Source organism: Canis lupus, chromosome 10, assembly GCF_011100685.1.
Source record: "Canis lupus familiaris isolate Mischka breed German Shepherd chromosome 10, alternate assembly UU_Cfam_GSD_1.0, whole genome shotgun sequence".
In the NCBI taxonomy this organism is placed as follows: Eukaryota; Metazoa; Chordata; class Mammalia; order Carnivora; family Canidae; genus Canis; species Canis lupus.
Window position 1 is genome coordinate 24284329 of NC_049231.1, and position 103074 is coordinate 24387402.

The window sequence follows — 103074 nt, forward strand, 5'->3', positions numbered from 1 at the left end:
GCAGCTTTAGAGCAGGTCTTGAAGTTGGATAGAGGCAGGCTCCCAAATTTGTTGTTCTTCAACATCGTGTTGGCTATTCGTGATCTTTGCTTCTCCATATAAAATGTAGGATCAATTTTCTGACACCCACAAAATAACTGGCTAGAATTTTGGTTAGGATTATGTTGAATCTATGGATCAAACTGGGAAGAACAGACATCTTGACAATATAGATTCTTCCTATCCCTGTACATAGAACATCTCTCCATTTATTTAACACTCATTCCATAACCGGAGACCTGTATTTCCTTCTCTCCTTCACCCATTTTGCACACCCCTCTTCATTTCTGATATTAGAAATTTGTGTCTTCCTTTTTCTTAGCTAACCAAGCTAGAGGTTTACAATTTTATTGATTTTTTTCAAAGAATCAATTTTGTTTTGTTTTTCCTTATTTTTTTTTAAAAGATTTTATTTATTTATTCATGAGAGACACACAGGAGAGGGGGGGCAGAGACACAGGCAGAGGGAGAAGCAGGCTCCATGCAGGGAGCCCGATGAGGGACTCAATCCCCGGTCTCCAGGATCACACCCTGGGCTGAAGGTGGCGTTAAGCCGCTGAGCCACCCGGGCTGCCCTTGTTTTTCTTTATTGACTCTCTTTCCAATTCTATTGATTTCTGTTCTTACTTTATTTTTTTAAAGATTTTATTTATTTATTCACGAGAGACACAGAGAGAGAGAGAGAGAGAGAGAGAGAGAGAGAGAAGCAGAGACACAGGCAGAGAAGCAGGCTCCGTGCAGGAAGCCTGATGTGGGACTTGATCCCAGGTCTCCAGGACCAGGCCCTGGGCTGAAGACGGCGCTAAACCACTGAGCCACCTAGGCCTGTTCTGCTTACTTTAGACTTAAGCTGGTTTTTCTCTAGTTTCCTAAGATAAAAGCTTAGATTATTGACTTTATCTTTTACTACATCCCACAGTTTTGATAAGTTGCATTCAGTTTAATTTAGTTCAAAACATGGGGTTCCTGGGTGGCTCAGATAAGCCGCTGGCTCTTGATTACAGCTCAGGTCATGATCTCAGGGTCCTGGGATCAAGCCCCATGTCAGGCTCAACACTCAATGAGGAGTCTGCTTGAGGATTATCCCTCACTCTCTCAAATAAATAAATCTTTTATATTTTTATATCTTATAAACTTTATATATATATATATATATATTTTTTTTTTTTTTTTACTTCTTTGAGACCTCTTTGACCTATGTGTTATTTAGAAGTGTGTTGCTTAACCTCCAAGTATTGTGGGATTTTCCCCCATATTTCTCTTATTGACTTGTTTAATTTCATTGCAGTTTGAGAGTATACTTTATATGATTTCTACACTTTTTAATTTGCTAAGGTTTTGTGGTCTATCTTGGTGAATGTTCCATGTGAGCTTGAGAAGAATGCATATTCTGTTGTGACTCAATGAAGATACTATAATTATCCAATAGATCTAGTTGTTTGATGCTGCTGTTTAGTTCAACCATGCCCTGATTTTCTGCCTGCTGGATCTGTCAGCTAGTGATAGAGGAGTGAATTTTCCAACTATATTAGTGGATTTGTCTATTTCTCCTTGTAGTTCTGTTTTTATTTAATATATTTGGTTCTCTGTTGTTAGATGTATATGCATTAGGGATTATGTCTTCTCAGAGGATTAACCCTTTTATCATTATATAATGCCCCTCCTCTGATAATTTTCTTTGCTCTGAAGTCAGCTTTGTTTGAAATTAGTATGGCTTTCTGGCTTTCTTTTGGTTTGTGTTAGGGAAATATATCTTTGTCCATCCCTTTTTCTTTTCAAAAAATTTGTGGTAAAATAAATACAAAATTTACCACTTCACCCACTTTTAAGTGTACAGTTCAATGGTATTAAGTACATTCACATTGTTGTGCAACTAATCCCCAAAACTTTTTCTAAACTTTTCCTCTTAATCTATCTGTATTTTTATATTTATTTATTTATTTATATATATATTGTTTGTATTTTTATATTTAGAGTGGGCTTCTTACAGACAACATATAGATGGGTCTTGTTTTTTTAATCCAGTCTCTGTCTTTTGATTTGCATATTAGGCCATTAGTATTCAAAATGATTATTGATAGAGTTGGATTAATATCTACTATCTTTTTTTATTGTCCTCTATCCATTGTCTTTGTTCTTTTTTTTATTCTTTTTGCTTTGTACATTTTTTCTGCCTTCTCTGGTTTTAATTAAGCATCTTCTATGATTACATTTTCTCACCACTCTTGCAATATCATTATACTACTTTTTTTCTAGCTTTTAAAAGTGGTTCCTCTAGAGTTTGCCATATACATTTACAACTAATCCAAGTCTACTTTCTCATAGCATTATACTGCTTTACGGACAAAGCAAATACCTCATAACAGACTATTTACAATTCCTCCCAATGACATTGCTGTCATTCATTTTACTTATCCATAAGTTATAATCACTGAATACAGTGTTGCTATTGTTATTTTGAACAAACTGTTATCTGTCTAATCAATTAAGAAGACTAAAGGAGGGCAGCGGTGGCGCAGCCTGCAGCCCAGGGCGTGATCCTGGAGACCCTGGATCGAGTCCCACGTCAGGCTCTCTGCATGGTGCCTGCTCTCTCTCTCTGTGTGTGTGTGTGTGTGTGTGTGTGTGTGTCTATAAATAAATAAATAATCTTTAAAAAAAAAAGACTAAAGGATTTCATTTACCTTCATTTATTCCTCCTCTACACTCTTCCTTTCTGTGTGTACCTAGAAGTTTCTAATGTGTATCATTTTCTTTCTCTCTAAAAGCCCTTTTAACATTTATTGCAAGGCAGCTCTGTTGGGAACAAATTCCAATTTCTCTTTGAGAAAGTATTTCTTCTTCATTTTTGAAGGATAATTTTACTGGATATAGAATTCTACATTATTTTTCTTTTAACACTTTAAATATTTCACTGCATTCTTTTCTTATTTGTATGGTTTCTGAAGAGAAGTCTGATGTACTTCTTACCCTTGTTCCTCTATAGGCAAGCATTTTCCTTTCTGGCTTCTTTCAATTTTTTCTCTTTGTCTTTGATTTTTTTAACAGTGTTAATATGCTATGCCCAATTGTAGATTTTTTTGGTATTTTCCTTTTTAGTATTTTTTAAGATTCCAGATTTGTGGTTTGTTATCTGTCATTAATTTTGGAAAATTCTCAGTCATTATCATTTCAAATATTTTTGTTTCTTTTTTTGTAAGATTTTATTTATTTGAGAGAGAGCAAAAGCAAGAGGAACAACAGAAGGAGAGGAAGAAGCAGGCTCCCTGCAGCGCAGGGAGCCAGAACAGGGGCTCAATCCCAGGTCCCTGAGATCATGACCTGAGTTGAAAGCAGACAATCAACTGAGCCACCCAGGTGCCCCTCTATATTTTTTTCTTCTCCTTTCTATATATGCTACACATTCTGTAATTGTCCCACAGTTCTTGGGTATTTTTTTTCCATATTTTTCATTCCCTTTTCTCTTTTCAGTTTTGGAGGTTACTGGTGACACATGTTCAAATTCACTGATTCTTTCCTTGGCCTTGTCCTGTTCAATAATGTTCTCATCAAAGGTATGCTTCATTTCTGTTAAAATGTTTTTTTATTTCTAGCATTTCCTTTCATTGTTTCTTGGAGTTTCAATCTCTCTGCGTATACTACCCATCTGTTCTTGAATGTTGTCCACATTTTTCATTAGAGCCCTAAGCATATTAGTCAGTTGTTTTAAATCCCCAGCATGGTAATTCCAACATCTTTGCCATTTATAAGTCTGGTTCTGAAACTTACTCTGTCCAAGTTGTGTTTGTTGTTTTGTTTTGGTTTGTTGTTGTTGTTGTTGTTTTGGTCTTTTGGTTTGACTTGTAGTTTTATGCTGAAAGCCAGACATGATATCCCAAATAAAAGGGATGGAAGAAAATAGGTCTCATGTGTGAGGCTTTATGTTTATTTGGTTTGGAACTAGGCTGTGTTCACTCTTTACAGTAGCTACAGGTTGTTAGAGATAAATTTCCTCTGGTGTTCTTATTTTTATCTCCCCTTTTGTCTTTGTATTTCCCCAGAGACTTTTAAAATAAGGTCTGAGGTGTACAGTTCTTTCATTTGTAATCCCGTTATTATGCAGGAGCCCTACTGATATGGTGGTAAGGTATTAGGGGAAGGGAAGCATTCTATAGTCCTATGATTAGGTGTCAATCTTTTAATGAGTCCATGGGCTTTGACCTTCACAAGTGCTTCTCCACTGGTGAATTTCCCCCACCCACTTAGTTCAGCAGACAGGCTAAAGGGCTGGCCTTGGATATTTCCCTTCCCTGGGTCAGTTAGGCTCTGGTTAGTTTTCTCCTGAGGGTAGTCCACGCTAAGGAGAACATAATGCTCTAGGTATATTTTTAATATAACTACTTTTCTGGTCTTCCTGCTGGAAGCACAAAAGAATTTTTCTTCACTCTTTACTGTGGGGGACCTACACACAGTAGGTAGTTTCCAGTAGTTTCCTGGAAGTAAAACTCACAAAAATGTCAGCCTCCCCACCCCAAAAAAAGTGGCACCCCCTGAAAATTTTAACTCTCAAGTTTTTCTACACAGAGCTTTCACCAATTCATCAATTACTGTTAAGTCTTCCCACCCTGGCTCCATCACTGGGATTCCTTACCCGAGCTTTTGCTTTTGGTAAGTTGTGGCTATCTATAGCCACCTGTTTGTCCAGTATTGCAGGTAGCACTGAGCCCTATGAATTCCATTTTCTTATGGATCTAAGAAGAGTCAATGATTTGCAGTTTGTTCAGTTTTTTCTTGTAAGGTTGGGAGTTTTAACTCCCAAGGCCCTTCCATGCTGTACCAGAATACCGTTGTCTCCTGTTTAGGAACAAATCTATGAAGGAAGCAGGAGGATTTGCAGGCAAGAATATTTGCACAAGGGGACAATTGGTTTCCTTACTAAGATTAGACCACATGCCCAGACCAAGGGCCTTCCTGGTTAGGGCATGAAAACAATGCAAGCATCCTCTTCTCCAGGAAGCCTACAGGACAACTATAGGCTGACCAAAACCCCTCCCCTAAAACCTGTGCAGACCTCTATCATTGCACTTCTGTCATAAATTAAGAATCAATCTCTCAGGCAGCCCGGGTGGCCCAGCGGTTTAGTGTCACCTTCAGCCCAGAGCCTGATCCTGGAGACCCAGGATCAAGTCCCACGTCTGGCTCCCTGCATGGAGCCTGCTTCTCCCTCAGCCTGTGTCTCTGCCTCTCTCTCTCTCTGTGTCTCTCATGAATAAATAAAAATATTTTTAAAAAAGAATCTCTTTCTCTCTCTCATTCATCATCAGAGGTCTAATGCCAGAATCAGATCCAAGAGAAAAGCCCAAGCTTGAGTGGAAATATTTCTAAACTAATTCCCAAACAGAGGTACATCAAGGCCCAAACAGAGGTATGAGGACCAAGAAACGTAAGACCATCAGAACAAGCTAAGTGGAGATATCCAGACAACCTCCCCAGGGAGACAACACAGAGGGTGGAATACTTATCTGCTACAAATCTATATTTTAGGGGTAGGTGGGGTTTAGGACAGGGTGGAAACTTGCAAAATGTAATAAAACTATCTCTGGAGCAGTCTGTGATTCCTCACAGCATGGAGCTAACAACATAAAGCTGCCTCACCTGCACTGATCCTTAGCCCAGAGCACAATTATTGGGCAGCACGATGAACAAGTGATTGGCCCACAGCTCTTGCATCAATTTACTCCTGTCCTCCTCTCTCTGGAGAGTCAGAAGCAGACTTTCCTAACCTAGGCAAGTGCTCCATCAAGGGGATTCAGAGACTTCAGCACTAACAAGATCCATCTGTCTTGGAACCAGACAATGAACCATCGAAGCAGGACAAGTGTAGAGCCCAGCCAGGAAGCTGAGAGTCCAGGCAGGTCCCAGCTGCCCATGGGGTGGACCCGAGGGATAAGCACCAGGCAGTGCATATCACAGATGCCCTCAGAAACAGAGACCAAGGGCACGGAAGAAGTGTTTCAACAGCAAGCAGACTTTAATCCAGGGTGTAAAGCCAGGGTAACCCCAGCCTCTTCGGTTACATTAGCTTCTCTTTTCTCCTCAGGACATAGGCAGGAAGGAGGCCTGTTTTCTAACGAGAACCTAGAAGAACCTAGAAATCAGTCTCCATCCCCAAGCTTTATTACGTAAACTAGTTCAGATCTCTCTCACTCTGGTTGGGTTGCAATTTGTTTTCAAGCATTTTCCTCCCTTGAAAATAGGAGTCTTCTCACATTCATCATCTCTTGAGTCACCTTGGAATTAAGCTGCCTCTATACTAGCTGTTTCCTCTGCCTAGAACACCCTTCAGAAGGTATCTGCATGACTAGCTCCTTTATCCTTCAGATCTTCACTGATACCATCTACCCTGACAACGCTCTGCTACAGTCTGCTCCCTCTACCAACCCCTAGCATTCCCAGTCTCCCGCACTTTGTTCTGTACTTTTCTGTAACTCTTATTATCAACTTCTCTGTCTTTGCTTCTTCTGCAGTTTGAATATAATATACCTATTGTAACATATAACTTAGGAATTGGCTGCATCTTAGTATCACTAAAATATAAAGCTCCATAAGATCAGGGACTTCTGTATAGTCACTGATATCCCAAGTGCAGAGAAATGGGACACAAAAGGCATTCAATAAATGAGTGTGTGTGAATGAGAAGCAAAACCTAGTTCAGGTCACACCCTGTCACTTACTAGCCAGCTGTGTGCCTTAGGCAGTTTGCTTTCCTTTCTGCTCCAGTTTCTCAATTTATGAGACTGGGGTCCAAGCATTCACCTTGCTGGATTATGCCCGTGAAGTGCCTGGCAGGGTGCCTGGTTAGCTCATAAACGGGTCGGTCAATTGACATAATTACTCTCTCTCTCAAACTCTTCCCCTCCCATCTGTTATATGTACCCTTTACTCAGGGGCATCACTAGGGCCATTGATGCAGGACTGTGATGAGGGCACAAGGCCAAGAAAAACTCAAGAGATCCCTCTTTCCTGTACCAACTTAGCTGACTTGAAGGCAGCTAGCCTCAGGCTCTCCAACCCCCACACCCCAGTTACATGGCAGCAGAGGATCTGGAACCAATCTGGCCCTGTGAGAAATATGAGCCCTCTTTGACCTACTATACCACATTGGACGCCCTCTGACCACCAGGAATCAAGCCCACAATCAGGAAGGGACTCAGAGCTCACCAGGACCTCACAGATGTCTGGAGAGGATTGAGCCACCATGTGCACGGAAACATCTCCTACTGCCTGGCACCTGTGGAGTAAAAAAAAAGAATGGTAGGGAATGGGTTCCTCAGTCAGAGGTTAGGGTCACAGACTCTGGAAGAAGCCTGAATTCATGTCCTGCTTCCACTACTCAATAGGTGTGGATTCTTTGGTTTCCTAAGGTCTCCAAGCTTTAGTATGCTTAGCTGTAAAATGAAGAAATTAATAGTGCCCACCTCACTGGATTGCTATGCGATAAAGTGAGACATGTTTTATGAAGTGCCTTAGCACATTGCCTGGCACCCAACTTTAGTAATGATCACTAATTCACTTTCAAAGCCCTTTAAACACCATATAAGTTCTATGGGACCACCTTGCCAGCAGTGGCTTTGGGCAGTAGGAACCATGGCTGTAAGGTAGGAAGAAGTGAAACATAACCATGCCTTCAGGTTGGTTCAGATCAACCAGCCAGAGAAGGGACAGTTTTCTCTAAAATCTGAAATTATAATCCTTTCTAACAGCCTGCCAAACAAAATTTATTCTGTAAACTATAATCTTCAACTGGTGGCTAGAACTTAGTGGTGTATATATTCATTGTGTGTGTATATCATAAATCAAGAAACACAATTTATTTACATCTTTATTCCCGCAACAAATGTTTACTAGACACCTACGCTGTACAGTGCCTTCTGCTAGGTATTTCTGCAATGGGATACAGCCTCTGTTCTCAAGCAGCACACAGGTTATGGAGGAGATGGGCACGCAACCAATCCCAATAGGTTTGGCACAGCTTCTTACCAGAAATAATAAAAGCTCAGCCGAAGGGCAATTAACTCTGGAAAGGGAGTTCAGAAAAATCTTCTCAGAAGAAAGAAGTTTTCACCCTGTTTTTCAGAGATTCCACCCAGAGTTAGGGAACCCGATGAGGAATGCCAGGAACCTAGTTTTATAGCTGTATTAATCATATCTTTTATTTTCTGTATTCTGATACTTGGACATCTAGGGACTTGTTACCCTTAAAAGGACTGTCCCTCTCAAGGTCAGCCAATTTCTAAAGATGGTAAACAATCTGCCAGTAAATGTGCCTTTAAAAAGGAAGCAGACCATTCTGGGGCCATTCTCCCAACCACCTCTTTTATGAGGCTCTATCGGTCTAATTACCCCCGGGCCAGCTACTAGACAACCAGGGACAGCCTCTATGCCCCCAAGCCCACTGAAATTATTCAAACTGTGCAATCCTAAACCTGCTTACCCTGCCTTGCCTGTTCCTTCTCATGGAAACTACAATAAGGACTCTGGTCCAGTTTCCCCTCCTCCCTGGTGCTTTCCAGTGTGGCAACCATGGTGTGGCATGCCCCTGCCTTTGCATCTGTAAATATATAAAAAATTATCTTTTTGATGGCAATTGTTTTCCGATTAATTGGCCCTACCATACTTAAATAGTAATAAAACCGATATTAAAACAATAACCAGAAATTCCTTACCCTGGATCCTCCAGAAGAGTAGCAGGGTGAGGCAAACAATTATCTAACAACTAGTTCCCTTTTGCCCTAACACACTGGTCAGTAAGTTCTTAGAAGAAAGGGACTATAAACAACTCCATCCCCTCTCTATAGCACTAGGAGTAATGGCCCAATAAATATCCTCAGAAAACTCACAGTTGAAGGCAGAGACAGACATATAAGTCAGCAATGATAATTTACTCTATAAATACTCTCTAATGGAGTTGTGAAAAAGAGTGGGACAGAGGAAGAAATAACATCTGAATATGGTTTGGAAATTCAGGAAGGTTTCATAGAGCCTTTGGTTAGGACTTAGCAGATGAATAGGACTTTGCCAGGCAGCCAAACGGAGCATAGTACTGCAGTAGGGAGAGGTAGGTAGAAAGCATTCTAGACACAGACACAGTCAAAGGGGAAAGCAAGGCACATTCTAGTAACTCCTCTCCAAACCCAGGAGAAAGTTACCTTTCTCTTAGGTGGAGGATAAAACTGTCCCTGATTTTTCTCACAATTTAAAAATCTAGCCCAGTGGCTTTCACTAAGGTACTCAAAGATTTGTCAAATGACTATTTAGGCCTTAAAAGGAATTAAACAACTGTGTTCAATATTAGTTGCTGCTAAATAATATTCAGTTCAATTAATAAATTTTATTTATTTATTTATTTATTTATTTATTTATTTATTTAATTCAGAGAGAGAGAGAGAGAGGCAGAGGGAGAAGCAGGCTCCATGCAGGAAGCCCGACGTGGGACTCAATCCTGGGTCTCCAGGATCACACCCCCGACTGCAGGCGGCACTAAACCACTGTGCCACCGGGGCTTCCCAATAAACTGTTTTTTTTTTAAATAATAAATGCCAATTACCTAATATTATACAAGTTTTAAAATATTAGCTACTAAATACATAGCTAGACTAATCAAACAGATGGTTGAATCTATAGACCCTCTCTCTTCTTCTTGAGCCATTTAAGAACCTTCAAAAAAAGTTTATTCTCCAGCAGTCCATGGTTGAGTGTGCCATACTATCTTCCCTCTCTTAAAAATACTCCAGGTAAAGGTTGGGATAGACACCATATATTTTACTTTCTACCAGATGGCTAGGGAATCTGTGCAGTATTAATTTGGATTGGGTCTTTACATTCTATATACAGTCACACATACATGATTTCAAGCAAGCAGCCAGGCAGTGGGCAAGAAAAGCCACGTCTACAAGAAAAGCCAAGTCTACATGAAGATAAAGGTTCTCTATTTCTTCTGTAGAAACCCAAATCCTGAGATTAGAATTACAATGGGTGCTCAAGAAGTAGAAGGTATATAGGGGGCTGGAGAATCTGAGAGGTTGGGAAAGGAACTAGAGGCTCTCAAGGAGTAGGCATTGGGGTCCTGCTTCCCAGTGTTCGGGGGTGACATGGTACATGGAGTTGGATCTCTGACACCCAGCTTCCAGGCCCCACCCAAGATTCCAGGGACATAAGGAAACAACCAAGCTATTAGACTTAATGGGACCACCAGGACTGGGCAGTGGCTGTTTCATAAATAATCTGATACCTGGAACTGCTTTCCTGGTATCTTGATGCCGCATAAGATCTGGATTCCTTTGCAATCTCAAGAGTTTGGGGGAGACCACCAGCTAGACAGATGGTGCTGGGGACCTTGATAACAGAATTAAACTAAAGGAAAACAAAGACATGCAATATTTCCTGCATATATTAATCTATAGATTAAAGAATCACACCAACTATACATCTTCCGCTTGATTCCACAGGACAGTCAAGCTAAGAAGGCTCTAGGCCAATAAGAGCTAGTATGCCAATAAGCATCCATTCATCTGGGAAAAAGAAAATACGCTTATCCTCTGGGTCCACTACCAGATAGCTCAGAAAAAAAGGGCTTCTTTCCCTTTGTATTCCTAATAGGAAATGAAGAGACAAAAATACAGAAAGCAAGAGCAGGTTCTGTATTGCAGCTGGGGAAGAGACAGGAAGAAGAATGAATCCACCAGCTCAGGGAAGGAAGGAACCAAAATGTTAGTGGAGGGGTGCCTAGTGGCTCAGTCTATTAAGTGTCTGCCTTTGGCTGAGATCAGGATCCCAGGGTCCTGAGATTGAGTTCTGCATCTGGCTCCCTGCTCAGTGGGGAGTCTGCTTCTCCCTCTCCCTTTGCCACCTCTCCCCCAACTTGTGCTCTCTTTCTCTAATAAATTTAAAGAAATCTTTTTTAAAAATGTCAGTGAGGAACTGAATGACCCAGCATTACTCCTTTCAGCACATAACAGTCCCAGCTGAACTCTCATTGGATTTGTCCTGGGTGGAGCAAAATCAGATCCCTTTAAATACACAGGACCCAAAGCTCTCTGTATAAAATGTGCCTCTTATATAAAGAATCTGACTGAGTCTTTAGGGGAACAACTATTCCAGGTGGTGGGAGCTAAGAATAGGTGTGTACATATCTCCAAATGATTCCAAACTGTGGCTCTGTTTGGTCCTATGTCTGTACAATCACAACCTTTGGTTGTATTTGGGTAGCCTGGTGAAACAGGAGAACAGGTTCCCTTTGTAGGGGAGAACATGATGGAATTCTACCTTCAGGAGACTTGGACTTGCTAACCCTTCTAGGTTATTAAACCTCACTTCAAATCCACCTGGTATAGGGACACCTGGGTGGCTCAGTCAGTTAAGCATCTGACTCTTGGTTTTTGCTCAAGTTAAGATCTCAGGGTCTTGAGGTCAAGTCCCTGTCCAGGCTCTGTACTCAGCAGGGAGTCTGCTTGAGGACTTTCCCCCTCTGCCCCTCTCCCTACTCACACATTCTCTCTCTAACAAATATATCTTTTTTAAAAATCTATCTGAGGGGATCCCTGGGTGGCTCAGCGGTTTGACGCCTGCCTTTGGCCCAGGGCGCGATCCTGGAGTCCCGGGATCAAGTCCCACGTCGGGCTCTCGGCATGGAGCCTGCTTCTTCCTCCTCTCTCTCTTCTATGTCTATCATAAATAAATAAATCTTTAAAAAAAATCCATCTGATACAGGTATGACTAGAATGAAGAGCAGAAGACAAAGTTTAGCTGCAACTCTTTTAGAACTCTAATTCCAGAATATGTCCACTAGATATCAGTTATTTAGAGAACTATTTCAGCATAAAAGAGGCCTCATCCCTTGACTCTATTCCCAACTCACCATCACATTCCAACAGAAACTGGAAATATAGTTTCCAGTATACATAAAGCTGAATGGAGGGAACTTTATTCCTCCTCTGGTTTGGAGAATCTCTCCCTCTCCTTGTCACTTCTGCCCATGTAGAGAGGTTTAGAAGTGAGAAAACAAGAAGCTATTTTTTTTTAAGATTTTATTTATCTGAGAGAGAGAGAGAGCACAGCAGGTGGAGTAGGAGGCAGAGGGAGAAGCAGGCTCCTTGACGAGCAGGGAGCCCAATGTGGGGCTTGATCCCAGGACTCTGACATCATGACCTGAATTAAAGGCAGATGTTTTACAGACTGAGCCACCCAGGTGGTTCAATAAGAAACTCTTAGGGGATCCCTGGGTGGCTTAGCAGTTTGGCGCCTGCCTTTGGCCCAGGGAGCGAACCTGGAGTCCCAGTCCCGGCATGAAGCCTGCTTCTCCTTCCTGCTGTGTCTCTGCCTCTCTCTCTCTCTCTCTCTTTCTATCATAAATAAATAAATCTTAAAAAAAAGAAAAGAAAAAAAAATCCTATCACTTTCCTAAAAAAAAGTTTAAGAGAAAGAGATCTGGAACCTGTGCCCCACATTTAAGATCCATATGGTCTAAATTCTCGGTTTGGAACCTTTAGAGAAGTATACCTACGTTTTCCTTTTTACTTCTTTCCTTCATGACAGGTGTCTGGGCATATTGTCAGTCACAAAAGTGACTAACCAAAAATGCTACTGACATTCCAGCTTCCTAGACCTATGACTCTCTGCCAGTAATTTCTAAGAGGAATATAGAGCTACTTTCTATTTTATCATATGCCTTATTCAAGAAGATCTCCTGTTCTCTACAAACTGGACATGAAACTTTTTTTTCTTACAAGGGAAAGAATGGTCCTTGACTTGTCTAATGTTGGGAAGAATTTTAAGGGCTAGCATATTCCAGATACTTACAATACTTTAATTCTAATATACCCTCATTCCAGAAAGTGTTTCCCAAAGTTTGTTCCATTGAATAATAGTTTTTCTAAATTTTTAAAAGATTTTATTTATTTATTCATTAGAATACACAGAGAGGAGAAAGAGAGAGAGGCAGAGACACAGGCAGAAGGAGAAGCAAGCTCCATGCAGGAAGCCTGACATGGTATTCGATCCCGAGTCTCCAGGATCATACCCTGGGCTGAAGGCGGCACTAAACCACTGAGCCACCGGGGCTGCCCTTTTCTAAAATGTTTAGTGAATAAAATAGTCAAATAATTTTGTAAAAATATGTATATTCTGAAAATATCTCCCTCTTGGAGATTTATGTTCCTTAGTATATTCAAGGTGCTGAGAAGTCATGAAGTAAAGAAATCTGTCCATCTGCTTTTTCAAATATATAAATATATATGACTCAATAACCCCCCCTTTTCACTTAAGACCCATTAACATTCACCACTTTCTTAGGGAAGGCTCTCCTTGGCAACATAGGAGCATCTGGTTTCCTAATTGTTACAATTAGCATCAATCAGTAACTCTAATCTCTTTTAAGGAAATAATCCAAGATTGGAAAAAAAAAAACTCATATATGAGAAGTTAATTGCAATGTTGTTTGAAATAGCAAAAACCTGGAAACAATTAAAATAGGGATTGAGGGCAGCCCTGGTGGCACAGTGGTTTAGCGCCGCCTGCAGCCCGGGGTGTGATCCTGGGGCCCCGGGATCGAGACCCACGTCAGGCTTCCTGCATGGAGCCTGCTTCTCTCTGCCTCTCTCTCTCTGAATAAATAAATAAATCTTAAAAAAAAAATAGGGATTGAGAAAATACGTAATAATGCAACCATGTCAGAATATCATATAGCCACTAACAATATTTATGAAGTTTTTTTTATTTTTTATTTATTTATTTTTTATTTATGAGAGTCACACAGAGAGAGAGAGAGAGGCAGAGACATAGGCAGAGGGAGAAGCAGGCTCCATGCACTGGGACCCCGACGTGGGATTCGATCCCGGGTCTCCAGGATCGCGCCCTGGGCCAAAGGCAGGCGCCAAACCGCTGCACCACCCAGGGATCCCCTATTTATGAAGAATTCTTAAAGCCTGTGAAACTCATTAAACTATACATTAAATATATGTAATTTTTAATGCATCAATTACATTTCAATGCTGTTAAAAAACAAACACCCTGAGAGGGACTCCTGGGTACCTCAACAGTTGAGCATCTACCTTTGGCTCAGGGCCTGATCCTGGATCCCAGGATGGAGGCCCACATCGGACTTCCGATGAAGAGCCTACTTCTTCCTCTGCCTGTGTATCTGCCTCTCTCTATCTTTGTGTCTCTCATTAATAAATAAATAAGATCTTAAAAACCCTATGAAAATGTAATGTGTCAGGTGAGACACTGTATGTACCACATGTTTTCAGCTACCTGCAAAATATGCATAGAAAAAATATATTTTTTTTTAATTTTTTTTTTTAATTTATTTATGATAGGCACACAGTGAGAGAGAGAGAGAGGCAGAGACACAGGCAGAGGGAGAAGCAGGCTCCATGCACCGGGAGCCCGATGTGGGATTCGATCCCGGGTCTCCAGGATCGCGCCCTGGGCCAAAGGCAGGCGCCAAACCGCTGCGCCACCCAGGGATCCCGAAAAAATATATTATTTATATGTCTTCTGGGTCTGGTAATATTGTGCACTATAGCTCCTGAAGCTCTTCTGCTATATAATATCTAAAAACACTTGATATAATATTTTTAAGGCCTTACTTTTAGGTGGCTTGATGAGCCTGAAAGAAAGCAAGAAAAGGCCAATGAAATTAGGAAGTTGGTAAAGTTGGGGAACAGTGAGCTTTTAGGAGGCTGAAAACCTTGGAGTATTGTAGAATAGTCTACAATGATAATTCTCAGCAGAGAAGGCATTGATCCCCGGGGGAAATTATGAAGTAAGTGGGGCATTTTTGATTATCACAATTAGAGGCCACTGTTGGTATTTGACAGGTGAGGGGTCAAGAACACTAGACATCCTGAAAAGTACAGTGCAGTTCCTCACACCGAACAATTATCTTACACCCCCCTCATGACTTTCAAAGGAATCTCTGGCCATTGATATAGGTGAAACATGTGCTTACAATCATTTAAGCCTAGAGCCTAACCATGTTTTACATGATTTTAATACATACAGAACTTTTCAGGAATTCAATCACTGTGTAAATCAAGGGAAAACTAAACTTTTTTAAAAGATTTTATTTATTTATTCATGAGAGAGAGAGAGAGAGAGGCAGAGACACAGGCAGAGGGCAAAGCAGGCTCCATGCAGAGAGCCTGACGTGGGACTCGATTCCTGGACTCCAGGATCACACCCCGGGCTGAAGGTGGCGCTAAACCACTGAGCCACCCAGGCTGCCCCCAAAACTAAACTGTTTTATTTGGAGATTTGTCAAGAATTGCTCATCATTTTGGAAAATGACATTGCCAATGGCATTGCCAGCATGGTATTCAAGTCACTAATACACCATATACAAATCAGCTGGCATACCTAGGGTTTACAAATTTGGTGAATCTATGTATAGGAAGGTGAGCACTTGATTGCTTTGTTGTCTTCTAGTATGGTGGAATTTGAGCATTTATATATTAAAATACTTAAAATTTTATTACCAACTAGTTTTCCACTATTTCTTTACATCACATTTATGATATTATATATTGATTTTGGTTGAAATAGTGTGGAATCATAGTTGTCTACAGATTTCATTCCAATGATCTAAAGGAGACCTTACAAAGTATTTGTTATGGGCACATTCAGTCTGATGGGATTGAAAAATCACTGTAGTATATAATCCCCACAAATTGTCTTTCTTATTGAACACTAAGACAGAAATTTTTGCCTATGCAGCCTATGTGCCATAGTTTTTATAAATATTATTAGTGTACACAGGTTATTTCTAATGTTGTGATATTAGAAACAATGTAATAACATCTTCCTAAGGCATCTTTGTGCACATGTACAAGTATTTCTCAGGAATAGATACTGAGAGGTGAAACTGCTAAATCAAGAGTTGGTTTCTTCTAACTTTTAGAAGGTACTGTCAAATTTCCTTCTAAAAATGCATACCAACTTACACTCTCACCAATATTGTATAAAATAACCTTTTTCCCACATGCGTTTCTTCCCAACACTTAAATTTTTCAATCTTTTCAATATTTGTAAATCTTTGGAAAATTGTTTTCATGTTAAGTTGCATTTTCCTAACACTAGTCAAGTTGAATAAACATCTTTCCAAAAGCTTCTGAGCCACTCTATTGCCTCAGTTAACTGGGAATTCACATCTTTTGTCCATTTTTTTCTTTTTGATTGACTTGTAGGAGTTCTTCATATACTCTGACTATAAATTATTTAACACATATGTTGGAGATTTTCTCCTATCTTTTAATTTTGGTCATACAGAAGTTTCAAATTTTGATATATTCAAACTTATCACTGCTTTCTTTTATTGTTTCATTGTTTTTGATCTTTTTAAAGAAGCTTTACCCTACACATCCAAGTATCATTTTCAATGGCCACATAATATTCCAGTGTATGGATGCAACATGATTTATGAAATTCTCACTATTGGAAATTTAGGTTGGTCCATCCTTTACTAATATAAACAATGCTATGAAAAACAATTAAGTGTTCAACTTGAGATTTCTAACAGTGTTAATGTTTCTTGAATGAGGGAAGGAAGAAAGAAAGGCAGGAAGCTTTTTCCACGCTCACATATATTGAAAAATGCAGCCCAATGTCAACCAAATTATGGGAGAATTAGCTCTAATTCTACTTCTCCTTTGCCCATCTAATCAAGAGTTAACTCCGCTTGCAAAGTCTAGGGATGGAAGTAAAGCTTTATCCTCCCCCTAACACTGCCCTTCCCCAGGGTGCCACACTACCTCAGATATGCTTTTACTCACATACCTGAGTCTGCCTTATTATCATTATTCAGTTGTTGGGTGCCATTTTGCTTGGTGAGTCTTCAAGGGTTATATCAGAGAAGATGGTGGACGGGCCTCAGAAGATGAGGCAGGGGGAAGAGAAGTGTCATACTGAGAAGGCTGAGGTACCACATATTTGCCAGACCCAACTCTATTTCTAGCAAGTGGAACTTCATATCTTGGAGGTGGGGCTTCATTTGCAGCTGGTAGGACTTCATTTCTAGATGCTGAAGCTTCATTCCCAGCTGGTAGAGCTCCATATCCTGCAGGCGGGATTCCATATACTCCAGGTGGTTGTCCATATCCTCCCTGTGGGGGTCCATATCCCACCTGTGGGGGTCCATATCCCACCAGTGGGGGTCTGTATCCTGCCTGCGAGGGTCCATATCCTGCCTGTGAGGGTCCATATCCCACCTCTGGGGGTCCATATCCTGCCTGTGGGGGTCCATAGACAACAAATGGGTATGCTGGGAGGAAAAAAAAATTCAGTTACTTCTTTTTTAGAGTGGACAAAGAATAGGTAAGGAGGAAAAAGCAAACTGACACAGGAATAGAATTCAGGCAGAATAATGCTAAAACCAGATCCTTCAGCCACTACCAGGTGAAGGCTTTATCATTTCCTGTTGTAGAGGGGTTCAAATTAAAAGAAAAATAACCCTACAGTTATATCTCTACATTACTTATATTTGTGCTCAAATATATATGTTACCTAACAAATTTTGTTTATGAAGAAAGTAATATGAGAAATATGTATTTGGGAAATAGAGAAAAGATGAACTTTAAAAGTCATCTATAATTCCACTTTCAGAGACAAAAACTTAATATTTTTGTGTATTTCTTTGTAGGATCTGTTAATATTTTTATATAATCATGATCATAACACCCATGTATTTTTTTATCTGGCTCTTTTCATCTAACATTATAAAAAATTTCTTTGTATTATTAACATATTTCATACACTAAAGCTAGACAATATTTTATCATATGGATAGGTGCTACTTAATTCCCCTGCTATAGGAGAGTATGTTGTTCCCAACTTTTTTTTTTTTTTTTTAAGATTTTATTTATTTGAGAGAGACAGTGAGAGCACCTGAGAGCTTGAGCACAGGAGGGGGTCAGGGGCAGAGAGAGAGGGAGGAAGTCTTGAGTGGAAGCCAAGGCTGGGCTCTATCCTAGGACCCTGAGATCACCACCTAAGCCTAAACCAAGGGTCTGACACTTAACTGCGCCCCCGAGGCACCTGTTTCCAACTTTCTAATTCAGATTACAACAAACCTGGGCTTTACTTATTTCCTTAGCTACATTCCCAAAGCAGTTTAACTGAGTCAACGAATGGACAACTATCAAGCCATTTTGTGGTAATCCATATTTATATTTGGGCAAATTAGAAAAAACTTTAAAAGGATAGTCTTAAAGATTCTCAAAAAACTAAAAGAAAATGTGGAGGAAGTAAAGAAAATGATGTGTGCACCAAACACAAATCTCAGTAGAGGTGGAAAACATAACAAGAAACCAAAAAGACATTCTGGAGCTGAATTGTACAGTAAGTGAAATTAAAAATTCACTACAGGGATTCAAATTCAGATTTGAGTAGGCAGAAGAATGAATCCATCAACTCAAAGATAGGACCACGGAAACAGTAGAGATTGAGGAACAGAGAGGCGGAAACAGCACTGAAGAAAAGTGAACAGAACTTGAGGGACCTGTGGAATACCATCAAGCAGACCGACATACCACTGTGGAAGTCCTAGAAGGAGTAGAAAAAAGGACAGGGCAAATATCTGAGGAAATAATGGCTGTAAACTTCCCAAATTTGATGAAAAACAGGAATATAAACATCCAGGAAGCTCAATGAACTTCAACTAAGATGAAGTTAAAGAAACACACACTGAGGGATGCCTGAGTGGCTTCAGCGGTTGGGCACCTACCTTCGGCTCAAGTCATGATCCCGGGATCTGGGGTTGGGTCCTGCATCGGGCTCCCTGTGGGGAGCCTGCTTCTCCCTCTGCCTGTGTCTCTGCCTCTCTCTCTGTCTGTGTCTCTCATGAATAAATAAATAAATATTAAAAAAAAAAGAAACACACACTGAGGTACATTCTAATCAAATTTTCAAAATACAGAATCTTGAAAACAGCAAGAGAGAAGTGAATCATCACATACAAGGGATCCTCAATGAGATAATTAGCAGATTTCCCAACAGAAACTTTAGAGGCCAGAAATAAACTGTCAAACAAGAATCCTCCATTTGGCCAAATTCCTTCAAAAGTGAGGGAGAAATCAAGATGTTTCCAGATAAACAAAAGCTGAAGGAGTTCATTTTTGCAGGGCAAGAAAATACTTAAGGAAATCCTGCAGGGTGAAGTGAAAGGACACCAGACAGTTAATGTGCAGTCATGTAAAGAAATAAAGATCTCAGTAAAGGTAAATCACTGGACAATTATGAAAGCTAATATTATTCTAACAATGGCTTGTAATTCCATTTTTTTTGTTTTCTACATAGTTTAAGAGACTAATGCATTTATTGATTTTAAAGATTTTATTTATTGATTAGAGAGAATGTGCAAGTGGGGGAGGAGCAGAAGGGGAAAGGGAAGGAGGAGGAAAGAATCTGAAGACGACTCTGAGGTGAGGGGATCCCTGGGTGGCTCAGCGGTTTGGCACCTGCCTTCGGCCCAGGGCGTGATCCTAGAGTCCCGGGATTGAGTCCCACGTTGGGCTCCCTGCATGGAGCCTGCTTCTCCCCTGCCTGTGTCTCTGCCTCTCTCTCTCTTTCTCTCCCTGTGTCTCTCATGAATGAATAAATAAAATCTTAAAAAAAAAAAAAAAAAAAAAAAAACTCTGAGCTGAGCACAGAGCCCTACACGGCACGATCTTAGCTCAGAGATCACAACTTGAGCTGAAACCAAGAGTCAGAGGCTTAATCAACTGAGTCACCCAAGTGCCTCTAAGAGACAAGTGTGCATTTAAAAGAATTATTAGATAATGTTTTTAGGCACACAACTATAAAGATGTAATTTTGTGACATCAGTTGTATACAAAACAAAAAGCTGATAGACACATATGTCATGTTCCAAGGAGACCCCAAGAAAGGGCTGCATTTGGGGGCCTGCTGACAGCCTTTTAGGAGACCCTTTGTAGCCCACCAATAGGCTATGGACCACGTTTGAGAATCACTGCAGAGAGGCACAACTGTTAAAGGGTACATAAAGCTGGAGTCCTCAGTGAGATTGAAGGGCATGGCTCAAGCATGATGGCTATGCCTGTGTGACATGGGAAGGGGGAGGTGGGCAAGAGCACACTTTTTCTGCTCAGGCTATAAGCAGGACGTCACTGTTCCCACTAACAGGAGTTTCCCAGGTACGCTCCATATGTATACCTTCCAGTTAAAAGTATGCCTGAAATTGAATCCCAGTCCCTTGCTGCCCTGCCACTGGGCTTCAGTCTAGAAAGAAGACATGGACTCAACCACTTTCCAATTCCCCAAAACCTCTCCTGTTTCTCCTGCAACAGAGTTGGAGACAAACCAGCAATGAATGCATCTCTGAGCCCCTGGCATACTTTTCTACCTCCCAAGAAGAACTTCCCTGGCATCCTTACCTGGACAAGGCATCTGTGGGGTGCACATCACACCCCCCTGCCCAGTAATTACATACAGTCCTGGAGTGCTGAACCAGTAATTTACACTTCCAAGTGGAACTCCTCTGGCGGCTGAGAAGACAAGTTTGGCAAAATAGGGATTTTTAAATTCTTTTAAGTCAGATGTACAGCAGCTATCAATCAAATAATTAATAGAGTATTAACCATCATTTTACATGTGTGTCCAACAATGCTCCCAGGATACAAGATAAAAAATATACACCTTCCTTGTCCTGATCTGTATGCTTCTTAAGGGCAGAGATTGTGTCTTATTAGCCTGTGCTTATTCAGGGCCCAGCATGGCACTTACCAAAATAAATATTCAGAAAACATTTCCAAGTGAAGATTCTATCAAGTTGGCATGGTACATCCATTAAAGACCAACATAATGGCAATGTGATACAGAAGAAAGAAAGCACTTCTTGTTTATCCTCCTCTGCATCTCTCTTATAAGGACCCTTGTGATGGCATTTGGGGCACACCTGGGTAATCCAGGGTAATCTCCTCATCTTAAAATCCTTAAGTTAGGGATCCCTGGGTGGCGCAGCGGTTTGGCGCCTGCCTTTGGCCCAGGGCGCGATCCTGGAGACCCAGGATCGAATCCCACATCGGGCTCCCAGTGCATGGAGCCTGCTTCTCCCTCTGCCTATGTCTCTGCCTCTCTCTCTTTCTCTCTCTGTGACTATCATAAATAAATAAAAAAAAATTAAAAAAAAATCCTTAAGTTAATTACAAACAAGGGAACATTCACAGATTCTGAGCATTAGGACACGGATATATCTTTGGGAGCCATTATCAGCCTATCCCACTAATTTTTGGCCTATGGCATATGACCAGAAGTAATGTACGCTGCTTCCAGCCAGGTCTGGCCCATGCTTCCCAGGTGAAATCTTTACTCTTTCCCTCTTTGCTGGCTATTCAGAGAGGGTGTGGAAGCCATGGGTTAAAGATGGCAGAGACCCTATCACCCTGGGTCCCTGAAGGACTATATGGAACAGAGCCCCCTTTCACCCCTGCTGATTGTCCTTTATATAAGCAGTACTATCTATTGTCTTAAGCTACTGATAATTGGGGGGTTATCTGCTTCAATAACTAGCATTATCTTATCTAATTCACTATAATTCTAAAGTCCTCTTTATCCCTGTTATCCTCCTTTTTAATATCCTATTAGTATCCTTCCCATTTATTTTTTTTTAATTTTCATTTATTTATGATAGTCACAGAGAGAGAGAGAGAGAGGCAAAGACACAGGCAGAGGGAGAAGCAGGCTCCATGCACCGGGAGCCGGATGTGGGATTCAATCCTGGGTCTCCAGGATCATGCCCTGGGCCAAAGACAGGCGCTAAACCGCTGCGCCACCCAAGGATCCCTATCCTTCCCATTTAAATTATTCTATTAACTTATATGTTTGCTTCTTTCTTTCTTTTTTTTTTTTTTAAGATTTTATTTATTTATTCATGAGAGACACACAGAGAGGCAGAGGGAGAAGCAGGCCCACACAGGGAGTCTGATGCGGGACTTGATCCCAGAACCCCAGGATCATGACCTGAGCCAAAGGCAGACACTCAAACACTGAGCCATTCAGGTGTCCCTGTTTGCTTATTTCTTACATGACTCTTACTAGACTGTAAGTTTAACAAAGGAAAAAAAAAAAAAGTTTAACAAAGGAAGGGACTATGTATGCCTTGTTCACTGTTGTGCTTTCTCACTCATCTCGTATAGTGTTTGGCACACAATAGGTACTCCATATATATTTAGTAAAAACACTAATCAAAGAGCTCCAACAAGTCAGCTCTGCAGAGGGGAAGAGACTTCTGCAAAGGGCCAAAGAATCAGATCATGAAGCATGATGGGCAGCTAATTCTAAAGGCCTCAAGGAAGCCCATCTCACAAGCCCTGACTCTTCCGGGGGGGGGGGGTGGAGTGGGGGGTAGACTCCCACACCTAAGGCCAAACATAAGAGCAAATTCAAGACCCAGTATGCAATTATTCTGAGTTCTGCAGACATCTGTAGCAAAGAGGAACTGGACTTCAAGTGTCCCCTGACTCTGGGTTCCACATAACTAAGCTCTGGCTGCCAGGACACCTTGTTATCCAGTGTCATGCTTCTAGATGCTGTCTGCCCTTTGGACAACAAAGAGCTGCTGGCTGGGAACATCATGTGAACCCCTTGGCTTTCATCTTTGCAGTTAAAGGTAACAGTAAAAATTTTTTTGCTTCTCAATTTCCTACATATGGCTTTTCTGCCACCTGTCTTCGTTAGCATTTCTCTCTTAAGACCACCAACAAATTCAAATTTCCACATGCAATGCACATTTTTCAGTCTTCATTTAATCAAACATCTCTGCAGCTGACAGATGACCACTCAGTAATGCTTGAAACTTTCCTTCCTTAATTTCTGGGATAATAAACTCACTCAATTCTCCTCCTACCTTGCTCAGCCCCTTTGCAATCTTCATTATGGTCACCTCTCCCTACCCATCCCTGATAGGTTGAGAACCCTTGGAATACCATCCTTCAGTCATCAAATGAGCCAATCACTCACATGGCTCCAGAGATGACCTGTGCACTGAAGATTTCCATCCAAATCAGTCTCTAGATAGAGCTCATCTTTGGAGTTTTGAGCTGCACATCCACTGGCCTCTACCATTCTGATGTACCTCACATTTAATATGATGCAGGGATTAAGAGTATCCAAAGAATACGTCACTTATATAGTTAGTATTCCTGCCAAAATGCACCACCTGCATCTAGGCATGAGGAAACAGACAAACCCAAATTAAGGGACATTCTATAAAACAATAAACCTGTATTCTCTTTAAAATGTTAATGTCGGGATCCCTGGGTGGTGCAGAGGTTTAGCGCCTGCCTTTGGCCCAGAGCGCGATCCTGGAGACCCGGGATCGAATCCCACGTCGGGCTCCCGGTGCATGGAGCCTGCTTCTCCCTCTGCCTGTGTCTCTGCCTCTCTCTCTCTCTCTCTCTCTGTGACTATCATAAATAAATAAATTAATTAATTTTAAAAAAATAAAATAAAATAAAATGTTAATGTCAGGCAGCCCAGGTGCCTCAGCGGTTTAGCGCCGCATTCAGCCCAGAGCCTGATCCTGGAGACCAGGAATCGAGTCCCACTTCGGGCTCCCTGCTTCTCCCTCTGCCTGTGTCTCTGCCTCTCTCTCTCTCTCTCTCTCTCTCTCTCTCAATCTGTCTCTCATGAATGAATGAATGAATAAATAAATAAATAAAATTTTAATGCCAAGAAAGACAAAGAAAGATTGAGACCAGATTAAAGGAAACCAAAGAAATAGGACAACTAAATTCAACGTGTAATTAGAGCCAATGTGTAATCTAACTGTGTAAATTAGATGCGTAGGAATTAGATCCTGATTGGAAAAAAAGGTATGCTATTAGAATCAGGAACCTAATGGGTTAATCATTTGAATTTGTATATTAAACAATAGCATTGTTTCAATGTTAAAGTTTCTGAATTTGATAAGTAGACTGGGGGTGGATAAGGGAATACCCTTGCTCCTAGGAGATTTACATTCAAATACTTAGGAATGAAGGAAATGATCTTTGTGACTTACTCCCAAAGCAAAGAAAGAATAAGATGAGGTAAATGTGGGAAAGTGTTAATAATGAGTGAATCTAGACAAAGTGTCCATGAGAGTTCGTTGTAATATTCTTGCAACTTTTCCATACATATGATTTTTTTTCAAAATAAAAAGTCTTAAAAAATAGCAAGAGCAGGTGTAGGGTTCTTTTTTTTTTTAATATTTTATCTATTTATTCATAGACACAAAGAGAGAGAGGCAGAGACACAGGCAGAGGGAGAAGCAGGCTCCATGCAGGGAGCTCGATGTGGGACTCAATCCCGGGTCCCCAGGATCACACCCCAGGCTGCAGGTGGCGCCAAACCGCTGCACCACCAGGGCTGCCCAGGTGTAGGGTTCTGATTCTAGCTCCCACTGTCTACCTGTATAGCCTTGGGAAACTGTATAACTATCACTGATTCAGTTTCCCCTGTTATCAGCTGGGGATAATGATTACATCACAAGTTTTTGTGAAATTACATAAATTGACCCATGTAAAGGGCTTGGAACACTGCCCACTATATGGTAACCATTTAATAAATGTCAGTACTATTGTATCTAAAATTGAACTCATTTCCTCTCTAATTTAGACTGTCTCTTATATTCTAAACCTTGGCTTATAGTATCATGATCCAAGTCAGTCTCCTGAGCTAGAAAAATGCATTCCATCCTTCTGTGTGTCCCCAGAACTTTGTCAATGCCTCTATTACGGCATATTTAAATATGTCTGTCTCAACTAGGTTATGTTCATCTCAACTAGATTGGAGTTGGGGGTAGAGACAAGGGAGAAGGAGAAAGAACATTCCAGATAGAAGAATTTCAGGGCACCTGGCAGGTTCAGTCAGTAGAGCATATGACTCTTGATCTTGGGGTCATGAGTTTGAGACTCATGTTGGGGAGTTTACTTAAAAAATTAAATAAGCAGGGCAGCCCGGGTGGCTCAGCGGTTTAGCGCTGCTTTCAGCCCAGGGCCTGATCCTGCAGACCCGGGATCAAGTCCCATGTCGAGCATGGAGCCTGCTTCTCCCTCTGCCTGTGCCTCTGCCTCTCTCTCGCTCTCTGTGTTTCTCATGAATAAATTTAAAAAAAAATATATATATATACATATAAAAAATTTAAATAAATAGGACAGCCTGGGTGGCTCAGTGGTTTAGCGCCACCTTCGGTCCAGGGCATGATCCTGGAGATCCAGGATCAAGTCCCACATCGGGGTCCCTGCGTGAAGCCTGCTTCTCCCTCTGCCTGTGTCTCTGCCTCTCTCTCTCTGTGTCTCTCATGGATAAATAAATAAAATCTTTTTTTTAAAAAATTAAATAAATAAATACATCTACCCAGATAGAACAAATAGCATGAAGGCTCAGAGATGAGAGAACAAGGCAGAGAGAAGTCCAGTCAGATTGTAGTACAAAAGGTGAGACAATAGGGGCATGAAATAAGGCTAGATTAAATAAAAACATATCATAAAAGGATTTTTTTTTCAGTAGGGTCTACATTCAACATGAGTCATGAACTCACAACCCCTAAATCAGGAGTCACTTGCTCTATCAACTGAGCCAGCCAGGTCCCCCACAAAAGGTTTATTTGTATTCAAAGTCTGAAAGAGTTCTTTGGTACATACACTAGATCAGTGCTGTATGGCTTGACAATACCTCTTCCCTTTTCTCATGGAAGAGGGAACTAAACCTAAGAGAAGTAAAGGCAAACCCAGAGAGGAGAAAAGACAAAAAAGGCATGACAGAGGAAAAAGAGCTCAGGAAACTGGGGCTCCCTGATCTGAAAATGAGACTACTTAATGATATATGAGACTAGCATTTAAATAGACAAAAGATTATCAGGTAAACTTATTTATTTAGGTGTCTGAGTATAGCTCCCAGTAGAGTGTAAACTCCTTTAAGACAAGGAGGGATTGGGACACCTGGGTGGCTCAGGGATTGAGCGTCTGCCTTTGGTTCAGGTTGTGATCTCGAAGTCTTGGGATCGAGTCCTGCAAAGGGCTTCCCACTGGGAGCCTACTTCTCCTTCTGCCTATGTCTCTGCCTCTTTGTGTCTCTCATGAATAAATAAAATCTTAAAAAAAAAAAAAGACAAGGAAGGACTGAATAATCTTGCTCCCAGCATGTGGTATGGTACCCATCCCATAGTAGGGAGGCTCAGGAAATGCCTGCTGAATACATGTGCAGTTACCAACTGCCTGTGCAGTTACCAACTGCCTGACCACAGAGGCCAAAGTCTCAACTGAGTGACAGTCCTACTTCCAATTCCACAGGCCTCAAAACCCCAAGGGTTAATATCTTTATTAGCATTGCTCACCAGCAGAAGCAGCTTTCATCATCAACTGGGCAAATTCGATGGCACCTCCTTTTCTGAAGGATAATTTAAAAGTAGCCTGTCCTTCCCAGCCACCTGGGAAAAGAAACGGCACATACTCACTAAGATGCTGGCACCATTGGTCAGAGAAGGACTGCCCCAGACAAAGAGAGAAGCACTACCCAAAGGAGCAGGGCAGCTTTCTTTGAATTCCAGCATGAGCCAGGTCTGAATCTTAAACCTCTGGAAGCTTTTGAGAAAAAAAGTACACTTTTGAGGGGGATCACTTACCATCTGGAGCTGCCTGAATGATTCCTTTAATGAAGTTGGCAGCAAAAACTGGCTGTTCAATGGTACAGTTACTCATCAGCTCAAATGGCATCATAAAAGAAAACATGGGGTCGTTGACTGCATGTGAAGTCACGAAGATCACCTAGGAGAGGAAAGAAATTTTGGAGGAAGAATGCAGGTTGTCCATGGATTGAGACACAGGAGAGCAATTCTAAGGTCAAGATTGCTTTGACATCCTGCCCTAATGAAGAACCATCACCTGTTTTCTTTTATATTCCTCAATATGGAAAATCGTAGTGTGAATGTTTGTTTTTTAAAGATATTATTTATTTATTCATGAGAGACACAGAGAGGGAAAGAGAGAGAGAGGCAGAGACACAGGCAGGGGAGAAGCAGGATCCATGCAGGGAGCCTGACACGGGGACTCGATCCCAGGTCTCCAGGATCAGGCCCTAGGCTGAAGGCAGTGCTAAACCGCTGAGCCACCCGGCCTGCCCAAAAGTGTGAATATTTTAAAACACTTTGAAAATCAATGTTTAAAAAAAAAGAAAAAAAGAAAAAGAAAATCAATGTTTAACCTCACTCCAATTTAGGAAAAACAAATGTGTGGTTAATCAGATCAAAGTAGAAGTAGAATTACCCGGTATGAAGTGAGAAACAGTGTTCCCCTTTTTGTACCATTGAAGAGACTGCATCCCTCTGGTTGCCGTGGGAAGGAGAGGTCCACATCCTGACACTGTGTCAAGACACTGCAGAAAAGAAAGCAGATTAACGACACCATTTAGAAGTTATAGAAAATGACACACATAAAGCTTTTAGCACGGTTCCCAGCCCATAGCAAGAACTCAATAAATGTTAGCTGCTGCTGCTACTACCATTATTTTATCGAAATAGAAAGAAATTTAAATGATCTTACTCCCTGACTATTCACACTTATTCTCCCTTTTTATCATTGGGTTTTGTTTTTTTTTTTTAAGATTTTATTTATTTTATTCATGAGAGTCGCAGAGATAGAGACAAGAGAGAGGCAGAGACACAGGTAGAGGGAGAAGCAGGCTCCATACAGGGTGACGTGGGACTCAGCCCAGGTCTCCAGGATCATGCCCTGGGCCGAAGGCAGCGCTAAACTGCTGAGCCACCCAGGCTGCCCACTGGGTTCTTTTTTTAAAGATTCATTTATTTTAGAGACAGAGTGCACGAGCAGGGGGAGGGGCAGAGAGAGAGCAAGAGGAGAAGCGGACTTTCTGCTGAGTGGGGAGCCTAATGTGGGGCTTGACCTTAGGACCCTGAAATCATGACCTGAGCTGAAACCAAGAGTTGGAGGTTTAACTGAGCCACCCAGATGCCCTGGGGTTGTTTTTTTCTTATCAGACTTACCTTCTTCTTAATATTTACTCATTAATTCTTATTCTTCATGTGCAGTAAGTGTAAAACACTGTGGTAATGGAAATGTTTCTCTGACTCTGATAGAGACAGTAAGGAACAGAGTACTCCAGATTCCACTGGCATGCTGTTCCCTCTGCCTGCCATGTTCCCCCTTCACTCTTAACCTGAGAAGCTTGAACTCATCCTCTTCCCACTCACAGAATCCTATTGGGTTTCTTTTCTTTCTTAGTAATTGTTATAATATATATGTGCTTATTTGTTCAATGTTCTAACTAATGATCATTAAAGACCATGTCTTTCCACTAGCCCTAGCATACAGAGGGTACTAATAAATATTTATGGAAAGAATGAATAAGTATTGGGGTACCTGGGGGGCAATGGGTGATGAAAACATGAATACAGATAATAATGCAAGCAGTAATATGACATGTATAACATTAATGGCACATAAATATCATAGGAATTTAGTGGAAAGAGAGATTAGCTTTGGTTGAAGTGATCAAAAATGACTTTATAGAAAAGTTGTAGTGTGAGTCAATTCTTAAGATATGAATAGTGTTTCAGTAGGCAGAGGTAGAGGTAGAGGACAATCCAGATGGGGAGCAAACAGCATGAATGAGGTGCAAGAGCAGCATTAATGGAGGTACACAGTGGAAAGCAAATTGCACACTTGGGAGCAGCCTATTTGTGTGCATTCATCAAAACAGATGGAAGTGAAGGTGGAAAAATAGTGAGATACAAATGGAAAGCCATTGTGAAACTAGACTTGGAAAAACCATTTAATAGGCATGGAGAAAAAAAAAGAGAGAGAGAAAAGAGAAAAAAACAGGCATGGAGAAACTATGAGCTGCAGCTGTCTCAGCAGGCTAGTCACATGATCAAGGAGATGGTGGTATATCAGAGGTATCACTTTAAGAATCCCTAAGGGGTGCTGTACTGGCTCAGTCAGTAGAGCATGGAGGTCTTGATTTGGGGGTTCTGAGTTTAAGCCCTATATTGGGTGTGGAGATTTCTTTTTTAAAAAATCCCTAAAATAGCCCTACCTGCAGTGATAAGAACTAGAACTGGGGTGATGGTGTGTTGATAAAAAGGGCTTTTAAAAACACAATGAAAATACAGGATGCCAACAAAAATGTCAGAAAAAACAGGGAACTCCAAGGGCACCTAGGTGACACAGTCAAATGAGCTGGGACTCTTGGTTTTATCTCAGGTTGTGGTCTCAGGGTTGTGGGATCAGGCTCCAAACTCAGTGAGGAATCTTCTTAGGATACTTTCTCCCTCTCCCTCTACGCCTTCAATCTCTCTCTCTCCCTCTCTCTCTCTCTCTCTCTCTCATAAATAAATAATTTTTAAAAAAAACTTAGGGAACTCTAAAACTCAGTCCAGAACTCTGGAATCTAATCAAAATCTTATAGCAACTAAAAGAATGTTTAATCAAGAAAAATTGAGTTTCAGTAAGAGAGCTTTGTGACACTTTCACTTACTCTGGTACCATCCTCCAATCCCTGACTTGACAAAAGCCTTAAAAATAACCCACATTCCTAATATAAGTGCCAAACACCAAAGGGAGCAGAACACACCTTTTCTCAAAGAATTGTGGTTGTTTTAACTTGTCTGGTGGCTCCCTGAAACACTGGCTCAAAAGTTGTGTGCCTAATTCAGAACTCTCCCAGGACTGAGGTGACTACCCAGAGTACATTTGTCAAAAACAGTATTAGTTGCTGCTGTCTGGGGCAAAGGATGACCTTTAGTGCAAACAAGCAAAACTGAAAAGTTAGGGAGGAAAGCCTGAGGAATGAGATGTTTTGGGGAATAAAGAATTTGAAAAGCTCTGATATATTCATGGGAATCTAGAAAGCCACATGCATATCTGCCCAGAGCTGGGTTCATGCTCAGAAGAAAACTGAGAAGGCCCAAAACTTTTACTTCTGGTTGATAATGAGGCTCTGCTGAAGCAGGAAGTGAAAGCTAAGACAGAGTTGTAAACTGCCTGGCTGGGTGATAAAAACCCATTCCAAACACACAGGCAGACTCGATCGGCAAAGGCTGAGAGATTTGTGGGGGGTTTTTTTGGTTCAGATATATAAAGAAATAGTCAAATCACTAATTGGCTACTAAGTTAACATAAAAGAGACTTCAGTGGCCACACATGACAGAGTACAAACTTTACAATTCAGAAAAGCCACTAAACTAAACAAACAAATAACTACAACAAGCAGCAACAATGTACCCTGAGGAAGAGAGAAAATCTGATTTCCAGAGTTGCCACATTATAACATTCAGAATGTCCAGTTTTCAATTACAATAAAAAATGATGAGGAATGCAAAAACACAAGTATGACCCATATGTTCTTCTGTGAACAGAAGAAATGAAATAAGTAGTAACTGCCCTGAGGAAGTCTATACATTGGGTTAACTAGACAAAGACATTATTTGTTTTTTGTTTTTTGTTTGTTTGTTTGTTTGTTTGTTTAGTGAACTCTACCCACACTGTGGTACTCAAACTCTCAACTTTAAGATCAAAAGTCACATACTCTACTGACTGAAATCAGCCAGGTACCCCACTAAACCAAGACTTTAAATAAACTATTTTAAGTATGTTTAAAGGGTTAAAGGAAACCATGTGCAAATAACCAAAGTAAATAATGAGAACAATGTCTCAAAAAGTAGAGAATATCAATAAAGAAATAGAAATTAGAAAAATGAACTATATAGAAATTCTGAAGGTGGAGACTACAATAAGTAAAATGAAAAACTCAATAGTGGTGGGCTTAATGGCAGATTTCAGCAGACAGAAGAAAGAATCAGTGTTGAAGATAAGTCATTTGAGAATAAGTGTTATTACCCAGGTGACAGAAAGAAAAAATTAAAAATGAACAGAGTCTAACAGACCTGTGGGACAAAAATTAAACTTAAAATCATATGCATAATGAGATTGCCAGAAGGAGAGAAAAGGACTAAAGGGGTACATAAAAATTTCGAAATAATATTGGCCAAAATTTCCAATTTAACAAAAGACATGAATCTACACATCCAAGCTCAACAAACTCCTATAGGATAAACTCAGAGATCTACACCAAAGACACGGTTATAACCAAACTGCTGAAAGCCAAATACAGAGACTCTTGAGAGGAGCCAAAGAAAAGAATCATCATGTACAAGGAATTCTCAATAAGACAAATAGCTGACTTCTCATAAACTATGGCATAGGCAGCCCCGGTGGCGCAGCGGTTTAGCGCTGCCTGCAGCCCGGGGTGTGATCGTGGAGACCGGGGATCGAGTCCCACGTCGGGTTCCCTACATGGAGCTTCTCCATCTGCCTGTGTCTCTGCCTCTCTTCCTCTCTTCTCTCTCTGTCTCTCCGTCTCTATGAATAAATAAATAAAATCTTTAAAACAAAAAAACAGGGCAGCCCGGGTGGCTCAGTGGTTTAGCACCACCTTCAGCCCAGGGCGTGATCCTGGAGACCCAGGATGGGAGTCCCGCCTCGGGCTCCCTGCATGGAGCCTGCTTCTCCCTCTGCCTATGTCTCTGCCTAACTTTCTCTCTGTGTCTCTCATGAATAAATAAATAAAATCTTTAAAAAAATAAATAAAAAATAAAACAAAACAACAACAAAAACTATGACAGCAGGGATACCTGGGTGGTTTAGTCAGTTAAGCAGCTGCCTTCAGCTCAGATTCTGATCCCAGGGTCCTGGGATCAAGCCCCACATTGGGTTCCCTGCTCAGCATGGAGTCTGGTTGCCCCTCTCCCTTTGCCCTTCCACCACCTTGTGCTCTCTCTCTCTCAAATAAATAAATAAATCTTAAAAAAAAAAAAAAAAAACTATGGAGGCAGGAGATAGTGAGTTGACACATGCAAAGTGCTAAAAGGGAAAAAATCTGTTAACCAAAAATTCTGTATCTGGCAAAACTACCCTTCAAAAAGTAAGGAGAAATTAAAATATTACCAAGTAAACAAAAACTGAGAATTTATCACTAGTAGGTCTGAACTATAAGAAATGCTAAAGGAAATCCTTCAGCCTGAAATAGACACTAGAGGGGTGCCTGGGTAGCTCAGTCAGTTAAGCATCCAACTTCTTTTTTTTTTAAGATTTTATTTATTTATTCATGAGAGACACAGAGAGAAAGGCAGAGACACAGGCAGAGGGAGAAGCAGGCCCCACTCAGGGAGCATGATGTGGGACTCGATTTTGGGTCTCCAGGATCATGCCCTGGGCTGAAGGTGGTGCTAAATCACTGAGCCACCCAGGCTGCCCAAGCGTCCAACTTTTGATTTTGGCTCAGGATCTCAGGATTGTGAGATGGAGCACCATATCAGTCTCCATGCTGTGTGGAGCCTGCTTGGGATTCTCTCTCTCCCTCTCCTTCTGCCCCTCTCCAACCTCTCTCGCTAAAAAAAGATAAACAGATAAAAAGAAATAAAAAGAAATAAAAAGACACAGCTAGTAAGTCAAACCCATACAAAGAAACATGGAACACTGATGAAGATAATATGTGAAAATTAATCAAAATGCTCTTAAACTGTGGGTCAAAAAAGAAATAATAAATAAAATTAGAAAATAGAATTGAATCACTAGGAGCAGCCTGGGTGGCTCAGTGGTTTAGCGCTGCCTTCAGCCCAGGGCATGATCATGGAGACTGGGGATCAAGTCTTACATTGGGCTCCCTGCACGGAGCCTGCTTCTCCCTCTGCCTGTGTCTCTGCCTCTATCTCTGTCTCTCTCATGAATAAATAAAATCTTTTTTAAAAAATTGAATCACTAGAAATTAGAAATTTTGAGATGAATACAAATAAAGACACACATACTAAAACTTCTGAGATGCAACAAAAGTTGTACTTAGGAGGAAAATTTATAGCTTTTAATGTCTACAATTTTTTAAGAGCAAATCAATAATTTTCCACACTAGGAAACTAGAAAAACAAGACCAAACTAAACCCAAAGCTAGTAGAAGGAAGGAAATAATAAAGATTATAATAGACATATGTAAGAATAGAAAAAAGAATCAATAAAACCAAAACTTAATCCTTTGAGATCAGCAAAATTGACCAACTTAGCTAGACCAAGAAAAAAAGAAACCCCCCTCCCAAAAATAAAATAAAATAAAATAAAATAAAATAAAATAAAATAAAATAAGAAAGAAAACCCAAGTTACTAAAATTTGAAATAAAAGTGGGGATGTTTTCACATAATTTATAGAAAAAAAAGGATTATGAACAATTATATGCCAACAAATTAGATAATCTGTTTGAAACAGATAAATTCTTAGAGACAACCAAAATGAAATAAAGAAAAAAGAAAATCTGAATAGACCTATAACAAGTAGAGATTGAATCAGCAACCAAAAAATTCCAATAAAAAAAGCTCAGGATGAAAAACAAAAAACAAAAAACAAAAAAGCTCAGGATGAAAAAAAAAAAAGCTCAGAATGTATATTATGTGTTGTTGTTGGTTGTTGGATGGAAGGTTTTGCATATGTCTGTTAGGACCATTTGAGTCCAATAGTGTTGTTCAGTTCCTCTATTGCTTTACAGATTTTCTGTCTGGTTGTACTTCTATCAGAGGTTGTTAGGAGCTGGGTTGAGTGAGGAGTGACTGCTTAATAGGTACAGTTTCTTTTGGGGTGATGAAAATGTTCTGGAATTAGATAATGGTGGTGATTGCATGATATTGTGAATATAGTAAAAGCCACTGAATTGTACATTTTAAAATGGTTAAAATGGAAAATATCATGTTATGTGAATTCTACCTCAGTAAAAAAAAGGGGGGGTTTATATATTAAGTGTAAAACCTCAATAAATCAATTAATTAAATTTAAAAGACCGTGAAGAAAGAAGCCCCTGAGCTTGGTAATTCATTAGATCTGGGAAACAAAAAAAGTCATGAGAAATCAAAGGTCATCTTTGCCTCCAAAGAAATAGAGAAGTCAGAAAAAGAAGTTTATTGGGAAGTAGGGACATAAATTTGGCTCTAGACACGTTGAAATATTCAGGAGGTAGTAGTACTGTTTGCAATTTCATTCTGTCACATCCTTAGGTTGGCATCTAATACATGAAGTTTCTCAACCTTGACTGTTTGGATTAGATAATTATTTGTTGTGGTGGTATGTGTTTTGTAGATTGTTTGGAAGCACCCCTTGCCTCTCTCCCCACCAAATACCAGTTGTAGCCCACCCCCACCCCCACCCAAATTGTGAAAAGCAAAAATGTCTCCTGGAGGCAAAATCATCCCAGACTGAGAACCACTGTCCTACAAGGATGGCATATTGACTTCAAAATTTCAGTTAAAATATAGTACAGTGAAATAAAGAATGAATTTTCACCATGCTGGTAGATGTTATAATGCGACAACAAATTTCTAAAAAAGAGGTGAAAACTGCAAATGAAATATCACAGCACCATTCAGCTAAGGATATCAAAACTATTGTCTCCAGCACTAACTAGAACCTCAGCAAAAGTTCAAGCTCCAATAGTGAATCATCTGAATTTGAGTTATTGTCCTTATAATGCATTGAGCTGTAACTGCCAGATACTAAATATGCAAAGATTTTACATACTTTTTATCTATAATTTGTAAGTAGGTTCCTAGCTAAAGAGAAATGGTTCTGACATATGAGCCTTCCAAAGGATGAACAATTTAGGATCTAACTATCTGCTATCTATAAGAGACTCATTTTATTTCTTTTATTATTTTTTATTGAGTATAACTGTATAATTAACATGCAGGGTTGTATTAGTTTCAAGTGTGCAATATGGGATTCAACAATGCTCTTAGGTGTACATGGAACATTCTCCATGATAGGTTTACATGTAAGGTCACAAAACGAGTCTTAACAAATTTAATTTTAAGAAAATTAAAATCATCTGAAGTACTTTTTCTGATCACAGTGAAATGAAACTAGAAATCAATAGCACAAGGAAAACTGGAAAATCCACAAACGTGTAAATGAAACAACACATTTTTATATAACCAATGGGTCAAAGAAAAAGTCTCAAAGGAAATTGGAAAATACCTTGAAACAAATAAAAATGAAAATACAAATGCCAAAATTATGGGATTCAACAAAGCAGTGTTAAAAGTTTCTATCTGTACATGCATTCATAAAAGAGATTTATGATCTCAAGTTAACCTGACTTTACACCTCCAGAAACTAAAGAACAAACTGAACCCAAAGCTAGAAGGAAATAAAGATTAGAGCTGACACAAAACAAAAGAGAAAATACAAAAGTAATAGGAGAAAAAAAAAAAAACCTGTGAAACTAAGTGGTTTGTTTGTTTGTTTTTAAGATCAGTGAAATGGAAAACCCTTGGCTAGGTTAACTAATTAAGAAAAGAGAGATGACTCAAATTACCAAAATCAGAAATGAAAGGAAGGACATTACAATGGATGCCACAGAAATAAAAAGAATTACAAGATAATACTAATACACATGAATAATTGTATGCCAGCATACTGGATAATCTAGAAGAAATGGATAAATTCCTAGGAGCTAATTCATGAATAAAAAGAAAATCTAAACAAACCAATAGTAAGTAAAAAGATTGCATCAGTAACCAAGAACTTCCCAGCTAAGAAAAGCCCAGGACCAGAGGGCTTCACTGGACAAATCACCAAATACTGAAAGAACACTTAGCACTAATCCTCTCAAAAATCTGCCCCAAAACAGAAGAGGGAACACTTCCAAGGTCATTCTCTGAGGCCAGCATTACCCTGATGTCAAAGCTAGAACACAAGAAAACTACAGACTAACATCTCTGAAAAACATTGATGCAAAAATCTTCAACAAAATGCTAGCAAACTGGCAGCAGTTGAGCGTCTGCCTTCCGCCCAGGGCGTGATCCTGGAGACCTGGGATCAAGTCCCACGTCGGGTGGATCCCTGCATGGAGCCTGCTTCTCCCTCTGCCTATGTCTCTGCCTCTCTCTGTCTCTCATGAATAAATAAATAAAATCTTAATTTAAAAAATGCTAGCAAACTGAATAGTATATTAAAAGGATTGGGATCCCTGGGTGGCGCAGCGGTTTGGCGCCTGCCTTTGGCCCAGGGCCGGATCCGGGAGACCCTGGATCGATTCCCACGTCGGGCTCCCGGTGCATGGAGCCTGCTTCTCCCTCTGCCTGTGTCTCTGCCTCTCTCTCTCTCTCTCTCTCTCTCTGTGACTATCATAAATAAATAAAAATTTAAAAAAAATTTTTTTAAATAAAAGGATTATACACATGACCAAGTGGTATTTATTCCTGGAACATATGATGGTTCAACATATGAATATCAATCAATGTAATAAAAACAGAACTGCCATATGATCCAGCAATCTCACTTCTAGGTGTATATCCAAAGGAAATTAAAATAGGATATCAAAGAGATACCTGCACTCCTATGTTCACTGCAGCATTACTCACAATACCCAAGATATAGACATAAACTACGTGTCGGTCAATGAATGAATGGATAAAGGTGTGGTATTTATATATGTATCATTCAATCATGAGAAAGGAAATCCTGTCACATGCTAAAACATGAATGAACCTTGAGAATATTGTGCTAAATGAAATAAATCCGGAGAAAGATAAATACTGTGTGATCTCATTTAGGTATATATGTAGAACCTTAAGGGAAAAAAAGTCAAATGCATTGAAGCAAAAAGTAGAATGGTGATTACCAGGGGCTCAGGGAATGGGGGAATTGGGGAGATGTTAGTCATAGGGTACAAACTTGTAGTTATGTAGAATGAATAAGTTTAGAGATCCAATATATTATAGGCATGATGACTACACTTAATGAGTGTATTGAAAAAAAAATGAGTGTATTGAACACTGGAGATATGCCAAGAGAGTAGATTTCAGGCACATGCATCACACTAAAAAATGGTTAACTATGTGAGGAGATTATATGTTAATTAGCTTGGTTATAGAAATCATTTCACTACCTATATGTATATCACATCATCATGTTGTATACTTTAAATATATATATAATTTCTATTTTTAAAAAAATTAATATGGTAAATTTCCTTTGTGTTTCTTTTACCACATACAAACACAATATCATTAACAGCTTAGTAAAAATAGGGAAAATTTACAAAGCAAATTTATCAAAGACAAATAGCCAACAACCTTGGGAAAAAAATAAATTTTTTTTAAAGATTCAATTATTCAGACTGGCAGAGATAGCGACGTTTAACACCAGGTGTTGTCAAGGGTGTGATGAAATGGGCACTGTGAGTATTGAGAACACAATGATATAATTCTATAGGGTGATTTCGCAAAAAATATATTTCTTTTTTAAAATATATATTTCTATATGCATTTGTAGAATATAAAATATTTTGACATAATTTTTGTATTTTTTAAAAATACATTTTAATCTTTAAAAAAGTCTATGTCTATTTAAAAAATAAAAATAAAAAGTCTATGTCCTCTGATCCCACAATTACACTTTCAGGAACATATCCCCAAGAAACATTTCGACAGGTAGGCAAAGATAAGTTTTCAAAAGTGTTCACTGAAGCAATATTTATAGCAATGACAAATTATACCCTGAACATCCCAGACAAGGGCTTGAACAAACATTCATGCACACTGGAATACAAGTCATTGATTAATAATGATGTAGATATTGATACTGGAGAGCATTCCCAATACATTGGTAAGTGAGGAAAACAAATTACAAAGCAATCTCGGGTTGGGGGATGTTGCATATATATCCATGGAGGAAAGTGCAGAGAGATACATACCAAAATGTAAAAAAAGCACTGGGTGTTGGAATCTGGGGTAATTTAAATTTTTTTTTTCTAATTTTTCTACAACAAACATATGGTACTATCTGCACAATTTTAGAATATTGGTCAAAAAAAGAAAACTCAAGTGTCTTCCCTATTTACCAGTAGAGTCCTATCTGTACAATTATGACTTCTCAGCTGGGATTTAAAAAAAACAAAAACTCTCCACAGAACAATGTGATAAATTTCTTAAATGTGTATCCTGAGTAGGCAAGAGAGATCAAAATACAGCCAAGCTTCTCCTTCTCAACCTATTTCTTCAAAGTTGTTTCTATCAACACCATAGAACCCCAAACAATCCCATCAAAAAATGGGCAGAGGAACGGAATAGACATTTTTACAAAAAAGACATACAGATGGCCAACAGACACATGAAAAATGCTCAACATCACTCATCATCAGCAAAATGCAAATCAAAACTGCAATGAGATATCACCTCACACCTGTCAGAATGGCTAAAATAAAAAAGATAAGAAGTAAGTGTTGGAGAGAATGTAGAGAAAAAAGAGTCTTTGCACACTGTTTATGGGAATGTAAATTGGTGCCGACACTGTGAAAAATAGTATGGAGTTTTCTCAAAATATTAAAAATAGTACCATATGATCCAGTGATTCAACTACTGGATATTTACTTAAAAAAAATGAAAACACAGATTTGAAAGTATATATGCACCCCTATGCTTACTGCAGCATTATTTACAATAGCCATGATAGAAAATTAGATAAGGAAGATGTGATACACACACACACACACACACACACACACACATACTGAAACCCACAGGAATATTATGCAGCCATAAAAAGGATGGGATCTTGCTATTTGCAACAACACGGATAGACCCAGAAAGTATTACACTAAGTGGAATAAATCAAACTGAGAAAGACGAATTCCATATAATTTCAGTCATACAAGGCATCTAAAAAACAAAACAAATAAACACACCAAGAGCAGAATAAACACAGAGAACAAACTGATGGTTGCCAGAGGGAAGGGTTGGGAGCTTGGGGAAGGGGAGTGGGAGATCCAAGCTTCCAGTTTGCGACTCAATAAGTCACAGGAACAAAAAGCACAGCCTAGGGAACACAGTCAATACTACTGTAATTGTAGACAGATGGTGACTACACTTATGGGGAGCACAGCATAACTTACACAGCTGTCCAATCACTATGTTGTACGCCTGAAACCAATGTAATAATTGTATCAATAATGCTCAAGCAAAAAAATTAATAAAATAGGAATAAAGAATTATTATAGTTTTTAAAGATTGTATTCATTTGTTCATGAGAGACACACGGAGAGAGAGGCAAAGACACAGGCAGAGGGAGAAGCAGGCTCCTCTCAGGGAGCCCGATGTGGGACTGGATCCCGAAAGTCGGGGATCACGCCCTGAGCCGAAGACAGATGCTCAACCACTGAGGCACCCAGCCGTCCCATTATCGTAGTTTCTATACAAGAAAGAGCACTGACAAGGCAGGTCTTCTCTGATAAGTCCAATCCCCAACCAAATCTCTCCCACATGCACTGGCCATATGATTTTTAAGCCACCTACTTCTGTGTTTCAGTTTCCCACCTGAGAAATAAGGGAAATACTACTGATCCTCATTGTAGATAGAGCAGTGATGTGTATACAGCTCTGACAAAGGTGTTTGGCGATGATTACACATTCAAGAGCACATAATGGACCCCATCAAGATAACTCAAAAGGACCAGGGCGCCTGAGTGGCTCGGCGGGGGAGCGTCTGCCTTCGGCTCAGGTGGTGATCCCGCCCGGTCCTGGGATCGAGTCCCATATCGGGCTCCCCACGAGGAGCCTGCTTCTCCCTGTCTATGTCTCCGCCTCTCTCTCTCTGTGTGTCTCTCATGAGTAAACAAATAAAATCTTAAAAAAAAAAAAAAGCAACTCAAAGGACCATAAAATCAGTGTTTCTGTCATAATTTTTAAAAACATCCTCCATGCCCTGCCTCCAACATACACACAGACACACACACACACACACACACCCGAGGCTGAGCGAGAAGATGCCCAAACCCCAAATCAGAAGTGGCTTCAGGGCCCAGAGCCACCTGTACACAGGTCACAGCGCTCCAGGCCAGGGAGCCGCGCTCAGAGCGGAGGACAATCCTCTCCTACTACAAGGGAAGACGTACAGCCTCCGCCGCCCGCCGGAATCTGTCAAGAACATGTTCTGGGGGAGGAAGCAAAGGAAACAGATCTGGACATCAGCACTCGGTACTGTCTGGGCGGATCCTCCCGACGAACGCGCAGTCTCCCCGGGGCACAGAGCACCGGGTGTCGGAGCCAAACAGCCAGCGAGCGACCCGACAGCAAAGGAAACCGAGGGCCGCGCGGAGCAGACGGGAGCCCACGGAAGACCTGCTGGGGGCGGGGGCGGGGGCGGGGGCGGGGGGGCGCGGAGGAGCGGCGGGGAGGCGAGGTGCGAGGCGGGCCGGGGAGCAAGCGGCGGCCCCCGCGGAGCCCGCGCACCCCGAGCGCCCTCCTCCCTGGGGCGTCTGCTCCCCATCTGTACCTTAAAAGTAGGAGCAGTCACTCCCCTCTCCCCGTCGGGGCGAAGAGAAACGGGGCTCCTGGGGGTTCTGAGGGCGAGGCGACGCCCCCACAGAGCGGGACCTTCCACTGCGCCGCACTCCCGCCTCTTCCGCCTCGGCGTCCCCGGGGAGGGGCGCACCCACCGCCCGCCTCCCTCACCCCTCCCCGGCCGCCGGCCGTCACCCCAACGGCAGCCAGCCAGCCGCACGCGACCCGGCGGGGCGGCGCGACACCTCACTCCTGCCAGTGAGCGCCCGCCCTTTTACCTGAGCCTCCGCCACCTCTGAGCCGCTAACCCGCGGCCCGGCCTCGCGCGCCCCGATGGCGGGGGCGGGGCTCCGCCTGCGACGCCCGGGAGAGGCGGGAAAGGCCCTGATTGGCTGAGAGTTTGCAAGCCGCCAGCCCCCCGCCGGCCTCCCCCACCCGGGTCTGACCGCACCCCTCCCCGCCCCCGGCTCCCCCGCAGGCACCTTTCGCCAAAAGGGATGATGGCCCCGTGGCGATTCTCGGTGTGACTCTGATTCACCGCCATCTTTCTCCAGGCCCCCTCCTGCCGCCCCTCAGATGGGAAGGGGCGGGGCCTGCGCTAGGCCAGGGGGCGGGGCTTTGAAGGGGAGGGCGGAGATTATGGCGCAAGGACGAGGGTGGGGGTGAGGAGCCAGGGGGCTGGTCACCGGAGGGGCAGCGGCCAGAGAACCAGGCAGTGTCCGCGTGGAGGTGCCCGCTGCGGGGGCAGGGAGCGGGCCCCGGGAATTGGCCCCGTCCCCAGAGCGCGGAGGGGTGAGTGGCCGGTGAGTGGCTCCTGGGTTCACACCTGCGTCGTAGCCCAGACATGGTGGCTCGGCTGCCCGCTGGAGTGGACTTAGAAGGAGGATTTTCCTGCATCCCTCCGCTGAGTCGGGTCAGGAGGCTAATGCCCTTTGGAGAAAGGGCCCAAAAAGATTTCTCGCTTCTCCTAGGGCGAGCAGAACTGTTCCCCACCAGAAAAAGCCTGGAATCTGAGCTGGTTTCTTGTGAAACAGCATTCAGGAAAGGGTGCATGACCTGGGTCAGGGGGAGCGGCTCCAAGATAGAGCCTATGTCAACCATCCTACCTGCCCTGCCTCCGCCAAACGGTGATTGTGAGGGTCCGATGGGTTACATTATACTGGAATTGCTTTGAAAACTAAAATGCTGTACATATTCTTGTTTCATTTAGACTTCACAAAAGAGCGCCAAAGGGCTTCAAGCAGAGGGATGGTAACGTCTTCTGGATTACCGGATTTCATCCAGTTTAAAATGCTATCAGTTGTGAGATACATCATTTTTAAATGTACCACTAATAAAAAGAAAAGTTGCCAAATAAAGACATTTCATCAGTTATAAGCTGATTTTTTAAAAAATAATCTGTACACCCAACATGGGGCTTGAACTCATGACCTAGGAATCAAGAGTCTCATGCTCTACCAACTGACCCAGCCCGGCGCCTCAAGCTGATTTTTTTTTTTTGATACAAGACTATTGGAACAAATGAAACACAATAGGAATGATGTGAAGCGGTAGAGCAAGCATTGAGATAGAGTCCTCGTCTTGCACTGGTAAACTAAGTGTGCAACTTTGGGCAAGACAACTAACTATGCTCTCTGGACTTCAGTTTCCACATCTATATGAAAGAATAGGACTAAAAAACTGTTTTCTTGGGGTCCCTGGGTGGCGCAGCGGTTTGGCGCCTGCCTTTGGCCCAGGGCGCGATCCTGGAGACCCGGGATCGAATCCCACGTCGGGCTCCCGGTGCATGGAGCCTGCTTCTCCCTCTGCCTGTGTCTCTGCCTCTCTCTCTCTCTGTGACCATCATAAATAAATAAAAATTTTAAAAAAACTGTTTTCTCTTAGCTGTGATATTTTAAGTTTGCAAAACTATCGCTTAAATCTTACCACATCCCTCTATCTTGGTGTGGCATTGCCACTCTGGCTCTGGTCCACATCATTTTACCTGAGTGACTCTTCACCATTCTTTTTTTTTTTTTTTCTAAGATTTATTTATTTATTTACCATAGACAGAGAGAGAGAGGCAGAGACACAGGAGAAGGGAGAAGCAGGCTCCATGCCAGGAGCCCGACGTGGGACTCGATCCTGGGACTCCAGGATCGCGCCCTGGGCCAAAGGCAGGCGCTAAACCGCTGAGCCACCCAGGGATCCCCTCACCATTCTTCAATACCTTCCATTCACCCTACTGAAAACTGAGGTCCCAAACACAACCGCTTATGGTCATTACATTCAAATTCAGAAAGAGAGAAAGTGGTGTTATTTGCTGGCTACAGAAGAGATTAGGAACCTCAAAGAGCAGAAGTTTAAGTTTGAAAGAGAAAAGAGACAAGCTAGTGCTTTAAATTTAAATTCTTAACTCTTAAAATATTCACTATGCCATAGGCAAGTCTCTAGGCAAAATAGGCCCACTCCATCCACAGAGTTGGGTTTTATGCCTTCTGGAGAAAGGAGGGAAAAGCTAGGAAATTAAATGAAAATAAACCTTGTTTTCATTGAAGGAGACAGGCCGTGCAGAGCATAGCATCCCTCAATGTCTAGCATGATAGCTCCATCACTCATTCTGAATACTAACCCCATGGAATAATGACTGAAGTCCAACCTCAAGCCAACTGAAAACAAATATCTCACAAAATGTTTTCCATCTATAATTTCAGTGGCTACTTCTTACTAAGATGGTCCCTGTCTCACCCCCCCACCCATGATGTAATGGCTAATTTGGCCAAGGAGTGAGGAGCACAAATGAGACACGGGCCAGGCAGTTATTGTTCAAACAGCAATGTTTAGTTGTACAACACATAAAGTCTAGCAACATTTACACAACCAATTTGAGTGTCTGTTGGCTTGTTTTCAATTGGGAAATTTAACCATAATGTTACCCAAAGGTTGGCTGGGACTGGTAACATTTAAGAAATGGGTCGTTCTTGCATCCCCTAGGCTTGGGCCTCTTGCTCCATCAGGACTTTGTTGTAGATGAATGGCCCACAAGTCACCAGCCTTTGAAAAAGTAGTGTCCAGGTGGATGGCGGGGTGGGGGGGGGGATCCCATAAAGACACAGTATGTGGGGCAGTGGCAGCCAACATTCGCAAACATTCATGCATCTGATGGGGGGCTTTGCCCTCCACTGGATATTTTCCACTAGCCTACAGTGACCAACTGTGGCCAGGCTAATTCATTACTCACATTAACAGGGTGGAGGTGGGGGTAGGATTAGTCAGGGTAGGTGGGAAGAGATCCCTCTTATTGCTAAGTGGGCAGAAGGGTGCTTAATTTCTTCCTAGAGTTCACACCCCATGGGGATCTGGAGTTTTTATCTGTGTTTAGTTGTTTTTTGAATATTGAGGACAAGAAAGTCAATTCCAGAAATGTCTCTTCAGGAAAACCACTCTAAGTGGCTGCATTATGGGGAGGAGAGGGTGTTAAACTGCACTCTGGGCCAGCCACAAGTGGTGATTTTTTTTAAGTGACTTTGCTCCCTTGCTCCCCAACATCTGTAGTGACCCATCATTATAAATAAGCTTTAAGCAATGTAGGAGACACCCTTGTCCCACACTGGGGCTCACACAGCTGACATCAACAAATCTGACAAGCAGAAAAGTTGCTTTCTTGACCCTTGAAGGAAGCCAAGAGTAGCTCATGCAGATGAATGGACAGGGAGCAATGCCTTTCCCCTTGGAGATGGTTACAAGTAGCTGGTATGGGTTTGCAAGGGCAGAAGGAGCTCCTGATGAGTTCTTTCACCCTACGGATGGGCCGGGGCCGGCTGACACAGACGATGGAGGAGGGCAGTGCTGGCGAGAACTCCATTCCACTGGGAGGAGGGGGGTGGTTTGGAAAAATGGAGGAAGCAACTGTCCTAAAGAGGCAGCTGGCCCCTCCAACCTGCTGAGAGCTGAGGGGGGCTGGAATAGCACAGCTCTAAAAAGGGCATGGCCCTGCAGCAATAACAGCTGGGAGGGATGGAGGGAGAAGCAGCGCTTGAAATGGCCTTCATTCAGCAGTGGGGCAGGGGGTGGCTGGCACAGGTGGAAGGACAGTGCCCAGGAGGCCTTCTCCCTGCAGGAGGGGGTTGAGAACGGTTGAGGGTGTGGAGACCAGCAGCTGGCAGCAGACACATAAAACAGCTTCTCCAGGGAGGCTGACATCAAGGTTTAAGGGTGCCAAGCATCATTCTCTACTCTACCTTTCCACTGCCCACCACCCCTGCCAGACCTCCCTGCTAGTCCTAGGTGATTGGTCCCACGTCTGCATACACGACTGCCCACTGTATACACCAGGGATCCCTCTTCTGCTGAAATGTAGCAACCTCTGGGCTTTCACCCTGCTGCTGTTCTATCCTGACAAGTGCTTACTGAGGAAGAACTTTGTGCGTGAGGGAGAATATATATCGGATTGGTAAAGAGCCTCCAAGAAAGACTGAGACCATAGGTTTTTGGGTCACTGGTTTTGGGGTCACCCACCTCTTTCTTCTGGTCCACCAACTCTTGGTCTGAAGTCTATGTGTTTTCCTAGCACCTGAGTGATAAGAGACTATAAATGCTGGGATATGTAGTGGACCAGTAATACATGGCAGGCTGGGCCAGGAGATGGAACAGGAGGTTGTAGGAGGTTTTTGTAAACTGTAGCAGTTGGTGTTTTCCCTTACCTAAGGCTAAATTATTTCCCTAGCCCCAAATTTCAGCCACCTTACAGACTAAAGGAGAAAGAATAACTTGTTTATAAAACCAACGGGGGAAATATGTGCATTAATAAATACAGGGCAGAAGGGAATGGCAAGAAGAGGCTGACTGTATGATTGTGGGTATCGTTAAGAATGTCTACAAGAGTCAGGAGGGAGAGTCAGGGAAAAGCAGAGAAAGACTGACAGACAGACACATGCACAGTGAAAGCAAAGAGAAGTCCAGAGGGGGTCAAGCACATATGAGAAGCAAGCAGTAGAGAAGCCAGATTGTTCAGGAGAAAGAATCCCAACAGAGAAAAGTGAGGTGTTGTCTAAAATGTGCCTCTGAAGCCAAATCACTGAGAAAGGCGAAGATTGTGTATTGCTCTTGATACTTCTTTAGACTTCATTCTTCTAGAACTTAATGGCCAAAGAAAGGTGGTCTCACTTGAGCAGCATGTGTGCTCCTGGAACCAGATACTGGGAACTGAGTAACTCATTCTGTTTCCTCCTTTGCCTGGGCCCACACTGGTCCACCATGGAAACTTTCTTTCTCGCTCCCTATCTGTGGGTCTAATTTCTTTCATAATCCCAATTCGTACTGTCATGTGTTTTGGCTGTGATTTTATTTTAAGGTGGCCTGAAGTCCTGTTTGAAAGTAGCCTGGGCATAAATCCTAAGTATAGAAATGTAGCTAAAGTGGATTAGACTCAAAGCAAGTGAAAGAAGTCAGAGAGGGGGCAGGAATGCAGGAATGAGGGAAGGGGGGAGAAGGAGCAGAGGTGAGTGAGGCGAGGCGTCTGCAGAAAAGCAGCAGTCGGCAACCAGGACAGATGGTGACAGGTGGTGGGTTTTGGACAGTGGTGACAACACACACACTGAAGTGTGGAGCTCTCTTCTCCGCTTCTGGGCACTAATTCTTTCCGCAGGAGCCCAGCTCCGGCCTACTCTGCTCTCCCTTGACCTTTCCTCTCTCCCAGGGAAGTCCTAGTCTTACTCTGGGAGGCCACCCCCCATCCCACCCCTCGACCAGGTCCAAGCTCCAAAGCTGCCCTCAGAGTCTCTGCAGTCCCCGTTTGTGGGCAGTTCAGAGATAAGAAAGAGTTACCTGTGGCTCACCTGCTCCCCATCATTTTTCAATGAAACCTCCCCTAGACCTCTTGAGTGAGGCACATGGCTTTGTTCTGGGACACAAGGAAAGGAGACACATAATGGACAGCCATGGAGGAACCAAACTTACAAGGGACTTTCCAGGGAGGGCAGTGAAAATACCTCACCCCTGCGCAGGTACATACATACACACACACACGCATGCATGCGTGTGTACACACATACAAACTCTCTCCCTCTCGCACACACATGCATACACACACGCACTGTAGACAAACTCCATAAATAGCAGACAGGCCTGTGGGACAGAGTAGAGAGATAGAAGGTGGTGGTATTGGGATGTGTGTGTGGAAAAGTGGGTATGTGTGATGATACAGAGAAAGGATCATCAGGGGTTACTGTCGTGGCTTTCCTCTGTGTCCACGCTCACCGGAGGGAGGCCTCCATTGTCATTGAGCCTCTTGGCCCTGTAGGTCTCATAGTGGATGTTGTGTGTCACTTCCTTGAGGTCCTGGAGGTGAGTCCTGAGGGCAAAGGGTGAGAAGAGAGAGCAATATGATTAGAAGTAGAAGGAGGAAGAGGCTGACTCACATCTGAGCATAAAACAGCACTCCCATGCCCTGGACTCAACAACTGGGACCCATGCCAGACAGCCAAGAATACTTCATCAGCCCCCTTTTGCTTCATGATGGAACCTGGAGAACTCTGTCAGAGAAACCTGGAGATGGAGGAAGTAGATCTGAACAGAGGGCCTCCAGACCCTAAATAAATAAACCTGCCATCTGAAGGAAGGGGTGCATCTCACCTGATGACAAAGTCTCGAAGCAAGGCAAACTCACAGTGGTTGAGGTTTTCCACTGCGAACAAAACAAAACAGAACAGCTGGTCATTTCACTAATGTAGCAACACCCAGCAACACCCAACACTAATGTGCACTTCTGTTCAGATCATGGAGGCAATGAGGAGAGAGCCACAGGTTATTTATTGTAAGCCTTCCAGAGGTTTGCTCATCTTGGCACTTCTGTGCATGGCACAATATTATTCTAGACTCTGAAATAATAGCTAATAGGGACGACTGTATTTCCCATTTTATAGGAAAGAAAACTAATAATACACAGGGAGTCTAAAAACTGTCCCAAAGCCTAAGACACAATTCCTATTCTTGAGGAGTTTATAATCTGATTGGGAGATAGTAACACACAAAAATGTGACAATCGAGCCATCTCAAAAAGATCATGCCCTACGTGATTAAATTCAATACAGATTGAGTACCTACTATCTGCAAATCACTTGCCAAGCGTTGTGGGAGCAGAAGGGGATTAAGACATGAACACTGTAGTCCCACAATCTAATGGACAGGACAGATATACTCATAAATGATTCCAATTCAAGGCAGATGAGAAAATGCCATTAAAAAAAATCTCAACACAGGGTCATAGGCAAATGAGAAACAATGTCATACAACAGGATGGACTTGGTTTGGGAATTGAAATCAATTCAGCTGTGGGACTGAAATCTGGTTCTGAAATCCCCGTTTCAACCACTAACAAGTCATGGGATCTTGGGCAAGACCTTTCACCCGTCTGAGACCCAAGGCTGTTAGGGGCTAATGTTCTGAGGACAGCCACGCCGACCCTGATTCCCTGCGGAGGGTTATCATTTTGAAAGAGATCACTGAAGCAAATCTCTGAAACCTTTTCAGCATCATCATTGACCTTCTCAAGGTCACACCCCTCCATAACAGAATGGAAAAATACGGCCACATCTGAACCACCCTCCAGCGGTTTGTCAGATTACATCCCCTTTTGCATAAGAAACTTTTCTCTAGTTTTTCCCATGTTTTCTCCCCTCCTTTGACATAGGAGTCAGTGCCTGCCAGTCAGGGGCCTTTCACTGCTTCCTGCCTCTGAGACTCATCTTCTCAGACTGTAAGGTCCTGACAGCAGGATCTGCCTGGCATTTGTTCTGTATCTGACGTGCCAGGACAGTGCCCTGAATTATAGATGCTTAGTAAGTAAGCATAATCGACCAGCAGCAGCCAGTTCTTCAAGAAATGCACTGAATTACCTTCAATGATCCCCCAGGGAGTTTTTCTGCCAAGGACCCGCTTGCCATTCACTTGGTACTCCTTGTCGCTTCCCACCACGGCGAAAGGCATGCTCTCCTGCTGACAAACCACACACAGGTGCCCATCAGCCCCCTACCATCTGGGTCCCCAAGGACAGGATGATGAACAAACGGTCCTGGGCCTCTAGCCTTGAACTGCACACTTCTGATGCTCATTCAGTGATCCCACTGATGTCAAGGCCAAGGCTCTTGTCTCTTAAAAAGGAGTCTGACATCCTGGGTCCAGCCCTGATCGCACCCCTGCCTGGCTGCTTAACCTCAGTAAGTCAGCATTCCTTCAACAGGGAAACACTTCGTACTTTCTACACATTCGGTTTGATTTGGAACAACTCTGTGAGCTAGCTGGGATAGAAAGAGTGCTCTTCAGTGATACTCACCCAGGTGACAGCCAAATAACAGATGCTTTACGTTCCTCCCATTAAACCTACAGGCAGAGACCCACATCCACTGACCTCTCAGAGCTCGGAGGACACCTTTTGATGTACAGAGGCACCTCTGCTCCCCCAGATGGGTTGTATGTTCACCAAGAGCCAGCTGTTTGTTTCCAAATCTATCTGCCTGACATGTACTCATTATTGAATAAATTATTATTTAAGCTGAGGATGTATGACCATACACAATTGTTTCTCTGAAAATCAAGTTGAGTGTTTCAGAAAGACTTGAGAAAACTGAGTTGTTCTTGCCTTAAGACCAGACTTATCCTCAAAGAGGAGGCCTTGTCTCTATATGAAAAGAATGCTTAATGAATGTGATGTATGTGTTTTAACTTAATAATTTAGTGAAATATTTCCTTAAAAACATTGAAGGTTTGTATGCCTCATTTTTTTAAACATCATCAGTGCAATGGATTTTTTTTCAATTAACTGACCGACTACCTGTCTCAAATACATCAAATAAGGGGCTTCTGATAGATTATCCACAGAGGAGGAGACCCCAAGACCAAAAGAAGTAAATGATTTGTCCCAGGTTGCAGTGGTCACTAGTGGTTCCAGGCTGGAACTCAGGATCCTGATGTAAAACCCTAGAATTGTAGAAGTTGGGAATCACACGAAGCCTTAAGATTCCCCAGAGACACCCCAGGGACAGCTGAGAAGACAGTGTCACTGAGCCAGAGCAGCTCTGTTTTCATGTTTTATATATAAGAGTTCTGTCTGACGTTTAATTTTTTTAAAGGGTTCCTCAGGGCACCGGGGGGCGGGGGGCAGAGAAAGCCTATAAGCCACTCACCTAGCCTGATCTCTGCACTTTATAGAGGGGAAACTGAAGCAGAGCTCTGACTAGAGCATAGACACCTTGGACCCCAGCCCGATGCTCTTCCTGCCCACGCCCTTCCATCAACCATACCCTGGTTTTTCCAGGCTCTGTGGGGGAAGAAGAGGCTTTTGAGTGGTCTGGGGATGGCCTTGGCTTTCTGGGTGCAGGGTCACAGTCCTGGCCAGGGTCCTACTCCTCATGCTCTCCCATGTCACTTCTGGTCTGGGTCAGGCAAGGGGTGGGCAGAGAGTTCAAAAGGGAAATAGCAGGTGGCAAGACGGAAGGAATGCATGATCCATATCCCACTGCTCCCAAGGGGGGCCTTTGTGCGATAGATAAACAGAGCCCCAGCACCCACCCGGATTTTGTCATTCTCCGTCTTGTCCTCCAAATCCTCATCAAATTCCTTCTGGGGGTAGAACTCAATGCCATTTACTTCAAGCTCCTTTCGAACCTAGGGGCAAGGAAGAGAAGCAAGGTAGACAAGCGTCAGGATAATGGATGGATGGGTGGTGCTGAAGTCAGAGGGAGGAATGCAGCCTTTGAGAACCCAATCATCTCTGAACTCCGAGGCTCTGACCAGCAGGATGATCCTAATAAATGTAAGTCCTGGTCACTACTACAGCACTGCCTGAGACGAGGAATTGTTTGGCGCTGCAGCTTGCTCATCTCAGGGTCCAGAAGATTAGAATTTAGACCAGCAGCACAGCTGAGTTTGGATTCCATATAGTTCAGTGCTCATGCTGCTATGTATAGTATTCCTGTGTGCAAGGAAAAGAGGTGAGGCTCCCAACCCCAAGCCCATCAGTCTGGCCTCTCTCAAAGCTCGACCTAAGTCTCACCTCCTCCAGGAAGCCATCCAGAAACTCCCCAGTGGTCTACCTGATTGTAAGTTTCTGGAAGGCAGCAAATGTCTTTATACTTCACTCACATGCCCCCACTTCTATCCCCAGGCATTCAGCACAGGGTGGAGCTTATAGCAAACACTAATAAAAACTAGTGGGCAAGTGATTTATTAGTCTAGCCCAGCAAGCAAGCTAACATCAAGGAGCGCCTTTCTCACGTGCATGGTGATTTATGTATTCAGTGGTCTCCACCAGTAGGTTTGGAGGGTGAGAAGAAGGCAGCCTGAGGCTGCTAACCTCTCTTCACCTTTGGTCCAGACACCATCAGCAGCCTCTTTAGTGGTTAAGTAGGAGCTGGGTGGGAAAGGGAGGAATGTAATAATCCAGGATAGGACATGGCTTGAACCAGCGGAGGGGAAGGGAAGGGTGGGGACAGGAAAAGGAGGAGGGGCCTTCTCACCCTTTGCTTGAATTCAGACTTTTCCTCCAGGGTCATGGTGTCAGCCTTAGCAATGACAGGGATGATGTTCACAACTTTGCTGAGGTGCTTCATGAACTCCAGATCGAGAGGTCGCAAGCTGGGGCCCAGAGAAGGTGGGGTGTCAGAGCCACCTTGCCCTCCCCCCAACTCAGCCACTGCCACCACTTCCAGGGCCACACTTAGGACAGGAGAACAGGGCAGAGGAGGCTGGCTGAGGCCAAGAGGCTGCTCCCTCTCCTCTCCGACACTCTCCGCCTTCAGAACAGGCTCTGATTCTCTGCCCCGATTCAGAACCACCATCTCCCCTTCCCTCCAGATCCTGTCTCTCCTGCAGCCCTGATCTAACTGCTCCTTCAGGATAGCGTTCCTAACATGGTGATCTTTTTCTCCTGGGAAAAACTGTGGACTGTTGTCTCTGCCTTTATGCCCCTTTATGTCCTCTGTCATGGTTACTCATGTATCTTATTCTCCCGATGGCACAGCACTTTTTTTTAAAAGTCATCTCCATGTCCAATGTGGGGCTTGAACTCACGACCCCCTGGTCAAGAGTCACATGGTCCATGGACTGAGTTAGCCAGATGCCCCAGGACAGCGCTTTTTGATGGGCCTTCTCCAAACCCACACTTAGTCCTGGAGGGGCCTAGCTAGGGGACTTGGCCAGCTCCCCCAAGGCTCTGGGACCCCAATCTGGCTCTAGTTCACAGTCCGAGTGATTTGTTAAGTCAGGCTATCTGCTGACTTGCTCTGACCTTGGGTCCACATTCTAGGGAGGAATACAGCTAATATTTTTATTGAGTTCCTGGACCCCACCCTTGAATACTTGCTGAGTATCTGGTTCCTCCAAAATCAGGGGCCATCCTTTCAAGGACTGAACTCTGGTCCAACAGTTAGGCTTAGCAGTAAGTTATGGAAGGTTGCCTGCTTGCCCACCTGGATCTCCTATCCCATGCTGGCACTCCCTATCATGCAGCCCCGTTGCCACTCACAACTGGACTTCCCAGCACACCCTGCTTATTGCCTATTGCCAGGCTTCATCTCCAGACATGCTGCGCTGCCCACCCCCCACCCCAGCAGTGCAAAGCAGCTATCTCCTGAATAGACGAGGAACCCTCTGTGCTCACATATCGACTCCTCTCTGCTGGCACAGTTGTGCTAGAACACCAGCAAGCAGCATGGGGGCTGGTGCTGTTCAGCTTTACTCTCCTGGTAAGAGAGTCAGACTTTTTTGGAGAAGGTCTGGGGGATCACAGGGCCCTGACCACATCGGGGCCCATCTGGGGCCCCAGCTGAATCCAGGGATTGGTTATCCACCACAGAATGAACACAGAGGACACAAACCAGAGGGAGGTGCAGCCATGGGGGGTGGGACTGGTACATACGAGTGTCCCGTGGGGGAGATGAAGTAGAGGCAGCAGTGGACACGAGTGTCAGGGATGCGTTTCTTCCTGGCAATGTTGACCTCCTCCTTCAGGAACTTCTCATACTGTTCATTGATGTACTTCTCAATGGGCTCCCAGCTGCGGGGTGGGAAGCAAGCAGATGGATGTCCTAGAGAGAAAGGCCTGTTGACCATTCTCTCTCAGGCCCCCATAGGTGGCTTTCCTTGTTAGCAAGGCCAGAACTCCCATGGGGACCTAGTCCTCTGGGCCAGATGAACCTGTGGAACCCTGCCCCATTCCAGAAAGCAGCACATTCTTTCCCCACCTCCATTCCTTATTAGCTAGGATGCTCTGAGGAAGTCTTTGCTCCTCTCTGAGGACTTTAAAATGGCAGTACCAAGGGGTGCCTAGAGGGATTCCCGTAAGGGTTACAAAGAACAGATGTACAGTTCTTAACATAGTAATGGCATAGAGAAAGCATTCAACGTGGCAACAACTCATTATCATGACTGTTGTCGATGCCATCATCACCTTTCTCCTTCAAGGAGTGTGCACATAACCAGAGGGGAGGACAACCAATCACTTTTCTAAGATTGTTCTAAGTTGTGTTGTTTGGCAGCCCTGCCTCTGTGCGGCAGACCCCAGCTCCCTCACACAGGAACATCCTGTGTTGCATCCCTATCTGGGAGCAAACCTCTGCCTGGAACTTTCCATCTACATCCTTGGAGGGATGCTGACTGGCTCTTTGCTCTGTGAATTCCCAGAGGCTCTCTCCTCGTGGCATTCCCCTCCATTCTCTCTTCATCCAGGCTTATGACACTGCCCACAGGCCACGCTCGGCCACAGCCTTCAGGTCAGCCGGGATTCATGCCACAGCTCCCCTCGTTCTGTCCACCCTGCGCTGCTGCCACCTCCAGGCACTCCCACAGCCAAAATTCTCTCTGTACCAGCCCTCTTCCCTGGCCTCCCTACAAGGCCTCCATCTCTCATCTTTTAGTTCGAGCCTTTCCACTTAAACCCTCAGCATGAAGGGCACAGATGGTTCTCAACATGAATGAATCTGCACCGTGTTCAGCGTCTTCACGGCCGAAATCTCACAGGCAGACATATACCAGTTTTCATTGTTGATCTGGTCTCCGAAGCCCGGGGTATCGATGACGGTCAGCTTCATTTTGACTCCACCTTCCTCTATCACTGTGGGGGATGAGGGGGTGAACAGAAAAGACACGGGGAGGTCACTCGTCCAGGTGAGGCCGGCTACCCTGCTGCCTACCAGCCAGGGAGCCCCAGGCTCCTTCCTTCCTCAGGACCAGTTATTGGAAACGTGGAGTTTGGGGCCTTCCCACCTCAGCATCTCTGTTCATGCTGTTCCCCACACCTGGTGTGCCTTCCCTGCTTCTTTCTGCCTGAGTCCCGCCCTTGCTCTATCACCCAGCTCAAGCCCTGTTTCTAACCCCCTGCCTCTCTCTTCTAGACCAAGGCGTTGCTCTACACAGTTTAGGCCCCCATTCTCCTTGATCTTGAGATCACTTTTCATTTGTCTCATTCCCCAGGAGGCCCATCTCTCCTTCTCTCTCTTTTTAAAGATTTTTACTTATTTACTCATGAGAGACACGGAGAGAGAGGCAGGAACACAGGCAGAGGGAGAAGCAGGCTCCCTGTGGGGAGCCTGATATGAGACTTGATCCCAGGACCACTGAGCCACCCAGGTGCCCCCACCTCTCCCTTTCCGGCAGAGAGCCTTCTGAGCAGTGGCCACAGGGGTCCCTGCCCGGTCCTCACCGTGCCCAATAGCCTTGATCTCAACAGTCTTGGGAATCTTCTCCTCCCGGTTCCAGCTGGAGGCCTTGCGGCTCACCTGGGATTTGAAGAGTGTGTTGACCAGCGTTGACTTGCCCAGTCCACTCTGACCTGCCGCAAGACAGGAGGAGGATGACACGGTGGGGAAGACCCGTGTCCACCTCCTGGGCCTGCCATCTCTCCCACATGCTTACAGAATTCTAGAACCTGGATCCAGGCCACACCCCCACCTCACCACTCATGGGTGCTGAGGACTGAGTGGGAAAGCAGGCAGGTGGTCATGGTTCCCTGGTCCAGGGAGGGGCTTGGGGAAACGTCAGCTGGGTTCCATGTTCTCTGCATTTGTCTAGTGTAGCAATTTTTTCTTTTGTTTCTGCTGGACTTAAGCTTTGAATCTTTATTTTTTTAATATATCTATGTATTCACAAGAGACAGAGAGAGGCAGACACAGGCAGAGGGAGGAGCAGGCCCCCTGTGGGGAGCCTGATGTGGAACTCGATCTCAGGACTCCAGGATCACAACCTGAGCCAAAGGCAGACTCTCAACCACTGAGCCACCCAGGCACCCTGCTTTGAGTCTTTAATAATGCTAAATCTAATGACAGAATTACTTTGCCCTCCGATACTGCATACCTCCTTTCACATCTGGGAGCCAAATTTGCCTTTGAATCCCACAGCCCTGGGAATCCCAGAGCAGAGCTCTCTTGATCTCCAGCTGAAGTGGTCCTAGAGAGATTAACCACTACTGAACAGAAAATATACACAAGGTCACATAAATTCAAGACCAGGGACTTGAACCCAAGGAACCCCCTGGCTCAGTATCCACTCTTTATTCTAATGTAGCAGTTAGTACTTTACGCAGATAAATCCACTGAGAGAGGAGGAGACAGCCAAGTAGGCAGGGGCCAGTCCCTCACCTCCACTTCCCTCACGAGGGCTCCCTTTGCACTTGCCTTTTTTTTTGTACCACACTGTATTTTTATTTATTTTTTTAAGATTTTATTTATTTAATCATGAAAAGCACAGAGAGAGAGAGAGGCAGAGGCACAAGCAGAGGGAGAAGCAGGCTCCATGCAGGGAGCCCAACGTGGGACTCAATCCGGGATCTCCAGGATCACACCCTGGGCTGAAGGTGACGCTAAACCACTGAGCCACCAGGGTTGCCTTATTTTGTATTTTATTTTATTTTATTTTATTATTTTATTTTATTTTATTTTATTTTTATTTTTATTTTTATTTATTTAAGTAGGCTCCATGCCCAACATGGGGCTTGAACTCAGGACCTGGAGATCAAGAGTTGCATGGTCTACCAACTGAGCCAGCCAGGTGCCCCATTTTGACCTGCTTTACACAGGTCTACAGAATCTACAGATTTCATTCCAAGGAGGAGTTCTACAACTAAAAGGTGTTTGAAAGCCACCAGTCCCTAACTCCATGCACTCGCCCCTCCCATCCTCTTTCCACCACCTCTCTGAGCCGCCACAATGGTGAGCATGAACGTCCTGGCAGATGCTCTCAAGAGCATTAACAATGCTGAAAAGAGAGGCAAACGCCAGGTTCTTATTAGGCCATGCTCCAAAGTCATCGTCCGATTTCTCACTGTGATGATGAAGCATGGTTACATTGGTGAATTTGAAATCATCAATGATCACAGAGCTGGGAAAATTATTGTGAACCTCATAGGCAGGTTAAACAAGTGTAGAGCAATCAGCCCCAGATTTGATGTACAACTGAAAGATCTAGAAAAATGGCAAAATAACCTGCTCCCATCACGCCAGTTTGGTTTCACTGTACTGACCACCTCAGCGGGCCTTATGGACCACAAAGAAGCAAGGCAAAAACACACAGGAGGGAAAATCCTGGGATTCTTTTTCTAGGGATGTAATTCATACATGCAAATAAAATGCCTCAATGACTGCTTCTCCCTCTGCCTATGTCTCTGCGTCTCTCTCTGTGACTATCATAAATAAATAAATTTTAATTAATTTTTTTAAAAAAAGGGATCCCTGGGTGGCGCAGCAGTTTAGCGCCTGCCTTTGGCCCAGGGCGCGATCCTGGAGACCCGGGATCGAATCCCACGTCGGGCTCCCGGTGCATGGAGCCTGCTTCTCCCTCTGCCTATGTCTCTGCCTCTCTTTCTCTCTCTCTGTGACTATCATAAATAAAAAAAATTTAAAAAAAATTTTAATAAAATGCCTCAATGGAAAAAAAAGAAAGAAAGAAAACTACCAGTCCAGGGGTGCCTGGGTGGCTCAGTTGTTTGTTTAGACATCAACCTTCAGCTAAGCTCACCATTCCTGGGATCGAGCCCTGCATTGGGTTCCCTGCTTAGTGGGGAGTCTACTTCTGCCCCTGCCCTTCCCTTCCACTCATGCTCTCTCTCTGGCTCACTCTCTCAAATAAATAAATAAATAAATAAATAAATAAATAAATAAATAAATAAATAAATAAAATATATTTTTTAAATATTGAAAAGAAAGAAAGAAAGAAAAGAAAAGAAAAGAAAAGAAAAGAAAAGAAAAGAAAAGAAAAGAAAAGAAATCACCAGTCCAAACAGTGCCTCTCAAATTTTTACAGCCACAAGATCACACAAGCAGGCCCTACGATTCCTCAATGGCACCAGCATCACCCAGACCCTTGTAGGAAATGCAAGCTCCCAGGCCCCGCCTCAGCCCTATGAGTCAGAATCTGCACTTTCACAGGACTTGCAGATGAATCACATGCACAGTAAAGTCAGAAGTGCCAGTCTAGAATGTTCCTGTGATATATTAGGAAAAGGACCCAGCTGAAGGCAGAATGTGGTACAAAAGTCTAAGGTTCCAATCCCAACTGTGCTGTTTCCCTGAACACCTTGGACAAGCCATGTTTGCTACTCTAGTTTCTTTACTGACAACATGGCAGCAAGGGAGGGAACTGGATGAGACCAGGGAGAGCCAGTAAGGTGCATTTCTCATGCCAACTGATCTATCAGTAGTAGTCACCTAGACCAATAGGTTAAAAAGGCCACCAGTGGGCTCAGTTCTGAGTGTGAGCCATGACCGATCAGCAACATCTGTCCCCATGGCCCTGCTGGGGAGAGAAGTAGCCCAGGTGCCTTATACTTGCCATTCCTTATCTGGATATTTTCTAAGGTCCTTTGCTCACTAAGCACTCTTGAGTGCCAAGCGCTGTGCTAGAATTGGAGGTGGAGAAGTAAATAAGACATCCTATTTACTCTCAAGAAGCCATTTAGTGTGAGGAAGAACAAACACAAGCAGGTAGAGTTACATACAATATGTTGCCAACCACAGGGTATCACAGCAGCAAACTGAAGGGAACATAATCCAGCTCTCTCTGGAATCAAGGAGGACTTCTAGGAAGGCTCAAGAGGCAGGAAAGAGCACACAGAGTCCAGAAGAACTGTTCCTTACCACCGAGGGGTAATGCTACGTGGTTAGTGGTGAGAGGTGAGTGGAGAGATAGCACCAGGCCAGGCTCGGGGTTAAGCCCTTAAACCTATTGAAGGATCGTAAGTGGGATGGATGACCTGATGAGTTCTGCAGGTTGGAAAAATTATTCAGTGGCTGGTAAACAATGGTTTGAAGCAGAAAGAAGATGGAGGACCAGGAGGATCAATGCCACTCAAAGTGTGGCCCAGGGCCATCCATGGTCCATGAACCGTTTGCTACCCGTTCCTAAGAAATTTGCACCAGGGAGTACATTGACCATAACACTAAATACACTGTTTAGTTCAGCTGATGTTTTTATAGCAAGACTTTCTAGATGATTTAAATGCCAGCCAGCTCCTTCTCTTTGAGCAGCACTGAGTCAGGTGGCTATGGCAATCCAGGTGGGGGACCTAGCTCAGCTGAGAGTGGTCACAGTAGAGATGGAAAGAAGGGGATAGATTTAAGAGAGATTTACAAGGGAAAACGGACAGGTCTTGATGGTTGATTGGATTAAGGGATAAGGAAGAAAGAAAGATGACACCCAGGTCTCCGTTTCAGCAACTGAGTGAATATCTCAGTAGTATCAGGCAAAGGTCCCTTCCTTTCCTTTGACCTGGTGACACTACTTAGTGACAGATCCATGTCCTGCAAATTCTCTTTAAGCTTTAAAGCATACAGAAGATCAGATGTAAGACCAGCCTCCATCTGATACTGATGGGGAAGAACACTGATGATTTCTCTACGCCACACACCTGGAACCTGGCTGAGCACAGCTAAGAGACTGCATGTGTCCACTCACTGGGGATGGGGCCAGGCTGACACACCTGGAACCTGGCTGAGCACAGCTAAGAGGCTGTGTGTGTCCACCCACTGGGGATGGGGCCAGACTGACCATCCACCCAAAGCTCCCAGCCCTGGAGCAGCTCTTCTTAAAGGGAAAAGAGTCAGGCTTTTGTGAACCACATAGCAAAATCTTTCCTTTTGGAAAGAGCTCATCCTAGGGAAATCAGGGCTGAGACCCATCCTAGGAAAAGAAACAGGATCCTCAGGGCTGCCTGCCACCATGGCCTCCAGGGACCCCATGGCCTTCCATACCGACCACCATGATGTTGAAGTCGAAACCAGTCTTCATGGTCTTCTTGCGCATCTGCTCGATGATGGTGTCGATGCCAATGTAGCCCAGCAGGTTTGAGTTGATGCTGACGGGTTTCATGGGCACTGCCGGCTTAGGCCTGGGCTCAGGCACCAGCTCTGACATGGCTGCGTCCGTCCTGGCCTCTGGGAGCCCTGCAAAGCCAAGGTGGGGAGGTGGGCTGGAGGGAAAACTGGAGTCACATGGAAGCCACCATGTTATGCTCTTGACACAGAATCACAGAGAGTTGGGACTGGAAGGGACCTCAGGTGTCATCCAGTATGGGTCCCTCATTTTACCGATGGAAAGATTGAGGCCTGGAGGTGGGAGGGCTTCCGCAAGACACAGAGCAAGTCAGATGCCAGATCAGGATCAGGGCCCAGCTTCACCAGCTGCTGGAGCACTTTCTGGTGCACTTGCTGCTCCAAAGCATGTCTGTGTGTCTAATCCAGGGACTTCTCCACATTGGCCCTGTTGACATTTGGGTCTGGATAATTACTGGGGGAGGGGGTGTCCTGTGCACTATAGGATGTTCAGTAGCACTCCTGACCTCTACTAGAGGCCAGTTGTGACAACCGAAAATACCTCTAGACCATGCCAAATGTCCCCTGGAGGCAGTATAATGCTAGTGGAGAACCACTGGTCTAAGAGTTATCAGGGGTTAATCTAACCTGAGTCCTGCCTCCTCAAATACAGGGCTAAGACCTTTAGGATACTGGACCTAACATCTATTGACTGTCACTGACCTCAATTTCTTTGTCTTTTAGAGCTATCCCCTCACACGGCGGGAGCCTCAACTCCTGCCCCAAGCCTCAGTGTCCCCTCTGTTCCATGAGCACCACTGCAAAGTAGGAGTGTCTATGCCCTGAGGATCCCTAGACACCATCCTAGCCATAGTTCTAAATCTGTAGGAGGAATAAGTCTCTCCTTTTGACCAGTGGGAAGGGGATGAGACGCAGCCAGGTTGGGGCAGCCACTTGTCAAAGATGACATAGTGTGTTCTTGGGATGGTGGGTGGCAAAAGAAAGGGGAGGCTGAGGACAGAGCCCTTTCTAGTAGGGAAAGGCCAACATCCGTCTGGGTCTAGCAGATCACAGGTATGTTCACATACAAGAGAAATTCCTCATGGGGCCAAGGTCCCCCAGAGCAGGTTTCAATGTAGAAGAGCAACTCTTTTTTTCCCATCCATAAAATGGGTGTATGTGAAGTAGAAGGGGCATGGCCCTGCTACTTGCCAGATGTGTGGGGTTGGGCAAATCATCTCCCTCCTACAAGCCTGCTTCTTCATAAACTGGAGAGGATCACGATCAAGGCTGTGGTAAGCATTACATGAGCTATGAACGCCTAGAAACACCCAGCATACCCCTCACACTTCTAGGCCCTCTTGCCCTGTGCCCATTTCAAGCTCACCAGCTCATCAGGAGGGGAAATAAAGTGGGCCGTGTGAAAGCAAGGCTAATCACACAGCATAGTTATTGGACCCCATGCTCTCTTGAGCACCCCTTCCAGCGCTGCCATTCTGGAATCCTGTGGTTCCTGCAGAGTCTCAGGCTCACAGGGAGAACTGATGGAGCAGCAGATGGGCAAGAGGGGGAGGGGACAGGAGTGCCTCCCTCCCCCACCCCCAGACTCAGCCAGGAGTCTGTTCTTGTCCCCCCCACCACCTGGTCCTGCCACCAGTCCTGGCAAGACTCTCTCTCCCAATGGGAAACTGTTCTTTCCTTGTCACTCCCAGGCACAGCCAAATCTGACAAAGCCTCGGGACCTCCCCAGGGCCTGGCGTGGCTCCCTCCTGCTTCCCAGGAAGCTGTTGCCAGCCAGGCGGCTCCAGGCGGCAGCAAGATTGGCTCAGCCCTGGAGCAGCTGACACTCACAGCCTGACCTGCTCCTCCACTCTCTGCACGTGGCTCCCAGGCCCCACTCAGCACACCTGCACTGGGGGCCGTGCCCCATTTTCCTTGCCCAGCTGCTGCCACAGCTGGGGCTGGCCCAGGCCACTTCCCTCATGCCTCTGCAGCCAAGCTCACCTGTTCTCACTAATCTGTGTTGTGAGATAGATCCATGGTGGGGGGGTGTCTTATCCTATCTTACAGACTTGGAAAGTGAATCTTATTTTCGGGAGATTTTGTTGGTATCCTTGTAAAGTGTGTGCCCTCACTATGGCCTGCTCAGCTCTAGCCCGTCAATGGCAGCCTCCGAAAAGAACATTCCCAAAAAACAGACCCTGGTTGCGAGAAGGGGGCTGCCTACCAGATTCCCTGGGTAACTTTTAGGACCGGCAAGAACCTACTAGCACCCATGCCCACACTGCATGGAGCACCTGCTGGCAAGTTACTGCTCCCAGCCATATGCCAATTACATGCCAGCCACATGCTAACAACCACCACTCATCAGCCACAAGTACTGCAAATGTGCAGAGGGTCACTATGTCACAACTTCGGCTGGACAACTCTTGCCCACCCCACCCCTGGACACCTACTCCTTCTTCACCATTCAACTCAAGGACTACCTCTAGAAAAACCTCCGTTTCCCTACTTGATATAAGTGCCCCTCTTCTGTGCTTCCTGGGCCCCCCGAGTACCTTGTACTCATCATGTTCATTCCTTCACTCCATTCCTTCCAGGATATTTCATATGCTGCCAAATGGGAGCCTACTCCAGCCAACCCTAGACTTAACGCCAAAGATACTTCTGGACCCAAACAAAGTCCTTGCCCCCAAGGGTCCACTGTGTGAAGATCCCTGGCAAGTTCACAGTACCCAGGGCACAGGACAACGCTACTCTGGAGTGGAATTCTGTAGCTCCATCCCCTGCCCAGACAGCGTCCCTCGTCCTACCATGCCACCCCTAGATGGGCAGCTGGCCCAGGATTAACTCCCAGCTGGAAGACCCTTGTAAGCCTCAGTTTTCTCCTAAAGAAAATGGGCACAGTACCTACCTTGCTGGGTTGCCGTGAAGGTTATACAAAAGAATGGACATAAAACCACCTGGCACTGACCATATGCCCACCCTTCTTCAGGGAAGGGGCCACGTCTCATTGATCTCTAGCAGAACACAGGCACTCAGCAATGAATGGATGGATGGATGAATGGATGGATGCCTCGCAGGGAGGCAGATGTCACTTTAGAACCACCACCTTTTTCTCCTTCACAGGCTGCTCCCTTTTCAGAGCAGCTGACCCCCAGCCAGCAAATGGCTCCTGTGTAGGCCACAGTCAAGAGAGTAGACTCTGTTAAGAGACACCTTCTCCTGCCCCTGCAACAGGGAATGAGAGGGGGTTCCCCAAGGGTGGAAAGAGCTAAAGATGAAGGTCACAGCAGAATATAGTTCAAGTGCCATCCTTCCTAGATGGTCCTTGGGGTCCTCCCAAGCTCCTAGCTCTCCCAGGGTTTCTGGAAAGGAGGGGGAATCTGTCAGCAGCACCCCCTGCCAGGGGCCACCTGCCCCATCAATGCTCCAGGGAGAAGCACTGTCCACCTGACTCAGCTCTGGCTGAGTCCCCCACAGAAACAGCACCCTCCTCCCCATGCCAAGCAAGGACCCTGATGCTTTCTTTTACAGGCAAATAAATGGCTTTGTCTTTGTCTGGCCCAGGGACCCCACCCCTTTTGGGAAGGTGGCATCAGGGGGAGGGGATATTTCCAGAAAAGCACCTGCCTCCTTGGTCCAGTGGGGGGTGGGGGCGAGAGGGGTGTCTTCCTCCCTTCCAGAGCTGGAGATCTTCCCCTGCTTTCAGCCCTAGCAGCCTTCAAGACCCCACCCCCCACCGGCAGAGGCAATTCCAGACCACCGCAGCTCCAGCAACCCCCCCCCCCGCCCCCTCTCAGAAAACAGAATCACAGAAGATACCTTGGTCCTTTCCCGTTCACAGCTGCAAAGGCCCTGGGACACCCCTTCCCCCATCCCAGTTCTCTGGAGGCCAGTGAGTTCCCTTGGAGACCACCAGCTGGTGCCTGTCTCTGGGAGCGCCTGTGTGTGGGGGAAGGGGCCTATGTGTCAGCGCACAGGTCTCTCATCTGGCTGTAGGTGGCCCTGATACCTGTGCGTGGTGTGCATGTGTGTGCGTGTCTTGGTGTGCTCTGGCGTGGGGCTTTCTGTGCGCATCTGGGTCCCTGCTTGTACGTCCGTGGGCCTCCGGAACTCCCCGCGATCCCGTGCGTGCATTTCTCGGGGCATGTACACCTTGGGGTGTGTGCGTGTGTCCGTGCGTGTCACCGCGCGTGGGCTTCTCGGCGCGGCAACCCTCCCTCTGCTACCACCTCCAGCCGGGCTTTTCGGGGCCGCAGCCTCCTCCCAGCGGGCGCCCGTGGCCCGACCAGCCGCCCTACCTTTGGACATGAATCCTCCTTTGTCTCCGTTCCTCCGGGGAGATGCTCAGGGCGCGGGGCTGCACGGCTGAGCGGGGCGCGGGCTCCCCCTGGGCAGAGCGGCCCCTGCAGCCGGGCCTCGCCCCTCCGCGCTCTCCGCCCACCCGCCCGGCCCGCGGCCCGGCCGCGCCGCCCCTGCGCCCCGCGCCGCCGCGCCCGCCCGGGACCTCGCCTCGGCTCGCTCGGCGCCGCTGCCCCTGCCCGTGCGCACAGATGCCGCCGCCGCCGCCGCTGCCACCGGCACCACGTGACCCGCGCGCCTGCCGGCCCCGCCGAGAGCCCCTCCCCCTCCCACGGCGCCCGCGCCCGCACCCGCTCTCCGCCCGCCCGCACGCGGGAGCGGGAACCGGGTCCCGGCTGCAGGCGGCCCGGGAGGCGCGCGGGGGCGCTGTGCCTGCAGCTCCGGATGCCGGGCCGGGGGAGGTGCCCGCACCCCAGTCTCCATCCCGCTCCCGGCCTCTTACCCTCCAGGCTGGGTCGGGGCCGGGGCGCCGGGGACCCGTGGCAGCAGCGAGCGGCGGTGCGCGCGCGAGTCACGCGGTGGCGGGGATGTTGCGCGGGCCCGGCGCGCTTCTGCCCAGGCGCGGGCGTACGCGGAGCCCTGAGTCAGGGGCCCCGGTTCTGGGCCCCGCTTCTGGATGATGAGCTCTATGACCTTGAGCTGGTCAGGAATTTGCCCCAGCCTCGATTTACCCATCAGACAAAACGTTCGTGCATTCAGTAAACATTAATGGGCTTTGCCAGGCCCAGGGCTCAGGGGAATGAGGATGACCACTGTAGGCCTGGTGGGGGGGACAGTTGGACTGTCCTAATGCAGGAGGCTGGGGTGTGCATAGGGTACTCAGCCACAGCTGAGAAAAATGCAGATAGAAATACAGAGCTAGAGGCTGGAGAAAATCAAAGCCTTGAAAGCCAGGCCAAGGAGCTGGACTTTGAGGGATGTCGGTGGTGAGTCACTAATGGCCATTAGCAGAAAGTGTCACCATCAAGTATGTGAGTCCCTGCAGCAGCTGCATGGAGGACAGAGAGCCCCCCCCCCTCGGGAGAGGGGGCAGGGACTGTGGCATGCAGGGGCAGAGGGTGGGAGAGGAGGAAACAGCCAAGTACTGAGAAGGTAGATCAACAAAGTTGAAAATAGGTCGGGATGAAAGAGAGCAAAAGATGGAGAAAAGGAAGAAACCCAGGTTTCTTGTGGCCATGCCTACAAGCCGAGAGAGCACCATCAAAGAGGGCAGAGCCCTTTCAGGAAGGAAAGAGTAGAGGGGTCCAGCAGGCCACTGACTGTCCTCATCTGCATTTCAGGAGAGCAGGCAGGGCTGAGGATGGAGGGAGAGCTGAGTTTCCAGAAGGAGGAGTAAAGACCAGAGTCTGAGTGAGCTCCCCCAGACTGAGTGTTCAGGGTACCATGAGAAGGGCCTGGCTACCCAAAGACCAGGTGAGAGCATTGATTGGACAGACGGTATGCTTTCCAAGCATCTGCCGGCTCCAGAATCTGAGCCTTTGCAACGTTGGGAAGGAGACGGCCCAAAGCCAAATTCCAAGGTCTGGATTTGCATTAGCTTGCTGCCACCAACCAGCTATGTGACTTTAGGCATGCCACATCCCCTTAGAGACCAAAGGAACTTCTAACCCTTATATTGACCTATTTATAGGTCAGTCTTCTGTGTCAGTCTTCCATACATACAACTCTCCAACTCACTTTTCAGGACTAAAGGGCTGGGGGTAGGGAACTAAGGAAGAGCAAGTTAGGCACCTTTCAAGCAATAGATACTTTCCTGGAAGGCTGAATGTGCATCATTTAGAAGGTCTCAGGTGAGGTCACTACACCCATCTAGAGGGCACTGTAGTGATGGCTGTTGGACAAATCACCACTTATTGATGGGCCTGTCTGTTTCATGCAGGTGGTTTGCTCTTTAAACCTAGACTCACCTGTAGATCACCTGATTACCCCAGCTCTTCAGGGATCAAAGAACCACCCAGGGAGGATGCTAAAGGAAGGACTCAGCATAATTGCTCCTCCACAAGTCACCCCTGTAAACTTTCCTTCTGGTGACTTCCCTCAACCTCACCTCTGGCTGGCAGGTTGGGACCCAGCTCAGGGTGGATCCCCTGTGTTCTGCCCCTGGGTCTCATTCCCCACCTCCCCACCTGGCACATTCAACTCTGACCTTACAGTCCTATCTCCTTTTCCTAACCTATTTATCTCCAGGCCAATACACGCCAACCCCCCATCCCCCACAGCAGCCCAGTACATCCCCAGCCAAGCTCTTCACATTTACCTTTGCTTTCTCTGGCTAGGTTCAGCATGACGGGCTTTATGGACCGGTCTGTGGCAGCATCTGCAGTAGCATGGTCCAGGGCTGGGTTTGTGCTTCTGCTTGGCATCAGCGGGTAGGTGGCTGATACAGTCAGGTTAATGACTCTGTCCAGCATGGTCTCCCCCATCACTGCGCCCAGCTTGCTTGTGTCCGAAGCAAAAGAGTCTGCCGTTATGTCCAGCCTGGCTGTATTTGCTCTAGCCAAAGCCATGGCTGTGTCTGTCCTGGCTGTGTCCAGCTTGGCTGGGGCTGGTACCACCAAATCCATGGCCATACCCCCTGTGGTTGTATCTGACTTGGCTGCACCTGCCGTAGCTATGACTTTAACCAGCTTGTCTGGGTCTACCAAGTCCATGACCATGCCCAGCTTGGCTGGACCTGCTGCAGCAAGGTCCACGGCCATGCCGGGCTTGGGATCCAGAGCAGGGAATTCTGTGCTTGTATCCAGTCTGGATGTGCTTGGGGTAGCTGGATTGATAGTCAAGTCAGGTCTGTTGGTGACCACTGTGGTTAAACGTCTGGCTGTGCCTAACCTGGTTGTGTCCAGAGTAGCCAAATCCATGGCCATCGCAGGACCCATGGTAGAGGTGCCCCTTTGGAGATGCAGCCGGGGTCTTGGGATACCCCTAGCCCGGGGCTTGCCTCTTCCTGGAGAAGCTCTGGTAGTCACATGGGCAGTCACTGGGACAGGATGCTTCTGACCTACTGAGCCTGGCCCTGCGGGGCCTGGTGATTTCTGGGCTAACCGGGATTGAAATGGTAGGGACAGGTAGGAACTCACCAGTGGCTTCTCCACTATGGGCATCCTGCTGGGTTTGGCCAGACCTGGGTTCCCTGGGCCCTCAGAGTGGACTCTGCCCCCTGACACTAAGGTCGTAGAGCCTAGTCGTGAGCCTGGGGTGGGCAGCCTCCCTCCCCCATGGGTGGCAGCCTCCCTGCCCACGGTGGGCGGTTCTTCCCAATGAGAAGGCAGAGGACCCAGGGGCCATGCCTGGCTGTTCTGACGGAGTGTTAAGGAGATGGAGCTGAGCTTCCGGGGCACCGTCTCCTGCGGAGGCACACTCCGGGCCCTGGCTCCCAGGCCTGGTCGGCTGGAAGCCTGTGGGATATGGCTTTGAGTAAAGGTATCCAGAGAGATGGTTTTCCTGAGGACAGGGATGAGGGGAGACATGCCTCCGGAGAGCTTTGAGGGGCGGGCAGGGCGCCCCAGCAGGTGGCTGTGGGAAAGGGAGGTGCCAGGGCTGGGGGCTCCATGCTGCTGCATCTCAAAGTTGTGATCCATCCAGGTCTTCCGTCTTCCCCTGAGGCAATGAACAGAGAGAAGGGGCCAAGCAGGGGTGAGGCGCTCAGCTTACATTTCTTTGATTCCTAGTTAATAAAGAGCATGAAAACTTCCTTGCTAAGTAGCAAATTCATTTTTAGTTGTCAGTGTTTGCCAGGGTCTTATAAAATAAGACATTATTTTAAAATGCAAAGTGGGGATCCCTGGGTGGCGCAGCGGTTTGGTGCCTGCCTTTGGCCCAGGGCGCGATCCTGGAGACCCGGGATCGAATCCCACATTGGGCTCCCGGTGCATGGAGCCTGCTTCTCCCTCTGCCTGTGTCTCTGCCCCTCTCTCTCTCTGTAACTATCATAAATAAATAAAAATTTAAAAAAAATTTTAAAAAAATAAAATAAAAAAAATAAACAAATAAAATGCAAAATGTTTAAATCCTATGAAATGTTAGGGAGTAATTGTTGAAAGCATGATTTATCATTTTAATATTACACAGGCACTAAGGTATGAGATAGTTTTAAAAATTGTTCACTTTATAATTGAAATGGAAAACATTGCTACATATATATATACATAAAGCTTAATTTCTAAATACAATTTTTTTAACAATGAGAAAATATATTACAAGAAATATATTTGCGGGACACCTAGATATTTCAGTGGTTAAGCATCTGCTTTTGGCTCATGGTTTGATCCCGGAGTCCCAGGATCAAGTCTCACATCAGGCTCCTCGAAGGGAGCCTGCTTCTCCCTCTCCCTACGTCTCTGCCTCTCTCTGTGTGTCTCTCATAAATAAATAAATAAAATTTTAAAAATATGTATATATGTGTATATATATATAAAAGAAAACTTGTAATATATCAGATAGAAAATTATGGGACCTTCAGTGGCTTGAGTTTTTTACTAGTTATCAAAAATACAAATCCCTAGAAGTCAGGGGCGCCTGGCTGGCTCAGTCTGTAGAGCATGCAACTCTTGATTTCAGGATTGTGAGTTTGAGCCCCACATTAAGGATGAAGCCTACTTAAAAAAAAAAAAAAAGGCACTGTCAGGTCTGAGGGGGTCTGTTCTGAGACCCTGCAGGAGGGCAGCTGTTATCGGAAGCCTGTCTGCCTCTGTCTTTTCCAGGAGGGGCCAGCAGGCTCTGGGTTTCCACCCAAAGTACCCAAAATAGGAGTTCAGGCATCCAGGAGGGAGGTTGAGGGATGACCAGTTTGGCTTGGGAACAGGGTCTGCCTCTGTGGCTTCTGCCCAGAATCAGGAAAGAGCCTCAGGCTGGCTTGCTGCTGAAGCCAGAATTAGCTAGAGCCAAAGAGGGGCCCTAGTGAAATAATAGGTGCGTGCAGGAGGAAGCTTGTAAAGTGAACAAGCCACAGTCCCCGCCCCTGGGGAACCTGCCATCCCCAGCAATGCCAGGCAGTGAAGCAGGCAGGATGAAGCTGGAGGTGGGTGTTGGAGGAAGCCTTAGCTCAGGGTTTGGCCTCCGAGGAGGAAGACTGGACCAGAGGCTGCCTGAAGGTTAGGGTGTGGCATCTTCCTGAAAATGGACCGTGGGATTCCTATGCTGTATGGGAAAGGGGGAGACAGCGCGGCCTAAGGCCACAGGTGCAGCAAGGCCCAGGCCAGGCCACAGCGATGCTTGGTCCTGGAAGATGACCCGGTCAGATATGCGTGGGGATAGCCACTGCCATGCAGTGTGACAGAGGGGTCAGAGGAGGTCAGAAGTGGAGACAAGGAGAGAGGCAGGGACACTGCTGAAACTCTGCAGCTGGGTATGGAGCGAGAGAAGGCTGTCAGCACAGGGGTAAAAGAGAGCACCTGGAGGTGGGGAAAGGTGGGGGCCAAGGACTCTGGCTGGCGGTCTGTGTCAACAAGCCACTCTCCGAGGTGGGCTCTGAGGCCCCCACATGGCCAGCTGGTACACACTCTGGACTCGATATGATTTACCATTTTTTCCCATGTCACCAGGTCCCCAGCCCTTCACTGAGCCTGTACTCCCATCACGTAGCCCTTGGTCCTATCCCACCCTCTCCCTCCTCCACACACACACACGCATAAATACCCACCTACCTTGATCAAAGGACAAGATAAATCCAGTGCTCCTCAGCCTGAGAAGCCCTCCTCTGCGCCCAGATGGCCACTGTGACCAGCTCAGGGGCCTCTTCCCTCTGATCCCCTCACAGGCCTCCACTCAGCCTCCAGGCCATAGTTCCCAGGCCGAGGGCCCAGGCCTCTCCCGACCTGTCCCAGCAGCTACATCCCCAGCTGGGCTGGGCTCTGGGGCAGGGAGGGGCTGGCTTCACAGCAGTGGGCGTCAGTGAATGGCTGCTCTGAGCGTCTGGAATCCTGAAGGGCCAGAGAAGGCTCCTAATGGCCAGGCTGGGCTGCCCTGGACTCAAGGCCACCTGGGGGAGGGGCAGTGCCCTGCTGCGTGCCCTCCCCAAATCTACTCTGTCTCCTACAGACTCTGACCCCTGAGAGTCTCTCCAGTAAAGATTAAGGAGACTCCAAATGCAGCCACGCTCTGGTGGTCCCGGCAGCATCCTCACTTCTGACTTCCCTCTGCATTACCCCCACACCCTGTGTAGTTCGGTGACTCTCAAGCCACCTTGCCCACCCAGCTGAGTTCTTTTCCGGGGCAAGCTGGAGTTTCTGGAAACTAAAGCAGGGGCTGTCTGCTTCCACACCTATTCCATGAGCCCCTCCTGCTTACTCCAGCTGTACCCTGAGGATGAGCCAGCCCTGGGCTTAGGAGACCCACCCTGTGGGCTGAGTGCCCTCTTCTGCCTTTGTCATCGCAATCATAGTAATAGTGATCGTTCTAATCATAGATGCCATTTACTGAACACTTACTATATGCCAGACACTGTGGCGGGGCTGGGAAGGAGCTAGCGGCCTGCTCAGGAGGATGAGTACGTCAACAGGTTCTTACGGTTGGTCGTACAGCAGGGACAGCACAGGGCACCTGCGAGCAGCACCCTCCCCCCCCCACGCCAGGAACTAGGCTAAGCATCCTCCAGGCATCTCTGGTAATCTTTGCCTTGTCACCTCCGTTTCGCTGATGAGCTCACTGCAGCCCACAGTGCTGTGCTGTCCCGCCGATTTTCCCCGGGGATTTCTGTCCTTAGTGAGTGAGCTTCCGGAGCCACGCTGGCCAATAGAACATTCTATGATAATGGAACTGTTCTATGTCTATGCCATCCAGTGTGACAGCCCCTCGCCACGGGGGGCTATTGAGCACTTAAAATGTGGCTACCGTAACCAAGGAACTGAATTGTTTATTTTAGTCCACTTTAATTTGTGTTGTTGTATTGAACAGCACGGTTCCGAAAGGCCTGGATTTTATTTTCTCTGGGTCCTAGGTGAGCATCTGCCTTGGAAGTTTCTGTAGAATGAATGAATGAAACGACTGAGTGAATGGGGACAACGTGGACCTCAGACCTTCCCCTCTTCATCCATTCTTTTCCTTTTCGACCTTTAAGTTTTCAAACTTGGCTGTGCTGTGGTTACCAGGGCAACACCTTCTGGAAGCCCAGTGGATGGGGGAGGGGAGCTCTCTGGAGTTCTTCCCCCTTCTCTTCTTGCTCTGAGGCCCGAGGACCAGCCCAGTTTGGGGAAGAACACAGGTGACTGGGGGACAGGACAGCACAGGTCTGCCTGGACATATAGGGTGGGGGGACCCTTGACTGGTCAGCCCCACTGGATCGCATTATCTCTGAGATGAGGAAGCCCTGAGCAGGAGTCAGGAGTCCTGGATTCTCTCCCCCACTTTGGCAAATGAGTCATTATACAGCTTCTATCAAATCACTTACCCTTCTGGGTCTCAGGTGCCTTTGCAAATAGGTCCCAGGTGCCTTCATGTGGTTGGTCTCTTCTGCCTTAAAGATCTAGAATTTCTCCCTCTGGCTCCCTGCCAAGCTGTTGGGGTTTTTAAGAGCCAGGCATGAATCTGGTTCATGTCTGTATCCTTCACACTCATCTGCCCTACTCTGTCCTCAAGTTGAGGGGGGCGCCTGGAGGACACAGCCTGCCCAGTGATTACAGCCTGGGTTCAGCTGCCCTCTGGTGGCCCAAAGTGGCAATGACCTCATGTCTGCTCGGCTGTTGTTTCCCCAGCAAGGGAACCATCTGCAGGCCTGGAAGTAAGTAGCCTCAGAGGACAGACTTTGACCCAAGCAAAAAAAAAAAAAAATCATTGTGGTAGCTTCCCAGGCAAGTGGTGCAGGCTCTAGAATCTCCACCTTGGGTTTGTTACAGCTGTGTGATTTTGAACAGGTCACAAGCTCTCTGAGCTCCAGTTTCTGTGAAAATGGGAATTGTTATCAGTCAGATGGGTTAAATTATACTGCAATAACAAACAATTCCAAAATCCCAGGGGCTCATAACAACAAAGATTTACTTCTCATTCATTTCTCATGTCCACTGTGGTTTGGATCCGCAGAAGCTCTGCTCTATGTCATCTCCACTCTGGGACCCACACTGATGGAGCAGCCACTTTCTGGAGCCTTGCTGGTCATTGAAGCAGAGGGAAGGAAGGAATGGTGAAATGTGCACTAGCTATGAAAAACTTTGGCTTGGACTCCCTCCCCCTCCTCCTCCTCCTCCTCCTTCTTTTTAAGTAGGCTCCATGCCCAACGTGGAGCCCAACTCCGATGAACCTAAGATCAAGACCTGAGCTGAGATCAAGAGTTGGACACTTAACTGATTGAGCCACCCAGGTACCCCTGGCCTAGACTCACTTCTGATCACAACTCACTGGCAAGAATTAGTCGCATGCCCCCCCCCCCCACAAGGAGGTGGGGAAGTTAACCCTACTATGTGAGAGAGGAGACGAGCCAGAAATACTTGATGAACTTGACTGATGACCCACTTGCACAATTGTAGGAATGAATACAGTGAGAAGTGCAATGAACTCAATCCATGCTAGCCATTAAAATTGTTGCCTTATAATTCTGGTTCCCTTTTTTATTTGCTCTCATGATTTCCTGTGACTTCCACATCAGTTCCACCTGTTTACAGCTGCAGATACAGAGGGAAGTAGACTTGCTGAGATTCACACAATGAAGCAGCAGCTGGACATCCAGGTCTCCAAATTCTGAGCCCCTCCTATTGTATGGGACAGAAAAGAGGGGGCTGTGCCCACCCAAGGTTCTCTGCAGGAGTGTTGATTGACAGTATGATGGTCTTTTGAGGGAGCCTGAAGCCTCTGCCCTCCTCCCAAAGCCGGTCTCTGGCCTCTCCAAGCCCTTTCCTAACCCCTCCACAGTGGAGAGCCAAGGGGGTGGAACAATGAGAAGCCTGTGCCACCCCCTCCAGAGCCAGAGTCTGAACATTGCAACCATTCCTACGCAGGGACCCTGCACATTCCCGCCTCCTGTCCTGTTCTGGGCCTGGCCCAGACACACCCACTGTATCCTGACAGCTCCCAGATGGTGGGAAAGGAAAAGCTCTCAGGACTCTGTAAAACATCTCAAAGCATTTAAAAACCTGCACAACAGTTTTGTGGGATCTTTTCCCCCCTGGCCCCCAGGAAGCCTCTAAGCCTTTTTAAAATCTTAGTGTCTAAACAGATGGGAAACCCCTGGCAAGACTTCCAAAGAAATCAGCCCATTCATCCAACAAGCAGGCTTTCACGGAGGCCCTGGCCAGTGCCAGGCAGGCTGTGGGCTGAGATGAGGATATGCCATTGCTGTTCTCCATAGACACATAAACAAAATCACAGCATAAGATTAGGGCTGTAGTGGGGAAAGCTGCTGGTGGGGTCAGGGAGGGCTTCCTGGAGGAGGTAGCAGCTGGAATGTCATCAGATTCTCTCCCTGGATCTAAGCCTTATGTGAAAAACTACCTCCTGGTCATTCATTCTCCCCTCCCACCACTTGCTGATATTCTATGCTTCAATCACATGACACCACTCACACTTCAGAAAGCACTGGGTTCTCTAGCCTCCATGGCTCTGCACTTGCTGACCACTCTTCCCCTTTTTTTTTAATATTTTATTTATTATTTATTTATTTTATTTTTGATAGTCACATAGAGAGAGAGAGGCACAGACATAGGCAGAGGGAGAAGCAGGCTCCATGCACTGGGAGCCCGACGTGGGATTCGATCCCAGGTCTCCAGGATCGCACCCTGGGCCAAAGGCAGGCTCCAAACCGCTGCGCCACCCAGGGATCCCGACTCTTCCCCTTATAGGGGAAACTCTTACTCAGCCTTCAAAACCCAGCTGCATAGTTCTGTCCTCCAGGAAGCTTTCCTTGACAAATCCTTGCCCCAAGAGTCTTCGGTTCTGTGTTCAGTTTCTCATACATACTTCTCCTTGCTGCAATGACACTTTTGTAATTTGTTTACACATCTGTCTGCCCCTCTAGTTTGTGAGCTCTCTTGATTCAGAGACTCTGTCTTTTGTCATTGCATTCTTGGTGCCAGGCCTCGTGCTGGGGTAGAGCAGGCACATGGCATGGCTCTGTGGGGTTCGGGAGGGTAGCTGTAAGAGGCACAGCATTCATACAGTGCTTACTTCCCAACTATCTCCTTCGACGTTTGCCACAACCCAGCGGGGCAGGCGGGGCAGGAGTGATATGGAAACAACCAGCTGTCTATGGAAAACGTGCCCTGAGCTGAGCACAATGCCAGGCACTGGCAGCGGACATTAATCTGGGCCTCAGTCCCCTATGATTCTCAGTGCCTGGCCCACAGAAACACTTGATGAATTCAGATGTATGTCTGAGAGCTAAGGAAACTTTTGCCCAGGATGTGCAATACAAATGAACAGTTTTATAGGATTTACTATTGTCAGGCTCTGACCTCAAGTTACTCCCCATACAGTCCTCTGGCGTGCTCTGGCAGATGGAAAAGTCTGGCATCATGGGCACTGGCCTGTTTCTGTGGGCCCTGATGACTGAGTCTATCCCCTCCCCCTCGCCAAAAAAAAAAAAAAATCCTCAGGATGCAGTCTGTTGTGTTAACATCCCGTTGGAGGCATTTCTTTCTAGTATCTAGAGCCAGAAATTTGTCTTTCATGAAGAGTCGATCTCTCTCCCTTCTATCGCATAACAAGAGTAAAATGATCTCTTCATGTTTCCTTTTTCCCTCTGGCCACCAGGAAGCTCAGAGACAAGTAATGGTATCACCATGGGAGTCAGAGTCAGAACATTTCCTCTCACCCCCCATGTATGTGGCTTCTTTAACTGAAACCTTCCTGAACCTCTTCCTTATTTATGGGAAGAGCAGGTGTAACTAAACATTTATGTAAGAAGCCCTGGGAACTGCAGGGCACCTGGGTGGCTCCATTGGTTAAGCCTCTGTCTTCAGCTCAGGTCATGATCCCAGGGTCCTGGATCAAGCCTCACGTCAGGGCCTCTCCCTCTCCTTCTGCCATTCCCCCTGCTCACGCTCGCTCTCTCCCAAATAAATAAATAAATAAAATCTGAAAGAAAGAAAGAAAGAAAGAAAGAAAGAAAGAAAGAAAGAAAGAAAGAAAGAAAGAAAGAAAGGAAAGAAAGCCCTAGAAACTGGGAAAGTTTAAGAGCAGAAGGCTTATGAGACTGGTTCACCCTCTCCGAGCCCAGGCTCCTCCTCAACAGCCCCCAGGGGCAGGGGGATGGGGAAGCCCTGCTGATGCCCTTGTGCAGAAGCAGTTCTCCCGTGAGGAAGACTGGCCACTGCCCAAGCCTCAGGTAAGGCCATGCCCAACATCCATCCTGCTGAGGTTAGGTGTTAATAACCTTGAACACACTCACACTTCCAATCCAGCGTGGCCTGAGGTTTGATTTTTAAAGAGGGGTGAGAAAAAGAGAATTTTCATGTGAAATCTCCTGACTTATAAATGTTGCCAATTAATTTGCATTTTGTTCAAACGCCTGTGTTGGACGAACCAAACTAGGCTGCAGGCCAGATCTAGCCTGAGGCCCTCGCAGGCTCAGCCAGTCCAGCCCAATCTACCTCCAACAGGGCCTTTTTGGTGTGTTTGGACTGAGCGGTAGGAGGGTGGTTCACATAATCTCTTCTGGATTCTGCCCCATTGCCAACATCCCCATAGAGCTGCCTTGTTCTGAGATGACCCCAGCCCAGATGATGCTGGTCCAGAGGCACGCTGCCCCCAAGCTGGACCATACACAAGACATTGCCCTAGCCTTAGATGATTGGTTTAAAATAGGCACCTGCCCTAGGATAAGCTAGTGAATCCCTCCCATAGGATACTGGTGCTTGAGGCCAGAGAGAGGGACCGGTCACTAACTTCCCAGTAGCTGGAGCAGTGGTCAGCAAGTGGCTGCTACATTTTCCATAATCAGGGGGTCCAGGGGTGGCTCATGAAGTGGGTGCACAGAAGCAAGAATTAAAAATGGGGTGAGAGGGACGCCTGGGTGGCTTAGCAATTGAGCATCTGCCTTCGGCTCAGGGCGTGATCCCAGGATCCTGGGATCAAGTCCTGCATCGGGCTCCTTGCAGGGACCCAGCTTCTCCCTCTGCCTGTGTCTCTGCCTCTTTCTCTGTGTCTCTCATCAATCAATCAATCAATCAATCAATCTTTAAAAAATGGGGCAAGGGGCAGCCCGGGTGGCTCAGCGGTTTAGCGCCACCTTCGGCCCAGGGCATGATCCTGGAGTCCCGGGATCGAGTCCCACATCAGGCTCCCTGCATGGAGCCTGCTTCTACCTCTGCCTGTGTCTCTGCTTCTCTCTCTCTTTGTATCTCTCATGAATAAATAAATAAAATCTTTTTTTTATTTATGATAGTCACAGAGAGAGAGAGAGAGAGAGAGGCAGAGACACAGGCAGAGAGAGAAGCAGGCTCCATGCACCGGGAGCCGACGTGGGATTCGATCCCGGGTCTCCAGGATCGCGCCCTGGGCCAAAGGCAGGCGCTAAACCGCTGCGCCACCCAGGGATCCCAATAAATAAAATCTTTTTTTTTAAAAAAAAAGGGAATATTGCATTTTCATGTTTTTGGCTTTTTTTTTTCTTTTTTTTTTTATGAAGATCCAGTGAGATGACAGACATGATCCTCCCTCCGGGAAAGGAGACAGTCCTGCAGAAATAGTCACGAAGTCTTTATTATTGCAAGAAACTAAGAGGGAAGCTACAGACAAGGAGAGTGAGACAGCTGCCAATCACACAGGAGGAGGGCTCTCTGTGGGGCTAGGGTGGTGCTGGGCAGGGGGTATAGGATCTGAAGGGTGGGGCGAGGGGCAGGGCCCTTGGGGAAGGAGAGATAGAGAAGTCTGGCAGAGGGAGGGAGGTGGGAACTGTTGCTGGCACCCCCCTCCATGCTACTCACAAGCTCACACTATCCCCACCACCTCCCACTCTCCCTCTCACACAGACAGACCTGCATCTCCCCTTCCCCACATGCCTCTCCACTGCCCCCAAGATACTCTGTCTCTCTGTCTCTCTCTCACACACACACCTCCTTTCTCTATGGCCTTACCCCCTCTGCCTCCCCATCTCACACTCTCACCAGTGCCAAGCCTGAGTCCAGGGGAGGGGCCTGGGATGGACCAAGTAGACACCCCTCCAAATAGGGCCCTTTCCTTGGGTCAGCTTTGAAGTGGGCCCTGTGAAGCTGCAGGGTGGATGCCTTGGGTGGAGTGGGCCACTGAGCATCACCAGGGATTCGGTGAGGGGGTGGAATCCAGAGGCTAGGACAGGCAGGGACAGCGGTGCCTGACGCCAGGTGAGGGGCAAGAGTGCTGAGCAGCACAAAGGCACTGGGGGTCAATGGGGAATAAACCTAGAGGGCAGGCGTGGAGTGAACTGGCTCGACGTGGAAAGCAAGCCCTGGGCCAGTGGCAGCGACACCTTAAGGTACCCAGGTGCCCCATCTCACTGGGTGCACCCAGGGTCCACCCTGAGCAACCAGAAGCCTCTGCTACGAGGATCCAGGCTCCGGAGGGATGGCCTGGAGGACCATGGGTTGTCCTCTCTCTGGCCCAGGGTCTCCAGTTGGGCGAGGGGGTGGTGCAGGAGGGGGAGGACGCCCGGTCCCCGCCCGGAGGTGGGGTGGGGGTGGGGACTGGCCACCGGCGCGGGTCAGCTCAGACCTCGGGCCCTCCGAAGGCCAAGTTGTCGCGGACCATCAGGGTCTTGCGGAGGTCACGGTCCACCAGGGGGCGCTGCATGCGCCACTTGTGCGCCTCCTGCAGGCCAGGCTCGAAGTAGTAGATGCAGGCGCCGAAGCCCACGAGGATGAGCACGGAGATGACCAGGTACACGGGCACGAACCAGTCCAGGAAGTGCGGCATCGCGGCGGCTCAGCTGCCGAGACAAGGGCGGCGAGCGCTGGCGGAGCTGCCCCTCGTCCCGCCCGCCGGCCCAGGGGAGACGCGCAGGCTGCCCGGGGCCAGGACGTCAGCACCACCTTAGAGACGAGAAGCGCCCAGGAGGGCGGCGGGCATGACCGGGCAGCCCGGCCCCGCCCCCGCCCCCACCAGGAGCAGAGCTGCCCCCATCACAGGCGCCCACCTGGCCCCTACTCACTCTTTAAAAAGGCAGCTTATGGCTGAGGGCCGCACCTGGCTCAGCCCCTCTGGGGCACAGGTGCCCTCCAGCCAAGTTCCCTAAGCTCTCTGGGTCCCAGCATCCTTGGCCTCTGTGGAAGGGGACACTAACCGAGCCTAGGGGGGACTCAGAGCACTCAGTAAAGGACAGCTGGGGCTGTGCCTCCTCTGAGCCAACCCCTGGGGCTGGACTGCGCAGTTGCGGATGCTGCCCCTAGCCAGACCCTCACAGATGACTGGGTCCCCAGCCGCCCGCACATCCTGGCTGGGTGTGGCCTGGTGAAAGTGTGCTGAACAAACACCCATCCCCAGGGGATCAGGTTGGTGTCAACAGGGTGGGCACAGGCTCCCGGAATTCAGGCCCACGCCCAAGTTCGTAATTATAAGCCTGTGGACACAAGCACCAGCCCAAAAACCTTGGGCCTTGGGTTTCCATATCTGTAAAGTGGGAATGAAGGTAGTGCCTAGACCGCACAGCTGTTGTGACCATTAAATGGTTGATTTATGTAAAATACTCAGAATTAATGCCAGGCCCATAACACCTGCTACATAGTTCTGACTCTCTGAGCCTCAGTTTCCTTATCTATAAAATGGGGATAGAAACAGGATCCATTTCTTTTTTTTTTTTTTTCCAGGATCCATTTCTTAAGGTCACTGTGAATATTTGACAATATACGGCCTGGCGAGCATTTAGCACCATGCTACATGGTCCAGAGTCAGCCTCGCTTTACTTCACCTACTGTTATTTCCTCTGCCAACCAGAGGCAGGAAAACAGCAGGTAGGTAGCAGGTATAAGGTGCTTCACAAATGTTACATATACCCAGACCCGTTAGAATGGCCCAAAGGTCCCCACAGCTGCACTCTGCCAACCTCCCAGCCTCATCTCTCAGCCTCCGTGCCATCCTCCAGGACTGCTTGTCAGTCACCTGCATGCACCTGCGTGTCTTTCATACACTTTCATTTTCCCTGGAGCATCTTTTGGACTGTGGGGCAGACTCCTACTCACACTTCAAAGCTAGATCGCAGACTATCCCTTCCAGGAATGGGATAAAGCAAGACCCATTTAACTTCCCCTTAAACCTTTCCTGAGGGGGAAGAAGGGGGTAGGGTGAGGAACCCCACCTCTGCCAGCAAGACAGGGAAAGCACTGTTCGAATGTGCTCACAAACCTTACATGAGGCCTATGGGGTAGGTGTCACTGTCTGCATTTTACTGAGACCCGGATGGGTCTGCTAACTTGCCCTGGGTTACCCAATCGGAAGGTAACTAAGAGCTGGACCCCAACCCCCTAGAGGTGTCCTGGGGGTTGAGTCCTCCGAGGTGGGTAAAGACACCTGAGCAGAATGAAATGAGCAGAGGCCCATGTTGGCTTCTGGGGAGGGAAGAAGTGATGGACAGAACAACCTCTAGGGCAAGCTAAAGAGAAGCTCTTGCTTCTCAGACTTCTGTCTCTGAACTCCAGCTCCTCTTGTCCCACTATTTCCAGGTGGTCTCCAAGGTGGGCCATGACCCCAGGAGGAGAGAGAGATGCTGCTTCCTGATCCCGCATCCATCCGGTGCCTGCCGCCCACCCAGGGTTCCCATTGGCTGTTCTGAAGCACAGACAACGTCTCAAGGTGCCCTATTCATGGAGAAGTAAAACGAAGTGTGCTTAGCCATGCCCTCCTTAACTATCTGCCTTTCTGGACAGCCAAAGAGTTCAGAATCGTTTGGTGCTGCTGGGTTGAGGGGAAGTCAGGAAAAGAGGACCTCAGGCAGAAAGGCTGCTCCAAATTAATCTGATGCCAAATGATTCATGCCCCACCCCTGGCCACAGGCAGGACTCCAGGGCCCTTGCAGCATAAACATGAGAATGAGCATCTTGGGCAGAGCTGAAGCCACTTGGGCTGCCGTGGTGTGGGTCTAGGGAGCACAACTTAGATTCTCCCAACCTCTCCAGCCTTGTGAACAAAACCCCAGGCATTTCATGCAGACTGAGGACCCCTAGACCTCCTCCTGGATTCTCAGGGGACTAGCCTCCCTGAAACAACAGATCACTCACTGGCCTCCGATGTGACCTTGAGCCACACCTCACCCTCTCTGGGCTTCAGAGTTCCCCATGCACGGTGACAAGTTGGGAGAGGGGGTCACCAGGAATTTTGCAGCCCCGTTCTAGCCAGTCACATCCAGGACAGTGTGAGGGTTGGAGAGCCCCGCTGCCTGCCTCCCAAGCCACTGGCAACACTCGGTGCCCCCTCCCCGCCGCATGCCCGCAGACCCACCTCACGTGCAGATGCCTGTTCTGGGGGCTCCGTGCTGAGCACACCACCTCAGCCTGAGCAGCTCAGCGTCGGCCTGCAGACTCAGACACAGCTGCTGTCTCCAGAGACACTGCCATCTGCAACCGCCCTGGGTGCTGGAGGCAGAGAAAGGGCGAGGCCAGTGCCCCCCTGTGGGAGACTGAGCTTCTTGGGCCCCGGGGCTCTGACTGGGCCAGGACGGGGCAGTCCCGGGCTGGCAAGGCACACTGGCACCTCTCCCTGCCCATCAGAGACCCTTCCCCCTACCCCCCACCCTCAGGATGGCAGGAGGCGGGACGTGTCGCAGCCAATCAGTACACTGGCAGAGCAAGGGCTTTATCCTCCGTTGCCCTGGCAACCAGCCTCCTCTTCTGGATCCCTCGCACTGTGCACGTGGTACAGAAATGACAGTCGTGGCAGGGTTGGGAGAATTCGGGGAGGGATGGGAACCACCCAGCAGGCTGCTGGGTCCCCTGGCTGCTGAGCCTGGAGACGAGGGGACCGCAGCTGAGATAAATGGGTTTGGAGGCTTGCTGTTTGTGGGTAGGGAGAGATGAGGGTCCCCAGCAGGCAGGTGGGGACAGAGAAGTAGCGACTAGTAGAACCAACAAGAGTTGTATGTTGTAAAGGAAAGAACCAAGACTGAGACTGAGACTCTGGACACATCAGTCTGATGTAGACCCTGCACTCAGCGCTTTATTTATATTGATCCATTTATCCGTCATCCAAGGTCACGCAGCAAGAAAGTAACAATGCGGGATCCCTGGGTGGCGCAGCGGTTTAGCGCCTGCCTTTGGCCCGGGGCGCGATCCTGGAGACCCGGGATCGAATCCCACGTCAGGCTCCCGGTGCATGGAGCCTGCTTCTCCCTCTGCCTATGTCTCTGCCTCTCTCTCTCTCTCTCTCTCTCTCTCTCTCTGTGTGTGTGTGTGTGTGTGTGTGTGACTATCATGAATAAATAAAAAAATTAAAAAAAACATTTGTTAAAAAAAAAAAAAAAGAAAGAAAGTAACAATGCCAGAGTCAGAGCCCTAACCTGACCTTCCGGCCCCCACAGGGGCTGCCTCTCCAGACTCTGCTTCACCAGCCCCACAGTCCCCTTGACTGGGACACGGCCTCTGATGGTTGTGACTCCCAGGCACTGAGAACACCAACATCCCAGGCATGGTCCCACACACCACTTCATTCCATCCTCCAGCTGGATTGGTGTTGAGAGCTGATCTGGGACGAGGCAGCTACAGCTCAGAGAAGTGACACCACTTACCTTCTCCTTCCTCTAGGTCACCCAGCTTCTCAGTGACAAAGCCGGGGAGTAGGGGTGGGGTCAGGGGTCCACCTCCCAAGCCTCCTGTGCTATGGACAGAGAGTCAGCAAAGTGTCAGGCACCTAGTGTGCATTCCGTAAATATCAGTGATTGTTGTCTCAGGAGGACAGAGCAGCCCTGGAGGCCTATGGGGCGGGAAAGAGGCTTCAAGGAACCACTTCCCCAGGGAGTCCATTCCCAGAAACCTGAGGACAGGCAGATGGGAGAGGCCGTGGGGAGAGATGCCTTCAGGACCCTGGGTTCCCCATGCCACAGATACCCTGCCTGCTCTGGGACCATCTGGACCCCTGCAAGGGTGGTGGGTCCTCTCCAGCATATATGCGGTATGGGGAGTGAATTTGAGTTCATAGAGGGATTTGTAATGAGGCCAAGTACATATAGTAAAATACAGATCTTAAGTGATGAATGTTTATCTGTGTATACAGCTGTGATCAATGTCTAGATTTCCATCTCCCCAGACTATTCCCTCCTGCCTCTTGCCAGTCAATACATACTTCCCAAAGGTACCCACTGATTTCTATCACCATAAGTTAGGTTTTCCTCTATTTTATTTGATGCAAATGGACTCAAACAATACGGACTCTTTTGTGTCTGGCTTCTGTTGCTCAGCACAGTGTTTTTGCTACTCACTGATGTGGCTACACTGATCAGTACACCACAACCAGTTTATGTGTTGACCCCTGAAGGACAGTTGGCTTGTTTCCAGTCCAGTATGAGACTATTGAGAGCAAAGCTTCCACAGTGCTCCTCAACAGTCTGGAGTGGGAGGACAGAGAGGAGTTGGGGGAGGGATGACAAAGGAATGCAGAGAAACTTTCGGGGGATAATGGACATGTACATTACGTTGATTGTGTGGTGGCTTCCTAGGTGGACACATAGCTCAAATTTATCAAACTGTATATTTTAAATATGTGCACCTTGGGGCGCCTGGATGGTTCAGTTGGTTAAGCGTCTGCTTTCAGTTCAGGGTCCTGGGATCAAGCTGCATCAGGCTCCCTGCTCAGTGGGGAGTCCGCTTCTCCCTCTCCCTCTGCCCCTTCCATCTGCTCATGTTCTCTCCCTCCTTGTCTCTTAAATAAACAAATAAAATCTTTAAAAGTAAATTTAAAAAATAAAATTTTAAAATATTAAAAAATATGTGTAGCTTCTCATGTATCAATCATACTTTGATAAAGCTGTAAAAATGTGATTAACAGCTTTAGATACTTTTAGCCATATAATTCTTTATTCATACACAAACATATGAGAAGTTCAATATAAAGTAGAGATAATGGGATCCCTGGGTGGCGCAGCGGTTTGGCGCCTGCCTTTGGCCCAGGGCGTGATCCTGGAGACCCGGGATCGAATCCCACGTCGGGCTCCCGGTGCATGGAGCCTGCTTCTCCCTCTGCCTGTGTCTCTGCCTCTCTCTCTCTCTCCGTGTGACTATCATAAATAATAAATAAAATTTAAAAAAAATAAATAAAGTAGAGATAAAGCCTGAGCTGCTTCTGTTAAATAATGGGGTGCAGTTTCTGGACCCTACCTACACAGCTTCCCCTTATCCCTACAGTACATCCCTGACACATCTCCCCAGGGCTCTATAGAAGCCAGTTTGAAAAACACTATCTCAGGGGCACCTGGGTGGCTCAGTTAAGTGTCTTGCCTTCAGCTCAGGTCATGATCTCAGGGTCCTGGGACTGAGCCCCACAATGGGCTCCCTGCTCAGTGGGGAGCCTGCTTCTCCCCCTACTTGTGTTCTCTCTCTCTTAAATACATAAATAAAATCTTTAAGAAAAATAAAGAAAGAAAGAGAGAAAGAAAGAAAGAAAGAAGAAAGAAAGAAAGAAAGAAAGAAAGAAAGAAAGAAAGAAAGAAAGAAAGAAAGAAAGAGAGAGAAAGAAAAACACTATCCCCACTATCCCACAGGGTGTCTGATGACCCTGCCAGCTCCAAATGTTCTTGATATAATAACCTCCAGGCCTGGGTCTGGCCTTCCTGCCCATCCCTACCCTTCATCACAGTATCCTACACACAGCTCTTTTCTATTCCACTGCTCATGTGACAAGCACCAACTCATTTTAACATCTCAGCCAATAGTCACATCCCCAGCCAAGTGTAGCGATGGCTCCCCAGGGACCCTTCATGCTTCTGGGCTCCTGCTGCTTCCTGGGGTGGCTCTCACCAAATGTGCTGCATTGGTTCTTGTCATCTGGCCATCTGCCGTTGAAGCCAGGATGACACCTCTGGTGCTTGGGTCACCAGTGCTCAGCACCAGGCCTGGCCCAAGGCAGGCACTCAGTATGTGTTAATTGAAGGTCTCAGAAAGTGCTGACAGGGCCAGAGCCTCTCCAGGCCACTCCAAGGGCCTCGGTCATCTCTGTAGCCTCCTTTCTCCCCACTTTCTCTTCACTCCATCTGCTTCAGCCACTGGCCTCCTTGCTGTTCCTCAGAAGTGCCAGGGATGCTCCCCCCTTAGGCTCTTGGCATTTGCTGCTCCTTCTGCCCGAATCCTCTTCAATATACTTAACTGGCTCCTCTCCCGTTGAATTCAGGCCTCTGTTCAAGCATCACCTGCTGACAGAGGCCTCCCCTCACCTAACATAGCTTCTTCCTGTCCCTCTCTATCCCCCAGCTTGGCTTACCTTATGTTCAGAGTACTCATCACCATCGGGCTTTTGGGGAGTCCCCTCCACATCCCACGCCAGAAGAATCAAAGCCCATCTGTGCTGGGGCAGGAACTCCACAAAGTCACTTCCAGCTCTTTCTAAGCAAGATATAGTCTAGTCTGCAGTGAGAAGGATTTAGGTAAGACAGGGAGTATGTCTCTGTGTGATCAGGACCTGGCTCCCCAACCCCAGCGTTGATACATAATGTCTGATTCATCTGTATTCTCGAGGTGGGGGGTAGGGTCTGCCCTAGGAGATGATGAAAGAATCACTGCTTAGAATTAATCAATGGATATAAATCAATCCATTCATTCAACAAATAATTACCAAGCAACTACCACAGGCCAGGCACTTTTTAAAGTGCTAGACAGGGGCACGTAGGTGGCTTAGTTGGCTGAGTGTCTGCTTTCGGCTCAGATCATGATCCCAGAGTCCTGGGACTGAGCCCCATGTCTGGTTCCCTGCTCAGTGGGGAGTTTACTTCTTCATTTCCCTCTGCCCCTCACTCCTGCTCATTCTTTCTCTCAAATAAATATTTTTAAAAATGAAGTGTTGGACATACAAAATGACAAAGTTTCTACTCTCCTGTGTCTTACACTGTAGCTGGAGAGACAATGAGTAAGTAATTTTATAACTATTGAGAGAAGCAACCAGCCATGGGCTCTGCACATCCCTGCGGATTCTTGCTGTGAATGCCAAGAAAGCAAGGCCTTTAAAGCTCTTTGCCCAGACTATCTCTCAGGGTTGCGTTTGCAGCAAGCAACCTTGAGGGAGAAGATGACGTCTCCCCCCACCCCCAGCAAAGAACAAACATGCCTACCACTTGCTATAAAAGCAGTGAATCTCTAATCCCTGTGTTCCTCTTCTATATTGCCATCCTTGAGGTGTATAGGGCTCCGTGGTGGGTCCTTTGCAGGGCTTGGGGAACATGGGGCATTGATGCAGACAGACATGGAGCCTCTGCTACTGTTTTTACCATGAGTAACAGGAAACAAATTAGACAAAATCTTTTGTCTCTTACCCAGGAGTTTCATCCATGAAACAGCAACACACTATTACTAAATAATAATAAACAGTTTATTAGTTTGTAAATATGGTACAATCTCAGACTCTGTACAGTTCTTGACTATATGTGAAGTGGAGATTAGTGCCATTGAGAAAATAGAGCAGAAAAAGAAAAACAAGGAGTATGGACAACTTGCTATTTTTTAAAAGATAATTTTTTTTAAGATTTTATGTATTCATGAGAGACGCACAGAGAGAGGCACAGACACAGGCAGAGGGAGCAGATGCTCAACCACTGATTCACCCAGGTGCCCCAAGATAATGGGTTTTTTTTTTTTTTTTTGATAATGGGGTTTTTAAAAATAACTTTTTATTAGGGCACCTGGGTGGCTCAGTCAGATAAGCATCAGCTTTCTGCTCAGGTCCTGATCTTGGGGTCTTGGGATGGAGCCCAGGATGGGGCTCCACCCTGTTCAGCAGGGAGCCGGCTTCTCCCTTTCCCTTTGCCTGCTGCTCCCCCTGTTGTGCTCTCTCTCTCTGTCAAAAGGATAAATAAAATCTTTAAAAATTTGTAAATATTTTTTTATTATTTTTAAATACACTCTACCCCCAGGATGCGGCTTGAACTCACAACCCCAAGATCAAGAGTGGCACACTTTTTTTTTCTCTTTTTAAAGATTTTATTTATTTATTCATGAGAGACACAGAGAGAGAGAGAAAGAGAGAGAGTCAGAGACACAGGCAGAGGGAGAAGCAGGCTCCATGCAAGGAGCCCGACACAGGACTCTATTCCGGGTCTCCAGGATCAGGCCCTAGGCCAAAGGCATCCCAAGAGTGGCACGCTTTACCAACTGAGCCAACCAGGCTCCCCAAGACTTGCTATTTTAAGTAGGGTTGTTTAGGTAGGTTGTTAAAGGCCTCTCCAAATTTTTTAATTAAAAAAATAGAAATTAATAAAAAATTTAAAAATTTTAAATAAATAAATAAATACATAAATAAAATATTTAAACTTTAAGAAAACATTTTAATGAAAAAGAAAGGCTCCTCTGATAAAGTGGCACTGGAGCAGAAACATGGACAAAATGAGAAAACAAGCCAAGTGAGTATTTGGGAGAAGAGCTTTCTTTTCAGCCACAGGGTACCAACAAGGACAAGGCAGGAGGTAGAAGGATACTTGGAATATTTGAAGAACACCCTAGTGGCCCTTGTGACAAGGAGAGTGTAAGAGAGAGAAGAGCAGATGAGGTCAGGGAGACTGTCAGGGATCACAACACACGGAGCCTCAAAGTCCACGGAAGGCATTTGCAATGTACTCTGAATGAAATGGGAACTTTGGGTGGATTTTGATCAGATTCTGTTTTAAAAAAGGATAACTCTGATTGCTGTGTGGGGAACAGCCACCCTGGGGACCACGCTGGAAGCAGGGAGCCAGTGACAAGATGACAGTGGCTTGTCCTGGTGGTGGTAGCGGACACGGCAAGAAGTAGTCAGCTTCTGGATGCATTTTAACACTAGAACCCACAGGCTTGCTTATGGATTGGATGAGGGTGTGAAGAAGAGGGGCCAAGAATGACCTCAATGTTTTGTTCTGAGCAGTTGCAAGGGTGGAGTCGACTGAGCTGGGGATGACAAGGGAGGGGCGAGTTTGGAAGGAATCAAGAGTATGATGAATATGCATGAATGAACGAAAGTGAACGACTGAATCACTGAATTACCTTCTTTCTTTGAGGCGTGAAATAAAGGGCCTGTCCCACAGGCTTAAAAAGGGAGGTCAGGGTTCCTTTAAGAGGACCCCGCCCCGTTCCCCAAAGCCCCGCCCAAGCGGGAGTCACGTGCCTATCGGCCGCACACTTCTGGGCGTGCCGCCGAGTGGTTTGAAGTATCTGCGCGCGCCCCACAGCCGCGCTTCTTCCCGGGCCTGGGATGTCGGTGTTGCGGCCGCTGGACAAGCAGCCTGGCCTGAACACGGCCACCATCCTGGTAGGCGTCAGCCGTTCCGCTTCCCCCGCCTGCCTTTCCCTGTCGGCGGCGCCTCCGCTGCTCGCTCCTCTGGGCTCTCTGAGGGTCTGGCGCGCGCTTTTCGGCCTGGGGCGTGGTGGGCGGGGTAGCCACACTCTGAACCAATCGGAACAGCCGCCTTCTAAGGCTGGAGGACGTATCCACCAATAGGCGCGCGGCGGGCTCTTTCCCGGTTTCTGATTGGTGGAGTGGCCGGGCGCGGAGCCTGGCCGAGTCCGGGAGCCTGCGTTGCAGGCTGGGCGGCTGCTGGGGGCGGCTGCGGGGGCGGCAGTGGGGGCGGCAGTCGGAGGCGGTGGTCTGGCCGCCGGAGGGAGGGCCCAGGTGAGAAGTGCTGTGCGGACACGACCCGAGCGCCTGGCGGGGCCCTGGCTGGGTAAACCGCGCTGTGCGCGCGGGAGCGGGAACCCGGGAGTCGCGCGGTGCCGGGTCGGTGGCCCGAGCTCCAGGCGTCAGTAGGCCGCCTTCTCTCCCTGGGCAGCTGGTGGGCACGGAAGATGCACTTCTGCAGCAGCTGGCCGACGCGATGCTCAAGGAGGACTGCGCCTCGGAGCTGAAGATGTACGTAGCTGAGGGCGGGGGCGTCCGATGGCTCCGCCACGGCCTGACTGTGCCCCGCTGCCAGGAAGGCGGGGGCAGGTGGGGCCAGCACCCCCCCCACCCCCCCAGCCCAGGCGTGAACTGACCCCAGCTGACGGATCCTCCCTCGCTCGGTCACATACTTCAGTTTTCCTCCAGCGCTTGTTACCGCAGGAAATGCCCTTGTTCACGTGTTAGTTTGCTTGTTTTCAGTCGGCCACCTCCATGAACCCTGAGGTCAGCCCCCCACCCCCAGGTCAGGGACTTTGACTTTTGTTCACTACTGAATGCCCAGTGCTTTGAACAGTACTTGGCACAGAGTAGTGTTCAGATCCTGCCCCCCGCCCCGCGCTGCCCCCAGATTTGGAGAAAAGTTGACTAAAGTAGTAATTTTGTTTTTCTTTTTCTAACTGATGGAGAGAAGAAACAGCTGCTGGTGGGAATCAAGTGACTGGATATATGTGGGTGTCATTCTCCCTGATAGATAAGCTCCAGGGGCTCGTGTTGAAGGGGAAGGATCCCAATCTAGAGGGTGTACCTTCATGGGAATCAGAAACACCCATTACTAGGAGAATAAACCCCATTATAGCATTTAAAGAATCCTACGAGGGGACAAGTTTAGACTACAGTGATGATGAGGGTGACATACCTGAGGTCACATAGCTCATAATTGGCATACCCGAGATTTGAGCCCACTTCCATCACCCTCCAAAGGGGTTCAGGCTTTTTTTTTTTTTTAAGATTTTATTTATTTGGGGACACCTGGGTGGCTCAGCGGTTGAGCCCGTCTGCTTGGGCTCGGGGTGTGATCCTGGGGTCCTGGAATCGAGTCCCACATTGGGCAGGCTCCCTGCATGGAGCCTGCTTCTCCCTCTGCCTGTGTCTCTGCCTCTCTCTCTCTCTCGTCTCTCATGAATAAATAAATAAAATCTTTAAAAAATAATAAACTTTTAAAAATCTTTTTTGGGGGATCCCTGGGTGGCTCAGCAGTTTAGCGCCTGCCTTTGGCCCAGGGCACGATCCTGGAGTCCCGGGATCAAGTCCCACATCAGGCTCCCTGCATGGAATCTGCTTCTCCCTCTACCTGTGTCTCTGCCTCTCTCTCTCTCTCTCTCTTTCTCTCTCTCTCATCATGAACAAATAAATAAATATTAAAAAAAAAAGATTTTATTTATTTATTTGATAGAGAGCACAAGCAGAGGGAAGAGGGAGAGGAAGAAGCAGGCTCCCCACTGAGCAGGGAACCCCATGCAGAGCTCTGTCCCAGGACCCTGAGATCATGACCTGAGCTGAAGGGAGATGCTTACTGACTGAGCCACCCAGGTGCTCCAGGGGTTCAGCCTTTAACCCCTAATCTTCATAGTCTAACACCCCACTTCTGAGTCTGATCTCCCTCCCAGCATGCAGTGTGACTGGCTAGCCCCATTGCCATCTTATATCCCAAACTCCCTCTTTCCGAGGTGGTTACCAAATGGAGCTCCTTTCTGGCAGAAGGATTAAGTCTAGATAGGACCAACTCTACTCTGCCCCTGTGCTCACCTGAGGAGTCTAGCCCACAAGGGCATCTGGGGAATAGGTGAGGAGCCCTTGACAGCCTCTTACCCCATGGAGGGCAGCATGTGAATAGTCCCTGTGATGTGGGTATATATATCTTTATCCTGCAGTTTCTCATTTTTCAGCCACCTGGCCAGATCCCTCCCTCTGCCCTCCGATGTGAATCGGCCTCGAATTGACCTGATCATGTTTGTGGTCAACCTTCACAGCAAATACAGGTGAGAGCCAGAGAATAGGGGCTGACGGGGCTCAGGTAGACTTGGCATAGGGGTGTGCTGGGATGATGACCTCACTTGTGATGGGAAAGAGGGGACACAGGGAGAGGCTGCCTGGGGTTAGCCCAGAAGGTGAGGATGGGGAGCCAGTGGCAAGTGAATGATATTTTAAAGACACTGCTAAAGGGGCACCTGGATGGCTCAATCAGTTGAGCATCTGACTCTTGATTTTGGCTCAGATCATGATCTCAGGATCCTGGAATTGAGCCCCATGTGCACTCCATATTCATCAGGGAGTCTGCTTGAGATTCTCTCTCTCTCCCTCTGCACCTCCCCTGCCCCGCCCCATGTACTTGGGCACATTCTCTCTCTCAAATGAATAAATAAATTTTAATTTTATTTTTTTTAAAATACTTTTTTATTTATTTATGATAGTCACACAGAGAGAGAGAGAGGCAGAGACACAGGCAGAGGGAGAAGCAGGCTCCATGCACCGGGAGCCCGATGTGGGATTCGATCCCGGGTCTCCAGGATCGCTCCCCCGGCCAAAGGCAGGCGCCAAACCACTGCGCCACCCAGGGATCCCCTAAATTTTAATTTTAAAGTAAAAAAGACACTGATAAACCCCAACAGTGTCATTGGCCATTTAGCTAATGCTTTCTGCAGCCTTCTCTGTATCCGTGAGGGCAGGCACAGACATGGATGAAGCAGACCCCGGTCCCCAAGGTGTTCCTAGCCCACTTGGGAGAGGAAGCTAGACTTCCGAAGAGGTGATTATAGTATCTGGCATAGGTTACCGTAAAAGAAGAATGCATTGGGGGAATGCCTGGGTGGCTCAGTGGTTGAGTGTCTGCCTTTTGCTCAGGGCATGATCCCAGGGTCCGGGATTGAGTCCCACATCGGGCTCCCCACAGGGAGCCTGCTTCTCCCTCTGCCTGTGTCTCTGCCTCTCTGTCTCTGTGTCTCTCATGAATAAATAAATAAATCTTAAAAAAAGAAGAAGAAGAAGAATGTATTGGGCTATGAGAGCCCCAGTAAGACCTCTGACTCTCAGGACTTAGGGCAGGGTAGGCTTTCTACTGGAGGTGAGGTAGCCAGGTAAAGATGGGAGTAAGCAGAAAGTTCCACGTGAAGAAAGGTTAATGTGAAGGGAAAGAAGAGCATAACGTGTGCAGGACTATTAAGGCCAGTCCAGGGTCATGAGCCCAGAGTGGTGTGGGGCCATAGCTAGGGGAACATGATTGGTGATGATGCTTGGGGCCCAGCCTGGCTTCCCTTAGCACTGGCAACCCTGGAGACAGGACAGCAGCCACCCTGGGGAGTACAGAAAAAGATCTGTTCTCTCCCTGTTGGGGGATGGCTGACTGAGGGGTTTGGTGCAGCATCCAGCATAGAAACCAAGTCAAGTGGTGGGGGTTAAGGGAAGGCTGTGGTGGAAACACCTGGAACTAGGGACATAGAGTTACTAGACACACCCAGCAGCAGGATCAAGTCCAGACATACTGCCTGGCCAGCTGGAACAAGTGAGCAGTGACTTGAGCTTATGGTGGGACAGAGAAAGGGCTGAGATCTGCCATGATTGCCAGAGGTCCTAACTCAGCAGATCTGTTGTTCTTTGGGTATGACCACCCTGTTCACCAAAAGGGACACTTTGTGGAGATTCTGCTCTATAGTCACACTTAGGCGCAGAGAGCCATTCTTACTGTTTGCCTCAGACCTTGCTCATTCAGGCTGAAACCTTGGCTTGGTTCACCTGACCAAGATGGCTTTTTGGCCAGGACACAACATTTCTTCATCACTCCTTGGACACCAATGAATGAAACCCTTGGACCAGAAGGTCAAAGGCCCAAAGGTCCTAGAGGAAAAGAGTGTTTTCATACATGTGATATAACTATAAATATTGTCACCTTATTGGAAAGCAATTTGGCAATACCTAGGTTTTTTGTTTTTTTTTTTAAAGAGAGAGCGTGGGTATATTTGCACAAGTGGGGTCAGCAAGCAGGGGGGCAGGTTGGGCAGAGGGAGAAGGAGAGTGTAAATCTCAAGCAGGCTCCTAGCTCAATGCGGAACACAACATGGGGCTCTATCTCAGGACCCTGAGATCATGAGCTGAGCTGAGGTGGAGAGTCAGACACTTAACCGTCTGAGCCACCCAGGCATCCCTGTCTAGGTACATTTTAAAGACACATAATGTGGCCCAGCTCTGTTCTACATCTAGCATCGTTCCTACAAAAACATTTGTCTGCATGTGTGAGAATATGTGTAAAAGAATGCTCGTGTGGCATTCTTTTTTTTTTTTTTTTTTTAAAGATTTTATACTCATTCATGAAAGACACACAGAGAGAGGCAGAGACAGAGGCAGAGGGAGAAGCAGACTCCAAGCAGGAAACCAGATGAGGGACTCGATTCCAGATCCCAGGATCACGCCCTGAGCCAAAGGCAGACACTCAACCACTGAGTCACCCAGGTGCCCCCATGCAGCATTTTTTGTAATGGTGAAAAATTGGAGACCACACAAGTGTCCATCACCTAGAAAATAGATTGTGATACTGGGTGGTGATTTCAAATAATTTTTCTTTTAAAGATTTTATTCATTTATTCATGAGAGACACAGAGGGAGAGGCAGAGAGAGAAGCAGGCTCCATGCCAGGAGCTTGATGTGGGACTTGATCCCAGGATTCCAGGATCACACCCTAAGCCGAAGGCAGACATTTAACAGCTGGGCGTCCCCATTCCAAAGAATGTAACAGGTTAAATCCAACTACGTGCTTATACATATCACTGCTTCTATTTACATATGAGAAATTCATATGCAAATGGAATTTTTAAAAAAATTTATTTATTCATGAGAGACACACAGAGAGGCAGAGACCTAGCCAGCGGGAGAAGCTGGGTCCCTGCAGGGAACTGATGTGGGACTCGATCCCAGGACCCTGGGGTCACCACCTGAGCTAAAGGCAGACCCTCAGCCACTGAGCCACCCAGGCGTCCCTGCAAATGGAATTATATCCCAAACTGTGAGCAGCAGTAACCTCTGGGATGTTGAGACAGAAGGGTGGTGCTGGAGAGGGAGACTTACGTTGTTTACTGAATACATCCATATTGGATTGTTATACAGGCACGAGTCACTTTGTAATTTTAAAAGTACTTAAACAAAACAAAAGACAAAATATTACTCTAGGGGTGTTTCCTCTTACCCTCATGTACCTTCTCCGGTCTCTGAGGGATGAGGAGCACAGCCTTCTGCCTTCTCTGGGGTAAGGTCTGTCCTCTGATTTGTCTTCTCACGCCAGCCTCCAGAACGTGGAGGAGTCCCTGCGCCATGTGGACGCCACCTTCTTCCTGGGGAAGGTGGGCTTCCTCGCCATGGGTGGTAAGTGTGTCCTGCCCGCGCCCCCGCCGTGTGGCTAGCACCATGGTAGACTCCTCAACGAGGCCGCCCCGGAGGCCTAAAAGAACATGAGCTTCAGAAAATGACCTGTTGGTGGTCTCTCTGAAAGCAAATCTGAGCAGAGCATTCTGCTGAGATAATTGCTGAGAGTCACCTGGTGGCTCCCTGTGGCTTTCAGAGTAAAATCCCCATCTCCCATAAAGGCCCAGGTTTGGCCTTCCACTTTCCTGTCTGGTCTCGTCTCCTGTCACCCTCCTGTTCTTTGGTTCAGCTTATTGTTCTCTGAACAAGTCCTGCTGTTCCAGAGACTTTGTAATATTAACAGCAGAAATAGCAGCCGCTAACCTTTCCGGAGCACTCACTGTTACCAGATGTTGTTCTAAAAGTGCTTCGTTTCTGTATCACTTAATCTTTATTACACACAACCCTTTGAGGCACATATTGTTGTTCTATAGCTGAGGAAACTCTTCACCTGGTTAAGTAACCTTACAAGGCCCATTGCTAAAAAGTGGTAGAGCCAATGTTCGTACCTAGAGAGTCCTGTCCCGGAGCCCACACCCTTAATGATTATATATCACACAGCTTCTCTTGAATGCTCTTTTGCTATTTGTTTAGCTAACCCCTAAATCCCATCTCCTGGGGGACACCTCCCTAACTGGCCCTGCACTCTGGGCCCCGGGGTGTCCATCCCGTAGACCTGCCACTTTTCCTCCTATACCAGTGGGGTATCTGAGCTGTCCACTTCCACCCAGCTAAACTGACAAGGAGGGCCTGGCACAGATTCTTCTCAATAAGCATTGATAAGTGGGATTCCTGGGTGGCTCAGCAGTTTAGCGCCTGCCTTTGGCCCAGGGCATGATCCTGGAGACCTGGGATCGAGTCCCACTTCGGGCTCCCTGCATGGAGCCTGCTTCTCCTTCTGCCTGTGTCTCTGCCTCTCTCTCTCTCTCTCTCTCTCTCTCTCTTCCTGATGAATAAATAAATAAAATCTTTTAAAAAATAATAATAATAAATAAATAAATAAAAATAAACATTGATGAGTAAAGGAATGCCAGGTCATTCCTACATATTAATTCATTGAATCTCCATAGTACCTCAGTGGGTTGGGGGCTGTTCCCATCCTCATCTTATAGATGAGGAAACTCATTTGTTTACAGAGCACTCTCTCCAAGGCCTTCCAGCTTTATTTTCTAATTTGATGAAAAATTCAAACAGGATGGTCACCCCACTGACCAGTAAGCACCTGAGGCCCAAAGAAGGGTAGCGAGTGAGTTTGCCCAGTGCTTCCTGGCTCGCAGCCACGAGGGTAGACATTTCAGCCTGCAGCACTCACGGCTTCTTTGCAGCTGGGCAGGAGAGCCACTGTAGCATCCATCGGAACACTGTCACGAAGCTGGCCAACACCTACAGAAGCCCTCTGTTCTTCTGTGACCTGGAGGTGAGGACGCTGATCGCATGGGTGCAGGGAAAGGGTGGTCAGCACACGGTAGGGTGTGTCGAGAAGCGAGAAGCGGTAGGGTGTGCCCAAGCGAGGGGGTCCTGACGTGAAGACCACAAGATCCTGATTTGAATCCTGGCTTCTCTGCTCATTGGCTGTATCTTGGGTGGATCAGTCACCCAAAGAGTTGGGGTACACATAAGTAAAGTAGGGCGATGATATGCTTTCAGCCTGAGTGCCTCTCAGATGCCAGGTGCTATGGCTTGTTACCTTGCTTTTTCGTTTGCTTTGTTTTCGCTCATAACTCAGTCTTGTGTATATATATGTGGATCCTCATTAATCTCTCACTCTCCTGCTGGCTGTAAGTGCTGTGACGGCAGGCATCTCGTCTGTTATATTAACCAGTGCTGCCTCATGTCCTCCCACAGTCAGAGTGTCCACTGTCCCCCTTATGCCCGTGGACTGCAGAACTGGTCCAGTCCCAGCCTGGGGCAGGGCATCCAGCAGGCAGCCGGAATGGTGGGGGAGTGGGTGGGTGGGTAGAGGGTTGGAGGGATATCTATGGTGCCGGTTCTACCCCAACCCACTTTTTTTTTTTTTTTTTTTTTTTTTTTTTAAGATTCTATGTATTTATTCATGGGAGACACAGGAAGAGGGAGAAGCAGGCTCCCTGAGGGACCCTGATGTAGGACTCAATCCCAGAACCCTGGGATCATGCCCTGAGCCAAGGGCAGATGCTCAACCACTGAGCCACCCAGAGGCCCCTACCCCAACTCACTTCCGTTGGTGTTTGTCATAGGTTTCTCATAGGTGATCCTAATTATGAGCATAGCAGAGCAGATTTCTATTTTGCTGATAAATTTTGCTCTTCAGCTTCTCTTTCTGCAGTATGAATCCAGACTTTTTGCTAAAAGTGCTCAGCAGCTGCTCTTTCTAGGAGGTCTACAGAGGGCTCCCGGGGCCTGGGCTGCTCCACCTGTGTACCCAACCTGCTTGGTTAATTTTGGGGTCTGTTTATTGATTTTGAGGTTCATTTCTGCTCTGTCCTGGGTCTTGCACCTGTTCCCAAGGCAAAGTGATGTAATGCAGAGAGAACTGAGTCAGCATCCTGTCCCTTACCACCACCCAGACCTGGGGTTCTTATTCACAGGTTTGTGGACCCCTCTGAGGGTAGAATTCAGGGAACCTGTGGGTAGAATTCAGGGGATCTGTGAACTTGTATGAGAAAAAAAATACTTCTTTCTCTCCCACTAAACTCTATGTGAAATTTAGCATTATGAATATAGGCAAGAGATGTCAGTAGTATAGCAGGGGCTGGGGCTGTCACCAACAGAAATGACAAATGTTTCCATCTCATATGCAGATGGACAGATCCCCTTATTCAGTGCATCGATAAAGATGCACGTACCACTCTGTCACCCTAATTCATTTTTCATATTTGAGGACTATTTTAGTCAGCACTCTGATGCCACGGATAGGACGCTGAGGCCTGGGATACACCCAAAGTGCCTGCCCTTCTAGGCTTTCCTCACAGCATAGCCCAGAAACCCAAGACCCAGAGAAGAGAGGCAACTTGCTCAGTCATCTAGTTTGTATGTTATTGGTAGAGCCGGCAGGTTTGCAGGCTGCTGTCTCCTTCCCTTCTTAGCCTGCTCTCAGTGGCTTTGAACAAGTCACTTCACCCACATGCAGCCCTCATCTCCTTATGGCTAAAGGGGAATCTTAATCTTTGCTCCACAGCTCGGGAACCTTAGGCAGCCCCGGCTGTGGTGCCCCCTACCTGGCGCTTCTCCTTGTGCAGTAGGTGCAGTTCTCCTTGTGGCCAGGAGGTGGCAGGCCACACCAGCTCCTGGGGGCTCCGGGAGCCCTAGCCCTCCAGGAAAAGGCCCGCAGCTGCGATCTGTTTCCAACAGCAGCTGGCCTGCCCACAACCAAACCTGGCACTCACTCAGACCAAGCACTGCGTGTTTGGACAGTCGTCACTCCTCGTGTCTGTGCAGGCCTTTGCAGGGCACACTCTGCATATTTAAATTTGGGCCTCACCATATTTCAAGGCCTTGCCTGGTTTAACACATGAAGAAACACATTTGAGAAGTTGGGGGATTTGCCCAGTGAATGTATTTCCGAGCACCGCTGATGGGGCCTGTGCTGTTCCCTGACGCACACAGATGAGCCAGGCATCACGCCTGCCCCCGCAGAATCGGGTAAGCTAGACCGCCAGGCATGGTGTGCAGCAGCAGTCGGACGTGTACAGACCTGGGAGCCTGGCAGTAGGATGAGGTCCTTCCTGCAGGTGATGGGAGCAGTCTGATGTGGTCAGACTTGGGTTTGGGGGCCACATCTCTGGAGTGTGACATGTGGAGGAGGCCTGGCCGGAGACGAGGCTTGGGGTGGAGGCCGTAAAGTGTTAGAAAATGGGGATGTGGTGCATCAGGTGGTAAAAGCAGTCAGGTTTAGTGGGATTGACAGGAATGACTGTTAAAAAGGCCTTTATGGGCCTGAAGAAGGTAGGAAGATAGGCAGGCTGTGGAGACTCTTGGTGGAGGAGCACAGAGGGACAGCAAGTGCATAGGCCTAGAGTGTGGGACTTGCCTGGTGTGTCCAGGGTTCCCCCCCCCCCCCCAAGGAGGCTTAGGGCAGTAGCACAGCAAAGAGAGGGCACAGTAGTAGTTGGTGCATCAGAGTGACTTCGCCGAGCAGGAGGGCCTGGTTGGTCTTAGTAAGGGTGGTGGCTTTCACTGAGTAAACCTGGAGCTGCAGGGAGGGTGCGGGGGCAGGGAGGGATGTGGCCTGACATGGGCCTTATTTTTATTTTTCTGTTTATGTGATGCGGGTCTACGTGGATCCCTCCAGCTGTTGGGAGAAGAGTGTGTGGAAGAGAAGCAAGGGCAGAAATGAGGAAATGTCCTGGAGGCTGTTTCTGGAAGAGTTAGGAGTGGCCTGGGCTCAGTGGTGTCTGGGGAAGAGGAAGACAGGACTGTCTGCAATACTGGGTATTTCCAGGGTGGAACTAACAGATGTGCCCGTGACCTGGGGGTGAGACATGGGATAAAGGAGACTCAGGATGGCCCTGGAGTTTTCAGTTGAGCAACTGTTAGAATGTAGGATAGAGGTGCTTTTGGCTGAGATGGGGCGACTATGGCGGGGACAGGTTGGGAGAACCCTCAGGGACTTCCCTGGGGACATGCTAATAAGATCAGGGTGTCTGTCAGATGTCTACCCAGAAATCGAGTAGGCAACCACATATGTGTGTCTGATGTTCAGAGGAAGGGTCTGGAGATATAATTTGGGTATCGTGGGCAGTGAGATGGTTTTAGATCCCGGAACTGGATGAGGTCACCAGGGAGTGTGGTGGGGAGAAGCCTTGCACAGGCAAGGCCAAGGCCGGGGCAGCACTTAGATGTGTGATAGGAAGGAGCAGCCCATGAGGCAGGAGGAGGGACCAGGTGAGTGTGGCATCCTGGGGGCAGGTAGAAAGCATTCCAGGGAAAAGAGACTCAGTGGAAATGACAGCTGCCTCTGGATTTGGACCGAGAAGTCACAAGTGACCATGGCAGGGAGCAAGAGCCGGGGGACTGAGGGTGCCTGGTCTCTAGTTAGGGCGACTGGTCGGACGGTGATGCCCACTTCCCCAGGGAAAGGGGGCGCAGGGGGAGGACGAGATGCTCCCGCTGCGCCCGTTGACAAGGGAGGACGGCTGAGCATGGTTTGTCCTTCACCAGGCACTGACATGGCGCCTCCTTTGCTGCGCTTGCTGGCACCAGGCCCGGGGACAGAGTTGCTCACCCTACCTGACCTGACCCCACCGGTGCCTCTGGGCCCCTGCCTTCCAAAGCCCTGATGAGGGAACTCTATGTTGGCGCACCCCCCATCCCCATGAGGGCCTCTCTCTCCCCTCTTTTCCATGCCTGGGACTGTCTTTCTCAGCTCCCAGGTAAGGAGCCTTCGGGGCCTCTGCCTCCTGGGCGGTGGTTGGAACTAGCTCTGCTTCACATCCCAGCTCAGCGGCCACTAGACCCTCCTTCGCCAGCCCTGCTTGCTAAGCTTTGTTTCCTCTGGAGGAGGGGTCATCGTCTGAGGCATCCTGGAGGGTGTCTGGAGGGAGCAGTTGGAAGCTGCTTGGTGAGGCATGCTGTGGACAGGGGCATGGCCGTGACGGGCAGTGGTGCCCAAAGCTGGCCCCACAGCTCAGCTTCCGCTCACCTCTGGCAGCCTGTGCGGCTACTCTGAGTAAGGGGAGTGGGGCACGCTGCCCCGGATCAGCCTCACCACTGTCCTCTAATCTCCCCCTGCAGAGGGAAGGCTTTCGAGCCACCGTGGCGCAGCGCCTGGTACGCATGCTGCAGATCTGCGCTGGCCACGTGCCCGGCGTCTCAGCCCTGAACCTGCTGTCCCTGTTGAGGAGCTCTGAGAACCCCGCCCCGGAGGACCTGTGAGAGCCGCTGGCCCCCAAGCTGGCCCTCCCTGCGGCCTGGTGCCCTGTGCAGTCAACTTCCACTGTTGTCAAAGACCGGGTCAGGGCCTGACAGGCTCAGGGTCAGCAGTCGTTCTTGCACGGCCCGTTCCCTGCACGGCCCATTCCCTGCACGGCCCAGACTCCTCTGCGCTGCAGCAGGGAGCCCAGCGGGTGGGCTGCAGCCCCCCCACCCCCCCATGCTCACCGCAGCAGAGCCCCGTGTCTTCATCCATCTGCCGGGCTGCATCTCCACTTCAGGCTTCATTTGAACAAAGTGTCCATGGCTCAAAAAAAGTTTGAAAACCCCTGGTCTCCACCACCTTGATTTTGCAGATGAGGACACCGACTCTGGACAGTTAGGAGGGTCGGGCAGCGGGAGCTTGGACTCTGTGACCCAATCTGACCCCACATCCTAGCCTTGCCATTCCTACAGAGCCTGCTGTGGCCTCATAGAGCCTCGGTTTCCCCAGGCGTGTAATGGAGATCGTTCTGTTGACCTTGTTGCGGTGTGAGACCTGAATGAAATGACAGGTGACAAGCCTGCTGTTGTATTTCTCTGTCCGCTTGTAGCCCATAATCCGTTGTATTAGGGCCTTGCACCGTCCCAGCTAAGCACTCAGTGAACAGTAACTATTGTTTGAAATCACAGGTCTAGGTTCAAAAGCTGGTGCAAACCCAGAAATTACACTCTTTATGAATTGGTAAGGTTGTGGGAATCGTGAGAAAGGCTGTCTAGAGGGCTGGCTCCCTCCTTGGTGGCCAGAGGTTGTGCCATGACTATGGCTCCCCTTCCCCTTTGGGTCTAATGAGAATTTGCACAAGTGCCAGGGTTGGAATCCAGAAATCGGGTCAGCCAGGTTGAGGCCACTGCCACTCCCCTGTGGCCAGCGCTGGGTACATGGGGTCTGGGGGATGAGACAATGGGAGGAGAGCCAGGTTGGGGCTCCCTTGGACCATGATGTGCCCTCTACCCACACCTGGCTTGGGCCAGGACTTGCCTGCATCTTCGGGCCTCAGGAGCCCTGCCTGGTGCCCTGGGTGGGGCCAGCCCTGGAGCACCTCTGCTCTGACATGCTGTCACGGATCACGGCCGGAGCCCATGCTCTATGAGAAGGGGGGCCGGCTTGGAACTTATGGCAGGCGTCACGAGGGTAGACACGCAAGCCTTGTGCCTGAGAAAGCAGCTGTCAGGAAGGGCAGTCTCAAGGAGCCACTCCCACATGCTGGAGTCCACACTTCAGGACGGGCCTGCAAGGTGCCTGTTAGCACAGGGGCAGGCCTGGTGGAGGAGCGGGCGAGGAGCAGGATAGGAACACTGTCCGAGCCAGGAAGAGCACGACTGTAAGCCTGGGGCTCCTCGGCGCTGAGGAAGGGAGGCCAGCTTCTGTGGTGAGGCTGCCGCATCCAGGGCCGAAGGAAGAGGCCGAGGTGAGAAGTAGAAGTGCGTGTTGGTCTCTGAGAGGATGGGCAGGATCGGATCGGCAGAGGTGCCTCCTGGGAACAGCCTTGTCTTCAGCCCCTCAGTGGCCTGGGCCATAAAGGATGGGGCTTTGCAGGGCAGAGTGGGGGGCGAGCGGAAATAGGGTGGTTCTGGGGAGCTGATGGAGCACAGGATCCAGGCGGAGAGGTGGGGTGTGGACCGCAGCCTGCCTGCCTCTGCCGGGCACGTCATGTTGACAGGGGAAGGTCCTCCCCATACCCCTGAGCCTCCCCCCAGCCAGTATGGGGCGCATGTCTCTCTGGTCCCTGTGCCATGTTTTCTGTGCCACCTGGTGCCATTTAACAAGAGAAGTGGCATCACACTCCAGCTGAGGATCTGAGAGCCTTCCAAGTGCCAGGGGAACGTGATGCTGCTCCTGTGCCAGCCGCAGGGAGCTTGGCCGGGGCCCAGGAACCCAGAGGCCGCCTCGGCCCCGCGCAGAGCTGAGCAGCCCCTGCCCGGCAGTGAGCAGGTCTCCAGGCCCGCCACCCCTGCCAGGGAGCGTGGCCACTCTGCACCTGCGGGGCCGGTGACCGGGACCGCCTTTATGCCCAGTGCTGCCTGGTTGGTGCCTGGTGCTGTGGTGGCGGGGAGGGAGCTGGGAGACGCTGCACTTGGCCTTGTGACCTTAGGCACATTAGCTGTCCTCCACCAGCCTCAGTTTCCTTGTCTGTAGGAGGAGGTAGGGCTAGTTTTTGTTTTTTTTTTTTTTTTTTTTTTTATTTATGATAGTCACAGAGAGAGAGAGAGAGAGGCAGAGACATAGGCAGAGGGAGAAGCAGGCTCCATGCACCGGGAGCCTGATGTGGGATTCGATCCTGGGTCTCCAGGATCGCGCCCTGGGCCAAAGGCAGGCGCCAAACCGCTGCGCCACCCAGGGATCCCCCGGGCTAGTTTTTAATGCTTTTCTCCTCAGCTGGTCTCAGGTCCGAGCATAAGCCATTAGTTTAAACAGATGTCAGACTCTCAGGCTGGCCTTGGTCACAAGATGGTCACATTGGGGGCAGTTTTGGGGGTGGGCTAGCTGTGTGGATGGGTGGGCAGCCTGAGGCTCCAGGAGAAGATGCCTTTCTGCTGGATCTGGGAGCTGCTGGGCCCCTGCTGGCTGGGTACTGGGGTGGGCCCTGCCTGTGGGGAGGGGCCGGGCTCGCTCAAGGTCACAGCCTGTTTTGTTCCTTGGGCGACCCCAGGGAACTCACTTCGTAGGAGATGGCCGGGCCTGTGTGTCCTGGCCCCGGTCTAACGCTGTTTCCCGCGCCAGTGAGGAGGGGGCTCTGCAGCCTGGCACCTGTGTCTCCTTCACCCCTCGCTGAGCAGAGGCTGGGGCGGCCTCGGGCTGCGGCTCCGACAGGGCAGCCTGGTCCCGGAGGGGAAGTGATGCAGTGGGAAAGGACCCAGCCTGTGAGTCTCACTGACTTGGGGTCTGTGGCCAACTTGCAGTGTGACCCGGGGCAGCTCACTTCCTGTCTTCCTGTCCCCACAGTCTCTTGAGGTTCTCGTAAGGCTCAGAGAAACCAAAGAGCCTGACGTGCCTGTTGTGCCCGCCCGTGTGTGCCCCGCACAGACCGTCCTGGGGTTGGCTGCCGCTGCGCAGGGGCGTGGCGGGCAGGGTGAGTGCTGGGGAGCTCCTGAGATAAAGGCCCTGCCCCAGCCTGGCCCTCACCTCCCACACCTGGTGCTGGGCCAGGCCTGCCTGACGGACTCCAGCAGAAAGGTCCCCTTCCCACCAGGCACCTGCTGGCTTAACCTCTTTCCCTGGGCCTCCCCTGGACCACAGTCGAGCAGCAGAGAATCCGGGTGGAAAGGCTTCTCGTGCACACCTGGAGGCTCGAGGGGTGGAGGGCGGGGACGATGTAGTGAGTTGTCAGGACCTGCCCAAATCGGAGTCCCACCTGAGTGTGACCCTGTGGACAGACCCTGGGGCCCAACTCTGGGAGGGAGAGAGGGCACGGAGTCCCAGCGCCCCTGACCTGGGCAGGAGGTAGCCTCCCTTGGGGCCACCCTCTTCCGTCAGGAGGAATGCCAAGGGCATTCGGGGGTCCCGGGGGCTACTGCTTGGCTATATAATAGCCCTGCAAGGCCAGGCCCAGGGCTCCTGGCACCTGGTCATCCTCTGCTGTGTTAGGCCGCAGGCTCCTTGAGGCCTGGATCTGCCTCCCCGCCTGCTGACCAGGGGGGTTACTCCAGAGATGTGTGTGTGGTGGTAGCAGTGGGGGAAGAGCTCAGGGACTGAGGGGCCGCCTGGCTCGTCCCCGATCCTTCTGAGCCTGCTTTCCTCTCTGTGAAGAGGCAATCACGGTGCCATTTCCCCACAGGTTGAGGCGAGGGGTGTGGGCTCCTGCAGGGCACAGGGCCAGGCAGGCGGTCGGCCCGTGCTGGGCACTGCCGTTTCCTGGATGACTGTGCCATTCCCTGGGCCTTGGTCCTGGGGGGGTCACTCTCGCCTCCATCCCTCTGTGCCAAGATCTCACCAGGCCTTCCCTGACCCTCGGGCCCTCCCTGACACCCTTCCCTCCTGAATTTTTCTCCCCAGCACTTCTCAGACCCTCACCTACTATATGGTTTCCCCATTTGGATTTTGTCTCTGTCCTTCCCTGCCGTCTCCCCGGAATCTAGAACAGTGCCTGGTGCACAGCAAGTCTCCGTGAGTGAGTGGTGACTGAATGGAGGAGTCTGCTCTGGGTCCGCCTGTGCGTCAGCAGCCTGCAGGGAGACCAGAGCCCAGCCCTTGTCCCCACTGCTGTGGGGTGCCTTGAACGGGGCCTGAGGGAGGTGCAGCCCCTGGGGAGGCTCCCTGCTCTTCCGCCCCCCACCCCAGCCTTCGGCCTAGCCCCCAGGAGGTGCAGACTGTTCCCTGTGGCTGAGACGCTGAGGGTCGGGTCTGGGGTCTCCATTCTGATCTCACATAGACGGCCTGTGTCCCCCATCCCGGGGCCGTGTTCAGACCTGCTGGGGAGCCCTGCCCTGAGGCGTGCTGAACTGTGCACACGTGCATGTGTGTACGTGTGTGTGTATGGGCACATGGTGGGGGCGATGAGGGAGCTTGGGCCTGTGAAAACCTGGACAGGAGTTTTATAACCGCTTCATGGAAGGGGGTCAAGGGGAGAGGGTCTGGGGGCGCTCCAGCCTCACCAGGACTTCGTGTGGATCCTCTGCCTCTCCTGCCCCTGGTCCTGTCCCCACATTCTTCCCGCTGTCTCCCAGTGAGAGGGGCTTCCTCGCAGTGTCCTATTTGCCAGTGCCAAGTACATGAAAAAGGGGTCCCTGCCCTGGGGCCCCTGACCACTCCTGAGACAAAATACAACCAAATAGAAGGAGAGAGCTACGGGGCAGAGGAGGGCAGGGAAGTCCCCAGAGCAGCTCCCACTGTGTGGCCCCTTTGATGAATCACAGAACCTGTTTCCCCCCCAGGCACTTGCCTGACAATTTAAAGGCATGAAACAGGATGGGATGAAAAAGTAAAAAACCAGAACAGGCTCCCTCTGGGGACAGCAGGGAAATGCCCCTCCTTACTCATAGACTTCTGTATTGTTTGAGGGTTTTTTCATGAGAGTGTGTGCAGGTATTACAGAATTACA

General features: G+C 47.7%; 4 protein-coding genes and 2 long non-coding RNA genes across 18 annotated transcripts; 3 read left to right on the forward strand and 3 right to left on the reverse strand.

The window, feature by feature from the left end:
- Positions 1-6028: 6028 nt before the first annotated feature.
- On the reverse strand, positions 6029-41043 carry WBP2NL (WBP2 N-terminal like). Of its 6 annotated transcripts, XM_038550369.1 has the most exons (9): positions 40886-41043; positions 27336-27444; positions 26696-26837; positions 26408-26500; positions 20466-20576; positions 8513-8629; positions 7935-8095; positions 7240-7309; positions 6029-6156 (listed from the first exon to the last, which is right to left on the reverse strand). In XM_038550369.1, exons 1-7 carry the CDS (start codon positions 40945-40947, stop codon positions 8055-8057), a joined length of 675 nt encoding a protein of 224 aa, XP_038406297.1. In that variant the 5' UTR covers positions 40948-41043; the 3' UTR covers positions 6029-6156; positions 7240-7309; positions 7935-8054. The 6 variants fall into 6 exon arrangements, with proteins under 6 accessions (XP_038406297.1, XP_038406298.1, XP_038406295.1 ...); XM_038550370.1 differs by lacking the exon at positions 7935-8095 and having other exon boundaries at positions 40886-41042; XM_038550367.1 differs by lacking the exons at positions 7935-8095; positions 8513-8629 and adding an exon at positions 16852-17335 and having other exon boundaries at positions 40886-41042.
- Positions 41044-43201: 2158 nt separating this feature from the next.
- On the reverse strand, positions 43202-69768 carry SEPTIN3 (septin 3). 5 transcript variants are annotated; one of them, XM_038550375.1, is made up of 13 exons: positions 69469-69768; positions 68686-68961; positions 65301-66640; positions 58619-58810; positions 54079-54207; positions 53409-53490; positions 52297-52434; positions 50897-51014; positions 49950-50045; positions 48278-48377; positions 47016-47067; positions 46641-46734; positions 43202-44496 (listed from the first exon to the last, which is right to left on the reverse strand). In XM_038550375.1, the coding sequence occupies exons 3-13, from the start codon at positions 66619-66621 to the stop codon at positions 44431-44433; spliced, it is 2388 nt and encodes a 795-aa protein (XP_038406303.1). In that variant the 5' UTR covers positions 66622-66640; positions 68686-68961; positions 69469-69768; the 3' UTR covers positions 43202-44430. The 5 variants fall into 5 exon arrangements, with proteins under 5 accessions (XP_038406303.1, XP_038406302.1, XP_038406304.1 ...); XM_038550374.1 differs by lacking the exon at positions 68686-68961 and having other exon boundaries at positions 69469-69767; XM_038550376.1 differs by lacking the exon at positions 68686-68961 and having other exon boundaries at positions 48278-48374; positions 69469-69765.
- On the forward strand, positions 55571-55972 carry LOC106559371 (40S ribosomal protein S15a-like). The gene has a single exon (XM_038550379.1). It carries the CDS (start codon positions 55580-55582, stop codon positions 55970-55972), a length of 393 nt encoding a protein of 130 aa, XP_038406307.1. The 5' UTR covers positions 55571-55579.
- Positions 69769-69813: 45 nt separating the features above from the next.
- Positions 69814-71411, forward strand: LOC111097640. Its single transcript, XR_005365545.1, has 3 exons — positions 69814-69977; positions 70098-70241; positions 71057-71411. It is a non-coding gene; the product is annotated as an uncharacterized LOC111097640 (long non-coding RNA).
- Positions 71412-75647: 4236 nt separating this feature from the next.
- LOC102153105 lies at positions 75648-79737 on the reverse strand. Its single transcript, XR_005365544.1, has 2 exons — positions 79373-79737; positions 75648-76971 (listed from the first exon to the last, which is right to left on the reverse strand). It is a non-coding gene; the product is annotated as an uncharacterized LOC102153105 (long non-coding RNA).
- A 6456-nt stretch (positions 79738-86193) lies between these two features.
- CENPM (centromere protein M) lies at positions 86194-98556 on the forward strand. 4 transcript variants are annotated; one of them, XM_038550381.1, is made up of 6 exons: positions 86194-86347; positions 86865-86944; positions 88642-88734; positions 92025-92104; positions 93469-93560; positions 97856-98556. In XM_038550381.1, exons 1-6 carry the CDS (start codon positions 86291-86293, stop codon positions 97994-97996), a joined length of 543 nt encoding a protein of 180 aa, XP_038406309.1. In that variant the 5' UTR covers positions 86194-86290; the 3' UTR covers positions 97997-98556. The 4 variants fall into 4 exon arrangements, with proteins under 4 accessions (XP_038406309.1, XP_038406310.1, XP_038406312.1 ...); XM_038550383.1 differs by lacking the exon at positions 86194-86347 and adding an exon at positions 86631-86707; XM_038550382.1 differs by lacking the exon at positions 88642-88734.
- Positions 98557-103074: the final 4518 nt, after the last annotated feature.

What these genes read in the sequence shown, in the direction of transcription:
- CENPM (XM_038550381.1), top strand. Translation starts at nt 86,291, where the DNA reads ATGTCGGTGTTGCGGCCGCTGGACAAGCAGCCTGGCCTGAACACGGCC. An exon ending in TGAACACGGCCACCATCCTG is followed by an intron (nt 86,348 to 86,864) that starts GTAGGCGTCAGC and finishes CTCCCTGGGCAG; the next exon opens with CTGGTGGGCACGGAAGATGC. An exon ending in GGGCTTCCTCGCCATGGGTG is followed by an intron (nt 92,105 to 93,468) that starts GTAAGTGTGTCC and finishes GCTTCTTTGCAG; the next exon opens with CTGGGCAGGAGAGCCACTGT.
- WBP2NL (XM_038550367.1), bottom strand. Translation starts at nt 40,947, where the DNA reads ATGGCGGTGAATCAGAGTCACACCGAGAATCGCCACGGGGCCATCATC. An exon ending in ATCATCCCTTTTGGCGAAAG is followed by an intron (nt 27,445 to 40,885) that starts GTGCCTGCGGGG and finishes TCTTTTCTGCAG; the next exon opens with TGTCTTGACACAGTGTCAGG. An exon ending in GATGAAAGCTGCTTCTGCTG is followed by an intron (nt 20,577 to 26,407) that starts GTGAGCAATGCT and finishes TTGTCTTCTCAG; the next exon opens with CCGCCAGAGGAGTTCCACTT.
- SEPTIN3 (XM_038550375.1), bottom strand. Translation starts at nt 66,621, where the DNA reads ATGGATCACAACTTTGAGATGCAGCAGCATGGAGCCCCCAGCCCTGGC. An exon ending in ATCTCCCCCACGGGACACTC is followed by an intron (nt 51,015 to 52,296) that starts GTATGTACCAGT and finishes TCTGGGCCCCAG; the next exon opens with CTTGCGACCTCTCGATCTGG. An exon ending in TCCCTGGGGGATCATTGAAG is followed by an intron (nt 47,068 to 48,277) that starts GTAATTCAGTGC and finishes TTTTGTTCGCAG; the next exon opens with TGGAAAACCTCAACCACTGT.
- LOC106559371 (XM_038550379.1), top strand. Translation starts at nt 55,580, where the DNA reads ATGGTGAGCATGAACGTCCTGGCAGATGCTCTCAAGAGCATTAACAAT.